This window comes from Erinaceus europaeus, chromosome 4, assembly GCF_950295315.1.
Source record: "Erinaceus europaeus chromosome 4, mEriEur2.1, whole genome shotgun sequence".
Classification (NCBI taxonomy): domain Eukaryota; kingdom Metazoa; phylum Chordata; class Mammalia; order Eulipotyphla; family Erinaceidae; genus Erinaceus; species Erinaceus europaeus.
Genome location: NC_080165.1, coordinates 56,546,584 through 56,653,961, shown reverse-complemented (window position 1 = coordinate 56,653,961; position 107,378 = coordinate 56,546,584). Strand labels below are relative to the sequence as shown.

The 107,378-nt window shown below is 46.9% G+C and overlaps 11 protein-coding genes, 1 non-coding gene and 1 pseudogene across 23 annotated transcripts; 8 read left to right on the top strand and 5 right to left on the bottom strand.

Moving 5' to 3' along the window:
- Nucleotides 1-20,647: 20,647 nt before the first annotated feature.
- Nucleotides 20,648-20,890, top strand: SMIM40 (small integral membrane protein 40). Its single transcript, XM_060190899.1, has one exon. It carries the CDS (start codon nucleotides 20,648-20,650, stop codon nucleotides 20,888-20,890), a length of 243 nt encoding a protein of 80 aa, XP_060046882.1.
- A 1,689-nt stretch (nucleotides 20,891-22,579) lies between these two features.
- Nucleotides 22,580-24,127, bottom strand: LOC132538206 (uncharacterized). Its single transcript, XM_060190810.1, has 2 exons — nucleotides 23,703-24,127; nucleotides 22,580-23,192 (listed from the first exon to the last, which is right to left on the bottom strand). The coding sequence occupies exons 1-2, from the start codon at nucleotides 24,125-24,127 to the stop codon at nucleotides 22,913-22,915; spliced, it is 705 nt and encodes a 234-aa protein (XP_060046793.1). The 3' UTR covers nucleotides 22,580-22,912.
- DAXX (death domain associated protein) lies at nucleotides 23,999-28,877 on the top strand. Of its 4 annotated transcripts, none has more exons than XM_016190147.2 (8): nucleotides 23,999-24,111; nucleotides 25,029-25,257; nucleotides 25,413-26,244; nucleotides 26,369-26,583; nucleotides 27,148-27,355; nucleotides 27,524-27,989; nucleotides 28,147-28,375; nucleotides 28,668-28,877. In XM_016190147.2, the coding sequence occupies exons 2-8, from the start codon at nucleotides 25,045-25,047 to the stop codon at nucleotides 28,725-28,727; spliced, it is 2,223 nt and encodes a 740-aa protein (XP_016045633.2). In that variant the 5' UTR covers nucleotides 23,999-24,111; nucleotides 25,029-25,044; the 3' UTR covers nucleotides 28,728-28,877. The 4 variants fall into 4 exon arrangements, with proteins under 4 accessions (XP_016045633.2, XP_060045575.1, XP_060045574.1 ...); XM_060189592.1 differs by having other exon boundaries at nucleotides 24,005-24,111; nucleotides 24,996-25,257; XM_060189591.1 differs by having other exon boundaries at nucleotides 24,010-24,111; nucleotides 24,993-25,257.
- A 435-nt stretch (nucleotides 28,878-29,312) lies between these two features.
- Nucleotides 29,313-32,784, top strand: ZBTB22 (zinc finger and BTB domain containing 22). Of its 2 annotated transcripts, none has more exons than XM_060189587.1 (2): nucleotides 29,313-29,441; nucleotides 30,274-32,784. In XM_060189587.1, the coding sequence occupies exon 2, from the start codon at nucleotides 30,343-30,345 to the stop codon at nucleotides 32,236-32,238; it is 1,896 nt and encodes a 631-aa protein (XP_060045570.1). In that variant the 5' UTR covers nucleotides 29,313-29,441; nucleotides 30,274-30,342; the 3' UTR covers nucleotides 32,239-32,784. The 2 variants fall into 2 exon arrangements, with proteins under 2 accessions (XP_060045570.1, XP_007527495.1); XM_007527433.3 differs by lacking the exon at nucleotides 29,313-29,441 and adding an exon at nucleotides 29,535-29,665.
- A 104-nt stretch (nucleotides 32,785-32,888) lies between these two features.
- Nucleotides 32,889-48,289, top strand: TAPBP (TAP binding protein). 3 transcript variants are annotated; one of them, XM_016190151.2, is made up of 8 exons: nucleotides 32,889-33,110; nucleotides 33,213-33,383; nucleotides 33,642-33,902; nucleotides 43,466-43,864; nucleotides 44,227-44,568; nucleotides 44,649-44,738; nucleotides 44,870-44,907; nucleotides 47,378-48,289. In XM_016190151.2, the coding sequence occupies exons 1-7, from the start codon at nucleotides 33,074-33,076 to the stop codon at nucleotides 44,899-44,901; spliced, it is 1,332 nt and encodes a 443-aa protein (XP_016045637.1). In that variant the 5' UTR covers nucleotides 32,889-33,073; the 3' UTR covers nucleotides 44,902-44,907; nucleotides 47,378-48,289. The 3 variants fall into 3 exon arrangements, with proteins under 3 accessions (XP_016045637.1, XP_016045640.1, XP_060045572.1); XM_016190154.2 differs by lacking the exon at nucleotides 33,642-33,902; XM_060189589.1 differs by lacking the exon at nucleotides 43,466-43,864.
- Nucleotides 48,290-49,932: 1,643 nt separating this feature from the next.
- LOC132538425 (U6 spliceosomal RNA) lies at nucleotides 49,933-50,040 on the bottom strand. The gene has a single exon (XR_009549792.1). It is a non-coding gene; the product is annotated as a U6 spliceosomal RNA (small nuclear RNA).
- Nucleotides 50,041-51,286: 1,246 nt separating this feature from the next.
- RGL2 (ral guanine nucleotide dissociation stimulator like 2) lies at nucleotides 51,287-61,130 on the top strand. 3 transcript variants are annotated; one of them, XM_007527432.2, is made up of 18 exons: nucleotides 51,526-51,659; nucleotides 51,793-51,994; nucleotides 53,151-53,234; nucleotides 53,482-53,660; nucleotides 53,787-53,837; nucleotides 53,928-54,225; nucleotides 54,448-54,699; nucleotides 55,783-55,886; nucleotides 55,989-56,073; nucleotides 56,423-56,491; nucleotides 56,662-56,736; nucleotides 58,587-58,619; nucleotides 58,741-58,862; nucleotides 58,956-59,051; nucleotides 59,158-59,269; nucleotides 59,366-59,656; nucleotides 60,241-60,355; nucleotides 60,481-61,130. In XM_007527432.2, exons 2-18 carry the CDS (start codon nucleotides 51,833-51,835, stop codon nucleotides 60,690-60,692), a joined length of 2,340 nt encoding a protein of 779 aa, XP_007527494.1. In that variant the 5' UTR covers nucleotides 51,526-51,659; nucleotides 51,793-51,832; the 3' UTR covers nucleotides 60,693-61,130. The 3 variants fall into 3 exon arrangements, with proteins under 3 accessions (XP_060045569.1, XP_060045568.1, XP_007527494.1); XM_060189586.1 differs by lacking the exon at nucleotides 51,793-51,994 and having other exon boundaries at nucleotides 51,287-51,659; XM_060189585.1 differs by lacking the exons at nucleotides 55,783-55,886; nucleotides 55,989-56,073 and having other exon boundaries at nucleotides 51,520-51,994.
- Nucleotides 61,131-63,027: 1,897 nt separating this feature from the next.
- On the bottom strand, nucleotides 63,028-64,306 carry PFDN6 (prefoldin subunit 6). Its single transcript, XM_060189590.1, has 4 exons — nucleotides 63,994-64,306; nucleotides 63,712-63,782; nucleotides 63,506-63,630; nucleotides 63,028-63,260 (listed from the first exon to the last, which is right to left on the bottom strand). Exons 1-4 carry the CDS (start codon nucleotides 64,055-64,057, stop codon nucleotides 63,131-63,133), a joined length of 390 nt encoding a protein of 129 aa, XP_060045573.1. The 5' UTR covers nucleotides 64,058-64,306; the 3' UTR covers nucleotides 63,028-63,130.
- A 328-nt stretch (nucleotides 64,307-64,634) lies between these two features.
- WDR46 (WD repeat domain 46) lies at nucleotides 64,635-75,777 on the top strand. Its single transcript, XM_007527429.3, has 15 exons — nucleotides 64,635-64,794; nucleotides 64,894-65,106; nucleotides 65,207-65,287; nucleotides 65,389-65,501; nucleotides 65,619-65,706; nucleotides 65,936-65,997; nucleotides 66,901-67,005; nucleotides 67,089-67,239; nucleotides 69,697-69,832; nucleotides 70,017-70,116; nucleotides 74,399-74,712; nucleotides 74,860-74,954; nucleotides 75,071-75,166; nucleotides 75,289-75,402; nucleotides 75,508-75,777. The coding sequence occupies exons 1-15, from the start codon at nucleotides 64,729-64,731 to the stop codon at nucleotides 75,613-75,615; spliced, it is 1,842 nt and encodes a 613-aa protein (XP_007527491.1). The 5' UTR covers nucleotides 64,635-64,728; the 3' UTR covers nucleotides 75,616-75,777.
- A 265-nt stretch (nucleotides 75,778-76,042) lies between these two features.
- Nucleotides 76,043-77,821, bottom strand: B3GALT4 (beta-1,3-galactosyltransferase 4). The gene has a single exon (XM_007527428.3). The coding sequence runs from the start codon at nucleotides 77,449-77,451 to the stop codon at nucleotides 76,303-76,305; it is 1,149 nt and encodes a 382-aa protein (XP_007527490.1). The 5' UTR covers nucleotides 77,452-77,821; the 3' UTR covers nucleotides 76,043-76,302.
- A 4,039-nt stretch (nucleotides 77,822-81,860) lies between these two features.
- RPS18 (ribosomal protein S18) lies at nucleotides 81,861-87,756 on the bottom strand. 2 transcript variants are annotated; one of them, XM_016190132.2, is made up of 6 exons: nucleotides 87,732-87,756; nucleotides 86,717-86,815; nucleotides 83,533-83,619; nucleotides 83,355-83,456; nucleotides 82,064-82,155; nucleotides 81,861-81,973 (listed from the first exon to the last, which is right to left on the bottom strand). In XM_016190132.2, exons 1-6 carry the CDS (start codon nucleotides 87,732-87,734, stop codon nucleotides 81,898-81,900), a joined length of 459 nt encoding a protein of 152 aa, XP_016045618.1. In that variant the 5' UTR covers nucleotides 87,735-87,756; the 3' UTR covers nucleotides 81,861-81,897. The 2 variants fall into 2 exon arrangements, with proteins under 2 accessions (XP_016045618.1, XP_007527489.1); XM_007527427.3 differs by lacking the exon at nucleotides 87,732-87,756 and adding an exon at nucleotides 87,279-87,315.
- On the top strand, nucleotides 87,461-106,460 carry VPS52 (VPS52 subunit of GARP complex). 3 transcript variants are annotated; one of them, XM_007527426.3, is made up of 20 exons: nucleotides 87,461-87,804; nucleotides 89,624-89,708; nucleotides 89,866-89,918; nucleotides 90,078-90,153; nucleotides 90,571-90,638; nucleotides 90,939-91,114; nucleotides 91,417-91,567; nucleotides 91,670-91,770; nucleotides 91,875-92,007; nucleotides 92,151-92,208; nucleotides 93,388-93,521; nucleotides 93,820-93,975; nucleotides 94,630-94,748; nucleotides 95,850-95,973; nucleotides 96,848-96,943; nucleotides 97,061-97,168; nucleotides 97,399-97,464; nucleotides 102,915-103,026; nucleotides 103,251-103,369; nucleotides 105,781-106,460. In XM_007527426.3, exons 1-20 carry the CDS (start codon nucleotides 87,715-87,717, stop codon nucleotides 105,925-105,927), a joined length of 2,172 nt encoding a protein of 723 aa, XP_007527488.1. In that variant the 5' UTR covers nucleotides 87,461-87,714; the 3' UTR covers nucleotides 105,928-106,460. The 3 variants fall into 3 exon arrangements, with proteins under 3 accessions (XP_007527488.1, XP_060045565.1, XP_060045566.1); XM_060189582.1 differs by lacking the exon at nucleotides 87,461-87,804 and having other exon boundaries at nucleotides 89,624-89,725; XM_060189583.1 differs by lacking the exons at nucleotides 87,461-87,804; nucleotides 90,078-90,153.
- Nucleotides 88,297-88,397, top strand: LOC132538463 (U6 spliceosomal RNA; annotated as a pseudogene).
- Nucleotides 106,461-107,378: the final 918 nt, after the last annotated feature.

The following is a 107,378-nucleotide window of genomic DNA, read 5'->3' as shown; positions in this document are numbered from 1 at the left end:
TTTTATTTTATTTTAGGTAGAGAGTAGAGGTGTGACGACAACACTGTTTCTCCTTTGCATGGTGCTCCCATGAGGTGGCTAGTGGCTTATACTACCTCCTGGGTTGTCCATGGTACTCTACCAAGTAAGCTGTTTTCTGCCCCTCTTATACCCATTTTGAAAATGATTTATTTAGGGAGTCAGGCTGTAGCACAGTAGGTTAAGCACAGGTGGCGCAAAGCACAAGGATAAGCCTAAGGATCCCAGTTCGAGCCCCAGCTCCCCACCTGCAAGGGAGTCGCTTCACAGGTAGTGAAGCAGGTCTGCAGGTGTCTATCTTTCTCTCCCCCTCTCTGTCTTCCCCCTCTTCTCTCCATTTCTCTGTCCTATCCAACAACGAAGACAACAATAATAACTACAACAATAAAAAAACAAGGGCAACAAAAGGGAATAAATAAAATAAATATTTTTTAAAAAATAAAATAATGTATTTATATTGCAGCAAAGTAAAAGACTTTGAGGTGGGTGGAAGGGAGGGTTCAGGTCCTGGTACACGATGGCAGAAGGGGACAGGATGGGGGGTGGGGGGGTACTTGTATTGTTATGTGGAAAACTAGGAAATATTATGCATGTACAAACTATTGTATTTACTGTTGACTGTGAAACATTAATCCCCCAATAAAGAAAGAAAAAGGGGGAAATGATTCATTTATTACATATGAAAGAGAGAGAGAGAATTTTATATGAGGCAGGGAGAAAGGAAGAGAGAAAGAAGCTAGAGCACCACTCCTTTACATGTGGTGGCCAGCTTGGAATCAGGAACCACAAATTCTATCAGCTGAGCTGTTTCCCCAGCCACTCTCCCCATTTATTTTTTTTTCCTTTTGTTGTTGATTTTGTGACTTCTTTCCTTTTATTTTATTTATGTAGTTAGTTCATTTCCAGAGCACAGAGCACTGCTCAACTCTGGCTGGAGTGGAGGGCAGACGGTTTGAACCTGGACTTCAGAGCCTCAGGCATATAAGTCTTTTGTTTTTAGAATTTTTTCTAGCCATGCAGAAAAAATTCATGCAGTTTTTTATTATTATCTTTATTTATTTATTGGATAGAGACAGCCAGAAATCGAGAGGGAAAGGGGTGATAGAGAAGGAGAGAGACAGAGAGATAGCTACAGCGAAGCTTTCTGCCTGCAGGTGGGGACCAGGGACTCAAACCTGGATCCTTCTGCATTGTAACGCGCACTCAACCTGGTGCACCACAACCTGGCCTGGCCCCCATATAAATCTTTTGCATAACCAGGATATCTCCCCTGGTGCAGTGATTTCCTTCAATTTCCTGGCTTATTCTTAGTTTGTTCTTGTTCTGGCATTCTCTTTCCCAATTCAATTCTGGGAGGTTGTATGAGGATAATTTGGGGAATTTTTTTTTTTGTAGGGGAACTTACTATTTCAGTTTCTTTCCTCTTTTTCTTCCAGGGTTATTGCTGCGACTTGGTGCCTGCACTACGAATCTACTGCTCCTGTAGCCATTATTTTTTATTTTTATTTATTTATTTACTTTGGATAGGACAGAGAGAGATTGAGAGGGAAGGGGGAGGGGAGAGAGAGAAAGAGAGGGAGGAAGAGGGAGAGAGAGAGAGACCTGCAGACCTGCTTCACTGCCTGTGAAGTAACTCCCCTGCAGGTGAGGAGCCAGGGGCTGGACCCGAAACCTTCCTTGCACTTCATACTATTTGTACTTAACCCAGTGCACTACCACCTGGCCCCTGTTTCAATTTCTTTACATATAATTGGTCCGGGTTGAGTTTTGTTTGCTTGCTTCTTGTTGTTTCTTTTCCAAAGTACTGCTCAATAATGGTTGTTATAGTGCCAGGGATTGAATCTTGGAATTTCTCTCATGCAAGGCAGGTGCACTACCTACTGCATTATCTCCCTGTTCAGGTTTTTTATTTCTTCCTGATCAGTCTTGGGATACTATTTATCTTAAAAGACTTGTTTTATTTTTATTTTTCCAGACAGCAGAGACCAAGTGAAAGAGACCACAGCATCAAAGCTTTCTTAGTTTAGTGGGGACCGGCTTGAATCTGAGTTACGCACTAAATGCTATTTTGCTGCCCCCTTATTAAATTCTTAAAAAATTATCGTTAAACCTAGAAGCAACCCAGGTGTCCAACAACAGATGAGTGGCTGAGCAAGTTGTGGTATATATACACAATGGAATACTACTCAGCTGTAAAAAATGGTGACTTCACCGTTTTCAGCCGATCTTGGATGGACCTTGAAAGATTCATGTTAAGTGAAATAAGCCAAAAACAGAAGGATGACTATGGGATGATCTCACTCTCAGGCAGAAGTTGAAAAACAAGATCAGAAGAAGAAAAAAAAAAAAAAACAGAAGTAGAACTTGAAATGGAATTGGTGTATCGCACCAAAGTAAAAGACTCTGGGGTGGGGGTGGGTGGCTGGGGAGAATACAGGTCCAAGAAGGATGACAGAGGACCTGGGGGGATTGTATTGTTATGTGGGAAACTGGGGAATGTTATGCATGTACAAACTATTGTATTCACTATTGAATGTAAAACATTAATTCCCCAATAAATAAATAAATAAATAAATAAAAATTATCCTTAAAATTTTTTATTATCTTTATTTATTTATTGGATAGAGACAGTCAAAAATGGGGGAGTGGTAGACAGAGAGACACCTGCAGCCTTGCTTCACCACTTGCAAAGCTTTCCCCATGCAGCTGGGGACAGTGTCTCGAACCTGGGTCCTTGCACTTTGTAACATGTGCTAAGTGCGCCACTACCCAACCCCATCTCTCTTTTCTTTTCTTTTCTTTTCTTTTCTTTTCTTTTCTCTTCTTTTCTTCCTTTCTCTCTTTCTTTCAAGATTACTTATAACAGAAAGAAAACCAGAGTTCTTCTTCTAGCATTTGCCCTTCTTCCGTAGCCAGTTAATGGCTTTGAAAGTGACTGGGATCCATGTGGATTCAGTCGGCTAGGAAGGATCGTCAGTTTCCCCAATGAATGGGTACTCACGGGATGCACCACGGGAAGGTCGATCCAATGCATCCCAAAACCAGAGTATTACTCTGGCACATGCAATGCTAACGGTCTGAACTCAGGACCTCAGACTTGAGAGGCCAGTGTTTTATCCACTGTGTCACCTACCTGTGCCACCAGTCTTTTTTTTTTTTTTAATATTTTATTTATTTATCAATGAGAGGGATAGAAAGAGAGAGAGAAAGTGTCAGGCTGAGCTTCACTGACAGGAGACAGACGACCAGGGACTAATGGCTGGGTTGTACGCAGTATCTCTTTATTCATGCAGGACACAGTACAATCTAAGCTGAGCTAAACTAAACTAAAAACTAACTAAAACGAACAACGCTGTCCTTATATATACTTTCCAAGTAGGGTGTGAACAGGATGTGACGTAAAGAGGGTAGAGAGAAAAGTGACGTGAAAATCAGGGTATGACAAGGAGAGGGGGCGGAGCAAAAACACATCATGAACCAATAAGGATTAAACCAATGCCATGCAGTGGTTAAATAGAATACAGTGTTAAGCATGGGGGATTAAACCAAATGAAACAGAAGGGGTTTTTAGAAGCAGAATTAGAAGCATACCAACAAGAAAGAACCAGACATCACTCTGGTACATGTGCTGCTGGGGATTGAACTTAGGACCTCATGCTTGAGAGTCCAATGCTTTATCCACTGTGCCACCTCCCGGACCACCTGTGCCACCAGTCTTGAGAGGTTATATTATTCTAAGAATTTATTCACAAGGGCAACAAAAGGAAATAAATAAATAAATATTTTAAAAAGACTTTATTCATTTCTTCTCCGTTCTTCAACTTTAATGGCATAATTTTGTTCATAGTAGTCTGTTAAGATCCTTTTTATTTTTCCCTGCAGCCAGTGAAGCCAAACTGGCATCTGTTCAATGATCTTACCAACAAATCTATTCCTGCAATTCCAATTAACTCTATCCCCTCTGAAGATTCCTACAGGCGCTTCAGCCAAGCCATCTTCAAAGCAGCTTCCCAAGCCATTCCACGTGGGAGACGTGCTAACTATACGCCTTGTCTTGATGCTGAATGCGAGCAACTACTAAAGCAGTATGATGAGTCGGGCGACCCAGATGTGGCTGACCATCTCATTGCCTCCCTGGATGCAGCACACCAAGCCTGCTGGCAACAACTCACGGAAAGTCTGAACTCCACCCACTCAAGTAGGAAGGCCTGGAAGCTTCTTCACAGACTGGGTGCCCAGGTAGCCAACCCCCTCCCGTCTCCCATCCTTCTGCATCTCCAAACTCAGTGGCCAGTCACCTAACTCAAGTTGGAAGTGCTAAAATCGACCCAGTCTGGAAAAGAGAAATTTCCCATGAGTGGTCATCCCACTTCCGTTTATCTTGTCCATCTCCAAAACTCTCTCCCTTTACACTGTCTGAACTAGAAGACGCTTTGAAGAGGGTTAAACCGGGAACAGCTGCTGGCTATGATAACATCACCCCAGAACTCATTCTTAACCTGGGTCCCGCGGCAAAGAAGTGGCTCGCTTCATTCCTGTCCCACATCTTGGAATCTGAGTCTATGCCCAAAGTTTGGCGTCGTGCGAAGATTATAGGGGTTTTGAAACCAAAGAAAGACCCAACACTGGCCGCCAGCTATAGACCAATTTCTCTCCTCTCCGTGTGTTACAAACTCCTTGAGAGGCTGCTTCTGTCACGTATTTCTCATCTTACAGAGAAATTCCTATCACCCACCCAAGCTGGTTTCCACCCAGGAAGATCTACCTGCGAACAAGCCCTGGTCCTCCCAACTTACATTGAAAATGGATTCCAGAAGAATTTAAAGACGGGTGCTGTCTTTGTTGATCTCACAGCAGCCTATGACACGGTCTGGCACCGTGGTCTCCTAGTCAAGATCTCAAGATGCCTGCCTCCATGGGTGGCCAACACTATATCGTTTCTTCTCCAAAACAGAAGATTCCGGGTGCATCTGGGTGACAAGTCTAGCAGATGGAGACTTGTCTCAAGTGGCCTCCCCCAGGGCTCTGTTCTGGTTCCTACGCTATTTAATATTTACATCAATGACCTCCCAGAAACTTCTTCAAGGAAGTTCATCTACGCCGATGACATCTGCTGTGCAACTCAGGCATCCAAGTTCGACATCCTCGAGGAAACACTCACGAAAGACATGTCTCTGATATCTGATTACTGTAAAAAATGGCGACTAATCCCTAGCACTGCAAAAACGGTATCATCTGTTTTCCATCTACACCATGCCTCGGCCTCGCGTGAGCTTAATGCGCAGCTTGGTGATACGAGAATCTGGCATGAAGCCCAGCCAGACTATCTTGGCGTTACTCTCAATCGCACTCTGTCATTTCACGAACACCTCATAAAAACTGCAGCAAAGGTGGGCGCGAGGAATAGCATCATTGCAAGACTGGCCAGCTCCTCATGGGGCGCGAGCGCTTCCACACTACGATCATCATCTCTGGCATTATGCTATTCCACTGCAGAATACTGTGCCCCAGTATGGTTCCGTAGCCCCCATGTCCACTTGGTCGATTCCAAATTATATTCCTCCATGAGGATAATTTCTGGAACCATCCGTTCCACCCCGGTTCCATGGCTGCCAGTTCTTAGCAACATCGCCCCGCCAGATATTCGTCGGGATGCGGCATCATCTAAGTTCATTTCCCACGTCTACGCTCGACCGGACCTGCCAATATACGCGGATATCTTCGCCCACCCTGTCCAACACTTGACGTCTCGTCACCCAATCTGGTCCCCTACGCCTACACTGATCTTCTCTGATCCAGACTCTTGGAAACAGAGTTGGCAGTCAGCTGAGGTAAAGAACAAACACCTCATTACAGACCCCTGCAAGCGTCAACCTGGCTTTGACCTAGCACGTTATGATTGGGCCCTCCTCAATCGCTATCGAACAGGCCATGGCCGGTGCGCTGCTATGTTCCATCGCTGGGGAGCCAGAGATGACCCGAACTGCCCCTGCGGCTACAGACAGACTATGACCCACATAGTCAACGACTGCCACCTCTCCAGATTCAAAGGAGGTCTCGAAACTTTACATCAGCCTCAACCTGACGCTGTTGACTGGCTACGGAAGAAGGGCAAACGCTAGAAGAAGAAGAACCAGGATCCTTCCGCCGGTGCTTCCTTCCTTGCACTGTAATGTGTGCACTTAACCAGGTATGTCACTACCTGGGCCCAACCCCCCCTTTTTTAAGAGCAAGATGGGTGGAGGGTAGATAGCATAATGGTTATACAAACAGACTCTCATGCCTGAGGCTCCAAAGTCCCAGGTTCAAGCCCCTGCACCACCATAAACTAAAGCTGAACAGTTTTCTGGTTAAAAAAAAAAGGGAGCTGGGCAGTAGCACAGTGCTTTAAGCACACATGGCGCGAAGCTCAAGGACCAGCGTAAGGATCCCGGTTCGAATCCCCAGCTTCCTACCTGCATGGGGAGTCCCTTCACAGGCAGTGAAGCAGGTCTGCAGGTGTCTATCTTTCTCTCCCCTCTCTGTCTTCCCTTCCTGTCTCCATTTCTCTCTGTCCTATCCATAGCGATGACATCAATAACAACAACAATAATAACTACAACAATAAAACAAGGGCAATAAAAGGGAAAAAAATAAAACATTAAAAAAAAAAGAGCAAGAGACCAGATCACTGTGTGTGTTGTAATCACGTGTTTCTGTCTCTTTCCCTCTCTATCTCCCCTTCCCTCTCTATTTCTGGCTGTCTCTATCCAATAAATAAAGATAATAAAAACATTTAAAATAGAAGCTATGAATGGTAGAATAGGGGTTGTGCTATCTTCTCCCTCTCTCTAAAACAAATAAATTAACTTAGCTCTGGCATATGGAGGTGCTTGGTATTGAAACAGAAGGATTCTGGAGCCATAGGCCTACTAATTCACTGCTCTAATGTTGAGCTATCTCCCTGACCAATTTTGGTCTTCACTGCCTTTATTATTATGCTATTAAATACTGCAGTTGTCCAAAGCTTGGTCTTGGACTCTTTTCTTTTTCCAATTGCTAGGTAAGCTCATTCATAAGTACTCAAAATTTTAGCATGCACCTCTGTGTCTGACTTCCACAAATAATCCTGATGTTAATTTTACACACAACCTCAACTGCCCTGCCAATCCACCGTTTCACAGCACTCGAGGCAAAATCCCAACTCTGCTAGTTCTGTTAACACTCATCTCTCTATTCACAAGGCTGAATACAGCCATAGGGGGAAAAAAAACATATTGCTTGTTTGAACTAACTTTTTAATAAAGCTCATTCAGACCTCTGTGCCGGCTTACAAACAGTGCATTTTCTTAGTTCTGTAGTCCTAACCCTAGAGTATGTAGACAACCATGATCAAAATCCTTTCAAATGTGTCAGCATGGCCAGATATGTAGGTATCCATTTTCACATTCTCTATTTCTTTTTTAAAATTTTTGTTGTCTTTATTTATGTAGTGCATAGAGACAGAGAGAAATTGAGATGAACAGGAAGATAGAGAAGAAGAGAGAGAGAGACACCTGCAGCCCTGCTCCACGGCTAATGAAGCTTTCCCCTGCAGGTGGGGACCAGGGGCATTAACCCAGGTCTTTGTGTGTTGCAATCTCTGTGCTCAGCCAGGTGCACAACCCACCCAGCCCTGCCATCCTCTATTTCTTTTTTAAAAGAATTTATTTATTTATTTATTCATGAGAAAGATAGGAGGAGAGAAAGAACCACCCATCATTCTGGTACACGTGCTGCGGGGATTGAACTCAGGACCTCATGCTTGAGTATCCAATGCTTTATCCACTGCACCACCTCCCGGACCATGCCATGCTCTATTTCTGTATGTCTTTTTCCTAAAACTGACTTTTCTGAAAGCTGTTCTGCAGATTATCAGTTTTCTATTTTTTTTTTTGTCATTGCCAATTTGCCACTCTGCCAAGGTGCGAAATATGAAAACTTCTGGTTTTCCAAATGAAAGAAGAATTTGAAATATTGTCTTTGAAAGTAAATGATTATAATGATTGAGTAATGAATCCTTTTACAAGTCAGGTGGTTTTCAATGCTTTGCTTTCAATGAAAATAGAAGACACTATAATTGAGTTGTCAGTTTGAATATCATTAAAATACTTTTAATGGTAGCTCACTGTGATTTTTGGTATGTAATTCAGAAGGTGCTCAAAGAAGTGTCATTGCTTTAATTAATTTATTTATTTATTTGCCAGGGTTCGGTGCCTGCACCACCTATCCACTGCTCCTGGAAACCATTTTTTCCCCTTTTGTTGCCCTTGTTGTTTTGTGTCATTGCTTTAAAAATATTTCATTACCCTGGAGGGGGGGGAGGGGGGTAGTGCAGTGGACTAAGCGCACGTGGCTCGAGTCGCAAGGACCTCGAGCTGAAGGATCCCATTTGAGCCCCCGGCTCCCTACCTGCAGGGGAGTCTCTTCACAGGCGGTGAAGCAGGTCTGCAGGTGTCTTTTTCTCCCCCTTCTCTGTCTTCCCCTTCTCTCTCCGTTTCTCTGTCTTACCCAACAACAATGACAGCAATAAAAACAATAATAACTACAACAACAATAAAACAACCAGACCAACAAAAGGGGAAAAAAATAGCCTCCGGGAGCAGTGGATTCATGGTGCAGGCACCGAGTCCCAGCAATAACCCTGGAAGCAAAAAAAAAAAAAAAATCATTCCCATTTTATTATTTATATGAACAAGTACTCTCAGTCTTAACTTTGATTAAAATAAAAGAAAGGAAGGAAAGAAAAAACGAAGGAAGGAAGGGAGGGAGGGAGGAAGGAAGGAAGGAAGGAAGGGGAAGGAAAGGAGAGAAAAGAATTGGTACTGAATTGCTATCTCACTGGAGAAACATATTTCAGTAGTACAGTAATTAGTTGAAAACCCACTAAAATGTATTTTTTAAAAAAGATTTATTGGGGGTGGGTCGGTGGCGCAGTGAGTTAAGTGCATGTGGTGCTAAGCGCAAGGACCGGTGTAAAGATCCCGGTTCGAGCCCCGGCTCCCCACCTGCAGGGGAGTCACTTCACAGGCGGTGAAGCAGGTCTGCAGGTGTCTAACTTTCTCTGCCCCTCTCTGTCTTCCCCTACTCTCTCCATTTCTCTCTGTCCTATCCAACAACGAACAACATCAACAATGGCAATAATAGTAACCACAACGAGGCTACAACAACAAGGGCAACAAAAGGGGGAAAAAATGGCCTCCAGGAGCGGTGGAGTCATGGTGCAGGCACCGAGCCCAGCAATAACCCTGGAGGAAAAAAAAAAGATTTATTCATTTATTTATGAAGAATGATAGGCAGAGAGAGAAAGAACCAGAGAGCACTCTGGTACATGTGCTGCCGGGGACTGAACTCTGGACCTCATGCTTGAGAGTCCAACACTTTATCCACTGTGCCACCTCCCAGACCACCTAAAATGTATTTTGTATAAAATGTTATGTATTTTTTTAAGATTGATTTTATTTCAGTTTGTGTTTGGTTATTTTTTATATTTATTTATTCCCTTTTGTTGCCCTTGTTTTATTTTTGTAGTTATTATTGTTGTTGATGATGTCGTTGTTGTTAAATAGGACAGAGCAAAATAGAGAGAGGAGGAGAAGACAGAGAGGGGAGAGAAAGATAGACACCTGCAGAGCTGCTTCACCGCCTGTGAAGTGACTCCCTTGCAGGTGGGAGCCAGAGGCTGGAACCTGGATCCTTAACGCCAGTCCTTGCTCTTTGAATCACCTGCGCTTAACCCGCTGTGCTACCGCCCGATTCCTTTTGTTTTGCTTATTTTTATTTTATTTTATTTTATTTTATTTTGCCTCCAGGGTTATTGCTCAGCTCTGGTGGTAGCATGTGGAAATGAATCTGGAGCTTCAGCTGTGAAAGTGTTTTCCTTTATAACCATTATGCCACATCTCATTTTCACCATTTTTTTGGATTGTTGGAAAAGTTTTATGACACATATTTGTACCAAAAACTATAGGCCTGGGGAAACAGCATAATGGCTACATAAAAGACTTTCGGGGAGTCTGGCTATAGAGCAGCGGGTTAAGAGCAGGTGGCGCAAAGCACAAGGACGGCGTAAGAATCCGGGTTGGAGCCCTGGCTCCCCACCTTCAGGGGAGTTGCTTCACAGGCGGTGAAGCAGGTCTGCAGGTGTCTATCTTTCTCCCCGCCTCTCTGTCTTCCCCTCCTCTCTCCATTTCTCTTTGTCCTATCCAATAACAAACAACATCAACAATGGCAATAATAATAATAACCACAACGAGGCTACAACAAAAAGGGCAACAAAAAAGGGAAAAAAATGGCCTCCAGGAGCGGTGGATTCATGGTGCAGGCACCAATAACCCTGGAGGGAAATAAATAAATAAATAAATAAATAAATAAATAAATAAGATTGGGAGTCTGGTGGTAGCACAGCAGGTTAAGCTCACATAGCGCAAAGAGCAAGGACCGGCTTAAGGATCCCGTTTAGAACCTCAGGCTCCCCACCTACCGGGGAGTCGCTTCACAAGCAGTAAAGCAGGTCTCCAGGTGCATTATTATTATTATTATTATTAAAAATATTTATTCCCTTCTGTTGCCCTTGTTGTTTTATTGTTGTAGTTATTGTTGTTGCTATTGATGTCGTGTTGGATAGGACAGAGAGAAATGGAGAGAGGAGGGGAAAACAGAGGGGGAGAGAAAGATAGACACCTGCAGACCTGCTTCACCGCTTGTGAAAAGACTCCCCTACAGGTGGGGAGCCGGAGGCTCGAACCGGGTTCCTTACGCCGGTCCTTGCGCTTTATGCTGCCTGTGCTTAACCCGCTGCGCTACCGCCCAACTCCCTATTATTTTATTTATTTATTTATTTATTTTCCCTTTTGTTGCCCTTATTGTTTTTTTATTGTTGTTGTAGTTATTGTTGTTATTGATGTCATCGTTGTTAGATAGGACAGAGAGAAATGGAGAGAAGAGGGGAAGACAGAGGGGGATAGAAAGATAGACACCTGCAGACCTGCTTCACTGCCTGTGAAGCGACTCCCCTGCAGGTGGAGAGCCGGGGTTCGAACCGAAATCCTTACTCTGGTCCTTGTGCTTCACGCCACATGTGCTTAACCCAATGCCCTACCACCCGACTCCCTACAGGTGTCTATCTTTCTCTCCCCTTCTCTGTCTTCCCCTCCTCTTTCCATTTCTCTCTGTCCTATCCAACAATAATGACACCAATAACAACAACAATAATAGGCCAGGGGTAGATAGCATAATGGTTATGCAAACAGACTGTCATGCCTGAGGCTTCAAAGTCCGGGCTTCAATCCCCTGCATCACCATAAACCAGAGCTGATCAGTGCTCTGGTTAAAAAAAAAAAGAGAGAGAGAGAGAGAAAAGCAATAATAAACAATGAGGGCAATAGGCAATAAAAGGAATAAATAAATATTTTTTTAAAAAATCTCTGGCAAACTTACTTCCTGACCACTCTTCCTGACTTGAAGTGTATTATCATTTTAACTAAGTTTATTAATTTATTTATTATCTTTTTAAAAATAATTTTAAATACATGTATATTCATTCCCATTTGTTACCCTTGTTTTTTAATTGCTTTTTTAATGTTTTTAATCTTTATTTATTCATTTTTTTGAATAGAGACGGAGAGAAATTGTGAGGGGAGGGGGAAAGTGCGGGCAAGACAGAGAGACACCTGAAGACCTGCTTCACCACTTGTGAAGCTTTCCCCCTGCAGGTGGGGACCAGAGGCTCGAACCCCTGGCCCTTGCACACCGTAATGTGTGTGCTTAACCAGGTGTGCCACCGCCTGCCCCCCACCCTTGTTGTTTTATTGTTATAGTTATTATTGTTGTTGTTATTGATACCGTTGTTGTTGGATAGGACAGATAGAAATGGAGAGAGGAGGGAAAGACAGAGAGGGGAGTGAAAGACACCTGCAGACCTGCTTCACCGCTTGTGACCAGGTGCTCGAACTGGAATCCTTACTCAGGTCCTTGGCTTTGCGCCACCTGTGCTTAACCCACTGCACTACCGCTGGACTCCCTATTTATTATCTTTTGCCTTTTCCTTAACCTGGTGCACCACCTTCTTTTTCCTTTTCTTAACTAAATCCTGCAGAGTTTGGAGTCAGGCTTTTTCTTACTGCCTGAGATTAGGCAAACATTCCACCTTTATAGGAGAGAAAAACAAGAGTTCCACTTATTTTAGTCTTTCTTATTTTTTTTTTTTTCCTCCAGGGTTATTGCTGGGCTTGGTGCCTGCACCATGAATCCACCGCTCCTGGAGGCCATTTTTCCCCCTTTTTGTTGCCCTTGTTGTTGCAGCCTCCTTGCGGTTATTATTGCCATTGTTGAACGTTGCTTTGTTGTTGGATAGGACAGAGAGAAATGGAGAGAGGAGGGGAAGACAGAGAGAGAGGGGAGAGAAAGATAGACACCTGCAGACCTGCTTCACCGCCCGTGAAGCGACGCCCCTGCAGGTGGGGAGCCGGAGGCTCGAACCGGGATCCTTACGCCGGTCCCTGCGCTTTGCGCCACGTGCGCTTAACCCACTGCGCCACCGCCCGACTCCCAGTCTTTCCTCAGTCTTTCTTATTTTTAATCAGTGTTGGCGATCAAAGCCAGGGCCTCCCACAGGCAAGGGATGTGACTGTTCTACTGCAAAGTCAGCTTCCCAGCCCTGGATTTCCATTTTCCTCACAGACCTTTGGCTTCTGCCTGGGGACAAAGATAAAGAATAGGCCTTCAACTCTTGCCCCCCAAATGACCTCTTGGACGATAGTGCCTGTTAGCAACACTCAGACTGGGACTTCCGGGAGGAAACCACACTATTTTTATTATTGCCTCAGCTTCTATGTCCCAACTAAACACCTCCCTACTGACCAGTCATGGCCTTTTATGTCTGTTTTTAATACCAGCACAGGGGAATGTCCTTGTCCTTGTGTGATACCACTGAGTGGCTTCCCTCTGACTTATTTTATTGTAATTTATTTAATTTTATTTTATGTATGCACTTGGAGAGATAAAGAGGATTTGAGAGAGAAAGAATCACCAAAACATTGCTCCACCATCCATGGAGATTCTTTTTGATGTTGTCTATGGTGAGTCAGTATGGTGTTGGGGATCAAACTCAGGGCCACACACAGCAAATCGTGTGTGTGCTCTGCCTGCTAAGGTATCTCCTAGCTCAGGTCTTTCACTTTTTATGAACCTCCTTCAAGCTCCCAAAGTTCAATTATAATCAACTTCTGGGGAGAAGTAACATATCCCTGCAAATCGCCACCCTTCAATCTGTTATCAGTCACTATCAATTCGGAATGCGCTTTATTCCTTGTTTTGCTCTACTTTGTTTTGTTTCATTATGTGTAGATTGAGACAGAGAGAAAGTTAACACAGCATTAAAGTTTACTTTAATGCAGTGGGGGCTGAGTTTAAACTTGGGTTGCACACATGGCAAAGCAGTGCACTAACTGAGCTATTTTACTGCCTAGTTTTATTTTAATTTCAGTATAATTTATTTTGTTGGTGCCGGATGATGGTACACCTGGTTAAGCACACATATTACAATGTGCAAGGAACCAGGTTCAGCCCCCAGTCCCCACCTTCAGGGGAAAGCTTCACAAGTGGTGAAGCATTGTTTTGTTTTGTTTTTTTTAATTAACAAAACCATAGGGTAGGAGGGGTACAACTCCACACAATTCCCACCGCCCAATCTCCATATCCCACCCCCTCCCCCGATAGCTTTCTCATTCTCCATCCCTCTGGGAGCATGGACCCAGGGTCATTGAGGGTTGCAGAAGGTAGAAGGTCTGGCTTCTGTAATTGCTTCCCCGCTGAACATGGGCGTTGACTGGTCGGTCCATACTCCCAGTCTGCCTCTCTCTTTCCCTAGTAGGGTGGGTCTCTGGGGAAGCGGAGCTCCAGGACATATTGGTGGGGTCGTCTGTCCAGGGAAGTCTGGCCAGCATCCTGATGACACCTGGAACCTGGTGACTAAAAAGAGAGTTAACATACAAAGCCAAACAAATTGTTGAGCAATCATGGACCCAAAGCTTGGAAAAGAGACTTGTGGTGAAGCATTGTTGCAGGTGACTCTGTCTCTCTCCCTATCACTTCTTTCCCTCTCGACTTCTGGCTATCTCTATCCAATAAATAATGAAAATAATTTAAAAAATAATTTATTTTGTTTATTTTTAAAATATCACCCATTACCTTTTAAAAGTATTTATTTATTTATTTTATTTTCCCTTTTGTTGCCCTTGTTGTTTTGTAGTCGTAGTTGTTGTTGATGTCCTTGTTGTTGGATAGGAGAGAAATGGAGAGAGGAGGGGAAGACAGAGAGGGGGAGAAAAAGAGACACCCGAAGACCTGCTTCACCTCCTGTGATGCGACTTCCCCTGCAAGTGAGGAGCTGGGGGCTCGAACCAGGATCCTTACACTGGTCCTTGCGCTTTGCACCATGTGTGTTTATTGTTTATTATTTTTACCAGAGCACTGTTCAGCTCTTGTTTATGGTTGTGCAGGGGACACTGAACCTGGGACTTTGAAGTTTCAGGCACACCATTACCATGCACTGGTTCAAGCGCCGTGGTCCCCACCTGAAGGAAAGGGGGGGAATGCTTCACAAGTGGTGAAGAACGCTGAAAGAGTCTATCTCTGTCTCTCCTTCTTTATATCCCCTCCTCCTCTCAATTTTTGGCTGTCTCTATCCAATAAATAAAGATAATAAAAAAGAAATAAAAATGGGGTCTGGTGTTAGAGCAGCGGGTTAAGCCCACATGGCATGAAGCGCAAGGACTGGTGTAGGGATCTCAGTTCGAGCCCCCGGCTCCCCACCTGCAGGGATAGTTGCTTCACAAGCGGTGAAGCAGGTCTACAGGTGTCTATCTTTCTCTCCCCCTCTCTCTCGTCCCCTTCTCTCTCAATTTCTCTCTGTTCTATCCAACAACAATGATATCAATAACAACCACAGCAACGATAAAACCACAAGGGCAACAAAGGCGAAAAAAGTGGCCTCCATACTACTCAGCTGTAAAAAATGGTGACTTCACCGTTTTCAGCCGATCTTGGATGGACCTTGAAAAATTCATGTTAAGTGAAATAAGTCAGAAACAGAAGGATGAATATGGGATGATCTCACTCTCAGGCAGAAGTTGAAAAACTAGATCAGAAAAAAAAAAAAAAAAACCACACAAGTAGAACCTGAAATGGAATTGGCGTATGGCACCAAAGTAAAAGACTCTGGGGTAGGGGTGGGTGGGTGGAGAGAATACAGGTCCAAAAAGGATGACAGAGGACCTAGTGGGGTTTGTATTGCTATGTGGGAAACTGGGAAATGTTATGCATGTACAAACTATTGAATTTACTGTTGAATATAAAACATTAATTCCACAATAAAGAAATTTAAAAAAAAGTGGCCTCCAGGAGCAGTGGATTCATAGTGCAGGCACGGAGCCCCAATAATAAGCCTGGAGGCAAAAAAATAAATAGTGGTCCTGGAGGTGGCACAGTGGATAAAGTGTTGGACTCTCAAGCATGAGGTCCTGAGTTCAATCCCTGGCATGCATGTACCAGAGTGATGTCTAGTTCTTTCTCTCTGTCTCTCCTCCTATCTTTCTCATCAACAAATAAATATTTTTTAAAAATCTAAAAATAAATAAATATGACATAACATTTAAAAAAAAGAACGAAAAAAACTATTAACATTATTGTCACTAAAGTTGGTAAACAACCACCCACTGCTGAATTTGACTGGCCTAGGGAAAAAATTTTTTTCTTAAAATCTTTTTAAAAGAAAGGGGCTAGGTGGTGCTACCCTTAGTAGAGTGCACATGTTACAACATGCAGGGATCTGGGTTCAAAAACCCAAACTTCATGTGCAATGAAACAGGGCTGCAGGTGTCCCACTGTCTCTCTCCATCTCTATTCCCCCCCTCGATGTCTCTCTGTCCCTATCCAATAGTTAATAAATAAATAACATATTTAGAACATTTAAATTTTTTAATTTATTTATTTATAAATAGGAAACACTGACAAGACCATAGGATAAGAGGGATACAATTCCCACCACCAGAGCTCTGTATCCCATCCCCTCCCTGATAGCTTTCCTATTCTTTATCCCTCTGTGATAAAGGTTATTATGGGGTGCAGAAGGTGGGAGGTCTGGCTTCTGTGATTTCTTCCACACTGAACGTGGATGTTGACAGGTCCATCCATATTCCCAGCCTGTCTCTCTCTTTCTCTAGTGGGGCAGGGTTCTGGGGAAGCAGGGCTCCATTGGCGAGGTGGTCTGCCCAGGAAAGTTGTTTGGCATCATGGTAGCATCTGGAACCTGGTGGCTGAAAAAAAATTAACATATATAAAGCCATACATATTGTTCACGAATCATGAACCTAAAGGCTGGAATATTGCAGATGAATATTTGGGGCTTCCGTTTTGGAAATAGCTAGTAGATCTATTTTAGGTATATTCCAACATTTAAATATTTTTATCTATGTATTATTGGATACAGACAGAGAAATTGAGGGCCAGGTGGTGGTGCACCTGGTTGAGTGCACATGTTGCAGTGCACAAAGACCCAAGTTTGAGCCCCAATCCCCACCTGCAGGGGGAAAGCAGCTAAGTGGTAAAGCAGGACTGCAGGTGTCTCTCTATCTCTCTCCCTGTCTGTCAGCCACACCCTTTCAATTTCTGGCTGTCTCTATCCAATAAATAAATAAAGATTAAAAGAGACAGAGAAATTGAGAGTAGAGGTGCATGTAGAGAAGGAAAGAGGGAGTTGGTTAAGCGCACGCGGTGCAAAGGACCGGAGTAAGGATCCTGGGTCAAGCCTGCGGCTCTCCACCACAGTGAAGCAGGTCTGCAGATGTTTATCTTTCTCTCCCCCTCTCTGTCTTCCCCTCTTCTCTCCATTTTTCTCTGTCTTATCGAACAACAATGACATCAATAACAACAACAACAATAAAAAAAAGGCAACAAAAGGGAAAATAAATAACTTTTTAAAAAATTTCAAGAAAAAAGAGAGAGAAGGAAAGAGACAGAAACACCTTGTGACTTCACCACTTATGAAGCTTTCCCCATGTAGGTAGGCTTGAACCTGAGTCCTTTCTTACTGTAATGTATGCGTTTAGCCAGGTATGCTATCACCCAGCCCCTAAAAGACTTTTTTAAAGAAAACTCTTTGGGGTAGATGGCATAATGGTTATGCAAACAGACTATCATGCCTGAGGCTCCAAAGCCCCAAGTTCAATCCCCTGTACCACCATAAGCCCGAGCTGAGCATTCAAAGTCCAAAGTTCAATCCCCTTTACCACCACAAACCAGAGCTGAGCATCCAAAGTCCCAAGTTCAGTCCTCTGCACCACCACAAGCCAGAGCTGAGCAGTGCTCTGGTGAAAAAAAAAAAAAAAACAAAGAAAGAAAGACTCTGCATAGCCATTACTCTATCTCTCCTACCATTTGTTTGTTTATATTTGTCTGGTCACCTCTGAGCTCTGTGTTATAGTGGTGCTAGGCATTGAATCATAGCCACTGTGCTATCTCTCCACAGCTCAATATAATTTTAATGTTTTCAAATTATATTCAAGGCTGAGGAGGTAGTTACACAATAAGCCAGAGCAGAGAAGTGTTCTGGTATCTCTCTTTGCCTCTCTCTTTCTCCAAATCTCTCATTAAAATTAAATTAATAAAAAAATAACTTATATTCACTAATGGCCTGTTGGTGGCTCATTATGTGCTATTATATTGAACATCTTTAAATTTGGTGACTGTGGTGGTCTGGGAGCTGGTGCAGTGATAAAGCTTTGGACTCTCAAGCATGAGGTCCTGAGTTAGATCCCTGGCAGCACAAGTGCCAGAGTGATGTCTGGTTTTTTCTCTTTCCTCCTATCTTTCTAGTAAATAAATAAAATCGGTTGTTGGGCAGTAGTGCAGCCCACTAAGCACACATGGTGCAAAGTGCAAGGACCAGTGTAAGGATACTGGTTCCAGCCCCGGGTTCCCCACCTGCAGGGGAGTCACTTCACAGGCGGTGAAGCAAGTCTGCAGGTGTCTTTCTCTCTCCCTCTCTGTCTTCCCCTCTTCTCTCCATTTCTCTCTGTCCTATCCAACAATGATGACATCAATAACAACAACAATAATAACTACAACAATAAAACAAGGGCAACAAAAGGGAATAAACATTTAAATAAATGAATAAATAAAATCTTTTTAAAAAAATTAGCACACCTGGTTGAGCGCACATGTTATAATACACAAGGGCCCAGGTTCAATCCCCTGGTCCTTACCTGTGGTGGTGAAGGGGAAAGCTTCACAAGTCATGAAGCAGGGCTGCAGGTGTCTCTCTTCCTCTATACTGCCCTCTTCCTGTCAATTTCTGGCTGTCTCTATCCAGTAAATAAATAAAGATTAAAAAATTGAAAAAAAAAAAAAAAGGAAAGTTAATTGAGTAACTGGTAAACTGGTGTCGAGATAGCAAAATAGTTATGCAAAAAGACTTTTAAACCTAAGACTCCAAAGTCCTCAGGTTTAATCCCTTGTACCATCATAAACCAGAGCTGAGCAGTGTTCTGATAATAATAATAATGATGATGATGATGATGATAAAAATAAGTAAACGGGGCCAGACGGTAGCAGCAGGTTAAGCGCACATGGCGCAAAGCGTAAGGACCCGAGTAAGGATACTGGTTCCAGTCCCCCGGCTCCCCACCTGCAGGGGAATCACTTCACAAGTGGTGAAGCAGGTCTGCAGGTGTCTTGCTCTCCCCAGCTCTGTCTTCCTATCCTTTCTCTGTCCTATCCAACAACAACGACATCAATAACAACAATAATAACTACAACGATAAAACAACTAGGGCAACAAAGGGAAAAAATGTTTTTAAAATTTTTTTAAAAAAAAATAAGTAAATATTGGCGCAAAGCACAAGGACTGACTTAAGGATCCCGGTTCAAGCCCTGAGCTCCCCACCTTCAGGGGAGTCGCTTCACAAGCGGTGAAGCAGGTTTGCAGGTGTCTGTCTTTATCTCCTCCTGTCTGTCTTCCCCTCCTCTCTCCATTTCTCTCTGTCCTCTCCAACAACAATAACAACAATAATAACTACAACAATAAAACAAGGGCAACAAAAGGGAATAAATAAATTTTTAAAAAACTTATTTAAATAATAATTGTCTAGTTTATTTATTTATTTCTTTATTAACTAGAGCACTGCTCAGCTCTGGCCTGTGGTGGTGCAGGGGATTGAACCTGGGGCTTTGGAGCCTCAAGGTATGAGAGTCTGTTTGCATAACCATTATGCTATCTACCCGTGCCCATCCAGTTATTTCTAAATGTTTGAGGTATTTGTGCCCCACACCTTGGTTCTACTATTTCCACCTTTCTCCACTAAAGGAGTGTAACCCACTTCTCTACTTCCTCCCCTGGTGAAGAGTCTTAGGTTATAAGTGGCATTTCCATAGTTTCTTGTAAAAAATATTTATGGGGGCTGGGCGGTACCACAGCGAGTTAAGCACATGGCGCGAAGCTCAAGGACCGGCATAAGGATCCAGGTTCAAAAAAAGAAAAATAAAGGGATCCTGGTTCAAGCCCCCTGCTCCCCACCTGCGGGGGCGGGGGGGGGGTCGCTTTACAAGTGGTGAAGCAGGTCTGCAGGTGTCTTTCTCTCCCCCACTCTGTCTTCCCATCCTCTCTCGATTTCTCTCTGTCCTATCCAACAGCAACAAAGATAAACAACAAGAGTGGGAGTCAGGCGGTAGTGCAGCGGGTTAAGCGCACATAGGGCAAAGCTTAAGCCACCCCTCATCCCCCCTCCCCACCTGCAGGGGAGTCGCTTCACAAGCTGTGAAGCAGGTCTGCAGATGTCTATCTTTCTCTCCCCCTGTCTTCCCCTCTTCTCTCCATTTCTCTCTGTCCTATCCAACAACGACGACATCAAGAACAACAACAATAATAACCACAACAATAAAACAATAAGGGCAACAAAAGGGAATAAATAAATAAATATTAAAAAAAAACAACAGCAACAAAAATAGGAAAAATAGCCTCCAGGAGCAGTGGATTCATAGTGCAGGCACCAAGCCCCAGCGATAACCCTAGAGGCAAAAAAAAAAAAATTAAAAAAACTTATGTTGGTGTATTGCATCAAAACAAAAGACTTGGGGGAAGAAGAAGGAGGAGGGAGGGTGGGAGAGAACTGTGGGGTCCTGGAGCATAATGAAATTGTAGTCATATATCAGTGACCGCACTGTAAAGTATTAACCCCCTCCATAAATAGTTTAATAAACAAAAATGTATTTTATTTATTATGTATGAGAGGTTTTAGGGCCTTAAACCTAGAGACCCAGAATGACTTGGGCAGTTCCTATTTGTATGTCTTTATGTTGGGCTTTCAGTTGACATATAGACAGAAAGCTGGACAGACTTTAGGAATCATTTAGTTCAGAACATCCACGTTGTTCTTTATGATTCTGTGATTTTTCAAAGACTTGGAGGCTCTTCTCTTTCATTTGGGTGGGGAATTAGGGTCAAGCAGGTAGGAGCAGGACTTGCCAACACCATGCCCGTTAATCCTGGCATTGCTGAGCAAGGGCTTCCATTCTAGTATCCCTTATCCAGCCAGCTGTCAGACTGAGAGTTAGGATGGCAGAGGAAGAAGGCAATGTCAATGAGGAGGATGTGTTTTTGGCATTTGCCCAACATCCCTCTCCTCCCAGGGGTCCAGTACGTTGGTTCTTAGATAAAGTCTTCTTTACCTTCCTGATGCTCACCTTGCTACTACTGATGCTGGAGGCTATTTGTAGGTTGCTGTGGCTGCTGCCATGGGAACAGTTTGGGGACTGGCTTCTAGGAACACCATGGAAGGAGGAGGAGCTGGAATTGTGACCATGTTCCCAATAAACATTCTCCTTCCCTGCTATGGAGGTGAGAGGGGAGACCGGGAACTTGAACTGTGGAAGACTGTTGCATGGATACTTGGACAGCTTAGAGCAGCTATTTTAAAACATCTGTGCCAATACTTTTAGAAATGATTTTGAAAAGTTTGTATTTCTCACACTTTAAAAAAATATATTTTCTTGATTTGTATTTTGCTAGATGGCAACAAAGAGAAATTGAGAGGGCAAGAGGAGATTGGGAGGGTGGGGGGGAGAGGGAAAGGCGTAGGTAGGTAGTATAATGGTTATGCAAAGACACTTTCATGCCTGAGGCTCCAGAGTCCCAAGTTCAAGACATCTGCAGCACTGCTTCACCACTTGTGAAGGTTCCCCCCTGCAGGTGGGGACCAAGGACTTGAACCCAGATCCTTGCACATGGTAATATGTGCACTCAACTAGGTGTGCCACCCACCCCCAGATCACATTTATTTTTTTTTTAATTTATTAATGAGAGAGGGGTGAAAGAACTAGAGCATAAAAAATTAAATTTCTCGGGCACATGCAATCTTGGGTATGGAACTTGGGACCATATGCTTGTGTGCTCAACACTTTATCCACTGCACCACATCTTTGGCTGCTACTTACACATTTTTTTAGGTGAACAACTAGGAATCATAACCAGGCCAAGAAAGATAGCTTGGTCATATGGCCCAGGTTTAGTCTTGGCACCACCTGGGATTTACTATGGCGCTGCAGGACTCCAGTCCTCTGGTCTCTCTCTTTCCCTCTTCTCTCTCTCTCTGAAAAAGCAGCCTCAAGTAGTTAAATTGTACAAGATCCTGGTTTCACAAAGTGAAATAAAAATAAATAAATTTAGCATAAGCTAAAATTATGTCAAGGATGTAATTCCTGCCATACCATATTGAAAATATTTATAGTTTGGGCGTATGTGGAGGAGTGCCAAAGATTGACCTCAGGGGCTCATACATGCAGAGCATATGCTTTACCACTGAAACTCATCCCCAGCCCCCTTCCCAAATTCACTTTTTTTTTTTTTTCCCCTCCAGGGTTATTGCTGAGGCCTCATGCCTGAACTATGAATCCACTGCTCCTGGTAGCCATTTTTTCCATTTTTCTGGATGGGAAAGAGAAAGAGGGAGAGGGAGAGGGAGAGGGAGAGGGAGAGGGAGAGGGAGAGGGAGAGGGAGAGGGAGAGACCTGCAGAACTGTTTCACCACTTGTGAAGCAATCCCACAGGGGAGCCTGGGGCTCGAACTGGAATCTTTGGGTGGGTCCTTGAATTTCGTACTATGTGCATTTAACCCAGTGTGTCACCACCTGACCCTCCAAAATTCACATTTTTAATATAAAAAATTAAATCATCCCTCTCAATGCTCAGGGAAACTGAAATAGCATAATGGTTATGTAGACTCTCATGCCTGAGGCTCCAAAGTCCCAGGTTCAATCCCATACACCAGCAAGTCAAGAGTTGAGCAGTGCTCTGGTAAAAAACCAAAAAAAAAAAAAAAAAAAAAACAGGTCAAGAATGATTTGAGGGGGCCCTGGGTAAATAGAATAATGGCTATGCAAAACACAATCTCATGCCTGAGGCTCTAGGTTCAAACCCCCCCCCCACTACCATAAGCCAGAGCTGTACAGTGCTCTGGTTAAAAAAAAAATTATTATATGATGTTGTTTATGCAAAAAGACTTTCATTCCTGAGACTACAAGGTCCCAGGTTCAATCCTCTGTATCACCATAAAACAAGAGTTGAATAGTGCTCTTGGGGGAAAATGATTTGAAGACGGGGGAGACAACTAATAGTTATGCAAAAGTCCCGGGTTCAGTTTTGTTTATTTCTTTGTTTTGTCTTTGTTTTTGTTTATTCTGCTCCAGGGATTCTTTGTTTCAGGCTTTCTTTCTTTTTTCTTTTTTTCCTTCAGATAGAGTGTTTTCATGTACCTCCATTTGAAGACCATAGACTTAGAGGAGTGACAAGAGAAGTATAGAATCTTTTAATGGAAAGAAGGGTTTATAGTTCTGGGATTCTATAAATTTGGGGTTTAAGGCCTCTGTGGTCCTGTAAAGTGTCAGGACGCTTACCAATTGTGGAATGTGCAAAATTGCTGAAGGTGGGAATCTTTGTGATTAGAACCGTGCTAAACTTTATTTTCCTCACTGGGGAGTTCAATTTTGGGCATAGCCTTGCCTCGAGGATTTCCTCCAGTCTCCCTAAAGTCCAGCGAGATGAAGGTGCAGAAAGATGGGCATTACACTCGGTTTCTTCATTCTTCACGATTTCCTTGGCTCTCCTAGGGGGAAGACAAGACCTCAGTTATTTCATCTACCTTCTGGACAGCACTGCCTGCACCCCGGGACGCCCTTCAGATAAAGACCGAGAAGCAACTAGGTCCTGACTGCTGCTTGGTTGGTCATTTCAGTTCTTTGGCGCAGCTAGAAAATCAGACCCACAACAGCAGTCTAATAACAACAGCACATTTGTATAGCGCGCTGTGGCCGTGTGTACGCGTGTGTTGGTGATTTCACGCCTGGGACAAGTAGATGTAGAAGCAGCTGCTGGACAGCGGCAAGGGGGCGTGCAGCCCTGGGAAGGGAAGGGGCCGATTAAGCCTGGGAACCCGACGCCACGCAGGTGGGAAAGCAGTGCCGGGAGGCTCGTCAACAGCCCAGCGGGAGGGCAAGGTTCTAGTCCCTCGTCAGACTCCTGCCCTTCCGTAAATCCCTGCACAGCTCGGGAGGGCCCCAGGCCGTAACCGCCCAATCCCCGGGCCCCCTTCTCGGAGTAAATAGGTGGCTCCAACCTCTCCGAACTGCACTGGCCAGTTCGTTGGGGGCCTGAGGCAGGAAGTTTCTGATTGGCCGAGTCACAGAAGCGCAGGGAGAAAAGGCGTAGGCGCTGCCGTACGACAAGATGGCGCTGCCAGGTATTAGGAGACGCCCTGTGGCGGGGTAAACTCGCCCACTGCAGGTACTGAGGGAGCCGCAGATGCGTGGGCAGCGGCGGAGACGCGGGCGGGCCTACTATCACTTCCGGCCACGGAAGGCGCTGTGCGCCGTACGACAAGATGGACGCGCCCAGGGTTCGATAGGCGGGTACGAGGACTTCCGGTCCGGAATAAGGCCTGCGGTGGGAGGAGTAAGGAAGGCGGAGGGAACCATGCGAGATTCTGAGAGCTGCGGTGGGGGTCGCCTTGAGAGACCGTTTCTGAGGTGGGGGCCGGACCATGCGGGGCGCGAAGGTGGGGGCGGGAATATCCAGGAAGAGGGGCGGGGGGGCGGCGGCTGAGTGCGGGACAAGCTGTGGTGCCGCCTTCCCCGTCCCTGAAGGGGAGTGGGGCGGCCGCCAACTCCACTGGGGGAGGGGGACTTGGCGGGAAGCTGTGGCGGGGGAAGGACCCGACTCGGGTTTGGGGGTGAGTTGGGGGGCCCGCGGTCGGTTACAGGTCCTAGAGAACATGGGGGGGCTGGCTGGGTGAGAGGGAGGGGGCTTGAGGTGAAATGTCTGCCCCCTAACGCGAGCCTGAGGAGACTCGGAGGAGGGAGGGCTGTGGGGCTGCAGGGGACGGCGAGGAACGGCTTGTGCAGAGGTCGCCTTCGCCTCCTCTGCCTCCTTGAGAGTCTAGGAGTTGGGCTGAGCCTGCAGGATGGAGTGAGGTTGTGGATTTGACGCTGTCTGAGAGCAAAAGGGAGAGAAACACGTGAGGTGGTGCCAGTGGAGGTGTGGTATCTGCAGGGGGATGTCAAGGAATTTCAAGTGCAGGGTTGGAGGCGGTCCAAGGGTTGGAAAGAAGATTCGACTTGCCAACTATGAGAGAAATAAGAGGGAAATGAAACTGAAAAGCCGGATGTGGACTTGAGGGGTGGAGCTGGGGGGTGAAACTTAAGGGTTCGGGTAGTTAGTTTGGAGAGCTACGAAGTAAAGGGCCTGCAAAGTCATATGACATGTATGGCTACGGAAGAGAGACGGGGAGGGGGGGACACTGTTGGATTGGGCTGGGCATTCTTGTAACCCAAGAAGATTGGAAAACATGAGGAGTGAAGGGATGGGTCTATGCTGGAGGGGCTCTTTCTGAGGCCCCATCCCCTTCCAGCAGGAATTCCGAAATCCCCTACACTTCCTCCCTCAGGGGGATTTGATCCCCCATGGCCAACGATGCTAACAGTATTATCGTGCTGGATGATGATGATGACGAAGATGAAGCAACTGCTCAGCCAGGGCCCTCCCACCCACCCCCCAATCCGGCTTCACCCAGGGCAAAAGCCCCTGGTTCCTCCCAGTCCCAAGGGGCTGAAGGAAGCAGTAGTTCTGGCGGCCAGAGATGCTACAAGTTGGAGAATGAGAAGCTCTTTGAAGAGGTGAGCTTTAGGGGACAATGTTCTTGACACCCCAGGGAGGGGGATGGCAGACTGGCTCTCCTGTCCTTTCTTCCCTACTAACCCCACTTTGCCTTCTTTCTCTCATCCCCTTCCCTTGTCTCTTTCCCTCTCCCTTCTTCCACTGAACCTTCTAGTTCCTTGAACTGTGTAAGATGCAGACGGCGGACCACCCTGAGGTGGTCCCATTCCTCTATAACCGGCAGCAGCGTGCCCATTCTCTATTTTTGGCCTCAGCGGAGTTCTGCAACATCCTCTCTCGGGTCCTTTCTCGGGCTCGGAACCGGCCAGCTAAACTCTATGTCTACATTAACGAGCTCTGCACTGTTCTTAAGGCCAACTCAGCCAAGAAAAAGCTGAACCTGGCTCCAGCTGCCACCACATCTAGTGAGCCCTCTGAGAATAACCCTCCCACAGACCTCTCTGTGAACCCCACAAATGCTGAGGCCACTGCACCTGAGGTCCCAAGGACCCGTGGTTCCCGGAGACAGATCCAGCGCTTGGAGCAGCTACTGGCACTCTATGTAGCAGAGATCCGGAGACTGCAGGAAAAGGAGTTGGATTTATCAGAATTAGACGACCCAGACTCCACATACCTACAGGAAGCAAAGTTGAAGCGTAGGCTGATTCGCCTCTTTGGGCGGTTGTGTGAGCTGAAAGACTGCTCTTCACTGACTGGCCGTGTCATAGAACAACGCATTCCCTACCGTGGCACTCGGTACCCAGAGGTTAACAGGCGCATTGAGCGGCTCATCAACAAACCTGGGCCTGATACCTTCCCTGACTATAGAGATGTGTTGCAAGCAGTAGAGAAGGCAGCCACTAGGCACAGTCTTGGCCTTCCCAGGCAGCAGTTGCAACTGATGGCTCAGGATGCCTTCCGAGATGTGGGTATCAGATTACAAGAGCGACGCCATCTTGATCTCATCTACAACTTTGGCTGTCACCTCACAGATGACTATAGGCCAGGTAGGAATTATTGGGATACTTATCAGTAATCCTTGTGGTTCAAGTGTGTGGTGGAGAGGACATTTATGTAGTCCCTTCTCACAGGGTTTAGACTGAGTCCCTGACATTGTATCTTCCCATGTAGGCATTGACCCTGCATTATCAGACCCTGCCCTAGCCCGACGCCTGAGGGAAAACCGGAGCCTGGCTATGAGCCGGCTAGATGAGGTCATTTCCAAATATGCTATGATGCAAGATAAAAGTGAGGAGGATGAGAGACAAAAGAGAAGAACTCGTCTCCCCCAAGGCCCCTCCTCCCACTCTGCAGACCTTCCTAAAGCCTCCTTGGATTCTGGTGAGGTATGAAAGGGATATACACTTCAGAGAACTTGTCCTTCCTCTGCTCCAGCCACCATACTGGGATTCAGAATGACTTAAGTGTATGTATGTGTGTGTGGGTGCAGAATGAATATAAGAACATGACTTTTTGGGGCCAGGTGCTGGTGGACTTGGTTGATCAAATGTTACCATGCTTAAGGACTCAGGTTCAAGCCCCCCAGTCCAACCTGCAGAGGGGAAGCTTTATAACTGGTGAAGCAGTGCTGTAGGTATCTCCCCCTTCCATCTCAGTTTCTTTCTCTATCCAATAAATGAATGAGTAAAATACTAAAAACATGACCTGGGGCAAAGGATTCTTTTTCTTTGGGGGGGGGGGGGTTTATTGGATAGAGACAGAGAGGAAGAGAGACAGAGAGACACCTGCAGACCTGCTTCACTACCTGTGAAGTGACTCCTCTGCAGGTGAAGAGCCGGGGATCGAACCGGGATCCTAACCGGTCCTTGCCCTTTGCACCACATGTACTTAACCCGCCGCGCTACCGCCTGACTCCCAGGATTCTTTAGAAAACATTTTTGTAACTTCAGGGTCCTAGTGGAATGGCATCCCAGGAATGTCCTACTACATCCAAGACTGAAACAGATGAAGATGAGGAAAGTGAGGAGGAAGAGGAAGAGGAGGAGGAAGAAGAGGAGGAGGAGGAGGAAGAGGAAGCCACAGATTCTGAAGAGGAGGAGGATCTGGAACAGATGCAGGAAGGTCAGGGGGACAATGAAGAGGAAGAGGAAGAAGCAGGTATCGTCAAGGAAACAGTCTTCTCATGTGTCAGTTCCTTCTACTCTGTTGGATATGAGCCACCTGTTTGAGACCCTTCTCTTCCTTTTGTTACTCTTAGTGCCCTCTCAGCAATATTCTTTCAACTAATACTTACGCTGCTACTCCCCTTCTTTTCTTCTTTTCCAGATGAGGATGGAGACAAGAGTCCCATAACCCCACCACAGATCTTCACAGAAAAGAACTTGGAACCTAGCAAAGACACTAGGTCTTCAGGGGAGCAACAAAGTAAAGGACTCATGGTATCACCATCTTCACTATCAGAAGAGCCTCTGGTCCCTTCCAGCATAAATGCTGAAAGCAATGGAGAACACCAGGAGGATTTGCCCATGGCAGAAGAGAGCCCTATGTCCCAGCTCTTTGAGCTAGAGATTGAAGCTTTGCCCCTCGATGGTACCCCTTCCCCTGAGGAGACAGACATTTCCTCTTCCAGAAAGCAACCAGAGGACACTCTTATCTTGGAGAATGGAGCAGCCGTGGTCACTTCCACTTGCTTCAATGGAAGTGTCTCTCCTCACACTGAGGAAGATTACATTCCTCCCTGCAAGAAACCTCGGAAGGAGAAGCAAACAGAAGCAGAGTCATTAGGAAAAAGGTAACAATAACAAACAGGAGAAAAAGATTGTAAGGGGGGATTTCAGAGGACTTTTTGGGGAGGAATATTGAGGAACTGAGTGTGCTGGGAGAAAACTAGAACTTCCACTTCAGCCTTAGGCATCCCATACTCCTCCACACATTTTATGTTTCTCTAGCTATATGGAGAAACAACAAAGCCCATTGCCTGTGAAGAATGGGAAGGAGATATGTACTCTGTCAAGTTCATCTTCCCCATTGACTTCTCCGATGACCCCAGCTGCTGATTCCTCCACAAGAGTGGATTCTCCTAGTCATGGCCTGGTGACCAGCTCCTTTTCTAGCCCTTCACCAGCCCAGTTATCCCAAACAACTCAGTCACAACCCTCTTGGCCTGGCACATACAAGGTAAAAAAGGGAGTTGGTTTTTCCTGATTTCCTCATCCATTGCCTGTTCAGTTTCAGGAACTCTGAATAGTCTGAATATTATACATCCTCACCCCTTTTTAAGTCAGTGATAATTAAAAAAAATATTAGTGATTTAATATTGATTTATAGAATTATGGGACACCAGGGGATAATTCCACATTGTTCCCACCACCAGAGTTCAAAGCCCCATTCCCTCCTCAGTGATAAATTCGTCCCTCTGCTTCCTCCTCCCCCTATATTCCAGATCTAACTTTTTGTCTCTCCCCTGCAGATGAGTGTGGCCACACAGTGTGATCCAGAGGAAATCATCGTGCTTTCAGATTCTGATTAGTTGCCTCCAAAATACTTTGGATAGTATTTAGGGTGGTGAGAAGCAGATGATTGAGGAAGGGATGGACTGAGCAAATCCCCATTTGGTGGTGTTTAAAAAAGCCACGGAAGTTTTACACACAAACATTAATAAAGTTCTTTTCTTATTGTATCCTGGTCTTTTCCTTGTCCTGCTCTCACAGATTAGCATCAGCTGTTCTTAAGACAGGCTAGCACTTGGCTCCCGCCGCACCTTCTGGCCTGTGTAGCCTGTCCTTAGAACACCTAGAGATTCTAGCACTTGGCTCCCGCCGCACCTTCTGGCCTGTGTAGCCTGTCCTTAGAACACCTAGAGATTCCCTCAGGCCTTATGCTTGGCGTTTAAAAAAAAAAAGAAAAAAAAAAACCTTCAGCCTCTTGGACACGGTTTACTTTCTCAGAGCATAGGAGTTAAAAAAAAAAAAAAGGCCAATCGGGGCTTGGATCAAGGTTATTTGGCCAATCCAGGCCCGGAGGAAGGGGGCGGGGCTTCGAAGGGACTGTCGGAAGCCGGGAGGCCAGGCCATTAGACACTGAGACGCTAATGGCCACCACTCAGGGGCGGGGCCATGACAGCACAGACCCGCGACCCACGGCCAATGAGAAGCGGCAGATTTACAGAATTAAAGGGGAATGAGTATTTCGGCCGAACCAAGTTCTGCGTCCTCAACGGTCGAAGAGACCTGGTAACTTTAAGGTGGAATACTACAGTTATTCTTTAAAGGAGAAGTGGCGGAGTCGGCCGACTCTCGCCTGGCGGCACGGGCGGGGTACCCGCCTATGCCTTTAAAGCTGGAGGAGCGTGAGGAGGGGCGGAGGCGGAGGGCGGAGGGAGTCGGCGCAAGATGGCGGCGGGAGGGGCCCAGGCTGTGGCTCTGGCCGCCGAGTGAGGGGCGGGGGGGCCCGGGGGCGCGCGGCCCGGTAAGAGGGGGCGCGCGGATTTGGGGGGCACCTTCCGGGTGGGAGAGGAGGCCGAAGTAGCGCTTGGGGCGGAGAGGAGGGGGCGGGGTTGGTGTGGGCGGGGGGGAGACGGGGTGGGGCGGACCCTGCAGGGGGCGGGGTCAGGAGCAAGCAGGGGGTGGGGCGGGGCTGGTGTAAGAGCCTGGGTGAGTAGTCTGTGGGGTACAGTGGCGGGGCGGGGGCAGGTTTCCATACCCCAGCAGACCTGTCCCCTTCCCAAGAAAAGGGTGCAGAGCACCAAAAAGATTAAATCTATAAAGTTTGGCTGTTATACAAATCAAAGTTTCAAGGGGAGGTACCTCACTCCCCCAAATCATTTAACTTCCAAGGAAAGGACACTGAATTCAGAACCTGCATTTGCTGGTGCAACCACTTAGTGACTGTGAATTTGAGTAATCTCTTAATCTTTCTGTGCCTAAGTTTCTTCACCAGACAAATGGGGTGGAGGAATACCTATTTCACAGTGTCGTGGCAGGATACTCTGATAATAGATGTAAACATGTTTTTAAACTGTAAAGGGCTGTGTCTTTATGAGATGTTATTATTCTTTTCTCTTTTTCTCCCCCCAGAGACCCCCCCGGCCGCCCTTCTCCTTCTCTTATTTCTGTGGCTGGGGGGGTACCCCCTCCCTCCACACCATGGAACCATCTCTGTCTCCTAGTGGGGCAGCACTCCCCCTGCCTCTCTCTCTGGCCCCACCTCCACTGCCCCTGCCTGCAGCTGCGGTGGTGCACGTGTCTTTTCCTGAGGTGACCAGTGCTCTTCTGGAGTCCCTCAATCAGCAGCGGCTTCAGGGCCAGCTCTGCGACGTGTCCATACGAGTGCAGGGCCGGGAGTTCAGGGCTCATCGTGCTGTTCTGGCTGCCTCCTCCCCTTACTTCCACGACCAGGTCCTACTGAAAGGCATGACATCCATCTCACTACCCAGTGTCATGGACCCAGGTGCCTTCGAGACTGTCTTGGCTTCAGCTTACACCGGCCGCCTCAGCATGGCTGCTGCTGACATTGTCAACTTCCTCACGGTGGGGTCTGTGCTCCAAATGTGGCACATCGTGGATAAGTGTACTGAACTCCTCCGTGAAGGCCGGGCATCGGCCACCACTGCTGCAGCCACTTCTGTCACTGTCTCTGGTGCTGGGGTCCCTTCAGGAAGTGGGAGCACTGTGGCCCCTGCTACAGTGGGATCTATGCGCTCCCATGCCTCCAGCCGGGCCAGTGAGAATCAATCCCCCAGCAGCAGCAACTACTTCAGTCCCCGGGAGTCCACTGATTTCTCATCTTCCTCCCAAGAGGCATTTACAGCTTCAGCTGTGGGGAGTGGGGAACGTCGAGGAGGCCCTGTATTCCCAGCCCCTGTGGTTGGCAGTGGGGGAGCTACCTCTGGGAAGCTGCTGCTTGAAGCAGATGAACTGTGTGATGATGGTGGGGATGGGAGGGGTGCTGTGGTCCCTGGAACTGGGCTTCGGAGGCCCACCTATGCACCTCCCAGCATAATGCCACAGAAACACTGGGTATATGTGAAACGGGGTGGGAACTGCCCAGCAACAACACCCCTGGTTCCCCAAGACCCAGAAATGGAAGAGGAGGAGGAAGAGGAAGACTTGGTGTTGACCTGTGAGGATGATGAAGATGAAGAACTGGGGGTTGGTTCCAGGGTTCCATCGGGGGGAGGACCTGAGGCTACCCTTAGCATAAGTGATGTCCGGACCCTGACTGAACCTCCGGACAAGGGGGAGGAGCAAGTCAACTTTTGTGAGTCCTCCAATGACTTTGGCACCTATGAGGGTGGGGGTCCTGGGTCAGGGCTTGATGATTCAGGGGGACCAACCCCTTCCTCTTATGCCCCCTCCCACCCTCCTCGACCCCTGCTCCCACTGGACATGCAGGGCAACCAAATCCTAGTCTTCCCATCATCTTCTTCCTCTTCCTCTTCTTCCTCCTCACAGGCTCCAGGCCAGCCACCAGGGAACCAAACTGAACATGGGGCAGTCACCCTGGGAGGCCTGACAACAGGGGGCCTGGGGGTACCAGGTGGTCCAAGTGGAACCCCTGGAGGGACAGGCGGTGGGGACGGGAATAAGATCTTTCTGTGCCACTGTGGGAAGGCCTTCTCCCACAAGAGTATGCGAGATCGGCATGTGAACATGCACCTCAACTTGCGGCCCTTTGACTGCCCAGTATGCAACAAAAAGTTCAAGATGAAGCACCACCTGACTGAACACATGAAGACGCATACAGGTCTCAAGCCCTACGAATGCAGCGTATGCGCCAAGAAGTTCATGTGGCGAGACAGCTTCATGCGCCACCGGGGACACTGTGAGCGTAGGCACCGCCTAGGCGGAAGTGGGGCTGGACTGAGTCCTGCAGCAGCGACCACAGGACCCGCCTTGCAGCCCAAGAGAGAGTCCCCGGGGGCGGGTGGTGGCAGTAGTGAGGAGAGAGTGGTCACGCCCCCCTCTGGGAGACGGGTCTGGTCGCCGCCCAGCGTCCCCAAGGTGGAGATGGGCTTCACCAAAGGCGGAGGCTCAAACTGAAGGAAGGTAGCTTGAGGGGCAGAGGGTTTAGGGAGCTCGAGCCAAGGCCACTGCTGCCCTTAGTCATCTCTAACTACACGCACTGTCTTCCTTATCTCTACAGATTTGTATATATTCTGGACGGGTCACCCCATTTCACTCCTCAGTTCCTCCCCCACAAAATATTCCTGGAGTTAAGCCCTTCCTTATCTGTGGGTGCACTGCAGCCTTAGCTTCAGGGTAGGGCCTACAAGTGTTGGGGGCGGGGTGGGAGGGGACGGGGACTTGTCAAGCATCCTGGAGCCACAGGGTTAGGGGTCAGGTGGTTTTAGTCTGTACCTGAAGTCTGTGTTTGTGTCATTTCCCCTAGGACGCTGCCCGCGGGTTGGAGAAGAGGGAGTAAGTTATAGGAGTACAGGTCATTATTTTATTTTATTTTTGAAAGTGAGAGCAAACTCAGCGAAGTTGTAAGGACAGAGCAGGCTATGCTACAGGGAGAGCAGCCCGGGTTTTTATTTTAAATCTTATTTTTTTTAATGGTGATTAAAATATTTATTGATCAGTTCACTTGGTTTCTCTACGGACCCTGTGTGTTTGCTAGGGAGAAGATACAGGTGGGGGGGGAGGAGGAGGAGTTGGGCGGGGACCCGGTAGGCGGGCGGGGAGCCGCTGTCAGGGCGGCGGGTGGACCCGGAGGGGCGGGGCCAAGGCGCGCGGCGCGGCGGGGCGGGGCGGGGAGGGGAGCACCTGCTCTCACCTCACGCGAGCCGGGGATTTCCTCCGGCCCCACCCGCTGGGGAAAGTGAAAGTGAAAGAGAGGAAGAAGAGGCTTCGGGACTAAGAAGGTCGCGCTGCCATGAAGACCCTATCCCTGCTCTTCCTTGTGTCCCTGGGTGAGCGAACTCCGCAACTCTGCGCCCAGGAATCGGGGAGCGACTCGGGAAAGGGGAGGGAGGCGGGGCGGGTGCAGCCCTCACTGGCGCCGCTGTCCCCAGGTTTGGCGACCTCCGTCTCAGCTGGTCCCGCAGCGATAGAGTGCTGGTTCGTGGAAGATGCAGGCGGGGGGCGCCTGGTCAAGAAACCCGCAGCCCTGCTGCTGCGCCAGGGCCCGGGAACTGTCCCTGCTCGGCCTGACCTCGACCCCAAGTTCTACCTCAAAGTGCACGGTGAGTCTTCCCGGGCCCCCCCTCCCCCCCAACACACACAAACACTTCGCAGCTCAAGGCTTGCTCTGTTTGGGTCACATTGTGACCTAGGCCTGCTTCCCCCTCTGTAAAATGAGCGGGAGTTACCTTCTGAATCTCTTCACTTCTGGGTGATCTGAGCATCTGAAAGTCCCTGAACGCTGCCTCCCAACCCCAACCCCCGTCCCCGCCCCTTTGCTGGCGGTGTTTCTAAACCCGCTCGCACCCTTGCACCTGCAGACCCCGCGGGCGCCTTCCAGGCGGCCTTCAAGCGGTACCCCCGGGAGGTCCCCCAGCCGCACTGCGAGATGAGCTACTACATGCCGCTGCCCACCTCGGCCAGCTGGGCCAGCGGCCTGACCCCCGAGCGCAAGTGCCCGCGTGCCCTGGACGGCACTTGGTTCATGGTCAGTGTGTCCAGCCCGACTGTTAGCCTCTCCAGCCTCATGCGACCTCAGTCCGAGCCTCAGCAGGACCCTGTTCCCTTCACCATGGCAACAGGTAGCTTCGGGGTGGGGTGGGGTGGAGTAGGGGTGGGGGCCGGCTGCCCGCAGCCCATGACTTGCTAAGTGGACATGAGTGAGCCATTTCCACAGTTGACTTAGAGAAGTTTGTAAGATAAGGTTGGGAGGTACTTGCAAACAGCTTTTGGTTCCTCTTCTCCCAGATATATGTGTGTGTGTGTTTTAAGATACTGACCACAGGTTTGTGTGTGTGTGTGTGTTTAAGATACTGACCACAGCATCAGGGCACCACATCCTTCAGTGCAGAGGCCATTAGGCTTAAACCTAGGTTCCTGAGTAATGCACTTGGCAAAGGCAGCACACTATCCAAGTGATCTATTTCACCAGCTCTAATCACCCAGTTTCAAAAACCAGTCTTGTAACCCCATCTACGCCCATGTCTGGCATTGTGGCAGGTAGCTAAGCAAAGACTTTTGAACCTCAAGTGTTTACTTCTCCTGGCAGTACCTTCCTTGTGTCCCATGGAGATGCATGGACTCTGTGGTCATATAAAACAGTGGGCTCTGAACAGGGAGGGATGCCTTAGAAAATCCGATGGTCCCTGCCACAAAGACGGTACTTCGCCTTGTTACATAGAGTTTTAGGCTCGAGATTGGTCTCTAGCTTGGTTTAAGGTGTGGGGAAGGAGAGACCTGATAGAGCAAGAATGGTAAGATGTGATCCAGATACCTGGGAATATTCCTTGTCTCAGGTGGGACAGTCCTAGGTGTCTGTGTGTGGTTTTAGTAAACACCACGCTGACCTGCAGGTCAACCCCATTGGGGTTTGCATCTTTCCTTCCATTCTCTTCACTGAGAATCACCTACATTATTAGGGTTCAGCAACCACCTCCATTTTTAATAACCATCACCTCCATTTTTTTAAAATTTGCTTTACCCCTTTTTGTTGCCCTTGTTTTATTGTTGTAGTAGTTATTATTGTTGTTGCTATTGATGCCATTGTTGGATAGGACAGAGAGAAGTGGAGAAAGAAGGGGAAGACAGAGGGGGAGAGAAAGACACCTGCTTCACTGAATGTGAAGCACTCCCCTGCAGGTGGGAAGCCGGGGGCTCGAACTGGGATCCTTACACTGGTCCTCGCGCTTTGTGCCACATGTGCTTAACCCACTGCACTAGTGCCTGACTCCAATCACCTCCATTTTTAGTCTCCAGGCACCACCCAGGGCAGGGGCACAGGCAAAATGCTCAGTTCTCAGTTCAGATTGCAAATATAAATCTTCTTGAAATACATTGAATGGAGTCAGGTGGGAGTGCAGTGGGTTAAGTGCACGTGGCGTGAAGCACAAGGACCAGCATTATAAGGATCCCGGTTCGAGTCCCTGGCTCCCCAACTGCAATGGGGTCGCTTTACAGACGGTGGTGAAGCAGGTCTGCAGGTGTCTATCTTTCTCTCCCCCCTCTGTCTTGCCCTTCTCTCTCCATTTCTCTCTGTCCTGTCTCAATGATGACATCAGTAACAACAACAATAATAACTACAACAACAATTTAAAAAGGGCAACAAAAGGGAAAATAAATATTTTTTAAAAAGAAAGAAAGAAATATATTGAAACCTGTGTTTCACCCTAGGTGAATTAAATCACTTTCTTAGGTGACCCTGGGCACTTGCCCTTCCCCCTAGTTTTAAGAGTTACAAAGGTGATCTGATGCAGATTCTGCTCTGTTGAAAGTTCTAAGCAGATGTGTCAATATTGTAATGTAGAGTAAACACCTCCTAGGGCCTAGAAAGTAGCTCAGTTAGGGAGCAAAGGAGTTCCTACTGGGAAACCTTATTTGCATCTCTAACCGAGGAGGTTCAGTGTCTGGGAGAGCAATTTTATTTTTATTTTATTATATTTTATATTTATTTATTCCCTTTTGTAGCCCTTGTTTTATTTTTGTTGTTGTTATTGATGTCATTGTTGTTGGATAGGACAGAGAAAAATGGAAAGAGGAAGGGAATACAGAGGGGGAGAGAAAGACAGACACCTGGAGACCTGCTTCACCACCTGTGAAGCGACTCCCCTGCACGTGGGGAGGTGGAGGCTCAAACCAGGATCCTTATGACCATCCTTGCGCTAAGCACCACATGCACTTAACCCGCTGCACTACCGCCCAACTTCTCGGGAGAGCAATTTTAAACATTTCTACTTGACTAGGGATGTAAAAAGAAAAGGAATTTGTGTTTTTAATGTAAGATTATTAATTAAAGGGAGTTGGGTGGTAGCGCAGCAGGTGACGCACACGTAATGCAAAGCTCAAGGACCAGTGTGAGGCTGGCTTTTGAGTCTCCGGCTCCCCACCTGCAGGGGAGTCGCTTCACAGGCCAGTGAAGCAGGTCTGCAGGTGTCTGTCTTTCTCTCCCCTTCTCTGTCTTCCCCATCTCTCTCCATTTCTCTCTGTCCTATCCAACAACAACATCATCAACAACAATAATAACTACAACAATAAAACAACAAGGGCAACAAAAGGGAATAAATAAATAAATATTTTTTTAAATGGGGGGGAATGGGGCGGTAGCGCAGCGGGTTAAGCGCACATGGCTCAGAGCGCATGGGCCGGTGTCAGGATACTGGTTGGAGCTCCCGGCTTCCCACTTGCAGGGGAGTCGCTTCAAAAGCAGTGAAGCAGGTCTGCAGGTGTCTTTCTCTCACCCTCTGTCTTCCCCTCCTCTCTCCATTTCTCTCTGTCCTATCCAACAACAACAGCTATGGCAACAATAACAACTGCAACAAGCACAACAACAAGGGCAACAAAATGGGAAAAATAGCCTCCAGGAGCAGTGGATTGTGGTGCAGGCACCGAGCCCCAGCAATAACCCTGGAGGCAAAAAAAAAAAAAGGGGGGGGAACTAGGCACTGGTGCACTTGGTGGAGTGTACACTTTACTATGCTTGAAGACCCTGACTCCCTCCTGTAGGGGAGAAGCTTTACCAGCAATAGAGCAGTGTTGCAGGTGTTTCTCTTTATCTCTATTTCTCCCTGTCTCTATAATAAATGAAAGAGAAAAAAAATTAAATGACTGCTAGGAGTAGTGGAATCATGCAGGCATAATTCTGGTGGTGAAAAAAAAAAAGAATGAGATCTTTCCAGGATAACAGATAGTTGATAAAGTATTAAAATTTTTTTGTTGGATCTGTTGAAAAATATACTATATATGCTTTTTTTTCTTTCTTTTTTTAAATTTCTTTATTGGGGAATTAATGTTTTACATTCAACAGAAAATACAATAGTTTGTACATGCATAACATTTCCCAGTTTTCCATGTAACAATACAACCCCCACTAGGTCCTCTGTCATCCTTCTTGGATCTGTATTCTCCCCACCCACCCACCCCAGAGTCTTTTACTTTGGTGCAATACACCAATTCCAGTTCAGGTTCTACTTGTGTTTTCTCTTCTGATCTTGTTTTTCAACTTCTGCCTGAGAGTGAGATCATCCCATATTCATCCTTCTGTTTCTGACTTATTTCACTTAACATGAATTTTTTCAAGATTGGCTGAAAACGGTGAAGTCACCATCTTTTATAGCTGAGTAGCATTCCATTGTGTATATATACTACAACTTGCTCAGCCACTCATCTGTTGTTGGACACCTGGGTTGCTTCCAGGTTTTGGCTATTACAAATTGTGCTGCCAAGAACATATGTGTACACAGATCTTTTTGGATGGGTGTGTTGGGTTCCTTAGGATATATCCCCAGGAGAGGAATTGCAGGGTCATAGGGTAGGTCCATTTCTAGCCTTCAGAGAGTTCTCCAGACTGTTCTCCATAGAGGTTGGACCAACTGACATTCCCACCAGCAGTGTAGGAGGGTTCCTTTGACCCACAACCTCTCCAGCATTTGCTGCTGTTACCTTTTCCAATGTATGACATTCTCACAGGAGTGAAGTGATATCTCATTGTTGTCTTTATTTGCATTTCTCTGATAATCAGAGACATGGGGCATTTTTTCATGTGTTTCTCAGCCTTTTGGATCTCTTCTGTGGTGAATATTTTGTCCATGTCCTCCCTCCATTTTTGGATGGGGTTATTTGTTGTTTTGTTGTTGACTTTGGCAAGCTCTTTATATATTCTGGCTGTTAGCCTCTTGCCTGATGTATGGCATGTAAAGATCTTCTCCCATTCTGTGAGGGGGTCTCTTGGTTTGGGTAGTAGTTTCTTTAGCTGTGCAGAAGCTTTATAATTTGATGTAGTCCCATAGGTTTATGCTTGCCTTAGTCTTCTTTGTAATTGGATTAGTTTCATTAAAGATGTCTTTAAAATTTATGTGGATCCTGGTTCGAGTCCTCGGCTCCCCACCTGCAGGGGAGTTGCTTCACAGGCGGTGAAGCAGGTCTGCAGGTATCTGTCTTTCTCTCCCCTTCTCTGTCTTCCCCATCTCTCTCCATTTCTCTCTGTCCTATCCAACAACAACATCATCAACAACAATAATAACTACAACAATAAAACAACAAGGGCAACAAAAGGGAATAAATAAATAAATAAAAATTATGTGGAAAAGAGTTCTGCCAATATTTTCCTCTAAGTATCTGATAGTTTGTGGTCTAACATCCAAGTCCTTGATCCACTTGGAATTTACTTTTGTATTTGGTGAAATATAGTGGTTCAGTTTCATTCTTCTGCATGTTTCAACCCATTGTTTCCAACACCATTTGTTGAAGAGACTCTGCTTTCCCCATTTAATAGTCTGGGTACCTTTGTCAAAGATTAGATGTCCATAGGTGTGGGGGTATTCTTTTTTTTTTTTTTTAAGATTTTATTTATTCATCAGAAAGGAGGAGAGAAAGAACCAGATATCACTCGAGTACATGTGCTGCTGGGGATTGAACTGAGGACCTCATGCTTGAGAGGCCAATGCTTTATCCATTGTGTCACCTCCAGGACTACATACTATGTATTAATATATATATATTTTTTAAGATTTATTTTATTTTTTTAACTTGTATTTTTAATTTTTTTTTTATTGTTGTAGTTATTATTGTTGTTGTCGTTGTTGGATAGGACAGAGAGAAATGGAGAGAGGAGGGGAAGACAGAGGAGGAGAGAAAGACACCTGCAGACCTGCTTCACCGCCTGTGAAGCGACTCCCCTGCAGGTGGGGAGCCGGGGTTCGAACCAGGATCCTTATGCTGGTCCTTGTGCTTTGTGCCACCTGCGCTTAACCCGTGTATTTTTAATTTTTAAGTAATTTATTTCTTTTTATTTTTGAGATAGATGCAGAGAGAGAAAGACACAGAGAGAAACACCAGAGCAATTCTTATCTCTGGCTTATGGTAGTGTGGGGGGATTGAACCTGGACTTTGGATCCTCAGTCATGAGAATCTCTTTGCATAACCATTATGCTGTCTACCCCCACCCCTATATATTAATATCTTATTATTGGATAGAGACAGAAATTTAAAGGAGAGGGGGAAATAGAGAAGAAAAGAGACAGAGAGATACCTGCAGCCCTGCTTCACCACTCATGAAGCTTTTCCCCTGCAGGTGGGAACAAGGGGCTTGAACCTGCGTCCTTGTGCACTGTTATGTGTGCACTTAACCAGGTGCACCACCGCCTGGCCCCATATATAATTTTTAAAATATTTATTTATTTATTTATTCATTCCCTTTTGTTTCCCTTGTTGTAGTTAGTTATTGATGTCATTGTATGGATAGGACAGAAAGAAATGGAGAGAGGAAGGGAATACAGAGGGGGAGAGAAAGATAGACATCTGCAGACATGCTTCACTGCTTGTGAAGTGACTCCCCTGCAGGTGGGGATCCCAGGCCTTGAACCAGGATCCTTACGCAGGTCCTTGTGCTTTGCGCCATGTGCACTTAACCCGATGAGCTACTGCCGGACTCTCCGTATATAATTCTTTATTTCTTTGTCATCAAGGTTTTTCTGAGGCTTTGTACATGCATGTTTCCACCATTTCTTGTGAACTTTTTTCCTAAAGCTTTTTTTGTGTGTGTTTAATTATCTTTATTTATTGGATAGAAACCTCCAGAATTCAAAAGGGAAGGAAGGGGGTGATAGAGAGGGAGAGAAACAAGGCAACACCTGCAACTCACAGAGCTTTCATCTCACAAAACTCCCCCTGCAGGTGGGGGCTAAGGGGTTTGAATTGAGTCCTTGCGCATTGTAACCTGTATACTCAACTAGTTGCACCATCACCTGGCCCCAAACTTTTTTTTTTTCCTAGCTTGAGAGTGAAGGAGGTGAGTCAGAGAGGAGAAATACTATAGCACTACTCCACTATCCATAAAGTTCCCCCTAAAATAAATTTATTGGGGGCCAGACAGTGGCAGATCTGGTTAAGTGTACACATTACTGTGTGTAAGGACCCAGCTTTGAGCTCCACTACCCTCTTGCATGGAGGAAAGTCTCATGAATTGTGAAGCAGGGCTGCAGTTGTATCTCTGTTCCTCTCCTTCTCTATCTCCCCTCTTCTCTCAATTTCTCTTTGTCCTATTAAATAAAAAAGAAGAAAAAAAAAAGAAAAAAGGAAATGGCTGCGAGGAGCAGTGTATATGTTGTTCAGGTACCTAGAGGGAAGGGGGAGATGGATACGTGTGAGAAAGAGGGAGTCGAGCGGTAGCGCAGAGGGTTAAGTGCACGTGGCGCAAAGCGCAAGGACCGGTGTAAGGATCCCAGTTCAAGCCCCTGGCTCCCCACCTGCAGGGGAGTCGCTTCGCAGGTGGTGAAGCAGGTTTGTTGGTGACTTTCTCTCCCACTCTCTGTCTTCCCCTCCTCTCTCCATTTCTCTCTGTCCTATCCAACAATGACAACAACAATAATATCTATAACAATAAAACAATAAGGGCAACAAAAGGGAATAAATAAATAAATATTAAAAAATAAAAGAGTGAAGTGAGTCAGGTGGTAGCACAGCGGGTTAAGCGCATGTGGCGCAAAACGTGAGGACTGAGTGAGGATCCCGGTTTGAGCCCCTGGCTCCTCACCTTCACAGGCGAGTCACTTCACAGGCAGTGAAACAGGTCTGCAGGTGTCTTTCTCCCTCTCTGTCTTCCCCTCCTCTCTATTTCTGTCTGTCCTACCCAACAATGACAACATCAACAACAATAATAACTACAACAGCAATTAAAACAAGGGCAACAAAAAGGAAATAAATATTTAAAAAATATTTTTAAAAAGTAGTGTGGGCAGGGGTAGGCAGCATAATGGTTATGCAAAGAGACTCTCATGTCTGAGGCTCCAGAGTCCCAGATTCAATCCCCTGCACTACCATAAGCCAGAGCTGAGTAGTGCTCTGGTAAATAAAATAAAATAATTTTTTAAAAAGTGAGAAAGAGGGAGTCGGGCTGTAGCGCAGCGGGTTAAGCGCAGGTGGCGCAAAGCACAAGGACTGGCATAAGGATCCCGGTTCGAACCCCGGCTCCCCACCTGCAGGGGAGACGCTTCACAGGCGGTGAAGCAGGTCTGCAGGTGTCTATCTTTCTCTCCTCCTCTCTGTCTTCCCCTCCTCTCTCCATTTCTCTCTGTCCTATCCAACAACGACAACAACAATAATAGCTACAGCAATAAAACAACAAGGGCACCAAAAGGGAATAAATAAATAAAATAAATATAAAAAAAAAGTGAGAAAGAGACACATCTGTTACACTACTTCAATGCTTATGAAGCTTTCCCCTATGCAGATGGGGACCAGGGGGCTTGAACCCAGGTTCTTACACATGGTAAAGCATGCACTCAACTAGTTGTACCATCGTCCAGCCCTTTAAGTTCCCCCTCCTTTTTTATTATTTATTTATTTTTTAATAAATATTTATTCCCTTTTGTTGCCCTTGTTTTTTTTTATTATTGTAGTTATCGTTGTTGTTATTGATATCATCATTGTTGGATAGGGCAGAGAGAAATGGAGAGAGGAGAGGAAGACAGAGGGGGGAGAAAGATAGACACCTGCAGACCTGCTCCACTGCCTGTAAAGTGACCCACTGCAGGTGGGGAACCGGGGGCTTGAACTGGGATCCTTACTCTGGTCCTTGTGCTTTGTGCCACCTGTGCTTAATGCACTGTGCTACCACCCGACTCCCTATTATTTATTTTTTATTTGATAGGACAGAAATTGAGGGGAAGAGGAGATAAAGAGAAAGACACCTAGAGCTCTGCTTCATCATTCATGAAGCTTCACCCCTGGTCCAGGAGCACCACCACTGGCCCCACTTGCCCTCTTGTGCAGTGTTCCCACATCCTTGCACATAGTAAAGTGTACAGTGTGCAGGGGTCAATCTCAGGGCCTCATGCTTGAGGGTCAACTGCTTTATCCACTACACCAACTCCCTGTCCACTGTTTGGCTGCTGTGTGGAGGGTGACTAAATAACTTAGTTAGTGTGCTACTTTCATATCCATGACCCAAGTTTGAGTATGATTTCTACCACATTGAAGAAAGTTTCAGTGCTGTGGTCTCTTTCACTCTTTTTGCTTATCTGCTTTTACTGCCTCTATCAGAGACAGGCAGACAGGCAGGCAGGCAGGCAGGCAGGCTAAGGATAGGGAGGCCAGGGAGGAGGCTTCTATCCAAATGCACATTGATGAGAACCAGAACCACAGGTGCTAGAATGACAATTTTTTTTGTTTGTTTTTTCATTTTTCTTTTTCTTTTTTTAAAAGATTTTATTTATTTATTAATGAGAAAGATAGGAGAGAGAGAAAGAGCCAGACATCACTCTGGTACATGTGCTGCCGGGGATTGAACTCAGGACCTCATGCTTGAGAGTCTGGTTCCTAAGCCACTGTGCCACCTCCCGGACCACTGTTTTTTCTTTTTTTTGCACTGCTCAGCTCTGCCTTATGGTGGTTCAGGGGGAGGTCAACCTGGGACTTGGGAGCCTCAGACATGAGAGTCTGTTTGCATAACCATTATGCTATCTCCCCACCCTGGTTTTCTCTTAAGTATTTTTTAATTTTTTTAAATTATATTGATTTATTTATTGGGTACGGACAGCTAGAAATTGAGAGGGAGGAGCCTGACAAAGAGGGAGAGAGACAGAAAGATACCTGCAACCCTGCTTCACCATTCGTAAAGCTTTCCCCCTGCAGGAGGGGCTGGTAGCTTGAACCGAGGTCCTTGTGCACTGTAACATCTCAACCAGGTACACCACCACCCTACCCCAAGTAATTATTTTATTTTATTTAAAAAAAATTATTATCTTTATTTATTGGATAGAGACCGTCAGAAATTGAGAGGGAAGATGATAGGGAGAGACACCTGTAGCCCTGCTTCACCACTCGCAAAGCTTTCCCCCTGCAGGTGGGGACTGGGGGCTTGAACCTGGGTCCTTGCATATTCTAACATGTACGCTCAGCCAGGTGTGCCACCTTCTGGTCCCCCAAGTAATTTTTTAAATTGAAGTTATATGCAGAGGAGATGGCACATAATTTTACACAATAGACTTCTTTCAATACCTGATACACTGAGGTCCCAGGTTCAATCTACCACATCATCATAAATTAGAGCTTAGCAGTATTCTAGTAAAAAAATAAATAAATATTTGAAGTTGCATCCTTGCTCTGACTCTGTTTCCTTATGTCTTTGTGCTACTTTCCCCGTTTTCTACAGCTGTGCTGACTGTCTTCTCCCACACTCCCACCTCTCGAGTCCAGCTAGGACAAGATGCTCTTCTGGACTTGAACTTTGCCTACATGGCCCCCAACCCCGAGGCTGATACATCTCTGGCCTTAGGTCCTCCTCCCTTTGGGCTGGAGTGGCGACGCCAGCACCTGGGCAAGGGGCACTTGCTCCTGGCTGCAACACCTGGGCTGAATGAGAAAATGCCAGCTGCTCAAGAGGGGGCAGTGGCATTTGCTTCTTGGGATGATAATGAATCATGGGGTCCATGGACTGGAAATGGGACCCTCTGGCTACCCGCAGTGCAGCCCTCCCAGGAAGGGACCTATCTGGCCACCATACACTTGCCATACCTACAAGGGCAGGTCACCCTGGAGCTTGCTGTGCAGAGTGAGTAGAGGTACAGGGACTCCACAGATAGAGGGTGGGAACTGGGATTATGGGAACACCATGATAGGGAAAAGATGGTGGAGAAGAGGGTGATAAGTGACTGGGGTTGGGAGGGACAATGGAGTCCCTAGAGTCAGGAGCAATTAGTCAGTAATCCCTAGAGATCTGAGGGACTTTGGGATGATAGTTCTCAGATCTAAGGGAATAAGAGTCCTGAGAACATGGGCTTTGATATGGGGGTTCCTGCAATAAGTCAATCGGGAGACAGTTTACTCAGAAAACCAGAAGACAAATGGAGAAGTCTTTGAGGGAGGACAGTGTGTATTGATTCTCCCCATGTTCTGCCTCTACTGTTTTCTCAGAACCCCCCAAAGTGTCTCTGACACCAGCACCTATTGTATGGGCTGCCCCTGGTGAGGCACCCCCAGAATTGGTCTGCCAAGTGTCCCACTTCTACCCATCAGAGGGCCTGGAGGTAGAGTGGGAGCTCAGGGGTGGCCCAGAGGGCAGCTACCAGAAAGCCAAGGGGCAGCATTGGCTCTCCGCTCTGCGGCATCACTCAGATGGGTCCATCAGCGTCTCCTCACACCTGCGGCCACTCCCTGTCACTGCTAAACACCATGGAATGCGCTATGCCTGCCGAGTCCACCACTCCAGTCTGCCAGCTCTGGGTCGCAGTGCACAGATCACTCTGGAGGTGGCAGGTAAGAACCATAAAATGGAAAAGCTAAGGGTTGGTACTGGGAATGATGTGAAATTCACTCTAGCTCCTTCTGCCTGAAAGGTCTCTCTGCGCCCTCTTTGGAGGATGGTGTTGGCCTCTTCCTGTCTGCCTTTCTCCTCCTTGGGCTCATCAAAGCCCTGGGCTCGATTGGTGAGTGTGAACTCCATCTGACCAGGACCCTCCATTGTGATACATTCCCTTCTTGTCCAGAAACTTGACACCCATCCCTGACACCCCCTCCCCAATTCTCCCTCTCATTCTTTCTTAATCTCTCTCCACAGCTGCTTACCAATCTGCTTCCAGGGACTCATAAAAGAAGGTAACAGTGCTCTACTATCTTTATTTTTCTTTTATTTTTTAGTTCCCCCTCCAATCATTTTTTTAAAATATTTTATTTATTTATTAATGAGAAAGTTAAGAGGAGAGAGAGAAAGAACTATATATCACTCTGATACATGAGCTGCTGGGGATTGAACTCGGTACCTCATGCTTGAAAGTCCAGTGCTTTATCCACAGAGCCATCTCCCAGACCATCCCCTCCAATTATTCAACCTTGGAAGGAAGTTGCTAGTGTGGGCAGAACTTCACAGTCTTCAGTCAAATCCTTTTTGTTTGTTTTAAAGGTTTATTAATGGGGAGGAGGGGGAGTAAGAGAATCAGAGCAATATTCTGGCATATTTGGTGCTGGTAATCAAACCCAGGATCTCATGCTTGTAAATTGGACCCCTTACCCATTACTACTTCCCATCCCACCCTTTTTTTTTTTTAATTAGGCTACTTAACTGTCACCTCTTTTTCCTTGGTATAAACATAAAAAATTTGAGGCACCAGGTGGTGATACATCATCTACTTGAGCACACATATTATAGTGTGCAAGGACCTGGGTGTAAGCCTCTGGTCCCACCTATGTGAGCATTGTGAGCAGTGAAAACAGTGTTATAGGCATCTCTCTCTCTCTCCATATATATATAATTATTTTACCAGGGCACTGCTCAGCTTTGCTTTGGTGATTCAGGGAATTGAATCTGCGACTTTGGAGCCTCAGCATGAGAGTCTCTTTGCATACCCATTATGCCATCTACTTCATCCTCTCTCTCTCCTTATCTAGTTCCTCCTCCCCACTCAATTTCTCTCTCTCTACCAAATCAGTATTAAAATAAAAGATAAAATAAACTGGGACCTGGTAAGAGCACACACATTACCATGCACAAGAACCCAGATTCAAGCCCCCAGTCCCCACCTGTATGTGTGTGGGGGATGCTTCACGAGTGGTGAAGCGGTGCTGAAAGTGTCTCCTCTATTTTCCCCCTCTCAGTTTCTGTCTCTGTCAAAAAGAAAAATACAGTGAAACATAAAGCATGTCCAATGAAATAACTCATTTGGATAGTACACTGCTTTGCCATATGTGCTATCCAGGTTTGAGCCTGACCCCTGCAGCTTTGAAGGAGCTTCAGTGCTATGGTCTCTTTCACTCTCTGACACTTTGCCTTCTCTATTTCTTTTATTTTAATATTTATTTATTCCCTTTTGTTGCCCCTGTTTTATTGTTGTAGTTATTATTGTTAATAATAATGTCATTGTTGGATAGGACAGAGAAATTGCGAGAGGAGGGGAGACGGGGAGAGAAAGGTGGACACCTGCAGACCTGCTTCACCGCTTGTGAAGTGACTCCCCTTCAGGTGTGGAGCTGGGGGCTCGAACAGGGATCCTTATGCTGGTCTTTGCGCTTTGCGCCACCTGCGCTTAACCTGTTGCACTACCGCCGACTCCTGCTTTCTCTATTTCTATGTAATATATACATATAATATGTACACACACACACACACACGGCTTAGATAATTAGCCACATTAGAAACGTAAAATGAATTTTATTTAATTTATTCCCTTTTGTTGCTCTTGTTTTATTGTTGTAATTATTGTTGTTACTGATGTCGTTGTTAGATAGGATAGAGAGAAATGGAGAGAGGAGGGGAAGACAGAGAGGGGGAGAGAAAGGTAGACATCTGCAGACCTGCTTCACCGCTTGTGAAGAGACTCCCCTGCAGGTGGGGAGCTGGGGGCTCGAACTGGGATCCTTACTCTGGTCCTTGAGCTTTGAGCCACCTGTGCTTAACCTGCTGCGCTACCGCCCAACTCCCGGTATAATGAATTTTAATAATATGATTGTCTCACCCCCAAGTATTCTAATACAAATGCATATTTTAAATTTTCAACAAATCACAATACTAGCAAAATTTCTTTTCTTTTTGTTTTTGTAAGATTTTATTTATTTATTTATTTTTCTCACTGCTATCCTGCCCAATTACTTTGAGTTTAATATATTCTCCTTCCTTCTTATCCCCCAAGTCCTCAGAAGATTTTATTTATTTATTAACCAGAAAGATAGGAGGAGAGAGAGAGAGGAAGAACCAGACATCACTCTGGTACATGTGCTGCCAGGGATTGAACTTGAGATCTCATGCTTGATACTTTACCCACTGCATCACCTTCCGGACTACTACTAGCTGAATTTTAAATTTTTATTGGATAATGTGAATGGTAGCTACTGTATTAGATGTCAGAGCCTTGGAGGGACCACTGGCAAGATTAAAAAGTACTAGCACATCTCCTTTGAAAGATGCAAGAGCAAAAGCAATGGACACAATGTCTGTCAGGCAGACAGCAGAAACTGTTAGCCTGGGTCTTCTCCCACTCTGTGTGCCCATGATAGTTAATCTATCTCTAGGTTGACAATGAATATTTCATCCTAATCTCTAAAGTCCCAAACTCCTCCCTTTTTTGTCTTCCAGAAAGAAGAGTGAGATCAGTCATCACCATCCTGGGGCAATCACTATCATCTCTACCTGGGCTAGGGATAGCTCCTAAGCAACTTCTTCAAAAAGTATGCCATTACTTTCTGCTTGTGCTCCCTCTAGCCTCTCTCCACTGAGTGGCTGGAATTTTTTTTTTTAATTTTGATTATCTTTATTTTATTATTGGATAGAGACAGACAGAAATCTAGAGGGAAAGGGGTGATAGAGAGGGAGAGATTCAGAGAGACACCTGCAGCCCTGCTTCATCACTTGCAAAGCTTTCCCTCTGCAGGTGGGGACTGGGGCTTGAACCCTGGTCTTTACACATTTACCATGTGCACTCCATCAGGTGCATCACCACTCAGCTCCCTGGAATTTTTCTTTCTTTCTTTTTTTTTTTTTTAAGACACAAGTATAAGGCATTCATCTTCTTAGAGCTTTAGAGCAGTAGTTCTCAAATGTTTGATCTTGGGACGACCTCTTCAAAATTATCAAGGACATGGGGCCGGGCATGGTGCAGCTGGTTAAATGCACACATTACCAAGTGCAAAATTATCAAGGACTCCTTTCACTCTTGCATGTGAAGGTTATTGTGCTAAAACATCAAAGTGAGAAAACAACTTAAAACTGATGTGGGAAATAAAACTAAAACACAAGACCATATAAGGAAACGTTCCACTAGCTCTGAGGGTAATGATATCAGTGCACATCTTGTAACTTCTAGGAAACACTTGTCTATTCCTGAAGAATGAAAGTGAAAAGGACAGTGGTCTGGGAGGTGGTGCAGTGGATAGAGCACTGGACTCTCAAGCATAAGGTCCTGAGTTCAGTCCTTGGCAGCACATGTACCAGAGTAATGTCTGGTTCTTTCTCTCTCCTCCTTTCTCATCAATAAAATATTTTTAAAAAGTACAAGTAACATCTTGCTGCTATTATGTAAATAGTCTTTTTAAAAATTTATTTCCTTTTTGTTGCCCTTGTTTTTATTATTGTTGTAATTGATGTTATCGTTGTTGGATAGGACAGAGAGAAATGGAGAGGGGAGGGGAAGGCAGAGACGGGGAGAGATAGACACCTGCAGACCTGTTTCACCGCCTGTGAAACAACTCCCCTGCAGGTGGGAAGCCGGGGGCTCGAACTGGGATCTTCATGCCAGTTCTTTTTTTTTTTTTAAATATTTATTTCCTTTTTGTTGCCCTTGTTGTTTCCATTGTTGTTGTAGCTATTATTGTTGCTGATGTCATCGTTGTTGGATAGGACAGAGAGAAATGGAGAGAGGAGGGGAAGACAGAGGTGGGAGAGAAAGACAGACACCTGCAGATCTGCTTCACCACTTGTGAAGCGACTCCCCTGCAGGTGGGGAGCCGGGGGCTTGAACCGGGTTCATGCCAGTTCTTGAGCCACATGTGCTTAACCCACTGTGCTACTGCCCAACTCCCTGTGCAAATAGTCTTAACCTGGCATCCCTCTAGAAATAGGGACCTCTGGGACAGGGGCACCCTGGAAGAATCTGTGTTCCAGGCCAGATTCATTCTTCGGGTTCGGGGCCTACAGTGCATCCACTGCTAATCTCTTCAACCCGCCTATGCCCTCTGGCAGCTTCTCTAGCTCTCTCCCCACAGTGGTCTCTCCAGACTATTCCAAAAGATCCAGCCCTCTGCCAGCTATGCCTTCACACTCCCGGTATCCAGATCATGCTCGTCACTCCTTGGAGAAACTCATGTGTCTCCCTTAAATACCGCAGTGGTATTTAAAAGACTGTGCTAGTTGTCCACAAATGCTGTAGCCTATCTGTCTCCTCGGCCTGCGCAGCGCCCGACCACCACTAGAGGGCGCGCGCACAAGCATCACCAGCTTTCATGAAAGGTGCTGGTCAGGGAGTTGGGTGGCAGTGCAGCTGGTTAAGGGCACTTGGCGCAAAGCGCAAAGGACTAGAATAAGGACCGGTGTAAGGATCCCGTTTTGAGCCCCTGGCTCCCCACCTGCAGGAGAGTCGCTTCATAGGCTGCGAAGCAGGTCTGCAGGTGTGTATCTTTCTCTCCCCCTCTCTTTCTCTCCTCTCTCCATTCCTCTCTATACTATCCTACAATGATGACATCAATAACAACAGGAAAACAAGGGCAACAAAAGGGAATAATAATTTCTTTAAAAAGGTGCTGGAACTTCTATCCAACAAAACTTTTAAAGAGGGGTGTACCGGTGGCACACCTGATTAAGCATTCATTGCAGTGCCCAAGGACCCAGGTTTAAGCCCATGGTTCCCACCTGCGGGGGGAAATCTTCACAAGTGGTGACGGCTACAGTGTCTGTCTCTCTCCCTATCTCTTCTCCCTTCTCAAATTCTATCCAATAATATATAATTATTATTTTCCCTTTTGTTGCCTTTTACTGTTGTAGTTATTGTTGTTGATGTCGTCGTTGTTGGGGAGACGGGGAGAGAAAGACACCTGCAGACCTGCCTCACCGCCAGTGAAGTGACTCCCTTGCAGGTGGGGATCCTTACGCTGGTCCTTGCGCTACAGCCTAACCCCCTAAATAAATAAACATATATTAAAAATATGGAACACTTCACGAATTTGTGTATCACCCTTGCGCAGGGGCCATGCTAATCTCTGTATGGTTCCAATTTTAGTGTGTGTTCATGAGAAATGAGAAAGAACCAGACATCACTCTGGTACATGTGCTGCCAGGGATTGAACTTGGGACCTCATGCTTGAGAGCCCAAAGCCTTATCCACTGCGCCACCTCCCGGACCACTTAAATGTAATATTTTTCAAATATTTATTCCTTTTTGTCACCCTTGTTGTTTTATTGTAGTTATTATTGTTATTTATGTCGTTGTTGATGGATAGGACAGACAGAAACGGAGAGAGGAGGGGAAGACAGAGGGGGAGAGAAAGACAGACACCTGCAGACCTGCTTCACCACCTGTGAAGCGACTCCCCTGCAGGTGGGGAGCCGGGGGCTCAAACCAGGATCCTTATACTGGTCCTTGTGCTTTAAATGTATATTTTTAAAAAGGTGTTGGAGGAGGCAGGCGTTGGCCACCTGGCCAAGCACTCACATTACAGTGTGAAAGGTCCTGGGCTGAAGCCCCTGGTCCCCACTTGCAGGGAGACACCTTCACAGTGGCTAAGCGGGGCTGCAGGTGTCTTTCCCCCTCTCCTAGCCCTCCTTACCTCCTCAATTTCTGTCTCTAGCAAATAAAATAAAAACAACAATAAAAAGGTATTGGAGGGCGAGGGTAGATGGCATAATGGTTATGCTGAGACTCTGATGCTTGAGGCTCCTGAGTCCCAGGTTCAACGCCACGCACCACCATAAACCAGAGCTAAGCATTGCTCTTTTTTTTTTTCAAGTGTTGGATCTAAAACCATAATAGACGAAAGAAGTGGTGGGGCGTCTCAGGGACCTCGGAGGGGCCAGACCGTCAGTCTGAGATGTTAACCGGACTCGTCGAGTGGGAATAAAGTTGTAGCACTCTCGTGGGAATATCTCATTCCACCCCAGGCCGCGCCTTTACACGTATAACGATGTTCCCAACCGCTCCAGGTTGCTTCCTGGGGACGTGAAGTTGGCCTTTGAGACTGGGGTCCCGGGCCGGTAATGGCGGACCGGATGCCATGAGGACCGAGCTCCGCCGCTGAGACTAAAATGGAGGTGCGCTAGCGGACTCGCACACCGGAAACACAGAAGCGCAGAGCCGGGAACCGGAAGTAGCGGCTTCCTGTACCGCCCCCGAGCGGGAGGGCGGGGGCTCAGGGCGCGCGGGAAAACCCGGAGTGGAGCCCGCCGCGCCGCGTGGGGGTGGGGCGAGCACCCCCGCGGGCTGGAGTGACTGAGTCTCTCCCCGCCTCAAGCGTTTTCCGCGGGAACGCTAATCTCCTCGCTGCCGGAGCTGCGGGAAGAGGCAAAGTGTGCGCCCGCCTTTCACCCGGGAGCTGCACTCATCCCAATTCAGTCCGGGGAGACCTGGGCTCCCGCGCCCCCGAGTTGGGGGAGGGCGTCGCGGGCCGGGTACCCGGGGTTCGCGAGTCCCGGCCCCTGGCGTCCAGCGCTCCCTAGTCCGCGGCCCTGGCTCCTGTCCTCACTTCCTTCCCCTTTTGGCTCCTGTTCTCGGAGCGAGCGGACGTGGGGGGGAGCGGAAAGGGCGGGAGGGCCCGGGAGTCCGGCGGAGGGGGGCGCCGGGGGTGCGGAAAAGCCGCGCGGGGACTCGGTCGGGGGCCGGAGACCGACGGGGACGCGGCCCGGGACGCGCGCTGCCCCCAGCCCGCAGCAGGTCAGAGCCGGAGCCCCGGGAGCGCGCCGCTCGCCGACGCCCGCCGCCACGGGCGCCCCCGCCTCCCATCCGGCCACTGCACGCCCGCCCACTCCTTCTGCCCCTGACTCCCGCCCTCCCGCTCTCTCCCCAGGCGCCCCCATGGGCCGACCCCGCTGACTGCTCGCCCGGACATGCTCCCGCGGCCCCTGCGGCTGCTTTGGGACACGAGTCCCCCCGGGGGCGTCGTGCTGAGCAGCTTCCGGAGCCGAGACCCAGAAGAGGGTGGGGGCCCTGGAGGCCGGGGCGTGGGCGGGGGGCAGGAGCTGGAGGAGGAGGAGGAGGAGGAAGACGAGGTGAGAAGCAGGTGGCTTGAACACTTGGGGGACGGACGCGCCTCCTTGGGGTGTGTGTTGCTGGGTGTCTGTCTGTCTCCCCGCTGCTGGGCGTCCCGGCGTCTCTGTGCTTCTCTGGCAGCAGCGTGACTGGGAACCTGCCTCGTCTGGAGCATCTGTCTGTCCTGCGGGCCCCGGGCCCCTCTGTCCCAGGGTGCCTGCCTCTCTGGGCTTTGCTTCTAGGTCCCTGTCTCCCTTCTCGTTTCTGTTTAGCGGGGAGGGGTTTGTCTCCACAGTAACCAGCTCCTCCAACTCGGGGATTGGGGAGGGAGCCCTTCGATTTCATGACCCCTCCCTCCTCTCCCGCTGGGTGGCTGGGAAGCTCAGGTTTTGGAGCCGTGGAGGGAGCTCCGGGACTCAGTTGAGGTGGTCACCTGCTTTCTTCTGGGACTGGTGGTGGTAGCCGGGAGCAGAATTTGGGGCGTCTGGAGGTACCCAAAGCTGGACTTGGGGCCAGGAGGCCTTGGGCTCTTGGCTTAGAGGCTGGATGAGGGCAGGGTGACTGGCAGGGCTGGTTTTTCGGGATCTGTTGGGGGTGGGGCCGAGACCACGTGACTCTAAGCCTTACGCCCCCAACATCCCCACTTCCCCTTCTCTTTCCTGTGCTGGAATCCGAGTCGCCACTTTTAGGGTGGTCTCTACGGTTGGGGAGCCGGGAAGTGGGGGCTTATGGGGTGGGGACTGAGACTTTGAGCTTGGCCAGTACCTGCGGGGGAGGGTGGAGCCTGTGCCAGTGAGTGAGCTTTCTCAAGGTCTCTGCGTCTGGCTCGCAGCCTTTCTCGCTTCCCCTCCTGTCCTTTGCATCTTGCTTCTCTGCTGTGTTGGGGTTCAGCTCTGGGGGGAAGGGGCTGCGGTGGTCTCCAGGATCAGGGTGCCTGCATTTCATCCACCCCCCACTGCAACCCCCTCGACTCCACCGGGTCCTGAGGCGACTTGGGGGGGGCTGTTTGGGCCCCAGTGGGGGAGACCTGGGGTCATCAGCACCCCCGACCCCTCGTACTAGATGGTACTGTCCCCTGCCATCTCAGGTGAGGGGTACAGAGGGAGGAGTTGAGCCGAGGGGTGAGGGCTGGGGGTAGTGTGGAGCAGTCTGACCTTCCTTTCCTTGTTCCTCCAGGCCCCGGTGTCTGTCTGGGATGAGGAGGAGGAAGGTGCTACATTCACTGTCACCAGCCGTCAGTATCAGCCTCTTGATCCCTTGGTGAGATCATAATTAAAGCTTCTCGCTTCTATCCCATCACCCCCCATTTCCTATCTCCTGGTTGACTTTCAGGCCAGAGTGCTAGGTTAGAGATCCGGGGACCCAAACTCTGCCATGTGACTTTGGTCAAATCTGTTTTACCCTCTCAGAACCTTAGTACAAGGAGCCTAGGTCATCTAGGTTTGTAGTTGTTCTGACCTCTAGGAATAGAGTGAAGAAAGGCCAGTAACTGACCCTGTCTCCCTAGGCCCCGACACCTCCCCCACGCTCCTCCCGAAGGCTGCGAGCTGGCACCCTGGAGGCCCTGGTCAGACACCTGCTGGATGTTCGCACCTCAGGGGCTGACATGACATTTACATCAACTTTTCTGGCCACCCACCAGGCCTTCACCTCCACACCTGTCCTGCTACAGCTTGTGATTGACAGGTCAGGATCAAAGGGACCAAGGGTTATGGAAGTGTTTGGGCTTTGTAGAACCAGCCTGTTCCATCAAAAGCCACTGGGGGGGGGGTTGGAAGAAAATGGACAGGTAGGTTCTCCTTCGTTTTCCAGGCTAGAAGCCCTGGAATGTCATTCTGCCGACGAACTAGAGAGAACAAAAGGGTAAGTAACCCCCAGATTCTTAATCTCACAGTCGCCTCTGCCTGGGCTGCAGCTTGACATCTGACCCCTGGCTGATTCCCCTTCTCTCAGGGTAGCCATCTCTGTACTGTCAACCTGGCTGGCCTCTCACCCTGAGGATTTTGGCTCTGAGGTCAAGGGTCAGCTTGACCGCCTTGAGAGCTTCTTGCTTCGAACAGGGTATGCAGCAGGGGAGGGTGTTGGGGGGGGCAGCGCTGACCTCATCCGCAACCTCCGGTCCCGGGTGGACCCCCAGGCCCCCGACCTTCCTAAGCCCCTGGCCCTCCCCGGCGATCCCCCTGCTGACCCCACGGATGTCCTGGTGTTCCTCGCTGACCACTTGGCCGAACAGCTGACCCTGCTAGATGCGGTGAGACCCTGACCTCTGACCCCCATCCCCTTTACTAACCTCTCCTTGACTCCCACCCTCCATCCACCCAGTTTTGACCTTTCCCTTTCCCCCTTGGATGTTAGTCACCTATAAGCCCTGCACCCCTCTGGCTCCTTGGCCACTTGAAATCCTCACATCCCTGATATTGAAATGCTGACCTCACTTGATTATGAACTTTAACCTCTGACTTCTGTTCTGCAGGAGCTGTTTCTCAATCTGATCCCCTCTCAGTGCCTGGGAGGCCTGTGGGGTCACCGAGATCGACCAGGACATTCCCACCTCTGCCCATCTGTTCGAGCTACTGTCACTCAGTTCAACAAGGTGGCAGGGGCAGTGGTCAGCTCTGTCCTGGGGGCTACCCCGATTGGAGATGGGCCTGGGGAGGTGACCATACGACCACTTCGTCCACCCCAGAGGGCCCGGCTCCTGGAGAAGTGGATCCGAGTGGCAGAAGTAAGAGCAAATTGGGATGTGTGTGGTGGAGGTAAGGGAGGGGGTGCCTGGGAGGGGATGCAGTGGATAAAGTCTTAGGCTCTCATGTATGAGGTCTGAGTTCAGTCCTTGGCATCACATGAGCCAGAATGATGCTCTGATCCACCCCCCCTTTCCTCTCTCATTAACAAATCTTTTAAAAAAGAGAGGACTGGGGAGTCGGGTGGTAGCACAGCAGGTTAAGCACACATGGCGCAAAGTGCAAGGACCTCGGAAGGATACCAGTTCGAGCCTCCGGCTCCCCACCTGCAGGGGAGTCGCTTCATAGGCGGTGAAGCAGGTCTGCAGGTGTCTGTCTTTCTCTCCCCCTCTCTGTCTTCCCCTCCTCTCTCCATTTCTCTCTGACCTATCCAACAATGATGACATCAGTAACTACAACAATAATAACTACAACAACAATAAAGAACCATAAGGGCAACAAAAGGGAAAATGAATAAATAAATATTAGGAAAAAAAAAGAGGACTGAGGAGATAACATAGTGATTATGCAAAAAAGACTTAAAAATTTTATATTTTTAATCTTTATTGACTTATTATTGGAGAGAGAGAGAGAGATACCTTCAGCTCTGCTTCACCATTCGTGAAGCTTTCCTCCTGCAGGTGGAGACCAGGGGCTTGAACTTGTGTCCTTGTGCACTGTAAAGTGTGCACTTAGCCAGGTGCGCCTCCACCTGCCCCGCCCCCGCAAAAAAGACTTTTCATGCCTGAGGCACCAAAGGTTCCAGATTCAATTCCTAGCACCAGCCATAAGCTAGAGTTGAGCAGTTCTTTGGTTAAAAAAATAAACAGGGCGGAGGGTAGATAGCATAATGGTTATGCAAACAGGCTCTCATGCCTGAGGCTCCAAAGTCCCAGATTCAGTCCCCTGCACCACTATAAGCCAGAGCTGAACAGTGCTCTGGTTAAAAAAAATAATAACAAACATAAAAAATATATACAAAAGGAAAAGAATAGAGATAACTCATTCTGTTGGGGACCATGTGTGGAGAGAAGTCCCAACACTGCAGTCCTCTCTCTCTCTCTCTCTCTCTCTCACCTTCACAGGAGTGCAGACTTCTCCGAAATTTCTCTTCAGTTTACGCTGTTGTGTCAGCTCTACAATCCAGCCCCATCCACAGGCTCCGAGCAGCCTGGGGGGAAGCAGCCAGGTGGGAAAGATGGGACACCAGACTGAGGATGAGAGATGGGAAGCGGGTAGGGGGGTGTCCGGCCAGGTCTGTTCTCAAGGCTACTGCCCTCCATGCCCCCAGGGACAGCCTTAGAGTCTTCTCCAGCCTCTGTCAGATTTTCTCTGAAGAGGATAATTATTCCCAGAGCCGGGAGCTACTTCTTCAGGTGAGGCTCTGTTCCCTGGTGTTCCCAGCCACCCCTGTTCCCTTCTACCCTACATACCTTTTTTTTTTTTTATTTCCTTTTGTTGCCCTTGTTTTATTGTTGTAGTTATTGATGTCGTTGTTGTGGATAGGACAGAGAGAAATGGAGAGAGAAAGGGAAGATAGAGGGGGAGAGAAAGATAGATACCTACAGACATGCTTCACCTCTTGTGAAGCTGACTCACCTGCAGGTTGAGAGCTGGGGGCTTGAACCGGGATCCTTATGCCTGTCTTTGTGCTTTGTGCCATATGCGCTTAACCCGCTGCGCTACTGTCCGACTCCCATCGTACCCTTGTTCTGTCACCACCAGGAGGTGAAGCTGCAGCCCTCTGTGGAGGCGAATTCTAAAAAGACCCCAAGGTCTGTCTCCCGGGGTGGGGTAAGTGACTGGAGACTGGGTGTGAAGGAGTAAGGAGTGTGGGAGGGGACAGTATGAGTGATGGAAAAGTAAGGCACTGGGGGGTGAGGAGGAGAATTTTGAGGTAATGGGACAGGAAGTATGGAGAGATCTCCGGACCAATGGCAGTGTTCTCTTGACTCTGGCCTCAGGGTGTGGTTCCCTACCTCGGCACCTTCTTGAAGGACCTTGTGATGCTGGATGCAGCCTCCAAGGATGAGCTGGAGGTCAGTGGTGTGTGTATGTGTGTGTGTGTGTGTGAGAGAGAGAGAGAGATGATTCTGGAACAAGTAGGCCTTCCTCTAGAGAGAGGCTGCAGTTTACTTGAAGCCTGATTGCAGGGTCCTGGTTTTGTTATTTAACCTTAAGGCAAATTGCTTAGCCTTTTTGTGCCTTAGTCATCTGCACAGGGGCCACTCCTATCCATGTCTGTCTGTGACTAAATGAATTAATACTTGGTGAGTGCCTAGAAGAATATTCCTACAACCTAAGCATATATATCTTGTCAAAAAAAAAACCAAAAAAAAAAAAAAAAAGCTGGGACTTTGGGCAAATTTCCTATCCTCTCTGAATCTAGATGTTCTTGGTCTGTAAAGTGGACATAATTTCTTTCCTTTTTTTATTTAAGATTTTCTTCATTAATGAGAAAGTAGAAGGAGAGAAAGAACCAGACATCACTCTGGTACATGTGCTGCCAGGGATTGAACTCTGGATCTCATGCTTGAGAGTCCAACACTTTATCCACTGCGCCACCACCCAGACCACATGGTCATAATTTCTACTCAAGATATTCACCGGGGGCCAGGCGGTAGCGCAGTGGGTTAAGTGCAGGTGGCGCAAAGCACAAGGACCGGCGTAAGGACCCCGGTTCGAGCCCCCGGCTCCCCACCTGTAGGGGAGTCACTTCACAGGCGGTGAAGCAGGTCTAGAAAGAGGCTGCAATTTACTTGGAGCCTGACTGCAGGGTACTGGTTTTGTTATTTAACCTTAAGGCAAATTGCTTAGCCTTTTTGTGCCTTAGGTAAAGCAGGTCTGCAGGTGTCTATCTTTCTCTCCCCCTCCTCTCTCAGTTTCTCTCTATCCTATCCAACAACAATATTAACAACAACAACAATAGACAACAAGGGTAACAAAAGGGGAAAAATGGCCTCCAGGAATAGTGGATGCGTAGTGCAGGCACCTAGCCCCAGCAATAACCTTGGAGGCAAAAAAAAAAAAAGATATTCACCTTACATTTACTTATTTTTATTTTTTCTTTTGATTTATTTATTTATTTTTATTATTGGATAGAGACAGAAATTGAGAGGGGAGGGGACAGAGAGACACCTGCACCCCTTGCTTCACCATTCCTGAGGCTTTCCCCCTGCAGGTGGGGACCAGGGGCTTGAACCTGGGTCCTTGTGCACTGTTAATGTGTGCACTTAACCAAGTGCGCCGCTGCCTGGCCCCTTTATTTATTTAATGTTATAGAGATAAGGGGCCAGATGATGGCACACCTGGTAAAGTACATGTTACAAGATAGAAATGGGGAGCAAAGGGCAATAGAGAAGGAGAGAAAGAAACAGGCCAGGCAGTGGCACACCTGGTTAAGTGCACACATTACAATGCACAAGGACACAGGTTCAAACCCCTGGTCTCCACATGCAGCTGGAAAAGCTTCAGGAGTAGGTGTAGTAGGGCTGCAGGTGTTTGTCTCTTTCCCTCTCTTATCTTCCCCTCCCTTCTCAATTTCTGTTTTTATCCAATAATAAATAGATAAATATTTTTTTAAAAAGATAGAGGAGAGAAACACCTGAAGCACAGCTTCATCACTTGCGAAGCTTTCCCTGCAGGTAGAGCCCACAGGCTTGAACTAGGTCTTTGTTAATGGTAACATGTACATTCTACCAGGTGTGTTACCACCTCCTTCACCCCCTGCCCCCAAGATACTGTAAAAGGAAAGGTTTCATACTTAGGGGTATGATGGAGGAGTCAGACTAAGGAAGTGTGTAAGTTGGATGTGAATGTGTGCATGGGTGGGAGAGGGATACCTCTCTAGTGGGTTGGGACTCTCACCTCATCCCCTCTGTTCTTGCAGAATGGATATATCAATTTTGACAAGCGCAGAAAGGTGAGGACAGTGCATGGGCGATGCTGGAAATCCCTAGCCATGTCCTAGGAAAGAGAGAGGGTGGGGGAAATGAGGGTCATGGGTGTTAGTTAGCTCCTGCAGTCTGAGGGCTCCTTCCTAGGAGTTTGCTGTCCTTTCTGAATTGCGGAGGCTCCAGAATGAATGTCGCGGCTATGACCTACGACCTGACCCTGATATTCAGCAGTGGCTACAGGGACTCAGGCCACTGACAGAGGCCCAGAGGTGACTGGCTGGTTGAGGCTGGGATTTTAGGGTTCAGGCTGGATGTGAAGGTCGGTTTGTTATGTTCTGATCTCTACCCATTGCCTTTCCCAGCCATCGTGTGTCCTGTGATGTGGAGCCACCTGGTACCGGTGACACTCCTCCCTCACGTGTGCTTCGGCCAACACTGGTCATCTCACAGTGGACAGAGTGAGGAGTTGGAGGTTGGGGGTCTAGTCTCTTGGGGACGTGACATGACCCTGTAGGTCTAACATTGACCATCTTCCTCTGCCCTCCTGATTGCCTACCCCTGCAGGGTTCTGAGTTCTGTTGGGGGTCCTACACCCCTTGTCTCCTGGGACCGACCCAGTGTTGGCGGAGATGAAGTACCAGAAAGCCCTGCTCCTCTACTGACCCGGCTGGCCCAGGTGAGATCTGCTTTTGACCTCTGACAGCATTGACCCTGACCGTGCGTATCTTTTCATTGACCTGTCTTCATGCCAGTTTCCCTGGTTTGTTCCCAGCATATGAAGTGGCCATCTGTCTCATCTCTGGATTCCGCTCTTGAAAGTGCTCCATCCCTGCACAGTCCCGTTGATGCCAGCCACCTCTCTCCTCCGGCTTCCTCTCCTAGGCCTTCTCGAGGCCATCGGCGCTCAGCCTCTTGTGGCTCCCCACTTAGTGGGAGTACAGAAGTAACCTCCAGGGGGACTGGATATGGAGTTGGGGGGTCCGGGCCTGGGTCCTCTGATTGCCGAATCATCCGAGTCCAGATGGAACTGGGGGAAGATGGCAGTGTCTACAAGAGTATTCTGGTGAGGGCTCCATGGGTTGGGAAGTAAGGGTGAAGAACAGTGTCTTGAGGGAACTATAGATTTTGCCTCAGGTTGGAATAACCAAATGGGAGGATTCTAGTTTGAATACTGGTGTTTGATTTTTAGCCACCGTGTTTTATTTATTTTATTCATTTATTTGCTAGAGACAGAGTTATCAATAGGGGAGGGGGAGGTAAAGGGGAGAGATACCTGTGGCAATTGCTTCACCACTTGTAAAGTTTCCCCCTTGCAGGTGAGGACTAGGGGCTTGAAATTCGGGTCCTTGCTTATTGTAGCCTGTGCTGTCTGCAGTTACACCACCACCCAGCCCCTCATGTTTTACTTTGATGGCTGCTTCGCATTAGTTGTGTGCCTTGAACTTGGGGTGGCCATATTCAACTTTCAGAACCAACTGGTCTTCACACAGGGAGCAGCCATCTTTCAGAGGACATTGTGTTGGAGTCCAGGGAGTCATCATCTTGGGTTTTCCTGTTCAAAGTGTTCATCAGTGACGTGGATTGGAATATTGAGAAGCAGGGATCATTACAGCCAATTTTTGCTCTTTTGGTCTCCTGTCTTGCCAGGTGACAAGCCAGGATAAGGCTCCAAGTGTCATCAGTCGTGTCCTTAAGAAAAACAATCGTGATTCTGCTGTGGCTTCAGAGTATGAACTAGTGCAGCTGCTACCAGGAGATCGAGGTCAGAGGAAGGAAGGCAGACTTGGGAGGATAGTGGTGCCTAATGGGAATATTTTTACGTTGGGGGTGGGTAGTTATAAGGGAATGACTATGATTGTGTTTGACTTCCCTTTTCTTAACCCACAGAGCTGACAATCCCACCTTCAGCCAATGTTTTCTATGCTATGGATGGAGTCTCACATGATTTCCTCCTGCGGCAGCGGCGAAAGCCTTCTACTGCTACACCAGGCCTGACCAGCAACCCTTCTGCCTCAGGAACTCCCCCAAGTGAGGGAGGAGGGGGTTCCTTTCCCAGGATCAAGGCCACAGGGAGGAAGATTGCCCGGGCATTGTTTTGAGGGAAGCCCTGGTGGCTCACAGAACTCAAGGTGGCCTTATCAGAAGTGGGTAGTCATTCTGAATAGTGGTAGTTATGTCACATAGGGAAGAAATCCAGATAAATGCCATCCACCCTGGGGCAGTGAAGTGCTGTTAGTTTACAAATATCGAAAGATCCAGTACTGTGGGAATGGGTGATCTTGGTAGCCAAGTAGGGTATCTGTGTATAGCTCTCCCTACTTTCTAGAAATGTAGCACATTGCTAGTGTTGGAAAAAGGAGTGTCTGATTCCTGATCACATCCTAGCATGCTAAGGGCCAAGGAAAGCCTAAAGGCTCTGAGCCCTCATGAGAGGGGATGGCAGTCAGTCAGTTCTAGTAGGAATTTCTTGTTTTCTATTCTGGAGGTTCCTGTCACTGTGACAACACTAAGATAATAAAAACACTACCTGAATTCTACTTCCCTGTCCTTATACTGTGTGTGAACTAGCAGCTAGGAGTGGGGGTAGGGGAACTGGCTGAAGTAGACATCATGGAATAAGAAAGCACCCAGGGAGTCGGGCGGTAGCACAGCGGGTTAAGCGCATGTGGCACAAAGTGCAAGGATTCCAGTTCGAGCCCCCGGGCTGCTCACCTGCAGGGGAGTCGCTTCACAGGCGGTGAAGCAGGTCTGCAGGTGTCTTATCTTTCTCTCCCCCTCTTCTCTCCATTTCTCTCTGTCCTATCCAACAACAATGGCATCAATAACAGCTACAACAACAATGAAAAACAAGGGCAACAAAAGAGAAAATAAAGAAAGCACCCAATGTTTTATATCTGCACAAAGAACTGAAGACCAGGTATTAAATTGTTAATCAAAGTGACTTATTTCTGGGTGGGGGAGATAGCATAATGGTTATACAAGCATACTCTCATGCCTGCGCCTCTAAGGTTCCAGGTTCAATCCTCCACACTACAAGTCAGCTGAGCAGTGCTCTGGTTAAAAAAAAAAAAATCCAGGGCTGTGGGTAGATAGCATAATGGTTATGCAGAGACTCTCATGTCTGAGGCTCCAAAGGCCCAGGTTCAATCCCCCACACCACAAGCAAGAGGTGATCAGTGTTTTGGTTAAAAAAAAAAAAAAAATCTTGGCCACCCAATTAAAGTTATCAATTGAAGAACTCCCCTAGCTGCAAATTTGTAAAAAATAATTGTGGGGGAGTCAGGCAGTAGCGCAGTGGGTTAAGTGCAAGAGGCACAAAGCGCAAGGACCGATGTAAGGATCCTGGTTTGAGCCCCCAGCTCCCCGCCTGCAGGGGAGTAGCTTCACAGGTGGTGAAGCAGGTCTGCAGGTGTCTGTCTTTCCCCCTCTCTGTCTTCCCCTCCTCTATTTCTCTCTGTCCTATCCAACAATGATATCAATAACAACAATAAAAACTACAACAATAAAGCAAGGGCAACAAAAGGAAATAAAAATATATTAAAAAAATAATTTTAGGACAAAAAAAAATCTTTGAAAACAGTGTAAAAACTTGAGAGAATTTATAGCATCATAAAGCAGCAGTTTAAACTGCTTTCAAACAAGTCCTAGGAAGAGAGAAACTAACAAGAATTAAAAGACATGCCAGGGCTATTTAGAGGATGAAGGATGACAAGGATCACTGTTTCATGATGTAGATAGGAGAGATTATACTTGGGATATGTGATGCCAGGGATCAAACTAAGGATTTCATGCTTGCAAGTCCAAAGTTCTAAGTACCTCCTCTATTTTTTATCCTGGGATCACAAGCTATGGACTTGTGAATTTTTCTACTGAACTGGCATTCCCAACCAACTGTTGTCTAGTAAACATGACATGCCCCCCCTTGATGGGATAAGAGTTAAAGGTTGTATATAGGCAAGGTTTGAGGGACCAGAAAGATTCCTTACTGGGTAGGGTGTGTGTTTTGCTATGCACCTTCTCTAAATCTGGGGAAGTTCTGATGTATCCCTCTGAATGAAAAAGCAGTGTGGAGTGGTGAAATCATCCAAGGTGAAACTGCATGTATGAGGCCAGGCTCCACAAATAAAACAGTTACTGGGGCAGGGAGTGAGGGGTGTTCCTGGTAGAGCACACGTTACCATGCATGAACTCAGGTTCAAGCCCCAGTCCCTACCTACAGGGGGAAGCTTCACAAGTGGTGGAGCAGTACTGTAAATGTCTTTCCCCAGATGTCCCCATCTCTTTCAATTTCTCCCCCTATTTACACACACTCATCCCTCCACAGAGTAGATTCCAATTACTTGAATTTGGAACTAAGGTAGTAATGTAGGTGACATGTATGCATACATTGCAGAAGCACCTAGGGGAATGAATGGGGAGTTATGACAACAGAAGTGGCTGGTCAGAAAACAGCCAGTTGTTTCCATACTTTTATTAGCTACAGTATAGACCCTAGAGCTGCCTCATTCCCTCACCTGCCCTTCCCCCTACCACCAGGTCAGGCCTTCCCAGGAGCCCCTGCCTTTGCAGCCTGGGCCCGCTGAAACTCCTGCTGCAGTTGAGCAAGGGTCTCCCTCTGCTGTTCTGATTGCCTCTCGAGGTCCCGGAGTTGAGATTCATATCGCTTACTGAAAGAGACAGGAGCAAGAGAGAGAAATATGGAAAAATTAGTGGGGCTTAGCATTGAAGGTGGTGATGAGCAGACAGGGAAAACCCAAGATCTAGGAGAGGGAGGTTGAGAGAAGGGGCGTGAAGAGGGTAATGCTTGGGTGAAGCAGATGTTTGGAGGACAAATCTGGGAAGCTATTTACAATGGTTCCTCCACACTTCTCCAAGGTGTCAAGCGTGTAAGGTTGAAGGAACAAAGCCTCACATTTCTGCTGTGATGTAGTCCAGCCTCTTCCCCACTGTGGCTCGAGCCTCCCCCAGCTCCTGTTTGACTAACACTGGGCCCAGAAGTTTGAAGACCACATTGGACCCATCCAGCAGGGCCAGTTCCTGGTGGAAAGGCGGGACAAACACGATCAGAATCATCAGCAGTAAACGTCTCTCCGGAGCCCTCAAATTGCAGTCTCTCACCTCCTTCACGATATTATTTTCTGTTAGTTGTGCTTCAAGCTTCTGCCGCCCTGACATGGATTTACTCAAGTCTGGGGAGTAGGGGGGAGAAAAGACTTACGATTAGAGACAGCAAATATGCCACCATCCTAGTCGGAAGAAAACAGGACCAAGGGAAGAATCAACGATGGGGGCAGCGGATTAGCGGTGGGGAAGAAGCACGGGTGGGGCAGACAACATCTTGCTTGACACGGGTCTGGACTGTAAGTAATGTGACTAGAGCAGGTTACCCTGCTCGCTTACCTTTCTGTAGCTGTTGGTATTTCTCCACTTCTCCCTGTAGCTTTTTCTGGATCAGTTCAGCCATGGCGGGGACGAATGCCTGCGGTGAGCCGGAGAAGGGCAAGGGGGTCTCACACTCTGAAAGACCCACGAGCTCTCCGCTCTGGCCTGTGGAAAGGACAGCGCTCTTCAGAGGTGGCCTCAAGAGACACTGCTGCCTCTCCGAGTCCGGGATATCAACTCTATCTCGACCCCAGCGAGTGGAGGGGCCACAGGAGACCCCGAAGCCCTCAACCGAAGCTCTTCCTACTCACGTTCTCCCTACAGTATTCATGAACCCGGAAGTAAATAGAGAACGCTGGGAAAAGACGGTATTGGGAGCTACCCTTTAGTGCATCCTGGGAATAGTAGTTCTAGCCATTCAATGCACTTATTCTGTTAAAAAAGAGACTGGACTCGGAAGGTCTTAGGCTAAATGTGAAGGGAAAGCTGGAAAAAGACACGGCACCATTATTCTAGCCTTTTCTTGGATTTGCCTTTCTTTGACCACTCTGACAAAGACCGCTGCTCGGGAGGGCGAGCCCAAAATCAGCCACGCCCCTCAATGGAGAACTTGCCCTCATTCAAGATGGCGCCTTGAAGGCTTCAGATGTAGTACCTGCTGATTGGATGACGACCAGAGGACTTCCGAGAGGCTCCTATCGGGTGTGGGACAGCTGAGAGCACTTTGCACGTGTGGTTGTTCGCGTGAGCTCGATGGAGACTGCCCCCAAGCCGGGCAAGAATGTTCCGCCTAAGAAGAACAAACTTAAGACCAAGAAGGTAGAGATCTCCGTGGGGTAGCAGGGACGTTTATGGCTGCAGGGTTGGAGGGACGGGTGGCCGGGCAGCCAAGCATCAGGGCTACTGCTCTGCCCGTAGAAACCACGGCGCTACTGGGAAGACGTGGCCACTCCGACGGCTGCCGGGACCTCTCCAGAGCCCCCTCCTAACAAGAAAAGGAAGCGAGAGGTTCGCCCCGAGAGGCCAAAGAATACTCGTATCCCAAAGAAGTCCTGGAACTCCAAGAAGCGCCAGGTCCAGAGGAAATCCCGAGAACACAGGAATCCGGCGCCTCAGGGGACCTTGTCTGGGGTGAGCCTGAGATGGTGGAGCAAGTCTCTTTGTGCTTTGGAGGGTGCAAGGGATGGACTCAACTTGAGCCTTTTTGCTAATCGCCTCCTCCCTGCCTCAGGCTCAGGATCCATTTCCAGGCCCCGCCCCCATCCCTGTAGAGGCGGCCCGGAAGTTTCGGCGGATTGACAAATCCAAAAAGGTGAGGACACTAGCCAGAGTGGGGAGTGGCTCAGTCATCTCTCCGGTGACACTCACATATGCTGATTTTTCTCGTACTCATCCTTTACCAATAACGGTTAGTTTCCAGACTGTAAGCCCCAAACCCAGAGCAGACTTGAGGTGGCTGAAGCTGAGGAAGAAGTAGTAAGTGTCAAAGCTGCGCGTTCTGAGCTGCTGCTTGCTGAAGAACCTGGGTAAGTGAACCCAAAAGTGTGCTCCCTTCCCAGCGGTATGGAATCCTCCTTTCTCAGTGTATGTTAGTACCTCCATTTCATTTTAGGGAGTTTAACTATAACCTAACACTCTCACAGGTTTTTAGAAGGAGAAGATGGGGAGGACACGGCAAAGATACGACAGGCTGACATTGTGGAGGCTGTGGACATTGCAAGTGCAGCCAAGGTTAGTCTAATGATGGGAATGGACCAGTGGGTTTGGTGATTCAGGGTAAGAAGGAGGTGAGGATTAGAAGAAAGAATAACTGTAGGGAATCTGTTTTTACTACTCTACCTCTCCCCCACCATCCCTGTCTCAGTCTCTTATCCTCTATCTTTAAAAAGAAAAATAAATAGTAATAAAAACGAATAACTGTAGGGACTCAATTCTTTCTTTTTTTTTTCTTTCTCCCCAGCACTTTGACTTGAACTTGCGGCAGTTTGGGCCATATAGGCTGAATTACTCTCGAACTGGGAGGTAAGGCTGAATTTCAGTGACACTGGAAAAACAAAAAGACTTATTAACGAGAGAGAACACATACATTCTGTCACATGTGATGCTAATGATCATACTTAGAATCTCATGTTAGCAGGTGCAATGCTGTAGTCACTATGCCACCTCCCCTGTTACTCCAGTGTTTTTTTAACTAGAATGTGAGTGTATCTTTTTTAAAATATTTATTTATTCCCTTTTGTTGCCCTTTTTTTTTAATTGTTGTAGTTGTTATTGATGTTGTTGGATAGGACAGAGAAATGGAGAGAGGAGGGGAGACAGAGAGGGGGAGAGAAAGATAGACACCTGCAGACCTACTTCACTGCTTGTGAAGTGACTCCCCTGCAGGTGGGGAGCCAGGGGCTTGAACTGGGATCCTTATGCCAGTCCTTGTGCTTTGCGCCACCTGCGCTTAACCTGCTGCACTACCACCCAACTCCCAATGTGAATGTATCTTTAACTTGAGCTATGCTAGTTGTTGATGTGATGCTTTATGATTTTGCTGGCATGTGAAGGAGAGCGTGTATAGCTATGTCTTTTTTTTTTTCCCTTTTTGTTGCCCTTGTTGTTTGTCTTTGTTGTTATTATTGCTGTCGTTGTTGGATAGGACAGAGAGAAATCAAGAGAGGAGGGAAGACAGAGTAGGGGAGAGAAAGATAAACACCTGCTTCACCGCCTGTGAATCGACCTCCCTGCAGGTGGGGAGCCGGGGGCTCAAACCGGGATCCTGATGCCGGTCCGTGTGTTTTCTGCCATGTGTGCTTAACCCACTGCACCACCACCCAGCTCCCAGCTATGTCTTTCCATGTGGAGAGGCACTACAGATCTCAAGTGGTCTGAGGATAATTCTCCTGCATTGACCCCCTTTCTGTTCCCTACTTCCAACAGACACCTGACTCTTGGAGGACGCAGGGGTCATGTGGCTGCCCTTGACTGGATCACAAAGAAGCTCATGTGTGAGATCAATGTCATGGAGGCAGTTCGAGACATCCGGTCAGTGGGTGAGATAGCCCATCACTGATGAATGACAGCCCTTGACACCCTTTCTCATTAAAGCACTCCTCCCCTCTTCCCAGGTTTCTGCATTCAGAGGCACTGCTTGCTGTTGCTCAGAACCGATGGCTTCACATCTATGACAACCAGGGCATTGAGCTTCACTGCATCCGCCGCTGTGACCGCATCACGAGGCTTGAGTTCCTGCCTTTCCACTTCCTCCTGGCCACAGCTGTGAGTGACAGGGACTGGATGGCACCTTCTGAGAAGATCTCTCCTTCAGGATAAGAAGAGGAAAAGAGGATGGGACAGTCATGTTTCTTTCTCCCTTTCTCTCCCTCTCCCTATTCCTCCCTCTTTCTATTTTATTCAGTAGGCCAGAGAGAAATTGAGAGGGGGGGGAGATAGAGGAGAGAGAAAGGTAGACACGGACTGTAGGAGAGAAAGGGGATATGGACTGTAGTGCAACAGGTTAAGCTCATGTAGTATGAAGTCAAGGATCCTAGTTTGAGCCCCAGGGTCCCCACCTATAGGGGAGTCACTTCACAATTGGTGAAGCAGGTCTTCAGGTGTCTATCTTTCTCCCCTCCCCCCCAATCCTCCCTGTCCTATCGACTAAAATGGAAAAAAAGAGTCTCCAGGAGAATTGGATTCTTGTGATAGTACCAACCCCCAGCAATAACCCTGGAGGTAAAAAACAAACAAACAAAAACCATTTGGGGAGGGTGGGTGGGTGGTAGCATGATGTTTATGCAAAGAGACTCTCATGCCTGAGGCTCTGAAGTCCCAGGTTCAGTCTCCCGCACCACCATAAACCAGAGCTGAGCAGTGCTCTGGTTAGAAATAGAGGGGGGAGTCAGGCGCAGTGGGTTAAGTGCACTTGGCTCAAAGTGCAAGGACCGGCTTAAGGATCCTGGTTCCAACCCCCAGCTTCCCACCTGCAGGGGAGTCACTTCACAGGCAGTGAAGCAGATCTGCAGGTTTCTGTCTTTCTCTCTCCCTGTCTTCCCCTCCTCTCTCCATTTCTCTCTGTCCTATCCAACAACATAACAATAATAACTACAACAATAAAAAAACAAAGGCAACAAAAAGGAATAAATAAATAAATATTAAAAAAAAAAGAAAGTAAGAGGGAGTTTGAGGATCCCAGTTCAAGCCCCCAGCTTCCCACCTGCAGGGGAGTCACTTCACAAGTGGTAAAGCAGGTCTGCAGGTGTCTGTCTCTCTCTCTCCCCCTCTCTGTCTTCCCCTCCTCTCTCCATTTCTCTCTGTCCTATCCAATAATGACAACATCAATAACAACAATAATAACTACAGCAATAAAACAACAAGGGCAACAAAGGGGCAAATAAATATTTTAAAAAGAAAGAATAACAGGCACCTGCACACCTGCTTATGAAGCTTCCCTCTTGCAGGTGGGGAACAGGGGCTTGAACCTAGTCCTTGCTCTGGTCCTTATGAATAGCACTATGTGTGCTTATCTTGGTGTGCCACCTAGCAGCCCCCTCTTTATTATCATTATTATTTATATTTATTTTCCCTTTTGTTGCCCTTTTTATTGTTGTGGTTATTACTGTTGTAGTTATTGATACCGTCATTGTTAGATAGGACAGAGAGAAATGGAGAGAGGGGGAGAGAAAGATAGACAGCTGCAGATCTATTTCACCGCTTGTGAAGTGACTCCTCTGCAGGTAGGGAGCTGGGGGCTCAAACTTGGATCTTTACACCAGTCCTTGCATTTTGTGCCATGTGTGCTTAACCTGCTGTGCTCCTGCCCGACTCCTGATATCTTTTTTTTAACCTCCAGAGTTATTGTTGGAACTTGGTGCCAACACTATGAATCCACTGTTCCTGGCAGCTTTTTTTTTTTTTTTCCATTTTATCAACAGAAATTGAGAAAAGAAAGGGAGAGAAAGATAGGCAGGTGTCATGAAGTGTCCCCCCCTGCAGGTGGGGAGCTAGGGGCTTTAACCTGGATCCTTACATGGGTCCTTGTCTTTGTAATATGTACGTTTAACTGGGTGCACCGCTGCTTGGTCCTCTTTTTTTTTTTTTTAAGTTTATTTATTCATGAGAAACATAGGAGGAGAGAGAGAAAGAACCAGACATCAGGGGAGTCGGGCAGTGGTGCAGCAGGTTTAGCGCACGTGGCGCAAATCGCCAGGACCTGCGTAAGGATCCCAGTTCGAGCCCCCGGCTCCCCACCTGCAGGGGAATCGCTTCACAAGCGGTAAAGCAGGTCTGCAGGTGTCTGTCTTTCTCTCCTCCTCTCTGTCTTCCCCTTCTCTCTCCATTTCTCTCTGTCCTATCCAACAACAACGACATTAATAACCACAACAATGTTAAAGGAAAATAAATAAATAAAGAAAGAAAGAAAGAACCAGACATCACACTGGTACATATGCTGCTGGGGACTGAACTCAGGACCTCATGCTTGAGAGTCCAGTGCTTTATCCACTGCACCACCTCCTGGACCACGGTCCTCTCTTTATTTTTTGGTTATCACCATGGCTTTGCTTCTCTAGACTGACTTTTATCAGATAGGAGAAAGACAGGGAGAGAGAGACATCACTAAAGCTTTCCCCAGTGCCATGGGGGATGGACTCACCTCAGTCATGTGTGTACTGAAAGAGACACTCCCAGGTGAGCTATTTCACCTGCCTAGAAATTGAGTTTCGTTTTCTCTCATAGTCAGAGACAGGATTCCTGACCTACCTGGACGTGTCTGTTGGGAAGATCGTGACAGCACTGAATGCCCGCGCTGGAAGGCTTGATGTCATGACTCAGAACCCCTATAATGCTGTCATTCATCTTGGACACAGCAATGGTTGGTCCCTGGTTCAACTTTGATTCTCTGACTGTCCTGGTCTGCTGCTTTTCTATATTTGTATTTCACAAGTTCCTTAAAATTGTCTTTTATCTCCCTTTTTGTTATCTGAGTCCCTTAATTTCTCAGGCTTAGTTACTGCAGTGCCCCACTGGTAACTTAAACCCTTTCCTCTGACCTCCAGGTACTGTGTCTTTATGGAGTCCAGCCATGAAGGAGCCTCTGGTAAAGATTCTCTGTCACCGTGGTGGTGTCCGGTCTGTAGCAGTAGATTCTACAGGCACGTAAGTCACTTGTTTGAGAACAGGTGTTGGCAGTCACTGCTGAACAGAAAGTTGTGGAAGACAATGTACTTTTTTAAAAGATTTTTTTTTCTTGTATTTTTTAAAATTTATTTATATGGGAGAGAGAGAGAGAGAGCCAGAACATCCATCTGGAGAGAGAACCACAGCATTAAACTCTGGACCTCATGTTTTTGAGTCCAAAGATGTAGCCACTGCTACACTTCCCAGGCTGTAGTTGATAGTCTTTGCTTGTTTATCTTAAAAATTGTTTTTGTTAATTTTATTATGATAGAGGTAGAAAGAAATAGGACTAGAGAGTGGGAAAGAGAAATACTTGCAGCCTGCTTCACTGCTCATGAAGCTCCCCACTCTGCAGGTGGCAACTGGGGACTCAAACCTGGGTCTTCAAGCATGGTAATTTGTGCATTTTACCAGCTGTGTCACTGCTCAACCCTGTTTGTTTATATTTTTTTAATATTTATTTTATTCCCTTTTGTTGCCCTTGTTGTTTTGTTGTTAATGTCGTCATTATTGGATAGGACAGAGAGAAATGGAGAGAGGAGGGGAAGATAGAGAGGGGAGAGGAAGACAGACACCTAAAGACCTGCTTCACCGCCTATGAATTGACTCCCTTGCAGGTGGGGAGCCAGGGGCTCGAACCGAAATCCTTTCACTGGTCCTTGGGCTTGTGCCACCTGTGCTAACCCACTGTGCCACTGCCCAGACTCCCCGTTTGTTTGTCTTTTAACCAGAGCACTGCTCAGCTCTGGTTTATGATTGAACCTGGGACTTTGGCGCCTCAGGCATGAGAGTCTCTTTGTATTACCATTGTGTCCCGCCCAGTCAATGACTTTTTAAAAAGACTTTATTAATGAGAAGATAGGAGGAGGGAGAAAAAGAACCAGATATCATTCTGGTACATATGCTATTGGGGACAGAACTTGGGACCTCACACTTGAGAGTCTAGTGCTTTATCCATGGCACCACATTCCAGACCAGGCACTGCGAATCCACTGCTCCTGTAGGCCATTTTTTCCCTTTTGTTGCCCTTCCTTGTTGTTTATCACCACAAAATTCCTGTAGAGCCAAATAGTTAATATTGTTAAAGTGAATAGTGTTGTGTAGGCACTGAAATATTAAATATTAAGTGGCTACAGAAATGGCTCAACTGGTAGTCTTGGGCTCTCAAGCCTAAGGTTCCCTGTTCAGTCCTCAGCACTACATGTGTCAGACTGTGCTTGGGCTTGTTTCTCTCCTCTGTTTCATTTGAAATTCTCTCTCCTGTGTTATCAATAACATAAAGAAAAGATAACAAAAAATAAATTACAGAATTTTAAAAGATTTATTTATGTATTAATACCAGAGAAAGAGAATGAGAGAGGTGTGGACTGGGAGGTGGCATAGCAGAGGAAGCACTGGATTCTCAAGCATGAGGTCCTGAGTTCAATCCCCAGCAGCACATGTACCAGAGTAATATCTGGTTCTTTCTCTCCTCCTATCTTTCTTATTAACAAATAAATAAAATCTAAAAAAAAAATTAAAAAAAAAAAAGAATGAGAGAGGAAGAGAGAAAACCAGAGCAAATGCTAGCACATACAGTGCTGACAGTCAAACTTGTGACTTAATGCTTTTAAGTTAAACTGTTGAGGGGCTGAGTGGTGGCACAACAGGTAAAGTAACACCTAACAGTGACCTGGGCTCAAGACCCTAGTCTCTACCTACAGGGGGAAAGCTTTATGAACAATGAAGCAGTGCTGTAGATGTCTCATTCTCTCTCCTTGCTCCCCCTTTCCTTTCCTTACCTATCCTTCTCCCCCCCAAAAAAAAAAAAAAAGGAAAGGAAAAATAAAGGAAAACTAAAATGGCTGCTGGGAGTGATGGATTCACTGTGCAGGCACTGAGCCCCAGCAATAACCTTGGTAGCAGAAAAGGAAATCACAATTCCAAAGCCTTCTGTAATGCCACTGGGGACTGGACTTCAGCCTGGGTTACATGCATAGCAAAGTAGCATACTATCAAAAGTGAATTTAAAAATTTATTTCTTTATTTATTCCCTTTAGTTGCCCTTGTTGTTTTATTATTGTAGTTGTTATTGTTGATGTCTTTGTTGTTGGATAGGACAGAGAGAAATAGAGAGAGGAGGGGAAGACAGAGAGGGGGAGAGAAAGATAGACACCTGCAGGTGGGGAGCCAGGGGCTGGAACCGGGATCCTTACACCGGTCCTTGCGCTTTGCGCCACATGCGCTTAACCCACTGCACCACCGCCCGACCCCGTTTTATTCTTTTTTTTTTTTTTTTTGTAATTTTTATTTATTTTCCCTTTTGTTACCCTTGTTGTCTTTTTTTTATTGTTGTTGTAGTTATTATTGTTGTTGTTACTGATGTTGTCGTTGTTGGATAGGACAGAGAGAAATGGAGAGAGGAGGGGAAGACAGAGAGAGGGAGAGAAAGACAGACACCTGCAGACCTGCTTCACCACCTGTGAAGCGACTCCCCTGCAGGTGGGGAGCCGGGGGCTCGAACCGGGATCCTCACGCAGGTCCTTGTACTTTGCGCCACCTGTGCTTAACCCACCGCGCTACCGCCAGGCTCCCCGTTTTATTCATTTTTAAACCAGAGTACTATTAAGCTCTGGTAGTGCCAGGGATTAAACTTGAGATCTTGGCATCTAAGGCATAAAGTCTTGCTTAATCATTATGCATTGTGCTATCTCCCCAGCTCTGTGTTCCATATTTCTTTTTTTATTTTCCTTGTTTCCAGATAGAGGGTGCGAGATAAAGGAGGCACATCATAGTACTATTTCTGCTTGTGAAACTTCCCCATTGTATAGTTTCTTATGTGGTGGCCAGGGACTTGAGCCCAGACCCTCACACATGGTAAAGTACATTTTACTAGGCAAGCTACCTCCCAGCCCTTTACCACAATTTAAAATAAAAAAGTACAGGGACTGGGGACTTTCATGCCCAATGATCCACATGCCCCAGGTGCCACCATATGCCAGACCTGAGCAGTATTCAGGTTTCGTGTGTGTGTGTATTTTTTAATGGGGTTGGGCATTGGTGCACATAGTAAAGAGTACATGTTATGTTCGCCAGGCTGTGACACAGCTGGTTAAGCAAACACATTACAGTGCACACGGACCCAGTAGGGTTCAAGCTCTTGTTTCGCTCCTGCTTGGGGGAAAGCTATGTTACAATGCAGAAGGACCCCAAGTTCAAGCCCTCAGCCCTACTAGTAGCAGGAAAGTTTCACAAGCCACGAAGGAATGCTACAGGTATCTTTTTCTGTTTTCCCCATCTCTCTCACTTTCTTGTCTCTCCAATTAATAACATTTTAAAAATAATAATAAAGGGGGCCAAGTGGTGGCGTACCTGGTTAAGTACACATTACAGCCTTTAAGCCCTTGGTCCCGTCCTGCCAGTAGGGGAAGCTCCACAAGTGGTGGAGCAGGGCTTCTTCTCCCTCTCTCCCTTCCTTCTTGATTTCTGTCTCTCTCCAGTAAGTAAATAAATGAAAATCTTAAGAAAAAAAGTACAGGGGGTTGGGTGGTAGCACAGCGGGTTAAGCGCAGGTGGCGCAAAGCTCAAGGATTGGCGTAAGGATCCTGGTTCGAGCCCCCAGCTCCCCACCTGCAGGGGAGTCGCTTCACAGGCAGTGAAGCAGGTCTGTAGGTGTCTATCTTTCTCTCCGTTTCTCTGTCTTCCCCTCCTCTTTCCATTTCTCTCTGTCCTATCCAACAACAACCAACATCAACAACTACAACAGGAGTAGGGCGGTGGTGCAGCAGGTTAAGCACAGGTGGCGCAGAGTGCAAGGACCTGCTTAAGGATCCTGGTTCAAGCCCCGGCTCCCTACTTGCAGGAGAATTGCTTCACAAGCAGTGAAGCAGGTCTGCAGGTGTCTATCTTTCTCTCCCCCTCTCTCTTCCCGTCCTCTTTCCATTTCTCTCTGTCCTGTCCAACAATAGTGGCATCAATAACAGCAACAACTACAACAACAAAACAAGGGCAACAAAAGGGTATAAATAAATATTTAAAAAATAATAACTACAACAACAGTAATAAACAAGGGCAACAAAAGGGAAAATAAATAATTAAAAAAATTTTTAAAAAAAAGTACAGTTGGGTTACATCTCAGCTAGAGGATGCCTGTGGAGTGTTTGTGATGGTAGTGATTACTGTCATTGTCCGTCTTTCTCTCCCCAACCAGACTTGATGCCTGGACTTTGCCACAGGCCTGCTCAGCCCCCACTACAGATTTATTGATTCCCGTTTCCTCCAGGTACATGGCCACCTCTGGCTTGGACCACCAGATAAAGATCTTTGACCTTCGAGGAACATTCCAGCCTCTGAGCACTCGGACCTTGCCCCAGGGAGCAGGGCACCTTGCCTTCTCTCAGCGGGGACTGCTGGCTGCTGGAATGGGCGATGTGATCAACATATGGGCAGGGCAGGGCAAGGCCAGTCCACCCTCTCTGGAGCAGCCCTACCTTACACACCACCTTTCAGGCAATGTGCACGGCCTTCAGTTCTGCCCCTTTGAAGATGTGCTCGGGGTGGGGCACAGTGGGGGCTTCACCAGCATGCTGGTCCCTGGTGAGTGGGCCAAGAGAGTGTTATCAAAGTGAATTCTGGCCAAAAGTTAAGAATGCACCAAGACATCCAAGAACAAAGGGCTTGGACAGGTCTGGGACTGCTGGACTGGGTTCCTATTAATCGTTCCCTGTGCCTCCCTCCCTCTAGGGGCTGCTGAGCCCAACTTTGATGGCCTAGAGAGTAACCCATACAGGAGCAAGAAGCAGCGCCAGGAATGGGAGGTGAAGGCCTTACTGGAGAAGGTGAGGACTGGCTTATATAGTTTGAGATTGGGGAAAGCTCTCCTTGCCAGTGGTCTTGGGAAGAGTAGGATTCAGTGGCATTCCTGATTTCATTCCTGTTCCTCTGGCATCTCTAGGTACCTGCAGAACTCATCTGTCTTGATCCACGAGCCCTGGCAGAGGTTGATGTTATCTCTTTGGAGCAGCAAAAGAAGGAACGGATAGAAAGGCTGGTATGGAGCAGACAGCCAAGAGCACCCAAGGCTAATTTCTCCCTGCTAATGTACCTTAAGTGTGATACAGTCAGTAGGTGCTGCTAGGCTATTAAAGATTTCACTTCTGTACCCTCCCTCAGGGATATGATCCCAAGGCCAAGGTTCCCTTCCAGCCAAAACCAAAACAGAAAGGCCGCAGCTCGACGGCAAGCTTAGTGAAGAGGAAGAGGAAAGTCATGGATGAGGAACATAGGGTAAATGCTTATTTTGGGGGAGTGGGACAGGCCTTTCACAGGTTGTATCTGTGCCTTTGGCCTTGCCTTTCTGCCACTTCTTACCTTGCCTGTTTCCCCACTCAGGACAAAGTCCGACAAAACCTTAAGCAGCAGCAACGGCAGCAGCAAAAACAAGACAAGGACAAACCCACTGGAGCCCGGCCATCAGCCCTGGACAGATTTGTACGCTGAGCTAGTTCCACAGGGTACTATGGGTGATAAATTCTACCTAAGATCACCTATGAGAAAATGATCTTTTTCCCTAGATGGGGGGAGGCATTGTGCTTCTTCCTCAACTGGCATGGACAGCTGGGGTTGGGTTGACATTAAAGAGCAAGATTTTTTTGGGGGGAATGTGTGGATGATTCTTGTCTCCTCCCTTTCCTAGTCTGTGGTTAACTCAAGGAGCCAAGGAGTCATGCTCATGCCTCTACCCCCACCCCATATCTCATGGTTGCTGTGGCCTTAGTCTTGCTCTTTATGGGTTTCCCTCCTTGGGAGTCTGTCCTTTCTCCCCTACATCCCTAGAGTTGTCCTCATCTAGCTGGGTGTGGCAGTCTTTAGACTCCCAAGATTTGTGTTCTGGGACTTCTGGCTAGGACCACACTGCACTCAGAGGTAGAAAGACAAGTTTATTGAGGAGTTTGTGCCCCTTCTGCCATAACGGAGGGAACAAGCCCATTGTTTGTTATTTCCTCTTCCTGATGATCATCTTTGGGGCTGGCTGGTCCTTAGGTTTCTCCTGTATGCTTCAGTCTTTGGTAACAGCCAGAGCAGTCAGTCTAGAGAACCTGATCAGCTGCAGCCAGTGAGCCCTGCCCTTGGGTCTGGGAGGGACAGTGATGGGGGTGCTGGGTGCATCTCCATTCCTCAAGCCTCTCAGCTTTGAAACCAGGCATTTATCCGACACCGTGCAATGCCCAGTATTCCCTGGAGCCATGTGCAGAAGGGTTTAGTCCTTCCTCCCTCAGTGCCTCCCAGTAACTTCCAGACTTCCTGCATCTTCCAGGGGTCCAACCTGTGGGAGGTCAGCAGGAATTTTCCATAGCAGCACCGGTCTAGAGGATAGTGGGTGGCACCAGCTAACCTGACACAATGAGTTGGGCTGAGGCCTCCTCTTCTGGCACTTATCCCTACAAAGACGTCCTCCAGTGGTAGAGGGGGAGCCCGGCTGGCTACTTTCAGGATGAGTTGCACAGCAGAAGCTGACAGCACATACCCTGTGCCAGAGGCATAGGGTGGAAAGGACCCCCAGCTGAGAGGCCACTGTTCCTCTGATATATGGTGCTTGCCCCCTGGTGTTCGAGAGGGGTGCACCTGCCAGTGCAACCGGCCCAGATACAGGAGAGGCACCTGTCGGCTCCCCAAGGTGGACTTTCCTTCCTGCTGTCTGTTTTCAACCCCAGCTTCTCTCTGGGGATCTATGCCCTTCTCCCATTGCTCCCAACGGCCCCCTCTTCGGATCAGCTCTGCCACCAGCTCCGGGACGTTGACAAACACATCATCGTCGGTCTTGAGGACATAGCGAGCCATGGGGCAGTACTTATCTGCCCAGTTCAGCCCGCTGAGGGTCTTGAGAGTAAGGTTGCGATAGGAGTCCTGGAAGGCAGCCTGCAAAATATCCCCTTTAGCTGCAGACTCCCGTTCCAGCTGCTTCTGGGAACTCTGGTCGGAATAAGTTCCATGGGGCTCTCCCAACAGAAAGAGAGTCTGCACCCTGAGCCCTCGGGCAGCACGCACCCCTCCCCACGAGGCCCGGATAGCATTTCTTTGGTTCAGGTGTTCCGTGGCGGAGCACACCAGGATGAGCAGGAAGGTCGGGGCACCAGGAGGAGTGCAGGCATCCTCATTGGGTATCAAGAGGCGGGGCAAGGCCAGGGGCGGCCCTGGGGAGGCCGGGGCAGGAAGCAGGGAGGCTAGCGAGAGGCTCAGCAGCTCCTCACCGATGCCGGAGGGCCCGAAGAGAGTCCAGACGATCGCAAGCAGCAGGGTGGCCAAGAGAAGGCGCCGGAAAAGGCTGAGCGGCATGGTGGGGCGCAGTGTGGCTCAGACTGAGAGGATCTGGCGGAAGCAAGTGCGGGGTTGGAGGGTGGAGGGCCCAGGTTCCTGTCGCCGGTGCTGGCTGGGTGGAGCGCGCCCCCAGCCTCGGGAAGATTACCTCTTCACAGCTTCTTCGCCCCAGAGCTCGTCTCCGAAGCTCGGTGGGTCCGGCTTTATCCGCTGCCCAACCCCAGCCCCAGAGCTCCATGCCTGACAGATCGTGAGTGTCCCGCGGCCCCTCCCCCGGAGCCGAGGCCCGCCCTTCTCGGAAACCGGAAGTCTTTCCGAAGCGGGGACTGGCTGAAGTGCAAGTGCTTCCCCCAGAGACGGGGCGGGAGCTCAAGTGGAGCAGTGAGCGGTGGCCATAGGGAACCCGCAGCGCTCTGGCTTTCCCGCCCAACCACACAGGCGCCCCACCTTCCTGCTATGTTCTTCCGGATCTATAGATCAACATTCTCCCGCCTTTTTTTTGATTTTTACAAAGAACCAGACCACCACACACGTGTTCCCAGGCATGGAACTCAGGACCTCATCATATCTAGTCGAATGCACCATGTCCTGGAACCTTCATTCTTAACGCCCAGCTGGGTAGTCAGTTACCAGAGCTAGCTGCAAGTGGCTACTGACTACCTTATCCCTCCATACCATGCAGCACAGCTCCGTGAGATTTGGCTGTCTGGAAACCAGCATAGGCTCCCTTTTTTTTTTTTTTAAGTGTTTATTTATTCATGAGAAAGATAGGCAGAGAGAAAGAACCAGACATCACTCTGGTACATGTGCTGCCAGGGATTGAACTTGGGACCTCATGGTTGAGAATCCAGCACTTTATCTACTGTGCCACCTCCCAGGCCACAACTTGGGCTCCCTCTTAAGTTAGCATGTAGGGTGGCTGAGAAAATAAGTCAAGTATAACATTAGGCTTTCTTGCTGGATGGAGGTCTCCAGGTTCCATTCCCAGAAGTGATTTTGCTTACCCCCTCCTCTGCCCTCATGTGAAACAAAAAGCTTTAAAAAAGGCATGTTTTCGTGGTCCGGGAGATGGCACAGTGGATAAAGCATTGGATTCTCAACCATGAGGTCCCGAGTTCGATCCCGAGCAGCACATGTACCAGAGCGATGTCTGGTTCTTTCTCTCCTCCTTTCTCATGAATAAATAAATTATTTTTAAAAATTATATAAAAAAAGGCATGTTTTCAGATGACATGATAGTATATACATAGAAAAAACTAAGGAATCCAGCAAGATGGCAGTACAGTAAGGTGTCAGGCTACAAAATTAACATTCAAAAGTCGGTGGCAGGAGTCAGGCGGTAGTGCAGCAGATTAAGCACATGTAGCGCAAAGCACTAGGACCGGCCTAAGGATCCCGGTTCCAGTCCCCAGCTCCCCACCTGCAGGGGAGTCACTTCACAAGTGGTTAAGCAGGTGTCTATCTTTCTCTCCCTCCCCTGTCTTCTCCTCCTCTATTTCTCTCTGTCCTGTCCGACAACAACAACAATAATAACAAAGGCAACAAAAGGGAATAACCACAATGAGACTACAACAAGGGCAACAAAAGGGGGAAAAATGGCTTCCAGGAGCGGTGGATTCATGGTGCAGGCACAGAGCCCAGCAATAACCCCGGCTCCCTACCTGCAGCGGAGTCGCTTCACAAGCGGTGAAGCAGGTCTGCAGGTGTCTTTCTCTCCCCCCCTTTCCATTTTTTAAATTTTTTTTTGTTGTTGGGGAATTAATGTTTTACATTCAACAGTAAATACAATAGTTTGTACATGCATAACATTAGTTTCCCATATAACAATACAACCCCCACTAGGTCCTCTGTCATCCTTCTTGAATCTGTATTCTCCCTACCCACCCACCCACCCGAGTCTTTTACTTTGGTGCAATACGCCAATTCCAGTTCAGGTTCTACTTGTGTTTTCTCTTCTGATCTTGTTTTTCTACTTCTGCCTGAGAGTGAGATCATCCCATATTCATCCTTGTTTCTGACCTCTTTCCATTTCTCTCTGTCCTATCCAACATCGACGACATCAATAACAACAATAAGTACAACAATAAAACAAGGATAACAAAGGGGAATAAATAAGTAAATAATTTTTTTAAAAGTCAGTGGCATTCCTCTATGCAAGCACTAAGTTAGAAGTTGTTGAAATCCAGCAATCAATTCCTTTTACTATAGCAACAAAAACAATAAAATATCTAGGAATAAACCTAACCAAAGAAGTGAAAGACTTGTATACTGAAAATTATGAGTCACTACTCAAGGAAATTGAAAAACACAAAAAAGTGGAACGATATTCCATGTGCATGGGTTGGAAGAATTAACATCATCAAAATGGATATACTACCCAGAGCCATCTACAAATTTAAGCTATCCCTATCAAGATCCCAACCACATTTTTTAGGAGAATAGAAAAAATGCTACAAATGTTTATCTGGAACCAGAAAAGAACTAGAATTGCCAAAACAATCTTCAGAAGAAAGAACAGAACCGGAGGCATCACACTCCCAGATCTCAAATTGTATTATAGGGCTGTTGTCATCAAAACTGCTTGGTACAAAAAAAAAGCTTCTGCACAGCTAAAGAAACCACTACCCAAACCAAGAGACCCCTCACAGAATGGGAAAAGATCTTTACATGCCATATATCAGACGAGGCTAATAACCAGAATATATAGAGCTTGCCAAACTCAACAAGAAAACAACCCCCTCCAAAAATGGGGAGAGGGCATGAACAGAATATTCACCACAGAGGAGATCCAAAGGCATGAAAAAATGCTCCAAGTCTTTGTCAGAGAAATGCAAATAAAGACAACAGCGAGATACTTCACTCCTCTTAAGAAATATACATCAGGAAAGGTAACAGCAGCAAATGCTGGAGAGGTTCTGGGGTCAAAGGAGCCCTCCTACACTGCTCGTGGGAATGTAAACTGATCCAACCTCTGTAGAGAACAGTCTGGATAACTCTCAGGCTAGAAATGGACCTACCCTATGATCCTGCAATTCCTCTCCTGGGGATACATCCTAAGGAACCCAACACACCCATCCAAATAGATCTATGTACACATATGTTCTTGGCAGCACAATTTTATTTCTTTATCGGGGAATTAATGTTTTACATTCAACAATAAATACAATAGTTTGTACATGCATAACATTCCCCAGTTTCCCATTTAACAATACAACCCCCACTGTCATTTATCATCCTTCATGGACCTGTATTCTCCTCACCCACCCAGCCCAGTCTTTTACTTTGTTGCAATATGCCAATTCCATTTCAGGTTCTACTTGTGTTTTTTGATCTTGTTTTTCAACTTCTGCCTAAGAGATCATCCCATGGCAGCACAATTTCTAATAGCCAAAACCTGGAAGCAACCCAGGTGTCCAACAACAGATGAGTGGCTGAGCAAGTTGTAGTATATATACACAATGGAATACTACTCAGCTGTAAAAAATGACTTCACCATTTTCAGCTGATCTTGGATGGACCTTGAAAAAATCATGTTGAGTGAAATAAGTCAGAAACAGAAGGATGAATATGGGATGATCTCACTCTCAGGCAGAAGTTGAAAAAGATCAGAAAACACAAGTAGAACCTGAACTGGAATTGGTGTATTGCACCAAAGTAAAAAAAACTCTGGGGTAGATGGGGGAAAACCAGTCCAAAAAGGATGAGAGGACCTAGTGGGGGTCTTTATATGGAAAACTGAGAAGTGACATGCATGTACAATATGGAAAACTGAGAAGTGACATACATGTACAAACTATTGTATTTATTGTTGAAAGTAAAACAATTCCCCAATAAAGAATTTTTTTAAAAAAGGGCATGTGTGGGCAGTGGCATATAGCAGTGGTTATACAGACTGTCAGGCCTGAGGCTCTGAAGTCCCAGGTTCAATCCTCCACACCAGGAGCCTGAGCTGAGCAGTGCTTTGTTTCTCTCTGCATCTCTCAAAAATAAAAAAGCAGTATTTATTGGTTACTCTTTTCCTTTCAGGCTGATTCCAGCAGTGTGTGGGGGAGTAGTCACAATCAGTATTTATGTAACTGAATGGGTCCACTCAGTCTGAGCCACACTGCACCCCATCATGCAGCTCAGACTTTTCCTGGCCACCCTGCTGCTAGTGATCCTCCAGGCCCTCTGGCATAGGTGAGCTGCTTAGCTGCTGGCTAGCACCCCTGCTTCCTGTCCTTGCCCTGCCTCTGGAGCTTAGACCTTCCTGTTCCTGGTGTGCTCCCCAAGGAAAACCTGAACCAAAGTGGGGAGCGGTGCACCTGGCTCTGGGTGCACTCTCTCTGCAGCCAGGTTAGCAGAAGCATGCGAAGGAGCCTATATGACAACATCAAGTTATCAGCGTCCAGAGAAAGGCAAAATAAAAGGCATCACACAAAAAAAGCCATAGGTATATAAACTTTTTATTGATAAGGCCTAGATTTATTTTTTCTTGGACACACCCACGGTGCGGCCACGGCGTCCTGTGGTCTTGGTATGTTGGCCACGGACACGAAGTCTACAAAAGAGCAAAAAATAGTTACAAATCACAGCAAATGTTTGATATTAGGACAAGAAATTTCAGTCCCAAGCCCTTAACCTTACTCACCCCCAGAAGTGGCGCAGCCCTCTGTGGGCTCGAATCTTCTTAAGCCGCTCCAGATCTTCACGGAGCTTGTTGTCCAAACCATTAGCCAGGACCTGCATTTGAGTTAAGATTAAGGATATTTCTTTTATCATGACCCTCTATGGTAATTTCTATTTTTGTTAATAGTTATTCCCTTTTGTTGCCCTTGCAGGCAGGGAGCCAGGGGCTCAACCCAGAATCCTTATATACTGGTCCTTGCGCTTTGCACCATGTGTGTTTAACCCGCTGTGCTACTGCCTGACTCCCCTCCTATGGTAATTTCTAACTGAATGGTAGAAACTGTTAGCAAGAAACCTTTTTCATGTATTGAGGGTCTGGGAGGTGGTGCACCCAGTGGAGAGCATGTTGCAATATGCAAGGACCCAGGTCCAATATATTTATTTTCACTTTTGACCCCCCCTTATTGTTAGTGATGTCATTGTTAGGACAGAGAAAAATGGAAAGAGGAGGGGGAAACAGAGAGGAGAGAAAGACACCTGCTTCACTGCTTGTAAAGTGACTCCCTTGCAGGTGGGGAGCTGGGGGCTCATACCAGGATCCTTACTCTGGTCCTTGCACTTTGCAACACCTGTGTCTAATGTGCTGCACTTACTGTCCAAGCTGCATTCCTGAACTGTAAGGCAGTGCCTTCAGGTGTCTGTCTCTCCCTTTTTGATATGCTACTGATTCCATCCTGACTTCCCTGGGCATATAATCTCACCCCTCCAGAACCTTATCCCTGACTTTTGGGTATGAAATCAACCCGTTGATGCCTATATCCAGCAGAGTAGCAATTACAGAAACCATAACTCCCACTCTCTGCACTTCAAAAATGGCCCATACTCCCAGATGGATAAAGAACAGGCAAATTTCCAGTGTAGATGGACACAACTGTAGTGGTGGGAACTGTTGAATTATACTTTTTATCATTATTCAAACTCTAATAAAAATTTAAAGGCACTTTATTGGCTAGAGACAGCTAGAAGTTGAGAGGGGTTCGGGTGACAGGGAGACAAAGAAATACGTGCAACACCGCTTCACCACTCACAAAGTTTTCCCCCTGAAGGTGGGGACCAGGGCTCAAACATGGGTCCTTATACATTTTAATGCATGTACTCAACAAGGTGCCCCACGACCCAGCCCCAAAATACTTATAATTTTGAGACAGAAAACGTGATGCTTGGGACTAAATTCAAATCTAAAGCTCAGGAGTCTAACTTTATACACTGTCACCTTTGGTCTTTGCCTCACTTTGCTTTTCTGCTTCAAGTACCTGACTGTATTTTCCATCCTTCACATCCTTCTGTCTGTTCAAAAACCAGTCAGGTATCTTGTACTGGCGTGGATTCTGCATAATAGTGATCACACGTTCCACCTGGAAGACAAGACGGGTCAGATCCAGAGCCAATCCCAGAGGTAGGCACCACCCAAAGCCTCCTTTTTGTTCTCACCTCATCCTCTGTGAGTTCTCCTGCCCTCTTGGTCAAGTCAATGTCGGCTTTCCTCAATACCACATGAGCGTATCTTCGCCCCACACCCTGAAGAAAGGTTTTGACAAGTTTTGAGCTTATTCTTTCAGCATGATTAAAAATCATGAAATATAAGGGTGGGGGTAGACAGCATAATGATTATACAAAGAGAATCTTGTGCCTGAGGCCTCAAAGTCCCAGGTTCATCCCCTGACCACTATAAACCAAAGCTGAGCAGCGCTCTGGTAAAAAATAAATAAATAAATAAATAAAATAAAGGGGTGGCTGGAAGTAGCTCAACCAGTACAGCAGCATGAAGTTTCTCATTCCATTAACATTGCATATGCCAGGAGTGGTGGTTTGGGTTTTTACTTTATGACTCACACACATAAGCCCCCTCCCCATATTGTCACTAGGATTATCTCTGGGGCTCAAACCTAGGTTGGGTCCCGTGTACTCAAACCCTAATGTTTTCATAAAAAAAAAAAAAAAAAAAAGAGCCAGACAACGAAGCACCCGGTAGAAAACACAATTGACCATACACAAGGAACCAAGTTCAAGCCTTGCCTTCCCTTCCCTATCAGGGAGCAAAGTTTCATGAGTAGCAAAGCAGTGCTGCAGGTGTCCTTCACCCCCCACCCCTCCTTCCCACCTAATCTAAAAAAGGAAAGCACCTGGGAGGAATACAGTTAGTCAGCAGATAATCCAGGTAATTAAAAAACAAAGACCAGCTCTTTAGGTATCTTCATGTAACAGGCCCAGGGATTCAGGAAAAAAAAAAAAATTTACTAATGTGACAAGGCCAGAGCATCACTCTGGTACAAGCAATGGCTGAGATTTCAATTCTGGGACCAAGGGCTTGAGAATCCAATGCCTTATCCACTGCATACATCATCTTTAATGTAAAATAAATAAAAATGCATGAAATCAATTAGATTGATTCAGAGAATAGGGTCTCCATTGCTCCAGGCTGACTGCTTCAGACAGAATCAAAAGGAAAAGAAACCAGGTCTTAAAAACCCTGGGTTGCAGGCATTACCAGCACTAACTTTCCTAGGTAAGCTGTCCTACCAGCCTGAAATAGGTTTCTCATCAATGCCAGGTTTCACTTTTGAAGAAATGCAACATTGAAGTTCAACCAGGTGGGCTACTACCTGGCCTAAGGTTTCAGTCATCACTGGGATTTCATCACTGTTTGACATTTTCAGATAAGAGGGGCATAAAAAACAAAAAACACTTCCTCTATTGAGGTGGGTGCTGTAGTTGCAGGTATAAAAGGATACACAGTACCCCGAGTAACCCGTTACAGGTGCTGGATAAACTGAGGGTTTTGGGGGGATGACTTTTTTAAAAATGTTAATTCTTTATTATAGAGCCGGAGAGATCAATAGGGGAGGAGTCAGAGCACTGTCAGGCCTGCTTACCATTCATGAAGCTTCCCCCTGCATGTGGGCAACAGCTTTGGACACTGAACCAGTTGTGTCACCACCTGGGCCCCCACCCCAAAACAAGTTCTTACTAACTTGCTTTCACTTTTACCTCTGCTCAGACCACTTGTTCTATCCAAACATGAGTTAAGATGTTAATTTTTAAACCTGAACACCAGTCAGCTTTGGTTTATGGCAGTGGAATTGAACCTGGGTCTTCTAAGCCTGAGGCAGTGTCTTTGCATAACCACTATGCTATCTACCCCACCCAAGATGGTTCCTACAGGAGACCAACACTCATGATTTCAGGCAGAGTAATACACAACTGATAACTTACTATTTCCCTGAAAGTATTTATAGAACTATACACAGGTATTTGCCATTTTATAAACAAGGCCCGTTGCAGGGCAAGGTAGATAACATAAGCCAGAGTTGATTGTTGCTCTAGTCAAGAAAACAAAACTGTCAGTTGACACCTCCCAATCACTAGGGCAAAAACCACCCCCCATCCAAATTTAAAAGGAAGAAGTCTATCAGCCACAAAGAATACCCACTGAGGTGGTCTGGGAGGTAATGCAGTGGATAAAGCAAGCACTAGACTCTAAACAACATGTGCTAGAGTGATGTCTGGTTCTTTATCCTTCTCAAGAGTCCCAGGCCGGAATGTCTTTGCACTACCATAAACCATAGCTTAACAATATACTTTTTTTCCATGAAATACACATATTAGTCATACTCATTTTTCTCCTGCAACCCTTACATTAAATTCTCATACTGCCTCCTAGTTAAAACATTTTAATGGGCAGTGGCGCAGCAGGTTAAGCACATGGACTGGCATCAGGATCCCGGTTTGAGCACCCGGCTCACCCACCGTACAGGATTCACTCCACAGGCAGTAAAGCAGGTCTGTGTCTACCTTTCTCACCCCCTCTCGATTTCTTTCTATCCTACCTTTCTCACTCCCTATCTCAATTTCTCTCTATCCCATCGAACAAAGACGACAGCAATAACAATGATAAACAAGGGCAACACAAGGGGGAAAAGTTAAAAACAAATAAAAACACTGTAAATGTTTTTACAAAGTGTTTCCTTTTTCCTCTTAAATTATTTGAAATAGGCCGATAGTACTGCCCAAAACATCCACTTCCAAAACAAGAGATTGTTAGATAGGGGATATTCCAATGGGAAAGTAATGGAAGATATGCGGTCACTGCCTTAACTAAGTACATGCATTTGGGAAAAAATAAAAGTCCTCACTTGGAAGACCAGGAGTATCAGGTTGGTGAAAGTTAGAAGAAAATTGCACAATTCACGCAACAAGCTAAACACTGTTTGCTTATTAAACAGAAGTGGGAGGCAATGATATTTACCTCTTAAGACTGACTGTCGTCCTCTTAAATACTCTCCCTCCAAAGCACAGGCTTTCCTGAGTCTGTTAACATTTTCACCCCTCAAACTAAATCCAGGGGCACATAAATTCACCGGAAAGGTTTGACTATGAAACCCACTCTCCTAAGTGAAATATATGAACTTGGCTTAAACCCCATCCTCTGGCTTTTACTCTGTTGGGCGTCATGTGTGGAATTGGCCACTTTTTTTCCTTACATAGTAGCATCGGAGACCTGGAGTTGTCTCCTCTGCCTTGACTTACTTATGCCTTAAATCTTGTTGAGGGTTACCTCTTAGTTCAAAAGTCAAGCTTTCACCTGTATCCTCCATTATCTTTGAACACACTTTACCTTAATTGCAGTAATGGCAAAGGCTATTTTCCGACGCCCATCGATGTTGGTGTTGAGGACTCGCAAAATGTGCTGGAACTTCTCAGGAATCACTAGAGACTGATAACAAATGGGAGAAAGAAACCGATAATGTAAGCAATCACCAAAATGTATCCTTAAATCGGCACATCAAGTTTATCCCTTTCGGTAACCAGAAAATAGCCAAATCAGCCAGTTCCGCGGACAGCCGGCACACAAAACACGCAAGTCTAGGCAAAATGCAAACTCTGGGGAAAACCGGTCTCCAACCGTTCTCTAACGTACACTCTGAGAAACGGGGCACGAAGGTTCCCATTTGTGTCCAACTTCCGCGTTGCATTCCAGAGCCCGAGGAGTGATTTCGCCTCCGACCCCAGTTCCCAGGAAAGGCGGGCTTTAGTCATCCCTTCGCAATGAAGGGAACCCAAGGTTCCACATAGAAAGATAAAGACTCTCACGACAGGGAACTTTTGGTTTCCTGTTAGCAGACTTGCCCTGCCCTGGTTCCGATGTCGCTCGATGCCGGCAAATATTCTAGTCTTACCATGGTGGCAGCAACCCGGCGGCGTGTAGGCCTCCTGGGGAAGAGAGAGCGGAAGTTACGTAGCAGTCATATATAGACATCGGGCGGAAGAGGCGGGAAATTTTGGGAAAGCACTTCCTGAATCTGCCTGTGAATTGGCGGATATCGGGAGTCTCGATTGGGCACTACAACTTCCGGTGCTGTCTCCCATTTTTTTTGGGGTCCGTAAACTTCTCGGGCTGGAGAACAAACAAGGTTCCGGAGTCAGACTGTGCTTAAGACTTCCAGTTCTTATTTGTACTACGGCGTGTTCGTAAGCTTTAAAAGTGAAATTCAGGATTTATCTCAAATATCTAGGAGCTACTTTTAATCCTCCAAGACACTTTCGGGCTTAGAATTTCACTCCGAGGAACAGACTCATCGGGACTTATAATTGCCGGAAGTGGGGCTGTGCTGAATGGCCGCCGCGGCGACCATGGCGGCAGCCGCTCGGGAGTTGGTTTTGCGAGCAGGGGCTTCGGATATGGAGGAGGAGGAAGGGCCCCTGGTGAGAACTCTGGGCCATTTCTCTCTTGGAGTCTTGTTCGGTCGTCCTCGCGTCAGAAAGGGCTGGGCTGGGCTGGGTTTAGGGTGAAGGCTGGAAGCTCGGCTGCTATGAATGATATGTGGCTGTGTACCCCGCTCTGGGATGGACCCTGAAGGGGCCTAAACGCAGGCTCCAGAGAGGCAAAATTTCAGTTACGCTCAAGATTTCTGGGACACTGTTTCTGTGTATTGTGAAGGTTTGGAATATTGCCTCTGGGCTGGCAAGGTAGCTGGTTCGTTTGGATACTTCGCTTACTTCATCATGGCCACGATCTACGTTCCAAACCTGGCCCCCACCGCACTGAAGGAAGCTTAGATGCTGCGGTGTCTGTCTTTCTGTCTGAAAAAGTCAGTATGGAGTGGTGAAGCCCCAGTAGCCAGACTTCCCGGGTTCGAGTATCAGCTCTGTCATTTTATATTATGGGTCAAATTAATCAGCTCCTCTCTGTGTCACGTTTCACTTTAGCAGCACATACTAAAATTGGAATAATGCAGAGATTAGCATGACTCTCGCATAAGGATGATGCACTTATTAACGAAGCACTCCTAAAAAAAAAAAGGAAGAAAAAAAGAAAAAGGCCTAAACTATATGTAAGATGGTACCTGGCATGCAGTAAACACTGTTAACTGAAAATTCTCCAAAAGATTAGGACTCACCGGAGGGATTGTGATAGAATACCTAGGACAGCTGAAATTTAGAGATCCTAAATTTAACTATTTTTGCTCTATCTCCTGCAATTCAGATACTTTAATACCTACATTCAAACATCTTTACTCTCCTTGTGGGTTGCCTGTGTCCCTGTCATGTTCTCTCTCTATATTTATTTACTGAATAGAGACAGCCAGAAATCGAGGGGGGAGGGGTGATAGAAAGTGAGGGTATGTGGTCCTGGAGGTGGCACAATGGTAAAGCTTTGGACTCTCAAGCATGAGGTCCTGAGTTCAATCCTCGGCAGTACATGGGCCAGAATTATGTCTGGTTCTTTCTCTCTCCTATTTTTCTCATAAATAAATAAAATCTTTAAAAAAGAAAGAGAGAGAGCAGGGGAATAGACAGCATAATGGTTATGCAAAGAGACTCTCATGCCTGAGGCTCCAAAGTCCCAGGTTCAGTTCCCCTTACCACCATAAGCCAAAGCTGAGCAGTGCTCTGGTGTTTCTCTCTGTGTGTGTCTCTCTCTGCATCTCTCTCAAAAATAGAATAAATAATATAAATTTGCCTCTAGAGTTACTGCTGGAGCTTGGTGCCTGCACTACGGATCCACTGCTCCCAGAGGCTATTTTTTTCCATTTTGTTGCCCTTGTTGTCATTACTGTTATTGTTGCCATTGATGATGTTGTTGGATAGGACAGAGAAATCGAGGGTGGGGGGGAGATAGACACCTGCAGGCCTGCTTCACGGCTTGTGAAACAACCCCCCTGCAGGTGGGGGGCTGGAGGCTCAAACCCCGATTAACCCATTGTGCTACTGCCCAATCCCCAATAAAATATTTAAAAATAATAGAGAGGGCAGGGGTAGATAGCACAATGGTTATGCAAACAGATTCTCATGCCTGAGGCTCCAAAGTCCCAGGTTCAATCCCCTGCACCACCAAAAGCCAGAGCTGAGCAGTGCTCTGGTAGGAAAAAACAAAAAGGAGGGGGGGACAGAGAAATAACTACAACTCTGCTTCACCACTCGAAAAGCTTTCCCCCTGCAGGTGGATTGGGGATTATTGCATTACATTTTGTTCTTCCCCTCTTTCTCAGTATTCTCTCCTGTTAATCTGTTCCTCTCTTAGGGGGAAGGTCCTGGTCTTCAGGAACCCTTGCAACTTGGAGAGTTAGACATCACCTCAGATGAATTTATCCTGGATGAAGTGGATAGTAAGTGATGGCACCAGGTGAAGTCAGAGTGCCTATAATCTAAGGGATATAGATTTAGATTGGGCTTTGGGACAGTCCATGTGCATTTGTAATGTTCACTGTGGGGAGAGGGAATTGTGTGGCTAGCTGGATCTTTATGATAAACTTCTATTTCTAGTTCACATTCAGGCAAATCTAGAGGATGAGTTAGTAAAGGAAGCTCTTAAAACGGTAAGACTTTCCACTATACTAAATCCTCCCCTCTACTTACCTCTCTCTAGGGGCCCCTTATAATAGTCACTTTGGTCTCTTACCCTCTAATCCTTTGTTGATTATCTTCCAGTATCCATTCATTGTCACTTACTGACCTGTCATATGTATGTTTCTCAGGGTGTGGATCTCCGTCACTATTCAAAGCAGGTTGAGCTAGAGCTACAACAGATTGAACAGAAATCCATTCGAGATTGTATCCTCCAGCAAAGGGAAAGAATGACATTAATAGAATGGGGACTTTATGGAACATGGTGCAGACAGCTCAGCTTGATACTAACATTTTCTTGCTGAGGTTTCTGTTACCTCAGGAAGAAAGTGGAGAGATTCTGCAGGCTTTAGGACATCTATCTTCAGGCACTGGGTGGTAGTGCACCTGGTTGAGTGCACATGTTACAATGCACAAGGACCCAGGTTCAAGTCCCTGGTCCCTACCTGCAGGGGGAAAGCTTTGCAAGTGGTAAAGCAGGGCTACAGGTGTTCTCTCTTCTCTATTACTCCCTTCCCTGTTGATTTGTGACTGTCTCTATCCAATAAATAAGTAAAGATTTAAAGAAAAATTTTAAAGGGTATCTGTCTTCATAATGAGACTCCTTGACTTTTTGTGGGACAGATATCCAAGAGAGTGAAAACATAGCATCTCTACATAACCAGATCACAGCCTGTGATGCTGTCCTTGAGGTTAGTATTTATGACCTGTGACCCCTAATACTACTGAAATCCACCCCCACCCTTATCTCTGGTGCCATTCTTAAGTCATCAGCCTAAGGTGGTGATATTTTCAGTATGACTGTGGCAGGCTCTTTTGTTGTTACTGACATACTAACATTTGCCTGTAACCTTTGGGTTACCTGTTGCCTCATCACCATTATCCTCATTGACCACTAGATCCTAGAGACTTCACCAATAAACTTAGGTGACCCACTCATTGCCTACCAACCCTGTTGGTAGTGCTCTAGCAACATCTGCCCTCCTCCTCAGCGCATGGAGCAGATGTTGGGAGCTTTTCAGAGTGACCTCAGCTCCATCAGCTCTGAGATCCGGACACTGCAGGAACAGTCTGGAGCCATGAACATTCGCCTTCGAAACCGCCAGGCAGTTCGGGGAAAACTTGGGGAACTTGTTGATGGTCTGGTAGTGCCCTCTGCTCTGGTTACGTGAGTTACCAGTTTGAAGGTCACAATGTCTGTAGCAGGTAGATGGACTGGAGTGACCTGTATGTGTCTTCCAGAAATTGGTGGGTGACTGACAACTCTTTCTAACCTGGATGCATGCTTTAGCATCAAAAATTAAGTGGTTCAAGGGTTATATGATATGAGACAGGAGGAGATGGGTGGGATAGTGCCCTGGGACAGGAAATTCTGTATCTATAGTCTGACTATATGAGAGAGACAGAGACTGAATGTACGGGATGTGGTTTGGAGTCTAGTCTTTCTCCTAACCCATTCCATCTTCCCAGGGCAATTTTGGAAGCACCAGTGACAGAGCCCAGGTTCCTAGAACAGCTGCAGGAGCTGGATGCCAAGGCAGCTGCAGTTCGAGAGCAAGAAGCTAGAGGTACAGCAGCCTGTGCAGATGTCAGAGGCGTGCTGGACCGGCTTCGGGTGAAGGTAGGAATGGAGGGATATCTCAGAAACTACTTGTCATTTGTCCCTTGCCCCAGTGCCACCCAAATAATAAGACTGCCCTGTGTTTGGTTCCACCATTTCTAGGCAGTGACAAAGATCCGAGAGTTCATCCTTCAGAAGATCTATTCCTTCAGAAAACCAATGACCAACTACCAGATCCCCCAGACAGCCCTGCTGAAATACAGGTCACCACCCATTGGAAGGGCACCGGATGACCTCAGATTTCAGTCAGCCCACTGTCTGGTGTCTTGAGCAGGCTAAGAGACTGCCTCATCTCTGGTGCCTCCAGGTTCTTCTATCAGTTCTTGCTGGGCAATGAACGAGCAACAGCGAAGGAGATCAGAGATGAGTATGTGGAGACACTGAGCAAAATATATCTGTCTTACTACCGCTCTTATCTGGGACGGCTCATGAAGGTCCAGGTGAGATTAGGGAGAGAGAAGCCTTCCTGGTGGGTTGGGAGGAGGAGCTACTCATGGAGAAGTGGGACACAGTATAAAAATAAAATTTAATTGCACTGTAAGAAGAAACGGTTACCCATTCTCTCTCTTTCTCTCTTTTCTAGTATGAGGAAGTTGCTGAGAAGGATGACCTAATGGGTGTGGAAGATACAGCAAAAAAAGATATCCTTGGTGTACTGCACCAAAGTAAAAGACTGGGGGTGGGAGGAGGGTTCAGGTCCTGGAACATGATGGCAGAGGAGGATCTAGAGAGGGTTGAATTGTTATATGGAAAACTGAGCAATGTTACACATGTACAGACTCCTGTATTTTACAGTCAACTGTAAACCGTTAACCCCACAATGAAGAAGAAGAAAAAAAAGATATCTTGAAGCCAAGGACTCCCATGTGTAGGCTATCAGAGTGAGGTTGCTTTTGACTCCAAGCTCCCAAGGCGCTGCTTTTTTTGTTTTTATCTTTGTTTAGTTATTGGCTAGAAATTGAGAGGGAAGGAAGAGAGAAACAAAGAGACACCTGCATCCCTGCTTTGCCACTTAACAAAGCTTCCCCCCTATAAGTGGGAACCGGGGGCTCCAACCTGGGTCCTTGCACATTGTAACATGCACTCAATGAGGTGCACCACCACTCGGCCCCAGCACTGCTTTTTCTTTTGTTTTGCTTTTTTTCCCCCTTTTGTTGACCTTTTTTTTTATTGTTGTAGTTATTGTTGTTATTGATGTCGTTGTTAGCTAGGACAGAGAGAAATGGAGAGAGGAGGGGAAGACAGGGGGAGAGAAAGACACCTGCAGACCTGCTTCACCGCCTGTGAAGCGACTCCCCTGCAGGTGGGGAGCCGGGGGCTTGAAACAGGATCCTTACAGTGGATCCTTGCACTTGGCACCACATGCGCTTAACCCGCTGCGCTACCGCCTGACTCCCAGCACTGCTTTTTCTATGGGACCAAAACATTTGAGAATGTGATCACCCTCCCCAGAAAGATACATACATTATGTTATTTATTTGTTTTAGATAGAGAATGAAAGAGGTCATAGCACCAAAGCTTCCTTCTGGTGGGGACCAGGCTTGAACCTGGGTTGCAGCATGGCAAAACAGCACATATCCAAGTGAGCTCTATCACTGGCGTATTATACATGGCTTTTTTTTTTTTTTTTTTTTTTGGGTATATCACATCACAGGGTATAGAAGTTCTGTAAAGCCCATTCATAGATGTTATATGAAGAGGGACCCCAGGACTGGGAAAGTGGGACATCTAGACTGTGTCTCAATTGCTGGAGGTACACTGTATTTGAGCTTACATCACAGTTGTGATCTTACTGTTTTCCCTGACTCTTAACTCTTCACGATTCTTCTCAAAACCATCCCTCCGCAGCAGGAACACCATCTTCACCTTGGGGACCCGGGGCTCTGTCATCACCCCCACTGAACTGGAGGCTCCCATCCTGGTGCCTCACACAGCCCAACGGGGAGAGCAGAGGGTAGGAGGAGGAGACAGCTTTAGACATGAAGGGGAAAGTTAGCTGGCTGAGAAGAGGGACTTCATGAATGAGAGGTGGATTTGGGGCCAGGAGGGGCCACAGTGGTAGGCACAGGCTCTTGTGTTCTTTCTTTCCCCTCCTTCAGGTCTCATGCAGGATGCTCACTCACAGCTTAGACTTGGGGTAGATGGGGGTCTCCTTAGTTCTCAGTACCTAGATTTTCTATGTTCCAGCCATACCCACAAGGAGTCAGTGTCATGTCCATCCGCTTTATCTCTTCTTTCCTCTTTCATCTTAGTATCCATTTGAGGCCCTCTTCCGCAGCCAACACTACGCCCTCCTAGACAATTCCTGCCGTGAATATCTGTTCATCTGTGAATTTTTCATTGTGTCTGGTCCAGCTGCACATGACCTCTTCCATGCTGTCATGGGTCGGACACTCAGCATGACCCTGGTAAGATCTCTAGTTCTTGGGCTTTTCAACCTCTTTGTCATCAGTTCCCTACTGGAGTCTTAGCTCTGATGGTAATAAAACTAGGATCATCTCATTCTAATAGTTCCAATCATATTCACATTATGACTCCCACAAAACCCTCAATTTGGGCTCCTTGAGGGCCTCCTACTGTGATCCATACCCCATGGCATAGTGCATGAAAAATGAGGGCCCTGTGGTCTGGGAGGCGGCACAATGGATAAAGCATTGAATACTCAATCTTGAGGTTTGGAGTTTGATCCCTGGCAGCACATGTACCAGAGTTATGTCTGGTTCTTTCTCCTCCTATTTTTCTCATTAATAAATAAATAAAGCTTAAAAAAAAAGAGAGAGAGAGAGCCCTTAAACCTTGGTGTCCAGCCCTGATTTCTCTGATAGGTCCTGGCAAGCAAGGCAGTAAGAATGCCTCAATAGCCAGTGGACATGGAAGGAGGGAAACACTTGCCTTTTAGATCTCTCTCTCTCCTCCCTTCCTCGAATTGCTGTATCCCCATGGCCACTTGGAATGAAAAAGTAATACTCTTTTTTTTGGGGGGGTGGGGGGGTGGCTGGGGGTGTCCCTGGGTGCGCACAAAAATACTCTCTTTTAATCCTCTGCTTGTTCCTAAATCACAGAAACATCTGGAGTCTTATCTTGCTGACTGCTATGATGCCATTGCTGTTTTTCTGTGTATCCACATTGTTCTCCGATTCCGAAATATTGCAGCAAAGAGGGATGTTCCTGCCTTGGACAGGTCACCGAGTTCTGTTCTTTGATGCCCTATTGGCCTTGAACATTTATTTATTTATTTGTTTGTTTGTCTATTGCCCCCAGGGTTACTACTGGGGCTCAGTGCCTGCACTATAAATCCACTGCTCCTAGAGGCTATTTTTACCCTTTTGTTGCCCTTGTTTATCATCGTTGTTATTATTATTGTCGTTGCTGTCATTGTTGTTGGATAGGACAGAGAGAAATCGAGAGAAGAGGGGAAGGTGGGGAGAAAAAGATAGACACCTGCAGACCTGCTTCACCACTTGTGAAGTGACTCCCCTGCAGGTGGGGAGCCGGGGACTCGAACTGGAATCCTTATACCAGTTCTTGTACTTTGCCATGTGGGCTTAACCCACTGCATTACCACCTGGCCCCCAAACTTTTAATTTTACATGACCCTCTCCCTAACCCTTGGGTTCCTACTTTGACCCTGCCACTATATATATATATTATTTTTTAAAAGATTTTATTTATTTATTAATGAGAAACATAGGAGGAGAGAGAAAGAACTAAGCATCACCTTGGTACTTGTGCTGCCGGGGATAGAACTCAGGACCTCATGCTTGAGAATCTGATACTTTATCCACTGCGCCACCTCCTGGACCACCACTATTTTTTTTTTAATACTAATTTATTTATTCCCTTTTGTTGCCCTTGTTTTATTGTTGTAGTTATTATTGCTGTTGTTACTGATATCGTTGTTGTTGGATAGGAGAGAGAGAAATGGAGAGAGGAGGGGAAGACAGAGAGGGGAAGAAGGACACCTGCAGACCTGCTTCACCACTTGTGAAGCAACTCCCCTGCGGGTGGGGAAACCCAGACCCTTTCACCGGTCCTTGTGCTTTGCGCCACGTGCGCTTAGCTTAACCTGCTGCGCTACCGCCCGATTCCCGACCCTGCCACTGTTAATCCTTATTCCTGTTCACCTGCTCAGAAGCAGTACTGCTGCTTTCTAATTAATCTTTCATACCCAGTGCTATCCTTGCCTGTCATCAACTCTTAATCAGGTTTTCCCTCCAAACCCTCCCTCCTCCTGCCACCATATTTCTTGCCAGTTGACCTCTGATTCTGATTAAGCCTACAGGTACTGGGAACAGGTGCTTGCCCTGCTGTGGCCACGGTTTGAGCTGATCCTGGAGATGAATGTCCAGAGTGTCCGAAGCACTGACCCTCAGCGCCTTGGGGGACTGGATACTCGACCACATTATGTGAGGGAGGGCAAGAGTAACAAAGGGGTTCCTAAAAGTGAGGGTCTAAAATTCAGTGGAAGGTGGAAGGGGGAATTCGACCAACTCTGACACGTGCCTGGCTTTATATCTGTGAGGGGCAATCTAAGAATGCAGTCAAACTCAATGGGTTTTACATTGTTGGTAGAAGGAATTGGAGGTAAGAGTCACAGGCTGGTTGACCAGCCTAAGGGAGCTGGAAGGTTGTGTGGTTAGTGTGACATTTTCTCTTTTTGCCCTCTGGATTCCAACACTTTTCGTAGACTCTTCTTGAGTTTTAGTCTCAGAGACTGAGAAGGAAAAGTTGACAAACAAGCACCGCAGCACCACTCCACTGTTCTTGAAGCTTCCCCTTATGCTGCTGCTTTTTTTTTTTTTTTCCTTGCCAAGCAGGCTTTTCTTTTTTCTTTTTTGCCTCCATGGTTATTGCCATGGCTCGGTGTCTGCACCACGAATCCGCTGCTCCTGGAGACCATTTTTTCCCCCTTTTGTTGCCCTTGTTGTTTTATCATTGTTGTGGTTATTATTGTTGTTGTTGCTGTTGTTGGATAAGACAGAGAAATCTAGAGAGCCGGGAGGGGGGAGAGAAAGAGACACCTGCAGACCTATTTCACCGCCTGTGAAGCAACTCCCCTGCAGGTGGGGAGCCAGGGGCTTGAACCGGGATCCCTACACTGGTCCTTGCACTTCGAGCCACGTGTGCTTAACCTGTTGCGCTACCACCCGACTCCCCCCTTATGCTTCTGTGTGATGCAGAGGACTCATAACCTGGCCCTCACACAAGGTAAAGTGTGTTTTCTGTCTGTTGGCCCCTGGTGTGATTTTTCTTTTTTCCCTTTCATTTCCTTTCTCATAGATTACACGTCGATATGCAGAGTTCTCCTCTGCTCTTGTTAGCATCAATCAAACATTTCCCAATGAACGGACAATGCAGCTGCTGGGACAGCTACAGGTCAGGGTGGTGGAGCCAAGACTTCCCAACAACAGCACTGCTGCCATGAGCTGGATTGTGAGGGGGGGCATATGCCCTTGTCTTCTCATGTGACCTCCACCTCCTCGGCTTTTTCAGGTTGAAGTGGAGAATTTTGTCCTCCGAGTGGCAGCTGAGTTCTCCTCAAGAAAAGAACAGCTTGTATTTCTTATCAACAACTATGACATGATGCTGGGTGTACTGATGGTAACAGATGCCTCCATTCCCTGTCTCCCTACCCAGAGAGTTTGTGTTTCCCCTGCCCTGTCAGCTTCATGAGGGTAGAAGTTATATTGTTATGTTGGTGTTGTTCCATAATTTTTCCAGAAGTCTGGACAATGTCAGTGTCTAAGTACAGTAAAGTATAGGGAAAGCGATATCCTGAAGGGAAGGGCTACTTCTCCCAAAGTTAATGATTTCCCTTTGTTTTCCTGGAGGAGCGGGCTGCAGATGACAGCAAAGAGGTGGAGAGTTTCCAGCAGCTGCTCAATGCTCGAACACAGGTAGGGATGTGGAGGCAGGAAAGGGGCAATAGTGTGTGTTGTGTTGGTTCTGTATATGTGTAGGGGATAATAGTTAATTCGACCCAGGTATATAGAATTGTAGCTAGTATCATTCTTGTTTATGATATGCTGTCATTATTGTCTTTTTTGTTGTTGTTGTTAACCAGAGCACTGTTCAGCTCTGGTTTATCATAGTGCCAGAGATTGAATCTGGGACCTCTGTTACGTTGGGTATGAAAGTCTTTCTGCATAACTCCTAGCTCTCTCTCTTTTTTTTTAAAATATTTATTCCCTTTTGTTGCCCTTGTTTTATTGTTGTTGATGTCATCATCATTGTTGGATAGGACAGAGAGAAATCAAGAGAGGAGGGCAAGACAGAGGGGGAGAGAAAGACACCTGCAGACCTGCTTCACCGCTTATGAAGCAACTCCCCTGCAGATAGGGAGCCGGGGCTCAAATCGGGATCCTTACATTTTTATTTATTTTTATTGGGGGATTAATGTTTTACAGTCTATGGTAGTTTGTACATGCATAACATTGCCCAGTTTTCCACATAACAGTACAACCCCACTAGGTCCTCTGCCATCATGTTCTAGGACCCTGAACCCACCCACTCTAGAATCTTTTGTTTTGGCGCAATACACCGACTCCAGTCCAAGTTCTGCTCAATGTTTTCTCTTCTGATCGTGCTTTCCAACTTTTTTTAAAAAAATATTTATTTATTTATTCCCTTTTGTTGCCCTTGTTGTTTTATTGTTGTAGTTGTTGTTGATCTCGTTGTTGTTGGATAGGACAGAGAGAAATGGAGAGAGGAGGGGAAGACAAAGAAGGGGAGAGAAAGACAGACACACCCACGTTTTACTCAGCTTTCCTACTACCAGGTAATAGCAGTCTACTTTGACTTTCTTTTTAGCTTTGGTTTCCTGTGGTGTTTTCAATCTTTTGTTTATAAGAAATTTTAAGAAGTCGCATTTGATGTTTTAGAATTTGGGAAAATCTGATTGATGCATTTGTAAGATCAATCTTTTAATAGGAAAGCTATGGTCCAAAATAACAAAAGTAGGACCAGATAAAACATAGTCTTCTTTTTTTTTAATGTGTACTTTGATCTTTGTCTCTTTTATTACATTAGAATAAATGTGTCCTTGATGTAAATGCAAGGCATTCCTTCCTGATTAAACTGTAGGTGTAGGCTTCACAATATAATCCAATAATAAAAAGGAATTAACCTCCAAAAAAAAAAAAAAAAGATAGACACCTGCAGTCCTTTTTCACCGCTTGTGAAGCGATTTCCCTGCAGGTGGGGAGCCGGGGGCTCAAACCAGGATCCTTACACTGGTCCTTGTGCTTAGCGCCACCTGCGCTTAACCCGCTGTGCTACCGCCCGACTCCCGCTTTTCAACTTCTACCTGTGAGTGAGATCATCCCAAGGGATTTCATTTATTTAACAGTAAGAAAGATAGGAGGAAAGAGGGGGCCAGGTGGTAGCACAGCGGGTTAAGCGCACATGGCACAGAGCGCAAGGACCGGTGTAAGGACCCTGGTTCAAGCCCCAGCTCCCCACCTGCAGGGGAGTTGCTTCACAGGCGGTGAAGCAGGTCTGCAGGTATCTTTCTCTCCCCCTCTGTCTTCCCCTCCTCTCTCCATTTCTCTCTGTCCTATCCAACAACAACGACAACAATAATATTAATGACAACAAGGGCAACAAAAAGGGAAAAAATGGCTTCCAGGAGCAGTGGATTCGTAGTGCAGGCACTGAGCCCCAGCAATAATCTTGAAGGCAAAAAAAAAAAAAAAAAGATAGGAGGAAAGAACCAAACATCACTGTGGTACATGTACTGCTGGGGATCGAACTCAGGACCTTATGTTTGAGAGTCCAATTCCATATCCACTGCACCATCTCCCAGACCATTTCCTCTTTTGTATTTAAATGATATGAGCACCCATGAAATACAACACACTTGTCAATAACCATTATCAAAGCCTAAATTCCTGGATGGAGAAATACTTGCTCATCTGGTAAAGCACAAGACTTGCATACCTGAGACTCACAGTTCAATCTCTGATGCTGCCTTACCTACATATTAATAAATATACGTGCAAAAATATTTATTCACACCTCCCTTCTACCATTCATAACTTTTCTCTCGTGAAACTTTCATATAAAAAAAAAATCCTTTTTAAAAAATACGTGGATTGCTCTCTCACCCCTCTTTGTCTCTCACTTGGAAGAACTTGTTGACTATTTATTATGGTATGGTCTTTTTTTTTTTTTTTTTTGTCTTCACCACTCCAGGTCAACTTTTCCAGGCAGAAAACAGGGGAAAAGAAAGCATCACTCTGATACATGTGACTGCCAGGGACCAGGGATCAAATTTATGACCTCATGGCTCAAGAGGCCAGCACTTTACCCACTGTGCCAACTCCCACATCTCCATTTTTGTATTAATTAATTAACTGATAGAGACAGAGAAATTGAGAGGGAAAGTATGGATAGAGAGGGAGAGAGGACCAGGTAGTGGTGCACGTGATAGAGAATGCATGTGACAATGCTCAAGGACTTAGGTTCAAGCCTCTGACCCTAGCTGACAGGGAAGAAAGCTTTTTTCTCTTCTCTGTCTTCCCTCTCAGTTTGTCTGTCTCTATCTATCCAATAAAATAAAATTAAATTTTGAAAGGGAGAGAAAAAGACACCTGCAGTACTGTTTCACCATTGGGAGGCTTTTCCCTTACAGGTGGAGACTGGGGCTTTGAATCTAGGTTCTGGCACTTGGTAACATATGTGCTGTACTTAGGGCAGCACTGCCCAGCCCATTGTCTTTTTTTTTTTTTTTACACCAGAGCACTGCTCAGCTCTGGTTTATGGTGGTGCTGGGGATTGAACCTGGGACATTTGGAGCCTCAGGCATGGAATTATTTTTGCATAACCATTATGCTATCTCCCCCATCCTAATAAAAAAACATTCTTTTTTTTTTTTAATATTTATTTATTCCCTTTTGTTGCCCTTGTTGTAGTCTAATAAACCATTCTAATCCTGTGCCATTAATTTCTTTCCCTTCTCTCTCTCTACACACACAAATTTAAGTTAAATTAAAAAATTAAAAATTGAAGGAACAAATAGAAAGTGTGTACTTTATCTGCAGCTGTTAAAGCAATTCTAGTGTTTTTGTTTGTTTATCAGAGCACTGTTCAATTCTGGTTTATGATGCTAGAAATTGGAACTGAGACCTTTGGTGCTTCAAGCATGAAAATTTTTTTAAATTATCTTTATTTATTTATTTGGATAGAGATAGCCAGAAATCAAGAGGGAAGGGGATGATAGAGAGGGAGACAGAGAGACACCTGCAGCTCTGCTTCACCACTTATAAAACTTTCCCCCTGCAGGTGGGGACCGGGGGCTCGAACCCAGGTCCTTGCGCACTGTAACACATGTACTCAACCAGGTGTGCCACCACCTAGCCTTTAAAAAAAAAAAAAAAAACCCACAGTACTGCTCAACTCTGGCTTATGGTGGTGTTTGGGATTGAACCTGGGACCTGTGGTCTGAAAGGTGGTGCAGTGAATAAGGCATTGGACTCTCAAGCATGAGGTCCTGAGTTTGATCCCCAGCAGTACATGTACCAGAGTGGATGTCTGGTTCTTTCTCTCTCCTCCTTTCTCATTAGTAAATAAATAAACATGGGGGTCTTGCAGTGGCACACCTGGTCAGGTGCACACATTACCGTGCACATGGACCCACCTTCAAGCCCCTGGTCCCCACCTGCAGGGGGAAAGATTCACAAGTGGTGAAGTAGAGCTGCAGGTGTCTCTGTCTCTTTCCTTCTCTATCTTCCCCATCTCTCTCAGTTTCTCTCTGTCTCTATCCAATAACAAAGAAAAGGTTAAAAAGAAAAGAAAAGAAAATCTTTAAAAAAAGGAGAAGAAGAACCTGGGGAACTCAAAGCCTTCAAATATTAGAGTCATTTTACGTAACCACTATGCTATCTCCTCAACCTCATGATGTATTTTTTTTAATAGTTATTTACTTAGTCCCTTTTGTTGCCCTTGTTGTAGTTATTGTTGTTATTGATGTTGTTGTTATTGGATAGGACAGAGAGAAATGGAGAGAGGAGGGGAAGACAGAGAGGAGGAGAGAAAGATAGACACCTGCAGACCTGCTTCACTGCTTATGAATCGACTCACCTGCAGGTGGGGAGCCGGGGGCTCAAACTGGGATCCTTATGCCAGTCCTTGCACTTTGCACCACCTGCACTTAATCTACTGCACTACTGCCTGACTCCCATATTTTTGTTTTTAATCTATCATATGGTATATGACATAGTTCTATTTATTTATTTATTTATTTACTTATTTACTTACTTACTTATCACCAGAGCACTTATCAACTCTGGTTTATGATGGTGTGGGAGATTGAACCTGGGACTTTGGAGTCTCAGGCATGAGAGTCTGTTTGCTTGAACTGGGATCCTTAACGCTGGATCCTTGCACTTTCCACCATCTGCGCTTAACCCACTATGATACCACCCGGCTCCCCTCCCCCCCACCCCCGGCGCTTTTTTTTTTTTTTCTAATTTTTATTAGACAAGACAGAAAAATTGAGAAGGGGCAAAGAAAAAGATAAGCACCTGTAGACCTGCTTCACTGCTTGTGAAGTGGACCACCTGCAGGTGGGGAGCTGAGGCTGAAACCTGGGTCCTTGAGCTTGGCAATATATGCACTTAAGCAGGTGTGCCACCACCTGGCCTCCGATTTTGTTGTTGTTGTCATTTATTAAATTTGATAGAACAGAGAGAAATTGAGAGGAAAGGGAATATATATATATATATATATATATATAGAGAGAGAGAGAGAGAGAGGGAGAAACACTTGTAGCACTGCTTCGCCATTTGTGAAGTTTCACCCCCTGCAGGGGGCACCAGGGGCTTGAACGCAGGTCCTTGTACATGGTAATGAGTGCACTCAACCAGTTGAGCCACCACCTGGCCCCCAACATGCATCTTAGGATATTAAACTATTCTAAATTTAGTTTAATGTATTTATAGGTTTGTGTCTGGTGATCTTTCAGTTAACTGGTTAATCAGTGGGCGTTATATAGCCCCAAATTGAGGTTGAGAATATTTTCCGTTAGGGAGGATTTGCCTTTGCTTTTGCAATAGCTGAAAGATGCACCTACCTTATTCTGCCACGTGAGTCTACGTCAGCATTAATTTTAAGCTCTCTTGAGAGACTCTGACTCAGCTTCCTCACTCAGGGCTGGCATCGGGACCAGTTTCCTGGTAGCAGGCTTGCTTTAGTGTGTTTGCCTTTTGGTGGCCCTGCCCCTCCCAGCTGTTTACCCCTCTGGTTCTTGCCCTGGAGTGTTGTAAGAACCTGTCTGGTCATGATGCCAGGACCTTCGGAAGATCTGTGACACCAAGACACTTGATTCTTTGTGTGTGTGTTCCTTCAGGAATTTATTGAAGAGTTGCTGTCTCCCCCTTTTGGAGGTCTGGTGGCATTTGTGAAGGAGGCTGAGGCCTTGATTGAGCGTGGACAAGCTGAACGACTTCGAGGGGAAGAAGGTATAATAAGGGTGAAGTGGTAGTGGTGGAGTCATTGAAAAGGTGATTAGGAAAGAAAACTGGGAAGCAGATTTTATGGGCAGGAAGGAATCGAACAAGAAAAAGTGTTGAGGAACACCAGGCAAAAGGGTTTGAGTGGTGAGACCCGACTATCTTGGGAAGGACTTAGAAGGGTCACTTCGTTTGGACCCTCTGTGATACTGTCTCTTTCCTCCTGCTGTCAGCCCGGGTTACTCAGCTAATTCGTGGCTTTGGAAGTTCCTGGAAATCATCAGTGGAGTCTCTGAGTCAGGATGTAATGCGGAGTTTCACCAACTTCAGAAACGGAACCAGTATCATTCAGGTGATTTGCAACAACCAGCCCCTACTGCCATCCCACCCACATTGCTAGTTTTTCCCCTTTTCCCTGGGCCCAGAACTATTCACTTACCCTTGGTCTTCAACTGCCTGCTATGCCCAAAGTTATGGATGAGTCCTAACCATTTTATTTTAATGAGAGAAAGATACAGAAAAAGACCAGAGCACTACTCAGCTCTGGTTTGTAGTGGTGCAAGAGCTTGAACCTAGGACGTCAGAGCCTCAGGAATAAAGTCTTTTTTTTTTTTTTTTGAAGATTTTATTTATTTTATTAATGAGAAAAATAGGAGGAGAGAGAGAAAGAGCCAGACATCACTCTGGTACATGTGCTGCCGGGGATTGAACTCAGGACCTCATGCTTGAAAGTCTAGTTCCTTAGCCACTGCGCCACCTCCTGGACCACAGTCTTTTTTTTTAAAGACTTTATTTATGAGAAAGATAGGAGGAGAGAGAAAGAACCAGACATCACTCTGGGACATGTGCTGCAGGAGATCAAACTCGGGACCTCATGCTTGAGAGTCCAAAGCGCGTTACCACTGCGACCACAGGCATAAATTTTTTTTTTTTTTTTTTAACTCCAGGGTTATTGCTGGGCTCCGTGTCTGCACCATGAATCCACCTCTCCTGGAGGCCATTTTTCCTCCTTTTGTTGCCCTTGTTGTTGTAGCCTCGTTGTGGTTATTATTATTGCCATTGTTGATGCTGTTCGTTGTTGGATAGGACAGAGAGAAATGGAGAGGAGGGAAAGACAGAGAGGGGGAGAGAAAGATAGACGCCTGCAGACCTGCTTCACCGCCTGTGAAGCGACTCCCCTGCAGGTGGGGAGCGGGGGGGGGGGGGCTCCAACGGGGATCCTTACACCGGTCCTTGCGCTTTGCGCCACGTGCACTTAACCCACTGCGCCACCACCCGACCCCCCGCATAAAGTCTTTTGCATAACCATTATACTGTCTCCCCAGCCCCCAATTTGATTTTTTAATATATTTATTTATTTATTTTCCCTTTTGTTTTAATTGTTGTAGTTACTGTTATTGATGTCGTCGTTGTTGGATAGGACAGAGAAATGGAGAGAGGAGGGGAAGACAGAGAAGGGAAGAGAAAGATAGACACCTGCAGATCTGCTTCACCACCTGTGAAGCGACTCCCCTGCAGGTGGGGAGCTAGGGGCTCGAACCAGGATCCTTACACTGGTCCTTGCGCTTTGCACCATGTGCACTTAACACGCTGTGCTACCGATGACTCCCCCCCCCTTTTTTTTAATATTTATTTTATTTATTTATTCCCTTTTGTTGCCCTTGTTGTTTTTTATTGTTGTTGTAGTTATTATTGTTGTTGTCGTTGTTGGATAGGACAGAGAGAAATGGAGAGAGGAGGGGAAGACAGAGAGGAGGAGAGAAAGATAGACACCTGCAGACCTGCTTCACCGCCTGTGAAGCGACTCCCCTGCAAGTGGGGAGCCGGGGTTCAAACGGGGATCCTTATACCGGTCCTTGTGCTTTGCGCCACCTGCGCTTAACCCGCTGCGCTACAGCCCGACTCCTTTTTTTTTTTTTTTAAAGATTTTATTACATATGAGAAAGTTTCATGTAAGGCAAAAGGGAGACAAGCCAGAACACCACTCCAGTACATGTGGTGGAGGGGATTGAACTAGGCTAGGAATAGGAACCTCAAGCATGGAAATCTGATACTCTGCCAGTTGAGTCATTTTACTAGCCACGTAACCTGATTCTTTTATTATATGTGTTTTAATAAGAGAGCTACAGGGAAGGAGGGAGGGAGAGAGAATGTGTCAAGAAGCACTGCTCAGCTCTGGCTTATGGTGATGATGGAGTTGAACCTGAGGCTTCAACACCTTAAGCATGAAAGTCTTTTTACATAGCCATTATGCAGTCTATCTCCCCAGCTTCATAGCTTCATTCATTTAAAAAAAATTTTTTTTATTATCCTTATTTGTTTACTGGATAGAGGCAGCCAGAAATTGAGAGGGAAGGGGGTGATAGAGAGGGAGAGAGACAGAGAGACACATGCAGCCCTACTTCACCATTCACAAAGCTTTCCCCCTGCAGGTGGGGACCGGGGGCTCAAACCTGGGTCCTTGTGCACTGTAATATGTGCGTTCAACCAGGTGTGCCACCACTCAGCCCCATTCTTTATTTGTTATTGGCTAGAGACAGAGAAATTGAGTGGGGACGGGTGGATAGAGAGGAAGACAGACAGACAGACACTTGGGGACCTGCTTCACCATTTGTGAGGCTTTCCTCCTGCAGGTGGGGACCAGGGGCTTGAACCTAGGACCTTGTGCACAGTAATGTGTGTGCTTAACCAGGTGTGCCACCACCTGGCCCCATAACTTCTTTCTTAATCATCATGGTTTCTCCATGACTTTTCTCTGACCAGGGAGCACTGACCCAACTGATCCAGCTCTATCATCGATTTCACCGGATACTGTCTCAGCCCCAGCTCCGAGCCCTCCCAGCCCGGGCTGAACTCATCAACATTCATCACCTAATGGTGGAACTCAAGAAACACAAGCCTAACTTCTGATGTGCTGCACCCTGGGATCCACCAGGTCTCTCTATGGACTTCTGTATCCCTTTCCGTCTCCTCCTGGGCCCCCTTCCAGTTTTCCCCTTGCCTCCTGGGTCCTTAACATGCTTCTCAGCCTGTTTTCATTTCCAGGGCCCTGCCCCCAGTGAAGCTAAATACCCTTGACTTTCTGCCTTTCCTAGTGGGTTTTCCAAACTCCCCCCCGGCTTCCAAAATGACCCATATCGTTTTCTCAGTTTTGTTACTATCCTCTCTCCTACCTCTCATTCCCAATAGTCTTCTCTCTTCCCAGTAAAACCTGCACTGGCTCAATCTCTGGTTCACACTTGTCATATCCAGAGGTGTGACACCTCAACTATTGGGATTGGTGGCAAGTACTGTGTCATACTGCTTGTTTTTGTTTTTGTTTTCCTAAGTGATTGTGTTTTTTTAATCTCAGCAACCTGAACACTTAACCATTCTCCTGATTTGAAAGTTACTCCAAGGTCAGTTTCTGCAGACAACAATAAAATATTTAATATGACACAACATTTTTCCTATTTTCTTTCTCCTTCCTGGGGCCTTCAAGTAGATCCATCTCTGCTCCAGCAGGTCACCTTCCTTCTGTGATTGCTTCCTGGACTTAACATCCCTTCTTGTGGGTGTGAGGGAGGAGGGGCACAATAGCCTCTAATCTATTCAGGCTAAGAAGTGGTTGGGCTACTTTTAGGGAAGAAAGTTCCGTGGAGGAAGGTGATCTTCATTAAAATAGCAGACATGGGAGTCGGGCTGTAGCGCAGCAGGTTAAGTGCATATGGTGTGAAGTGCAAAGACCATTGTAAGGATCCCGGTTCGAGCCCTGGGCTCCCCATCTACGGGGGAGTCACTTCACAGGCAGTGAAGCAGGTCTACAGGTGTCTATCTGTCTCTCCCCCTCTCTGTCTTCCCCTCCTCTCTCAGTTTCTCTCTGTCCTTACAAGGACTACGTCAATAACAACAATAACTACAAGGGCAACAAAAAGGAAAATAAATAAATAAATAGCAGACACAAGGGAGTGGGACGGTAGCACAGTGGGTTAAGCGCAGGTGGCGCAAAGTGCAAGGATCAGCATAAGGATCCAGGTTGGAGCCCCGGGCTCCCCACCTGCAGGCGCGTCACTTCACAAGCAGTGAAGCAGGTCTGCTAGTGTCTATCTTTCTCTCCCCCTGTATTCCCCTCCTCTCTCCATTTCTCTCTGTCCTATCTAACAAAGACAACATGAGTAATAACTACAACAATAAAACAAGGGCAACAAAAGGGAATAAATATTAAAAAAAATAGCAGACACATAAGTCATTGGCTAATGACTGCTCCATGGACGACCTGGGCTCCCTTGTGTCCTGCGCCCTCAAACTGGTATGGGAGTGGGGTGGAGCTTAGGGGAGGGGGTTATTCCCTTTTCTTCTTCAGTGTCAGCCCCTTAGGTGGT

Excerpts from the sequence above, each read along its gene's own strand:
- VPS52 (XM_007527426.3), top strand. The coding sequence starts at position 87,715 with ATGGCCGCCGCGGCGACCATGGCGGCAGCCGCTCGGGAGTTGGTTTTG. Across the intron at positions 103,027-103,250 it reads ACGACTTCGAGGGGAAGAAG|CCCGGGTTACTCAGCTAATT; the intron begins GTATAATAAGGG and ends TCCTGCTGTCAG. Across the intron at positions 103,370-105,780 it reads ACGGAACCAGTATCATTCAG|GGAGCACTGACCCAACTGAT; the intron begins GTGATTTGCAAC and ends TTCTCTGACCAG.
- PFDN6 (XM_060189590.1), bottom strand. The coding sequence starts at position 64,057 with ATGGCTGAACTGATCCAGAAAAAGCTACAGGGAGAAGTGGAGAAATAC. Across the intron at positions 63,783-63,993 it reads ATACCAACAGCTACAGAAAG|ACTTGAGTAAATCCATGTCA; the intron begins GTAAGCGAGCAG and ends CCTACTCCCCAG. Across the intron at positions 63,631-63,711 it reads AAAATAATATCGTGAAGGAG|GAACTGGCCCTGCTGGATGG; the intron begins GTGAGAGACTGC and ends CCTTTCCACCAG.
- B3GALT4 (XM_007527428.3), bottom strand. The coding sequence starts at position 77,451 with ATGCCGCTCAGCCTTTTCCGGCGCCTTCTCTTGGCCACCCTGCTGCTT.
- SMIM40 (XM_060190899.1), top strand. The coding sequence starts at position 20,648 with ATGGCAGAGGAAGAAGGCAATGTCAATGAGGAGGATGTGTTTTTGGCA.
- DAXX (XM_016190147.2), top strand. The coding sequence starts at position 25,045 with ATGGCCAACGATGCTAACAGTATTATCGTGCTGGATGATGATGATGAC. Across the intron at positions 26,245-26,368 it reads CACAGATGACTATAGGCCAG|GCATTGACCCTGCATTATCA; the intron begins GTAGGAATTATT and ends CTTCCCATGTAG. Across the intron at positions 26,584-27,147 it reads CCTCCTTGGATTCTGGTGAG|GGTCCTAGTGGAATGGCATC; the intron begins GTATGAAAGGGA and ends TTGTAACTTCAG.
- LOC132538206 (XM_060190810.1), bottom strand. The coding sequence starts at position 24,127 with ATGGTCCGGCCCCCACCTCAGAAACGGTCTCTCAAGGCGACCCCCACC. Across the intron at positions 23,193-23,702 it reads GGCCAGTGCAGTTCGGAGAG|GAGAGCCAAGGAAATCGTGA; the intron begins GTTGGAGCCACC and ends TCTTCCCCCTAG.
- RPS18 (XM_016190132.2), bottom strand. Across the intron at positions 83,457-83,532 it reads GAGAACTCACAGAGGATGAG|GTGGAACGTGTGATCACTAT; the intron begins GTGAGAACAAAA and ends CTTGTCTTCCAG. Across the intron at positions 81,974-82,063 it reads GGGCTGCGCCACTTCTGGGG|ACTTCGTGTCCGTGGCCAAC; the intron begins GTGAGTAAGGTT and ends GCTCTTTTGTAG.
- TAPBP (XM_016190151.2), top strand. The coding sequence starts at position 33,074 with ATGAAGACCCTATCCCTGCTCTTCCTTGTGTCCCTGG. Across the intron at positions 33,111-33,212 it reads GCTCTTCCTTGTGTCCCTGG|GTTTGGCGACCTCCGTCTCA; the intron begins GTGAGCGAACTC and ends CGCTGTCCCCAG. Across the intron at positions 44,569-44,648 it reads GATCACTCTGGAGGTGGCAG|GTCTCTCTGCGCCCTCTTTG; the intron begins GTAAGAACCATA and ends TCTGCCTGAAAG.
- RGL2 (XM_007527432.2), top strand. The coding sequence starts at position 51,833 with ATGCTCCCGCGGCCCCTGCGGCTGCTTTGGGACACGAGTCCCCCCGGG. Across the intron at positions 51,995-53,150 it reads AGGAGGAGGAGGAAGACGAG|GCCCCGGTGTCTGTCTGGGA; the intron begins GTGAGAAGCAGG and ends TTGTTCCTCCAG. Across the intron at positions 55,887-55,988 it reads GCCTGGGGGGAAGCAGCCAG|GGACAGCCTTAGAGTCTTCT; the intron begins GTGGGAAAGATG and ends CCATGCCCCCAG.
- ZBTB22 (XM_060189587.1), top strand. The coding sequence starts at position 30,343 with ATGGAACCATCTCTGTCTCCTAGTGGGGCAGCACTCCCCCTGCCTCTC.
- WDR46 (XM_007527429.3), top strand. The coding sequence starts at position 64,729 with ATGGAGACTGCCCCCAAGCCGGGCAAGAATGTTCCGCCTAAGAAGAAC. Across the intron at positions 65,502-65,618 it reads CTGCTTGCTGAAGAACCTGG|GTTTTTAGAAGGAGAAGATG; the intron begins GTAAGTGAACCC and ends ACACTCTCACAG. Across the intron at positions 75,167-75,288 it reads AGGAACGGATAGAAAGGCTG|GGATATGATCCCAAGGCCAA; the intron begins GTATGGAGCAGA and ends ACCCTCCCTCAG.